This window comes from Podarcis liolepis, assembly GCF_965112155.1.
Source record: "Podarcis liolepis genome assembly, chromosome: 1".
NCBI lineage: Eukaryota > Metazoa > Chordata > Lepidosauria > Squamata > Lacertidae > Podarcis > Podarcis liolepis.
Window position 1 is genome coordinate 42603888 of NC_139554.1, and position 118926 is coordinate 42722813.

At 44.5% G+C, this 118926-nt stretch overlaps 1 protein-coding gene and 2 long non-coding RNA genes across 3 annotated transcripts; 1 reads left to right on the top strand and 2 right to left on the bottom strand.

Annotated features, from left to right (window-relative positions):
• Window positions 1-2589: 2589 nt before the first annotated feature.
• Window positions 2590-67867, top strand: BAHD1 (bromo adjacent homology domain containing 1). Its single transcript, XM_083507064.1, has 7 exons — window positions 2590-3074; window positions 43876-45522; window positions 54675-55036; window positions 56122-56281; window positions 59311-59387; window positions 62212-62303; window positions 64443-67867. Exons 2-7 carry the CDS (start codon window positions 43893-43895, stop codon window positions 64630-64632), a joined length of 2511 nt encoding a protein of 836 aa, XP_083363190.1. The 5' UTR covers window positions 2590-3074; window positions 43876-43892; the 3' UTR covers window positions 64633-67867.
• Window positions 41140-48724, bottom strand: LOC310710682. The gene is made up of 2 exons (XR_014528182.1): window positions 47983-48724; window positions 41140-41727 (listed from the first exon to the last, which is right to left on the bottom strand). It is a non-coding gene; the product is annotated as an uncharacterized lncRNA (long non-coding RNA).
• Window positions 59395-64554, bottom strand: LOC310710313. Its single transcript, XR_014527931.1, has 3 exons — window positions 64436-64554; window positions 62321-62488; window positions 59395-61590 (listed from the first exon to the last, which is right to left on the bottom strand). It is a non-coding gene; the product is annotated as an uncharacterized lncRNA (long non-coding RNA).
• Window positions 67868-118926: the final 51059 nt, after the last annotated feature.

The window sequence follows — 118926 nt, forward strand, 5'->3', positions numbered from 1 at the left end:
CTTTGAATGGCTGAACCAGTGTTTCAGGGATTGCTCTTGGGGATTGCAGTTTAGTCTTCTTCAAGCACCTGATTCAACATGCATGCTTAAGATCACTTGATGTGGATGACCTCCTTACACTTCTCAGAACAACTTGATCTCACCGTCTTGTAAATTCTAGAAAGTAGTGACAGGCAGGGAACCTCCCTTCCCCCTTTCTGAACCTTTCACCCTTCCCTATGATCACAAGTCACAAGCAGTGCTTAAATTTTCAATTCATTTTTAGAAACTGGTCTGAGATTGATATATAAATAAACACTTCAGCTACAACTGAATTTTGTTAGTGTCTAAGAGATTATCGTGATAATGATGTCATGGAATGACATCTGGGGAACTGTGAACCAACTATAAGCAGATCTTTGAGAAAGTACTAGGCCTGTAAATATTAGATCCTCAGATAACGGGCATGTAACATTGGAAGTGGTTTCATTTATTGGAAAGTACCACTATAGGAGTTGCCTATATATCCCAAAGCACCACTATAGGAGTTGCCTTGTGCTTCTTCATGTGAATGAACCAGTAAGCATGTAAGTGGATGCAGAAGCAGCAAGTGAAAAGGAGCACCAGAAAGATCAAGAAGACTTGAGCAAAATTACAATACGCCAAGATGCCTGCAGATGTAGATGACTTTAATTTAATTTAATTGAATGTGAACCATTACCTTTTTCCTTTTTTCACTGTTGCGCCATATATTGAGCCCACATTCACCCAGGGCAAGGGCTCTCCCCCATTTCCTGGGAAAATAAACAGTTTCTGTTGGGATTCCTCGAAAATACTGCAAAAGGTGTATGTGCTTTCAGCAGAAATGGAAATTTACAGTAGTGTTTGTTTATAGCAAGAGAAATGTAGTTAATTATTCCAAAATAATTAACAAGGAATACAAAAGTGAAATCATGTACACGCAGTAGGCTAGTGTCATGGTACTCTTGGATTACTTGTTGATTCATTTTTTTTTAGGGAATTGTAGCTTGAGAAGCAAAATGGATTGTGTATGCATTCATGTGGCCTTTTATCAGTCATTGTAGTTTAATATGGTTAGAATTTGGGGTGGTAGAGTGTTTGCGTGTGATCTAAGGTGGATAATGTGTAGACCTGGAATTAAAATCCAGCTGCTCAAAAGGTCACAACCTGCAAGCAGCCTGAGGGTAGGTAGCCCACAGCCTTCAAGAGATTATTCTGCAGTAAATGATCCCAGATCAGCTAAAATGCCCCCAAACCAATTCTTTTGCAGCACAGAGCAAAGAACCTTTGGTTCTCTATGAGCAAAACTGGAAAATGAGAATGAACGAACACTGGACAGTTAGAAGACAAAATTGAAAAGCCTGTTGTATTAACCTGACATTTTTACATTAGGCTCCCTGAAGGAGGAACACACACACACAATGAACATTACCAAGGTGCATGCAATGTTTTGCTCATTTATTCTGTAGCCTTGATATTGTGCTGAGGACTTGGTTCAATATTCAGTGCTATGTAATCATCTTAAATGGTAATGCAATCAAGCTTGCATTTGTCTATGGTGTGCACAGCTATGGTCCACAGGTGCCCTGTTGTTGCAGAGATGAGGCGCAAGGACAGTCTAGTACCCAAGAGTGGAAGTGAGGCTGCGAAGGCAACCCCTTCCCTTCCCGAATGCCAGCAAGGAGATGGGGGATTTGGGGGGGGGGCGGCGATTCTTCTTTAGCTGTACAAATATTCCTCCAAGCTTTAGAGACTGGTCGAGATGAAAGTCCAATAAGTAAGGGAAAGTTGAGGGAAAGCAGGATTGTTAGCCTAGGAACTTCTGGGCAAAGTAGATGGGTAGAAAGCAGAGGGACTCGGGTCGATGTGGGCGGCTTCTCGTGGAGGGTGACTGACAAGTAGAGCCGGTGACCTGAATATGGAAGATCTCCCGAGGGGACTGGATGCAACAAAGGAAGAGGCGCTCGAATGGAAGAGGAGGAGGAGGGTGCTGTTGGTGGCCGACCAAGGTGACGGCTAGTCCGTTGTGTGACAGGGCGAGAAAGAGCCACGGGAAGAGGAGGGGGAGAATTGGGGGGGGCGGGGGACGGACGGAGCCCGGCTAAATAAACTTCTTCGAGGCGTTTCTCTTCCCCGCGAGGCAAACCGCGTGGGGAAGCACGAGGGGCGGCCGAGGCGAGGAGGGAAGGCGCCCCCGCCCCGCTCACGTCCAGGGGAGGATGGGAAAAGCAGATGGGGACTTGGGCAGGCGGGAAAAGAGCGATGGGGCGGACTAGAGGCGCGACGGGGCTGCCGAGAAGACAGGTTGGGCGGTGGGGGGGCGGGGCGCGCGCGGAGGATGCTGCCGCTCGCGTGGGGACGCCCCTCCCCCGGCTGGGCGGCCGTGGCCATGCCGTGTCCGCTGGGAGCCGCCCGCCTCGCCTGCCTGCCTTGCCTTGCAAGCTGCGCTGGGACCTGGCTGGGGCGGGTGGTTGGTGCGGAGATTGGCTAGCGGGGGCGGGCCAGGTGCCTGGCGATTGGCGGGCGCGTCGGAGCGGACGGCGCTGGGGAGGGCGCCGATTGGCTGCCGACGAGGAAGCAGGAAGGGAGGACGGAGCCTGAGCGGAGCAAGGGGCTCGCTGCTGCCGCTGCTGCTTTCGGGGAGTTAGAGCACATCGGCGGCGGGCGCGGAGGCGGCGGCAGCAGCAGCGGGCGCGGAGCAGCGGCGGCAGGACGGCAGCCGAGCCTTCCTCGGCCGAGGGAGCGGCGGGAGCGGGAGCCGCGGCGGGAGCAGGAGAAGCAGCAGCAGCAGCAGCCGCCGCCCCCTCCTCCGGCCTTGAGCGCGCGGGCCCCAGAAGGGGGCGCGCCTCCAGTCCCCATCCCGCAGCCGGGCGGCTACGCGGCGGCGGCGAAGGAGGAGGAGGAGGCGGCGCTGACGCAGCAGCGTGGAGCCCGGGACTCGGGCGCCCCGGGGCGTTCCAGCCGCCGGATTCCAGCCCGGCCGGGGCCTCGCCTGCCCTGGGTGGGCCCGCTTGAGCCGAACGGCGCCGGCAACGACGACGACGACGGAGGAGCAGCAGCCCGCCAGCGCCCCGGTGAGTGCGAGCGAGCGAGCGAGTTCGGCGTCAGCCCGTCAATCTGCACCGGCCGGCCGGCAGCGCGATGGGGCTCCGCCCGCCGACGCCGCCAGCCTCGCGAGCCCCACAAGCCGGAGGCGGCGGCGGCGCTGCTTGGAAGGGCGCAGCGTCGAGGAACTTGCCGGGCGCGGGCGGGTGATGGGAACAGGTGCCGCCGGGGAAGCGGGGGGCGGAGGGGGGCGCGGCTCTTGCGGGACGAGGCGGCGCGCAGGCTTCAGCCGGGGGCCACCGGGAACTTTCTGCTGGGATCCGGCTGGTGCCGGCACGGGGCCCTGGAGGGGAGAGAGGGAGGACGATCGGTGGCGGTCTTCAGGCAGCGTGTCCCTCCGGGCGCCTCAGCCCGCTTCCCTGATCGTCCTCGTGTCACGGTGGGTGGGTGGTTTGCTGGCTGCGGTTCCAGTAGCAGCCGCCGCCGCTCCCCTGCAACCTCCTCCTCCTATCCCTCTCTAGTGTGTGTGTCGCCGGGGGCCTGCCTTGTCGCTGGGGGTGGGCGGCGATCCCCCTTCCCCGAAGGGCGCCGTGGCCCTGGGGCTGGTCCTCTGCCCGAGCTGAAGGACACTCCGGGCTGCTCCCGTCTCTCCCCGCCCATCACCCGGCCGCCGGAGAGCAGGGAGGAAATGGCCCCCGGTGGCAGGTGGGCTGAGCTCTGGCAACGACTCCCCGGTGGCCCACTTGGATCATGCGAGCGAGGGTCAGGCTGCCGCTTCGCTTCCTGGGATTAGCTTTAAGGTCTAAAGTTATGTAATAAAGCCATTTAACTTTTACATCGACGATCGAGAAAACAACACCCCCTTTCCCCCTCCCGATTCATCTGGGGGAAAGGCAGGAACTGAACCCATGGGAGACCACGTGAAGGGCCTCCTTGGCGCTCGCGCTATCTCTCTCTCTCTCCTTCCCCCCCTTCCTAATTTTGTCCCCTGCCTCTTGGAAAACGACATTGTCACCCAGTCTTGTTTCCTAGTTGGGAGAGGGCTGCTGTGTCTATCCGAGGCACCTTTTGGGATAAACCAGACACAGAGACAGATGTCCTGTTTAAAATGGGCTGTAAAAGACAAAGACGCATGCAACACTCTCTCTTTCTCGTGAGGGGTCTTTTGGAACAGGAACTTGGAACCGAGCGCCAGAACAGAAGCGATCAAACCTAAGAGGGTTTAAAAAAAGAAAGTGGTCGTGGGAAAGAGGCATCGGAAACTGAATCTTGATGGGGTTTCTCTAGAAAGAACAAGGCACTTAATAACTTGACACTGGCTCAAGAGACATGCCTCAGTGAGGCAAAGTAAAGTTACTGATTTGCTGTGATATTTGAAATCTGCCATCAAAATAGTGGAAGACGTTTGTGAAGTGGTAGCAAAAACAAAGAGAGCTAAGCGGATGTGTTACTTGTTCCTGGAGATAATTATTTTGTAATTGTTAATAGTTCAGGGAATATAAATATTTGTTTTGTGTGGTATTTCTCTGTTTATCACAACTTGGATGTGTAGTGTTTGCATAGGCCACAATCAGATGTACATTTTTGAGTGCATTGGCTATCAAATTTGGAATCTTCTTCCCTTCCAGTAAGGAGTACTGGAATGTACTTTATCACTATCCACAAGCCCATTCTTCTCCTGTTTTAAATGTCACCCCTTGCACTTAGGGAGAAGATGCTAACACCAGTTTTCACACCCTCCTCATGTCCTAAGAGTAGCAAGAGAGTGTATGTAAGGAGTCCCCTTCCCTTCCTTGTCTGACAGTTGCAACAGAGAGCGAACAAATGGGTACCCAGAATGAAATCCACATCAGTGTTTCTGACAGGTTATCTTTCCTCCCACCATAGCCTTCTGAACAGGCAGGAATGGGTGGAAAACTGAAATGGTGCAGTTGATGGAACATTTCTGTTTGCAGGTGATGTGCAAAATTGTGGGAAGGTTAAAATATGATTGGTTAGTCATCCACAATGTTTAAAAACCTTTTACAGGCTCATTTTAGAACTTCATTTCTTTTAAAAACAGAAAAGAGGATTGAAGTAGTATTGCGAAAATTATCTTTAGGGGTTCTTGTGGTACTTCATGAGTGTCCTAAAAATGTTTGGTAACATCATTAAATTAATCTTGTACTCGGATTGTAGCAACTCAGTGTTGCATGTTGGACGACTGTTTTGTGAAAAGTGTGTATGTCACTCCCTATGCATAACTACAGTGTGGAACATCAGGCATTCTGTTTCTTTATGTTCACACATCTGACTTGAGCTTCTAAAATCTGGAATCTGTGTTAACGTAGAAGAATAATGTTAGGATTAGGATTAAGTACCTTTCTGTTTTTATTTCCAAGTTAAGGTTTCTTGTCATATGTGTAGAGGAATAAAGTTAAGAGTCAGATGACACTGATTTCCATTTGTTTCTATCTGTATGGAAAACAAAACCGGTTGCTTGTGTTGCTTTCTGTAGTAAAATGTGAAAGTAACTTCATGCGATCAGCTCTTGCTCCTTTCCGGATGCTTCTGACTTTATGAGATTAGCCAGTTCTAGATGGATCATTACGTTTTATTTATTTAGATATGTAGCCTGACTAATCCTTAAGGCATGTAACATTTCCTTATTGCATCGACTTTTGTTAATTTCCATTTTGTAAGAAATTGATCCAAGGCAGATGCCTGAGATCACCTGGTGAATCTATGGATAAACCGTGGCTTTGGGTTTTGGTTTCACTGGCTGCCCTTCTTTCCAAATTATCCCTGTCTAAAGCTCTTGCCTACAGGGCATTTGCAAGCTGCTAGATGTGTTCTGTAGATTGGATTGAGATCCAGAGTTCTGGTTTCAAGTAGGTGGCGCAATGCTAAATTTTCCTTGTGACATTCCAAAGGGACTTTTACAGAGTGCTTGAGGAATTCATGCATTTGAAAGAATCTCTGGCATCATAATAAATCAGAATATTTGCTGGTTCAAGAATCTTGCTTGTATCGTGTTTGTAAGCTGATCTAGTGCATGCTTCTCTTCAAGGAGATATGCTGACTTTTTCATTTGCTTAGTGTGTTTTTTAAGTTGTATTGTTTGATTTTTACCCATCCAATATTTGATTACAGTTAGAATATGAAGCACCTTGCCACACAGGGGCGGGAAGTACCTGATCTAAAGGAATTTTCTAGTGCTGATAGCTCAGCACTTTTTTAGTATTAGAAATGCAGTAGCTTCTCTGTTGGACATCGAGGGGGCTTGGTCCATGCTTGCTTAAAGTCAGATGAACCGGACAAAAGTGAAAGGTGGGAATAGGTATCAGCATGTAGCAGTGAAGGTGGGCTGGAACAGGATTACCTATTAAGCATCCAAATGAAGAACGAGGAGAACGTTGTGAATATTGAATATAATTTCAGCATAAAGCAGGCAGGAAAAGCTGTACAAGCTGCACCATCGTACATATACATTGAATAAGTGTGAAATACATTAAAAAGGGTAGGAGGATTTGCAGTGTCTATGGCCATTTGGGAACTTTGGGAAAGAGTAAGCCCCAACATTTAATTACTGAAACCTGCTTTCTTAACGTGTATGCTAATAGTGTCGTGCTGTGTTGCACTTCTGGCGAAGTTAGATGTCGCCTATCCTAGGTTCCCAGCTCAAAGCAGGATGAACAGAAATCTGGAGTCCTTGTTAGAGATGGGTTTCTCGTCTTAGACAAGTGTGTAAATCAGTCAGAGAAAACAAGGTTTGAAGGGCTCCTTGCAGGTAGTCTCTTGTATGTACCGGGCCCCGGCCTGGAATTCTTGCCTGCATTAATAATCATCTCAAAATAGAAGGGAAGTGGATTTTATTTATTAAAATACTTTTATTCTTCACTCTACTTTCCGTTAATGAGTATTTAAAGGTGCTAACAACGTTCTGCTATTTTTAATCAAAACTACTGGCTCTGAAGAAATAGCCCAGCGTAAAATCATCATCATGAAAGAGAAGAGCACACAGTCATGGACCAGAGCCTTGCTGAGCAGTATCATTTTTCATGAAATGCCAAAGCAGAATCAAAGTGGGGGCTGGACGTTCAAGCGTTTAGATACTTCCGAAGCCTGGAAGCCAAAACAGTAGCCTTGCACTGTTTACCTATCAACTGCATTTTAGTCAGTGGATTGTGGAGCAGGGCTTGAAGACTTAGTACAGTCGTAGCTTGGATCCCGAATGCCCTGGAATTCAGACGTTTTGGCTCCCGGATGCTGCAAACCCGGAAGTGGTTGTTCTGGTTTGCGAACGTTCTTTTGGAACTCGAACGTTCGACAGGGCTTCCGCGGCTTCTGATTGGCTGCAGGAGCTTCCTGCAGCCAATAAGAAGCCGTGATTTGGTTTGCGAACATTTGGAAGTTGAACGGCCTTCCAGAACGGATTCCGTTCGACTTCCAAGGTACAACTGTATTTATAACGTGCATTTTCAATGCCTATTCAAATAATTTTGAATGCATATTTCTGCAATCTTTTATAACTTCTTGTCCTGCAAGGTAGGTCAATACAGTGGTACCTCGGGTTAAGAACTTAATTCATTCCGGAGGTCCGTTCTTAACCTGAAACTGTTCTTAACCCGAAGCACCACTTTAGCTAATGGGGCCTCCTGCTGCTGCTGCGCCGCCACCGTCCGATTTCTGTTCTCATCCTGAAGCAAAGTTCTTAACCTGAGGTACTATTTCTGGGTTAGTGGAGTCTGCAACCTGAAGCATCTGTAACCCGAGGTACCACTGTATTGTTATGACCATAATGCAGGTGGGGTTGGGTGGGTTGAGGCTGTGAGGATCAAGGACTTCCGAGTCCACACTCCTCAGCTGTGATGCTGCATCAAGCGAGCTGCAGTTGATATGCTGCAAGTGGGTTAAACGCCGTTTTGCCGTTTTGAGAGCCTTTGTTAAAAATACAGAATTTTCTAGCAAATTGATTCAAGCAAAGGATTCATTTTCATTCTTTTAAGAGAAGAATCACAGCAAGGTCCAGAATGGTGGGCATTCCCTCTGTAAGCAAGACCTGTCAGTTTCATTCTGGATGCTTCCTCTTTGTGACCTTTGCCCCAGTAAGGCACCTGTCATTGATCTTTCAAAGCAAAGAGAAAACCGGAGCACCTTTAGGACCAGAAATCCTCTGATCTCTGAGTGGATTTGCTTAAGCATTAGATAGAACCCCCAGCCCAACATTCCTGTTGAAAACCTGCCTTAATCTCTATGAACACAGTCTGCAACATTCTTTATTACAGCACTTTTAAAGAGGCCCTTTGTCAAGGCAAAGCTTCATATAGGAGACAGTGAGAGAACTTAAGACACTCTTTAGATTTGGGTCCTCTACCCAATGTTTGTGGGATTAGTGACCCTTGAAAGTGGGGCGCGGTGTGACTTTTCATAGACAGTTTTGCATTTTCCCATTGTTCTCCCATTTGTTTCCCTTATAAGAAACACTCCTAATGATACCCCGTCATTCACGTAGCAGTACCGAATCGGCTGCCACAATATTTACAGCTCCTCCTTGAACCAATCCTTGAAAGTTTCTGTGCCATTTTTTGAAGGCTTCTGTTCTCCTCCTTTAACAAAACAAACAAATAAATAAATGGAATGTTGGCTTCTTTATAGCCCTTCACAACTTTTTATAGAACAGTAACTCTTCGATACTGTCCTTTTGAATAAAAATATCTTCCAGGGACATAGACACCAAGTTACAGTATTTTTCGCTCCATAAGACGCACCTGACCATAAGACGCACCTAGTTTTTAGAGGAGGAAAACAGGAAAAAAAATATTCTGAACAAAGCAGTGTATGTATGATTTTTGTGGTTCATACTGTGGCCAAAGACATGTGATTTGACAGTGAGTTTGGGGTAGCCCAATGCAAAAATCCTTAGAATCCATGTGGATCCATGCTTCGTAACCACGTTTTTGCGCCATTGCGGCCCCACGAAACAGTGGATGTGTGTGTGTTTTTGGTGCAGGCTGTAGCCATGGACATGCTGTGTGATCCGATGGTGAATTTGGGGTGACCCAATGCAAAAATCCTGAGGATCCATGGGCTTTTACTTCCCCCCTCCCAGGCAGCCTCCTTTATCTCTAGCTCCCTTATCTCCCTCCCCGATCGCTTGGTGATTAGCGGCTTTGTTTCAACACCCACTTCCCTCTTTCAAAAAAAAAAAAAAAAGCATGATCTGCTTTTCACCCCTGGGCAATTTGGCTCCAGGGACCACACATTCACTCCATAAGACACAGCAAAAAAATACAGTATATCCAGAGTTGCGTTACAAAAGGCTGCTTATACTGTGGGTCTTTCCTACCCCTTCCTCTCCACTGCAACTTCCCACAGGCAACTGATAGGCTTCTGTGAAAACAAGATGCTGGCCTAGATGGGCCATTGGCCTGATTCAGCAGCCTGTTCTTGTGTTCTCTTGTGTCGCAATATAGACTGTAAGTCTTTTAACCAGGGCCTGTTGTCCTGCCATGTACAGTGGTGCCTCGCAAGACGAAAAGAATCCGTTCTGTGATTCTCTTCGTCTAGCGGTTTTTTTGTCTTGCGAAGCAAGCCCATTGACGGATTAGCGGATTAGCGCTATTAGAGGCTTTTAGAGGCTTTTAGCGGCTTATCTGCTGATCGGATCAGCTGATAAGCGGCTTAGCGCTATTAGCAGCTTTTGGCGGCTTATCTGCTGATCGGATCAGCTGATAAGCGGCTTAGCGGATTAGAAAAAGGGGGGGAAGGGGAAAAAAACAGCAGGAACTCGCAAGACATTGTCGTCTTGCAAAGCAAGCCCATAGGAGATTCGTTTTGCGAAGCACCTCCAAAACGGAAAACTCTTTCGTCTAGCGAGTTTTCCGTCTTGCGAGTTTTCCGTCTTGCGAGGCACCACTGTACTCCAGTAACTACTATTCTGTGGCTGTTGCTGCTGAGTAACTCTTTGAACCTGGTAGGCACCTCTGGCATTCTTTTCCTCCTGCGTTTGCCTTGTGCCTCCCTGATTTCAGGCTATGGTTGTTCAAAAGTTTGTCCGTTAATATGTGTTGAGGATGTGAGATGGGTGCATGGAGGAGTCAGCTCTTGGGACAAGAGACTGTTTTCCTCAGCCTTGTGATCCTTTTTTAAAATAAAAAAAAATAATTGCTGGTGCTTCTTGTGCAGTATTTGAAACTTTTATTGAAATAGAAGGCTGGGAATACTTTTTCTTCAAATACTGTTCAGACTTATTCCAGTACAGAAGCTCGACTCCCAGCAATCATTAGATGCAAAACAAACAGCTGAAAAAGTTGGTGAGCCTTGGTAGTCAGACATGCAATTATACCTTATCAATTGGTACCACAAATAACATAACTATTTTAATTAATACCTGTTAATTAAAAAAAGGAAACTCACCACCAGCCTTGATCATCAAGTAGAGGATACTGAGATGACACATTTGGATTTTGCTTCTGTGCAATGCATATTTTCCTCTCCCTATTAACCTACATAAGTAGTTGTAAACACCCAGATGAAGGAATAATGCAAAGAGGCTATTGTGGGAACAACTTCTAGTTTTTAGCTAATCAACTGAACTAATTGAAAATCACCATTATAGTCCTGTGCATAACTGTAATTTAATTGTATTGAACAAAATAGAGAAAGTAACTAGCACTGCACAGTGAATGTGTGCTACGTAACAAAAGTTTGGATTGGTCAGGGTAGGATACAACCATGGGTTGTGTGTGTGCACTAACAAAATTATGAGTGAACCCCTGTGCTGAGCTAATTCCTTGCTCACTCTTGATTTCCCAAATCAGTTAGGGTAACTTGTGACGTTTCTGTATATACCGGTATTAGCTCCCTTAAACAACAACAGCAACAACAAAACATTTTTTTAATTGATGACGCTCTTGTGTTCTGCTAGGACATTTGGCTGATTCAGTCGCTAGAGTAGCAACAGAACAAGGGCAAAGCAGTGAGAGATTGTATAGGCAACTTTGAAAAGTCAGCAAGAAATGCATACAGAAGCAAAATTGCCATGGGATCAGGATACGAACCTAATACAGATTTCAGAAGATTGCTGTATAGAGTTAATTATGTTGATAGCCTTGAAAAAGGGGGCATTTTTTGGGCAGGAAATTTTAAATCCAATTCCAGACAGTTCCAGCCTGAGAGGATTTCAAGTGCAGTATTTTTTTTTAACTGTTAAGAGGAGCAAAATACAATAGGTCTGTGGAGTTGATGAAAGTTATACTTCTTTAATTTAGTGGTGCTTAGTTCTTTCACCGGAATTATTCCTTCACCTTCAGTTTTGCACAGACTAATGCATTATATCATTGGGGCAAAGTTTTATGTTATCCATGAGCCAGTTGTGTTTCAGTGGGTAATGGGAACCCTTTTTCTAATTGGAAAGGGGAGGATTGATTAAGGCCCAAAATTGATTAATATGGCAAGTGAAGGAAAAAAGAAACCACAACACTAATGAATGGGTTTAGTCTTCGTCCTGGATTAACAACCAAGTCGGAATTTATGACTTTTCATATCACATAGCTGTAAAAGCAAGATATAGTTTCTTTCAAACTCCTTAGAAACCTTCAATAAAATATTTGGGGATTAAAGTCACTTCTAACTCTAGGATTTAATTTCAAACAAACACAGTCCTTTAGTTGATAAGATTTAAAGAGATCAGGATCAGTAGAATCAATATGGAATATCATAGATAACAGTAAATGGCTAAACTTATTTCTCTTTTGGCCTGAAGTATATACTTTATCAAGAACATTTTAAAATAATATTCACCTTCATCTTAGTGGGCCAGGCAGTATCAGTCCAAAATGGATATCTGGTTATAAAGGAGGAGCATAATGTAAAAATGTATTCTCACACCTTTGTATTGTTATCGTTTATTTCAACTTGGAGTAAACAAGAGTGGCGTATCCTTGTGTTCTAAGGTATTCTTATCCTGTCACAATCCCTCATATATATTTTAATGTAGCAGGTAACATTATTATTGTTTAGAACACAGGGTCCATTTTCTTACAGCTGTTAATCCATTAATCTCAATAGGTGTTTTAATTGGTTGGGAAAACTAGCTAGTTTCTAGATATGACAGTCTATTGAGCTTCCAAGAATGTGATTGTATTTAATTCTACTTAGTATCTTAGCAGAGGGGAATTTTTTAAAAATGCGGAATGTACATTTGTGTACATTTTTCCAGCTAACTGCTTATCTTCCACAGGTGATGAATATTAGTACTTTGGGCTAGTTTACTAAATCTGAGGTGTTAAGAGCCCATACTTATAACTGGTCTTTAATCAGTTTTTAAGGTGTTACTTGAGAATGAAATTTTACAAGAGGCTGGAAAAAGAGATCTAAAAATTACAGCAGCTGAACATGCATGGATTTACATTTAAAAAAAATAGTTCCAGATATCAATAGCTGATAGTCTAAAAAAAACCCCACTATATGGAGTAATGCATATATACATATGTGATTCCTCTAAGATTCAAGAAATTCTAGGCTATATTTGGAAGTGTGGTTTAGTAGGAGCAGACTGTAAACATTGGTGGGTTGAAAATTCAGGATACAAGCATACTCAATACTTTGGATATTCCTTATGTGTAGATTCAATAACAATCTTACTCGGATATGTTAGATGTCTGAGTATTAGCAAAAAGGATGCTAAAGTGGTTCCAACATAATGGCAGCGAAAATAGAGATCGCAAGACAGAAAGTACACCTGCTTTGGAAGTCTCTAGTGAGTTTGTGGAAAATAATTAAAATAGTTAAGGTTGGCAGTGAAATGTAGGGAAGGAGGACAAATAATTCCTTTTCTGATGGCAAAAATATACTAATGGGATGTAGCACATGGATTCAGTTATATATTCTAATATTTCATAACGTGTATGAAATGTGCAAAATTGTTTTGAAAAAAAATACTTAATATTCCTAAGTTTGCTATATATATACCATTTTAAATCCCCAAAAGATTCCTGAAAGGTAAATAAAGCAAACTTTACATTATTGCTAGCAGTACAGACACGAAGATATACTTATGCTGTATGCATCTTCACTTTTGTTGTTGTTTAGTCGTGTCCGACTCTTCGTGACCCCATGGACCAGAGCATGCCAGGCACTCCTGTCTTCCACTGCCTCCCGCAGTTTGGTCAAACTCATGTTCGTAACTTCAAGAACACTATCCAACTATCTTGTCCTCTGTCGTCCCCTTCTTCTTGTGCCCTCCATCTTTCCCAACACCAGGGTCTTTTCCAGGGAGTCTTCTCTTCTCATGAGGTGGCCAAAGTATTGGAGCCTCAGCTTCAGGATCTGTCCTTCCAGTGAGCACTCAGGGCTGATTTCCTTCAGAATGGATAGGTTTGATCTTCTTGCAGTCCATGGGACTCTCAAGAGTCTCCTCCAGCACCATAATTCAAAAACATCAATTGTTTGGCGATCAGCCTTCTTTATGGTCCAGCTCTCACTTCCATACATCACTACTGGGAAAACCATGGCTTTAACTATACGGACCTTTGTTGGCAAGGTGATGCTTTTTAAGATGCTGTCTAGGTTTGTCATTGCATTGTCATCTTCACTCTAGCTTAGTTAAAAGTATTTTTCATGCAAAAAATGCATGCAGATATGAACGTTTGGGGTAAAGGTTGAAGCTCAATTGAAACAGGACTTGTCTATGTGAAGCTGGGTGGATAAGCCGAAATCCTGGATTCCCTACTGAATTGTTTAGGGAGACTTCGGCAACCATAAAGAGACATAAATGTTGCTAAATAGTGGCAGGAATGTGCAAGAAAAGGTTTGATACAGCATTGATGGGTTGAAGAAACTACTTAACACCTGAACTCGTTGGTATAAAGCAAGAAGATAGGGAGGGAGGTTTTTAAGCTCTAAGAAAACAAGAAGAGCAGGCATTGGAGTCTGCTGCTGGGGGCATCCATGCAAAATGTGACGCTTCCAGCTTTCCTAGGGGAGATCGAGACAGTGTGTGTAATCTTTTCATGGGTCAGGGGTTCATTTATTATAACTCCCACCATGTGACAATTCTACAGTACAGTGGTGCCTCGCAAGACGAAAAACTCGCAAGACGAAAGAGTTTTTCGTTTTTTGAGTTGCTTCACGAGACGGATTTCCCTATGGGCTTGTTTTGCAAGACGAAAACCTCTTGCAAGTTTGTTTCCTTTTTCTTAAAACCGTTAATACCCAGGGTGCATTGCTTGAAGAGGTGCTTCGCAAGACGAAAAATTCGCAAGACGAAAAAACTCGCAGAATGAATTAATTTCGTCTTGCGAGGCACCACTGTAGTTAGAGAAAACATAAGTACATAAAAAACGGCTATTTTCATCACGGTGGTTAAAGTCGTTTAGTCTGCACTGCTAGTCAAGCAATATTCTCCATTGCTTTTCTGCATTTTTGTTTGGCGTCATCTGCTGTCCTGGAAATGTTAACATCAGGTGAAGAACTTTCCTGTTCCCTCTATTAGGGCAGCACACGAATGTACAGTAAACCTGGATGTTTCTGTACAGCCTGCTGCATCATCATCTCTTCACCAGCGATTACAGCAAGTTAGAACAGGGCTGTCGTCATTATCATTGTTTGAGATTTCTAAAACTGACCAAGGGCTAACTTTGGGGCTGTTTTTCCTAGAACAAGTCCCCCAAACAATGTCCAGGCCTTTTTGTTAGTCGATTTGGCATATTCATACAATACCCAAGCTCTCTCTCTGGGTATGTGATTTCTGAGTCCACATCCTGTACTTGGTGCATACGTTCACATATGTCAGTTGTGATCTGGACACTGATGATAGCATATGAATATCCTGCTGGACCAGACCAGCGGCCCATCTTAGTCCAGCATCCTTTTCTCACAGTGGCCAGCCAGATGCCTGTGAGAAACCAGGGAGCAGAACACAAGCTGAAGGGCACTCTCTGATCTCCTGCAATTTCCAGCAACCGGTATTCAGAAACATTGCTAACTCCAACAGTGGAGGTAGTTTATAGGCATCATGGCTAGTAGCCATTGATAGTCCTCTCCTCCGTGAATTTGTCTAATCCTCTTTTAAAGCCATAATTACCTCCTAGGGGAGCGAGCGTCATAGTTTGTCTATGCACCACATGAAAAAGCGCTTTCTTTTATCTGTCCTAAATCTTCCAACATTTAGCTTCATTGGATGTCAATGAATGTCATGGAAAGCATTTTATCAGAAAGTCTTAAAATACTACTAAATGCTACACTCTTCAGAAAATATGTTTTCTTTCACTTATCAAAGGTCTGGAGGTGTTTAAGCAGAGGTTGAATGAGCATTTGTCATGGATGCTTTAGCTGAGATTTCTGCCTTGCAGGGGGTTGGACTAGATCAGCCTTTCTCAACCTGTGGGTCCCCAGATGTTGTTGGACTACGACTCCCATCACCCCTAGCTAGCAAGACAAGAGCTCAGGGATGATGGGAGTTGTAGTCCAGCAACATCTGGGGACCCACAGGTTTAGAACCACTGGACTAGATGATCCTTGTGCCCCTTCCAACTCTACAATTCTATGATTCTGTTATTCTATGACCGGAAATATAGAATCGATTGACATTCCTTATAATGTTTTGAAGTCACAAAGGCCTTTTGGTTATACCCCGTGCTTTTTTAAAGGGGGTACTCAAGGGCACGCAGTTGTTAAAAAGTGTGACACTATAATAACTTAATGGTGAGTACCGACACCTATTTTTCTAGGGGGGAGAAAAAGCACTGGTTATACCACCCTGTTTCCTTGTTTCCTTGTTTCTGTTTTAGCTATTGATTTGTGCTTTTATCTCGTGTTTTTAATCTTGTGAACTGTCCTGAACTGTCTTTTGATGAAGGGTGGTATATAAATCTTAATAAGAATAAGATTAATTCTCATACTCTGTGTTTGTGTTGGACAAAGTGGGAGTGGGAGCTTGATTATGGTTACTGTTTTAGGTTTGTATTTTTCATATATATATTTAATAACATTTGTTTAAAAAGCGGTAAGGACTAGAACAGTAAGGACTGCAAAGGACCAAATGAAGTATGCAGCACAGAGAGCTGGTTTTCTCTACTTGCATGACAAAACCATCCTTGCAGCTCCCGCCTTCTGACTCTTAAGAGCTTGTATTTTGGGACACCAACATCGCCCAGTCCTTCATGCTGGGTAATGCTGGCCAAGATGTGGTGTTTGCATTTGAAGGTGACCTCAAGTGATGGCCTGAGTAATTTTTGCAAAAATAGCATGATCCTTGGTAGGAGCTGTCTAGCATATGTAGCAAAGATTATTTGGGAAAAGAGGTTTGGGTCTGAGAGATGTCTCTGGTAGCCAGAGGTGCAATTTTGTAATTTTATTTTCGCACTAATTTCCTGCACTATTGCAGCTCATAGCAAGCTTTCATGAAACATTTTCATGGTGGATCATTCCACGTCAAACTTAAGAAGCTGAACAAAGATTGGTACCAGTACAGCAAAGAACCAAGCACAAGGGGTTTCTCTCTCCCTTGTATACACCTTCATGGTACTTCTGTACCCGTGGGTAGTAATTCTTTTTGATGATTAGGCTGTAAATACTGGAATAAGCATCTGTAGAATGAGAGTGGCTTTTGGTCGTGAAAAATGGCTGCTGTGTCAGTAGTGCCCAGCAATGTAAGCATAACCAGCGAAGACCTAATGACACCCATGGTATACCACAACTGTGCTACAACCACCAAAACATGGTTGAGTACTTGAAGCCTTAGTAGACATTATTTTGCTTCTGGAATGTGGCCTGGGCTCCTTTGAGAGAGGAGGGGCAGGATATAAATAATAATAAAACTTGAATTGGTGCTGTTGTTGGCTAACCTATAGAGAGTAGAAAGTGTTGTTTTCCTAATCATCCATACATGGAGAACAGGTATTGTAGACAATGCTAAAGAAGGTGTTTCTGGTTTTGGGGATTAGGGTGAAAGGAGGCCATGGGATAGAAATAGGTCTTGCCTCCCTGGCTTGGCATAGTGAAGATTGCCATCTTAAAAACGAAACTAGTCTTCTCTGCAGGGATAGAAATGAGGAAGAACTTCATCTATGACTTCAAGGATTGTATCCTACAAAGTCGTCCCGCGTGCAAAACTGAACTGCAGCCCCCAAATCTGTTTACGTGGTTCCCTCAACCCTCCCGAGCGGAATGGGGGGGGGGACGCACAGGGAGGGGAAAGGAAAGGTGAAGTTTTGTTGCTCAGGCAGAAGCCCTGGCACAAACAGGACAACTTTATTTGGTACCACCCTCCGTCTTGTGCACACTTGGAGTAATATTCCATTGTGGGACTTAGAATCATAGACATGGAAGGGACTGTAGTGGCAGACTAGCTCAACCTCCTGCTCAGTGTGAAATCTACATGCAGGGTGCAACTATAGCTTCCCTAATAGATGGCCATGGAGCCTCTGCCTAAATGCCTTCGGTGAAGGGGAGCCCACCACCTCCCAGAGCTCAAAGCTCTTAGGGTTAGGAAACTTTCCCTTATTGTATAATTAAAGTCTGTTTCCCTTCAACTTTCACTGGTTGGTTCTAGTCCTGCCTTGTGGAGCAGCCGAGAACAAGTCTGACCCACCTTCTGCATGACAGCTCTTTTGAGCAGTGTTTCACAAACTTGGGTCTCCAGCTATTGTTGGACTACAATTCCCATCATCCCTAGTTAGCAGGACCAGTGGTCAGGGATGATGGGAACTGCACTCCAAAAGCAGCTTGGAGACCTAAGTTTGGGAAACACTGCTCTTGAGTCTATCCATAGGAGTGGGCTGCAGCTGCAGGTTGCTCTTCAATCATCTCTTTAGAATAGGTACAGGACTAGTGTTATAACCACCGTGTGATAACCTTGTATTCTGCTTTGAATTGTGGCTTGCCACCTACACCTTACTTGGCAGGTGCAATATTCTATTTGGCTTCTACAGACTGTAGTGTACTTTCAAAATTTCTACGAATGAAATGGTTTTGTTGTGATGATAAAAACCGATACACACTTCCAATAAAGGGTGTGAAAATGTGCTCTCTACGAGATAGAAATTGTAAAGTTTGTAAAGTGTTTTTAACTCAAAACACCTTTGAAGTTGCTTTCTCAGTGCCATTAATTTACTTGTTTACTTGACGGGAGAGAAGGGCATCTATTTTCTTCCATCAAATGGTGGAGTGTGAGACGCACCTTTGATCAGCGAAAAGGGAGACTACTAGAGGCCAAGGAATCATAGCTGCTCTATGGAGGTCATGGAAGTAATGATTCCACTTTCCCCCTCACGCTTGGGAGGTTTAACTACATAAGATGCGTGTCTTTTACTGTATGTGGCGGCTTGGCCTGTGTGCAATCCGGATAGAAGTGCCTGTCTTGGGATTTATCTGATCTTTCCTACTGTGAGGATACAATTAGTGATAAAGGCAAAGGTTTCTTTCTCTTGCTGGGATGGGTATGTTCCAGGAGGTCTAGGAGGTGCTTATGAAAGCATGAGGAGGCTTAAAAAGGGATCGCTGCTTGGTAGACTGGCACTTGCAGTGGGAAGGACTGCGTCTATATAATGCATGGCTTGAGAAATGTGCCTTTGGGAAACAAAAGCTGTTAAGCAGATTTTCGCTGCATATCAGTGGTGTGGCCAAATTTTGTGTGTGTGTGCTGGTGATAGGAGGGGTTTTTTTTGTTTTGTTTTTAAAAATTGATTATTCTTCAACATTCTTGTTCATATTCTTTGGTTTCTGCTCATGTATTCTGTTCAGGTAATACCTTTTCAGTGTTTGATGGAAACTGCATAGTTCAGCATAGTTTTTTGGGAAAGTAGCATGTGCATCTTATAAATACAAACGTGTTGGTACGATGCAGTCAGCTTTTGAATTACACAGAACTATTCGAATGGAAAATCTTAGCCAGAACACCTTGCGTTTCATCTGTGTCCTGTAGATCGGAAAGGCATCCAGAAAAGTGAATTTATAAATGATGCTGTTAATGCAACATTTGGTCTAACATTTAGCTGGTTTACATGCCTACTAGGATTAATAGTCTGTGTTTGGCAGTGGATGATACCAAGTTATTTGCGACCAAGTGAATGTTTTCAGTGTTTACTGAGTTTGTGTGCAGAAGTTCAGCTATCCACAAGAATTGGTAGCTAATAGTAATGGTTATTTGAATTATGGTGCTGGAGGAGACTCTTGAGAGTCCCACGGACTGCAAGAAGATCAAACCTCTCCATTCTGAAGGAAATCAGCCCTGAGCGCTCACTGGAAGGACAGATCGTGAAGCTGAGAAGGGGACGACAGAGAATGAGATGGTTGGATGGTGTTCTTGAAGCTACCAGCATGAGTTTGATCAAACTGCGGGAGGCAGTGGAGGACAGAAGTGCCTGGCGTGCTCTGGTCCATGGGGTCACGAAGAGTCGGACACGACTAAACGACTAAACAACAACAGTAATGGTTCCAAGGTCCCTCTGTGCATGTTTTTCTCAGTCCAGTGATCACGGTCAGCTAGGTTGTGATTCTTCTGTGATTTCCAGATACCTCTCCTTGCATGTATACACTATAGCTGAGTGGTTGGGTGGATCCTAAGTTCAATTGACCAGGCACTTTCAAGAGCTCCAATTAGGATTAGGCCTAGGCGATGTATCAATACATCGCCCAGGACCGGTATGAGGAGCAAACCACAATGTTGGCTTCACTCAGTGATATATCGCTGGTGAAACCGCCATCCCACTCTGCCCTCATACTGCGCAGAGGGAAGAAAAAAGCTACACTGGCAAGGTGCTGATACAGCTTGTTCCTCCCTCTGCATCTTTTAACTGCTCGGCTGAGGAGTGTGCGGTTGCCGCTCCCCTCAGCTGAGCAGTTAAAGGATCCCCCAACCTGGCGCTGACTCTTGCGCAAGCGGGGGGAGCACCAGGGATGGCTCTGCCAGCTGAGCCGTAGAAACAAACTGCCTTGTCCCAGCCCGCTAGGCGCTGGGGTGAAACTGTCTCCGCTCCGGCGGTGAGAGCTGTGGCAATTTCACCCGGTGCCTCGCAGTCTGAGGCCAACGCAGCTTGATTTTTCAACATCGCGGTATATTGCCAGACCACAGTGTTTCGCTGGTGATATATCACGATGTTGAAAAGCTGATATTGCCCAGCCCTAATGGGGATATATTAATATTAGGACAAAGGGACATAAAGAAGCAAAGCATTGCTTTTAAAAGGGGGGGGGGAGAATGAGTGTGGCACTTGTTCAATAGAAATCCTATAGCAGCTGTTCCGAGGTGCATAGCAGAGTATCCTTCTACAGGCTCAGCCTGGGTTCAGTTGGTGAAAGGGGACAAACAAAGCTCTGCAAGGTCATCCATAATGAAGGCAAACTCCAAAACCACAATATTTTAATGGCATGACTCCTATGTGATTTTGGAGAAGGAGTAAGAATCCAGTCAGTGAGGATTTTGACTATCTGGGGTTCTCTCTCTCTCTCTCTCTCTCTCTCTCTCTCACACACACACACACACACACACAGAGAGAGAGAGAGGGGGGGGTTCTGAAGAGAAGCAGGGAGTTTGGGCCTTTGTGTTTGTTACACTGGCTATTTAGCAAATTATATGCTAGCCCAGGTTTTGCAACCAACACAGCTGGGAAGCATATTCACAGCTCTTTGAAAACTTTTTTTTAAATAAAGCAGCATATAGATAAATAACTAATAATAATAGTAACTACTAGTTTGATAGGTTTTTTTTTGTAAATTCATACAGTGGTACCTTGGGTTAAGGACTTAATTCGTTCTGGAGGTTCGTTCTTAATCTGAAACTGTTCTTAACGTGAGGTACCACTTTAGCTAATGGGGCCTCCTGCTGCTGCCGCGCTGCCGGAGCATGATTTCTGTTCTCATCCTGAAGCAAAGTTCTTAACCTGAGGTACTATTTCTAGGTTAGCGGAGCCTGTAACCTGAAGCGTCTGTAACCCGAGGTACCACTGTACTTCACATTTTTAGATGCATAACTAGGGATGTTTCAGATATGCCCCTAAAAATGTAGTGCATGAATTGGCTCTGCTGCACTCATTTCCTGTATGTAGAAATCATTCCACTATGTATGGGAGCTTATGACTAAGGTGGGGATTCCCACACAGCATTCCTACACATGGAAAAAAATGTGTCACTTTGTGTTTATGTGAAATAAACATATTTTGCCCCTACATGTTACCACTTTACACTTGTTTACATAGAATTGCTTTTGCCGTTTTTTTGCCACCCATTCAGTCAGTTTGGAGCTCTGTGCAGTCCCTTTTTGTTTTGATGACCCTGAGCAGTTTTGTACCATCAGCAAATGTGGCCACCTCACTGCTCAACCCAACTGTGGATCATTTATGAACAGGTTAAAAAGCACAGGTCCCAGTATTGATCCTTGGTGGGTCAGCACTCCACTTTCTACATCCCTACATTGGGAAAACTATTTATTCCTGCTTCCTGCTTCCTGTTGTTTAACTGGTTCCTATGTGACCTGGAACACCTCTAGTATGCTTACTGAAACTCTCAGAGAACTCAAACAGGTTTGTGAGACGGTACTTGCCCTTGCAGAAGCAATACTGGATCTGTTTCAGCAAGGCTTGTTCTTCTGTGTGGTTGGCTATTTTATCTTTAACAATACTTTTCGCCAGGTTTCCCAAAAAAAGATGTTGAGCTAACTGACCTGCAATTTCCATTAACCTCCCTCTCCCCATCCCTGATCATTTTTTGAAAATTGGTGTTGCATTGGGCACTTTCCAGTCCTGAGATATAGAGGCTGATCTTAGCAACAAATTACATTTTTTTGTTAGAAGATCCAGCAATTTCCCCTTTGAGAGGTTCTTTGAGAACTCTCCAGTGGATACCATATGGACCTGGCAATTTGTCAGTTTTTATTTTGTCTATTCTGCCTAGAACTTCATCTCTCAACACCACTGTTTGCCTCAGTTCCTCAGACACCCTTCCTGCAAAAGTTAGTTCAGGCACAGGAATCTTTCATTTATCTTTCCCTGTGAAGACAGATGCAAAGAATTAATTCAGCTATAATCGCCTTATCTTCCTTTGGCATTGGAACTTTGGGAAGTGGCTAAACTTTTGAATGACAAAAGAGTCAAAGGTGTGCTAAGGGGACAACTTGGTTGGATACGATTCCTTATTAATTATGTTTTGTTTTGAAGAACTACTTTGTGAAGAGGAACTTTCTTTAATCTGCCTCAAATCTTCTGCCAATCAAATACTTTGAATTACATTCACCATTTTACTGCCTGCTCACCCTGGAAATATTCTTTTGGGAGCTGTTTGCCATTGAATAGGTTTTCATCGTCCCGAATAACGGATGTCATCTGCAGGACTGGGTACAACATTCCTGACCCATTACTCCAAATATTTGGGTGTGTTTTTTATATAAAAAATCTGTCTTCTAATCCATAGAAGGACACATCCTATCCCACAACTTTTGTGAGAAATATTATCCAAACCATTACAGAAACAAAAATACATAACGTCTACATTGTTTCTGTTGATATGTATGCCTTTAATCTCAGAGTATTTGAAAAGATTAGTAAGGCAGAACCTTTCCTTAGAGAAACCATGTTGATATCCTCCAGAAACAGACTGAAAGGGGAGGCATTGTGTAGGACCCCTCACAAGGTTCAGAAGAACATCAGATGATGTACTACTTGTGTACTATTAGTTACTCAGATAGGCAAAGATTTTGTAGTACAGTAGTTGCTATAAAGTTCTGATGGTCTGAATTTATGGCTGGGTTTTGTTTTTAACATGGAACAACAGGATTCCAAAGCCAAACTGTTTCTATACAGCACACAATTAAGCACATTATAGCACATCCTTTGACATTTTTTTACAAAGAACTCATAAAATTGTCTTTGTTTTAAGTTTTAACTTGGAAGGAAAGCCTCATAGAAATTGTGTGTGTGGCTGTTCCTAGGAATTTGAAAGCACCATACCGACCCCTATTACTTGGAAATTGCTGAATCATATTATTTGTGTTTGCCATCAAAGGGTTGTGTGTTTCTTTTATACCTGTCTAATAATCCTGGGTTAAGTCTATTTAAATTGTACTCCTGAGACCAACAGTGGAGGTTTCGTTTGTTAAGTTGCGTTTTCTCCCAAAAGGAAAAATCATCGCGAGTATCTTGTTGCTAGTGGTGGTTTCCATTTGACTTTTTCTAATACAGATTGCATAGTATAACACAGGGCTCAGCAAACTTTTTCAGCAGGGGGCCAGTCCACTGTCCCTCAGACCTTGTGGGGGGCCGGACTATATTTTGAAAAAATAAATGAAATGAATGAATTCCTATGCCCCACAAATAACCCAGAGACGCATTTTAAATAAAAGGGCACATTCTACTCATGTAAAAACACACTGATTCTCGGACCGCCCGCGGGCCGGATTTAGAAGGCAATTGGGGCTGGATCCAGCCCCCGGGCCTTAGTTTGCCTACCCATGGTATAACACCATTGTCATCCTTAACTACTTTTTACTAGTAGCAGTAAAGCTTTTGGTTCTTTGCTTACTAAGTACAAAAAAATTGAATTTAGCTAGTAAGTCGTGTAAACACAGTAAGGCTTGGAACAGATTCATTGCGTGGACATTACAGATGTAATACTGTGAAAGAAAGGGCTGTTACACTGAGAAAGGAAGTATCTGAGATGAATGCAAAGCTCCTCCTTCCTTCCTCTTACTACGTAATCAGCCCAGTATTTCTGTGTTGTGTGTTAAAGAGTATTTTATATAAACTGAAATCATTTGCATTTTTCTATACTTGACAAGATTGAACTCTGCATGACACTTAGTGGAATTTTGCTTTTGTTCTCTTCTTCCTGTAAGTTGCATGTCTTTTTTCTTTTTTACCCCCCCCCCCCCAGTAAACCAATCTTCTCATTCTGTGTAGGGTCTTTGGCTAAGGTTGTGCCCTGCAAAGCCAACTATTGCCTCTGCCTCCTTGGCCCAACAGCAAGCCTACTTTGCGCCTATCATAGCTCCATCTCATTTCTTAGTATGGTGACACTGTTCCCAAGGGCCATTTATTCCTGCTTCAGCATTCTCTTTTCCTCCAGTCAACATTGACTCATTACTTAGGGAATCCACCCCCATTGTTCAGCCCGGACACTGAGATCCAGCGCCGAGGGCCTTCTGGTGGTTCCCTCATTGCGAGAAGTGAGGCTACAGGGAACCAGACAGAGGGCCTTCTCGGTAGTGGCGCCCGCCCTGTGGAACGCCCTCCCATCAGATGTCAAAGAGATAAATAATTACCTGACATTCAGAAGACATCTTAAGGCAGCCCTGTTCAGGGAAGTTTTTAATATGTAACGCTGTACTGTTTTTAACACTGATTGGGAGCCGCCCAGAGTGGCTGGGGAAACTCAGCCAGATGGGCGGGGTATAAATAAATTATTATTATTATTATTATTATTATTATTATTATTATTATACGTTATATGCATTTCCAGAGGTTGTTTAAGCTCAGCCATACTTAAGGTAGGGACCATTCCTCAACCATACCTGGTTGAGGGCATGCTCTGTTCCCTGGTTCAGTCTTCGGTATCTGCAGCTTTTTATAAAAGGGAGGATGGGGGAATTAGGCAACAGGTTCTGGGAAATACCTCTGCCATTCCTCCTCAGAGTACAGAATAATGGGCTTGATAAAGGGAACCTTTGACCCTCCTTTGTGGCTATTGATCATGTTGGCTGATGGGACTTGTTGTTCCAACAACATCAGGAAGACCACAGATTCTCCATCTCTGCACTAGATGGGCAAATAGTCTGAACAGAAATAAAGCCTTTTTCTATGTTCCACCTTTTATTCTGCCTTTTTCTATATTTATAACAGAAACGTTACGAGGAACTTTCTTGAGGGTAAGAGCTGAGGAACAGAATACAGTGGTACCTCGGGTTACAGACGCTTCAGGTTACAGACGCTTCAGGTTACAGACTCCACTAACTCTGAAATAGTACCTCGAGTTAAGAACTTTGCTTCAGGGTGAGAACAGAAAATGCGTGGCGGCAGCGGGAGGCCCCATTAGCTAAAGTGGTACCTCAGGTTAAGGACAGTTTCATGTTAAGAACGGACCTCCAGAACGAATTAAGTTCTTAACCTGAGGTACCGCTGTACATTGGAATACCTTCTTTGGAAGTTTTAAGCAGAGGCTAGATGGCCATCTGTTGGGGATGCTTTAGCTGAGATCCCTGCATTGCAGGGGGCTGGACTAGATGACCCTTGGGGTCCCTTCCAACTTTGCAATTCTAGAATGCTGTTGCTGCCAGCTCCTTCCTAGAGCGAAGGTTTGAGATGCATTTGTACATGTGTGTGCTGCCTGTTAACCCAGAGCACAAGGAATTTTACCCAAAGCAAAACATTTTCCTAGTAAAATTTCTCAGAGGGTTCTGCAGCTCCTTTTATTAACATCCATTCCTTGCTGTCTGAACACCAGTTTATAGCTTTTGTAATATGCAAGCCCTACTGTCAGATGATAAGCTCATCCCTCATTGAGTCTTCTCTCAGGAATATGGCATTTGACACATGCTTTTGTGTCATACCTGGTCTCCCCTGTGTCACCTGGATTGCTGGATCGGTGCCCTCCTTGCCTGGATTGGTGCCTTCCCTGCCTCCTGTGCAGTTCTGGAATGCAGCTGAGTGCTTGGCACTTAAACCTTTTAAGTGCTAATTGCTTAGTAATGAAATATTTAATTGCCAAGCAATTAACTTTTACAGGAAAGTGGCTGGTAGAAACTGTCTGTTCTGATGGAGGTGTTTAATAACTTGAGGTACTCATAACCTGGCCTTACCTGGCCAAAAACATGTGTGTGCTTGAATGAAGAAGAAGAAGAAGAGTTTGGATTTGATATCCCGCCTTTCACTCCCCTTCAGGAGTCTCAAAGCGGCTAACATTCTCCTTTCCCTTCCTCCCCCACAACAAACACTCTGTGAGGTGAGTGGGGCTGAGAGACTTCACAGAAGTGTGACTGGCCCAAGGTCACCCAGCAGCTGCATGTGGAGGAGCGGAGACGCGAACCCGGTTTCCCAGATTACATGACTACCGCTCTTAACCACTACACCACACTGGCTCTGAGAGACACGATGGGCAAAACTTTAGTTTTGGAGCATAGTATAGTAGGGATTCATTTTAAAATGGCATTTTCCAGTTTTGATTTTAGTAACTTTTAGGCCACTGTGTCATTCAATCACTGTCATTGGGTGGCAAACCCATACCACTGAATCAGCTTGAGAGTGCTGAATTTTTGCTTGTGACTTTCGTATGTCGAAAACCTGTGGTCTACTGCTGTGCATGCACAGGAATCTGGAGACAATTTCAAGATACAGTGGTACGCTTCAGGTTACATACGCTTCAGGTTACAGACTCCGCTAACCCAGAAATAGTACCTCGGGTTAAGAACTTTGCTTTAGGATGAGAACAGAAATCGTGCTCCGGCGGCGCAGTGGCAGCGGGAGGCCCCATTAGCTAAACTGGTGCTTCAGGTTAAGAACAGTTTCAGGTTAATAACGGACCTCCAGAGTGAATTAAGTACTTAACCCAAGGTACCACTGTACTTTCTCCACGCCAAAGTTTTTGGAGCTGGAGGAGAAGAGCAGGGAGTTGATTTGATGCTGGCTGGCGGAAGTGTTCCAAGTCATCTACAACCTTTCTCTCTAGCTTGCAGGTAGAGAAACGGGCAAGGATACTTCCACTCCCTGTGGAAACTGTGGAAACCATCACCTCTCTGTCCCCACCTCCAAGGTAGAAGCTGAGACTCTTGCTGTCTTCGCCAGAAACTGAGGAGTAGAAACAGGACCTCTTGATAATGTCTATTTCACTTATTTTTTAATAGAAATGTTAAACATAAAACCATTCAATAAAACCTTTAAGACCAGAAATCAGCTGACTATTGTGGAAAGATGTTTTCTTGGTTACCTGCGTAAGCCTGGCGGAATAGAGAGAATAATGTTGCACTGCAGTCATGCTAGTTGTATTTCTAGTGCGGGAACAGCCAACCTGATTCCCTTCGTAAGTTGTCCCCAGTGGTTCACCACCTGCTCATGGGGGATTTGCTGGTGCTTTTGAGAGATGGGTCTTGCTTGGGTCATGTATTTCTTTGGTAGGATGACATCCCTCCTGCCTAGTCTTTCAGTGGCAAGCCTTGACTGCAAGGGTAAGAATGCAGAGTTTGAAAATGTGATTGGGATGTAGAAAATCATCCCCAGAGCAATATAATCAGAAAGCTGGGGTTCCTTCAGAGTTCTGTGAGTCTGCATGCAGTCGGGTGACTGAAAAGCTGCTGGTTCCAGTTAGTTTTAAGCAAGTGAACTGTGGACAGGATTGCAGCCTTGACGTTCGCAATACCTGCAAGTACACCCTTCAGTGTATTCCATAAATAGCACCACACTACTTTTGATTCATTCCAAAATGCAGAACTTGCTGGATTTAGGGAAACAAGTGGAGGAAAGAGGGGAAATAAAACAGGACTATGTGAATATTCACATAGTATTCATCAGCTAAATTTGTATTGGGTGCTGTGAAGTAGCCATAAAGTCCAAAGAAAGTCCCATGGGAGATGATTGATTAAAATAAACTTCCCTTTGCTTTGTGTTTCTAATTTCAATGACAGGTGGGATGGAATCCACATGTTCTCATTTATTTAAACTTTAAGCTTCTCTATTTCCCTGCTCTGCAGCAACGAGAGAGTTGGAAATACCAGAAGTTTGTATAGGTAGGGTCAGTCTTAAAGTGTTAATGGCACTTGTTCATAGCCCACTGCAGTTTTACCCAAGTAGAATCTGTTGAGTTTGTTACGTTTTTCAGATTGCAGCTGGCAATATGACATTTCAGGTAGTTAGGTGGAAGGAGTGGAATCCAAAGAGAAGCAAAGCAAAAACTCACTCGTTTCTCAGAGCTGTTCGTAATATTTTACCTAGGATTATTGTTGGCATCCGTCTGTCTTGGGAGACAGTGGAAGAGTGTACCTTCGGGGGTAAAGTCAAACAGTTGGAGAGTTACAGCGCCTGTTGTGGCTGTAGAGACTGATATAGGAGAGACATGTTTTGTTGCAGTCGGGGCAGATGAAGGTATCTAGTTGTGCTGCTACAGGTGCACCACAGCGCTTCTCTCTGTGGTTCCTCCCAGCGGTCATTCCTCCTCTGGTCACTGCTACAGATACACGACCTGACTGTCTTTCATGAGGCACTGAGATAATCTGCAAGTAATTCCCATTTGGTGGGGTTAATATATAACCTATAATTTGAATGATTAGCATTTAAGTAGCACTTCTAAAATGTTCAGCACTCTTCACCTTTGTTTCCTGCAATCCTTAACAACAGCCTTGCAAGGTATTATTACTGTGCCTGATTTATTCATTTTAAAAATCTCTTAATCTAGGAAGGACAAGTTTCAGTAATCATTTCAAATCTTCATATATTTCTATGTGAATGAATGCAAACGTATGAAGAAAAAGTTGTTCTTTCTTCGTTCCTAGCTATTGTGGTACATGTATGAATTGGAGGCATTCCTACCTTGGTGTGTGAGAAAAGGACAAAATCTTCTCCAGGCACCTGTTATTACCCCCGCCCCTTTTTAAAAGCTGCTGTTTGAGAAAAAAGTTGCATATCCAGTTAATTGGGGATATTATTTTAGTTTATTGGTCTTGCCAGTAAGTTATGTAATGCTGGAATCCTATTCCTGGGAATAAGCCCCACTGAACACAATAGGATTGGCTTCCAGTAACCACACTTAAAATCAGGCCTATTACAGTGGTACCTCTGGTTACGAACTTAATTCGTTCTGGAGGTCTGTTCTTAACCCGAAACCGTTCTTAACCTGAGGCGTACTTTCGCTAATGGGGCCGCCGGCACGCGACTTCCGCTCACATCCCGGGGCAAAGTTCGCTACCAGGAGCATCTACTTCCGGGTTATCGGAGCTCGTTACAAAGCGTTCGTAAGGAGGATGGTACATAACCCGAGTTCCATTGTACAGGGTTTTATCCAAAGTCGTTTCATTTCCTCTCCTTCCCCTGCAGCCCCCCACATCTTCTTCAGTGGGTACACAGGATGGGAGCTGGAAAGGAGAGGAAAGTTCGTTTCTTCTAGTGCAAGTCTCTTGTGCTAGTAAAATGTTGGAGACGGCCCACCACGAATACAAACATGTCACAAATGTCATATTTCGAGATGTACACAATTGTAGACGCTATAATAACAAGTGAGAATCTTCTTTTTTCATTAAGTGTTATGTCTCATAGCGACCATATATTTTGGTCTTGGATATGATTAAGCTTCTGTAGAATTACAAATGGTTAAAAGGAACCACCGGGTCATACGGTTTAACGTCCTGCAATTCAGCCTGTATGTAATGTGTGTACAGCAGTCTTCACATTTTTCTCTTGAGAAATCTCACAGTTCTCTGGAACACAGTGTGAACACTGCTGGTTTAGCCAGTGGGGGGGGGGGAGAGATGGTCCGTCCCCCCGAACGCTGATTGAAATAAAATCTCTGACTTCTAAACAAAAGGGCAAGAATGCTGTGGAGCACTTTTTATCTACGATGCGGGGAGTGATCATTCAAAATAGCTGGATTAAAAACAAAACTGAGAATGAATTTCTGGATGGAGTAGAATCTGTCACTTAATACAAGAAATGGGAAGACTAAATACATGTGTTAATATTTGTAACTGTAAGACTCTTTGTCGCTTGAGTTTGGTTTTAGATGTAACCTGTCAATATTTTGCTATCCGCACAGTTAGGAGCAGTGCCAGCCTTTCTGTCAAATGACACATGTGGCATTTCATCATGTCTAGTCATCTGTTTTTAGCATGAAGAATGCCACTCACAACTTGGATGAAACAGAACCATCAAGAGTGTCTTGGCACAGTTTTTATAGTAGCAAGATTTTCGTCCCCAAAGTATACTAGACACCACTGTTGTTGCTCTTTGAACGAATTGTTTAATTCTGCTATGAAGCTGAATGTAAATTTCACATCACTTGCTGTTTTTATCCCAAGTAGCATGGAAATTGGTTTTTATTGCATGCATATTTGAATGCATGCATGTTCAAGTTTCAAAGGCAAGCAGTTACCGTATTTTTCGCTCTATAAGATGCACCAGACCATAAGACGCACCTAGTTTTTGGAGGAGGAAAACAAGAAAAAAAAAATCTGAATCTCAGAAGCCAGACCAACAAGATGGATAGCTGCGCAGCGAAAGCAGCGATCCCTCTTGCTGTTCTGGCTTCTGGGATAGCTGCGCAGCCTGCATTCGCTCCATAAGATGCACACACATTTTCCCTTACTTTTTAGGAGGGAAAAAGTGAGTCTTATAGAGCAAAAAATACGGTACCTTGATTTTTCTCCCTTACATTTCCTAGGATTATGTCCATCAGGCTTTGTAACAAGCTTCAATTTCTAAGTGTCTTTGGCAGTCATACTACATGGAAACTTACACATGGCCTGCTCTTAGTCTATAAACATTGATAATTTGGGGGAAGATCCGATAGATTATGCTGCTCTTACCAGAAATGCTTCATGTATAGGTTTAGCCTGAAGCATTCTAGTATCATCAAGGAATAGGAACAGTTGCTCAAGTAGTGAAGGACTCCTGCCAATCCAGAGTTCTGACGAGTAAATATCATATTTCCAATAAAATGTACCATACTGTGTCCACAATGTGCACCCATAGCTTTTCTTTTCTGATTTGCTTTCAACACAAAATGAGTGGAGTTTGTATTAAATGACCTCCTTCCCCACAGGTGTTCAAATGAGACCCTTTGGTAGTTCCCTCACCCCCAAAAGCTCAGGTGGGGGGTGTTCTGGGAGAGGGCCTTCTTCGTGGTAGCCTCGTTGTGGTACTACCTCCTCACAGAGATGTATCTGGAATCTACATTGTGCAGCTTTTGGCAAATGCTGCAGACACACTTCTTTACCCTGGCTTTTGACACCAGAGATGCATATTTTTAGGACTTACCTTATTTCTGTGATTGTAAGTTGTTCTAAACTGTTTTAATCTTTTGTTTTAATTGTAACCTGCCCTGGGACCTTAGAGGGCAGGTGATAAGTTATAATAATAACAACAAGTAGATTGATAGTTTTGCTCATTTTTCTCAGAATCGTTTATTGTGTTCAAGTGGCTAGATTCAACAGGGAGTGCATCACAAGGTGTCATAGGAAACAGTTGAGTTGCTTACAGGTAAATACTTGCCTCTTTAGAGGCTTAGGGTTTGTGTCATTTTTAAGTTGTGATGCTACTTATTATGTTACATATTTTATGAGAATTATTTTTAATGTTCTTGCTTATATGTGTTTCATATTGCTTATCTTGTTGTAAACAATTACTGTGACCAGTTTTGGTGAAGGGCTGTGTATCTTTTTAAAAAATTTATTTCAGTTTGTATGCATGCCCAAAGTGACTCGCAGCACAACAGAAATGCAATTTAGTACATCCTTACAATAACACTTGAATACTAGTTTCTTTGAGAACATAATGACAATCCAAACAACTCACTTTGCTAATATTAACGTTACAACATTTTAAATTATTATAAAAGCCAAGCCATTAATCATTAACACATATCAATTTTTATCTTTTAAAAAAATACTTTTTATTAAGTTTTCAAAAGCAAACTCAAAGAAGAACATAAGTCAAATTTCCAAAAACAAAGTCTACTTAAACATAAACTCTTGCATTTTTATCAATCAATCAGTCACAATTATATACTATCAATAATAAAACCAGCAAACACTGCCTGGTAGTACTATATCAAATGATTTAAAGGTAACAAAGTGTGTAATTCTTTTTTTGAAGGCTAAAAATTAAAGTGCACACAGTTCCTATCAGTTTGGTCCTATTTTATGAAATGCATAGCAGTTAATAAATTTGCACTAGAAAATGCATAAAGAGGCTAAAAGTTAAAGTACTTCATAGCAGCTTGATCATATACCATAGAGTGCTCAAACATAAGTCTCATCACTCCTCACAGGGAGCTGCCCTCCTGCCAACACTAAATGGCTTCAATCGCCTCTCCATTCTGACCTCTCTAGGGCTGGGCAATATCTGGTTTTCAACTCCGCGATATATCACCAGCTAAACATCCCAATATAATGGTAGATCACAGTATCTGAAATAAGGATGGAGCTATATAGAGGCATTGGCTGGCTTCACGGTTTGCCCCACATTGTGATTTTTGCATAGTGCACACATCGTGATTTGCAATATATTGCCAGGTCAAAAAACTATGAAACCGATAACATGATACAAACTTCAAACCGGTTTTGGGTGGTATATTGATATATTGCCCAGCCCTAGTCCTCTCACTGCTGATTCCTATTGAAGGCACCAGATATGCACCCTAGGTTTTTGTGGTTACATGAAATCAACCTGCTTCTCCCATGGGGAGATCCCACCCAACACCCCTCCTTTCCCTGCCTCCCATGCAGAGAGGGGAATCTACGCCAATACAGTGGTACCTCAGGTTGCAGACGCTTCAGGTTACAGACTCCACTAACCCAGAAATAGTACCTCGGGTTAAGAACTTTGCTTCAGGATGAGAACAGAAATCGTGCAGCGGTGGCGTAGCGGCAGTGGGAGGCCCCATTAGCTAAAGTGGTGCTTCAGGTTAAGAACAGTTTCAGGTTAAGAACGGACCTCCGGAACGAATTAAGTTCTTAACCCAAGGTACCACTGTACAGTAAGGACAGTGCCCCTGCCCCTCACTCCTCCCCCAAGGGAATGACCCTGCTGTCCCTTCTGGGGACACCTTCCTTCAACTTGGCCTTCCCAAGGAAGTATCTCAGGTGTTGCTGGTCGGGAAATCCCAAGGGTTAGTGTTACTTCCCTGAGCTGCCAAAATGTTCTCACTGCCCTTAAAGCCCTGTCAGTCCTCAGCAGTGCAGATGTTTCAGAAACAGGGAGCAAACCATAATAAAAACCACCCGCCACCCCAGCTGAGAAGTTTCAGCCCCCGCTGGCAACTGTCAAGAGTTGCTGCTGCTATAAATCATTGAGATTTTGGAGTTTACGCTCTTGTGATCTATACCACACAACTCTGAAGGTCAGGAAGAACATTAGTACTTGTTGTCCTTCCTTGCGGGAAGAATGTGCCTGAAGGATCTCTCGCCCCCTCCGCAGCTTATGCTAAGAAGGAGCAAGGAATAGTTGGGCCTTGCAAAGATCTGTGGGTACTTCAGTCATTGACATAGATTAACACTGGGGGATAATCTATAAAAGCTTCATTTATAGGGCTAGTCAGCTATGGATTTTGTTCGTGGTGTGTTAATATACTTGGACTTAAAACAAAAGGGATAAGTCAAAGTGCATTAACAAACCACAAACAAAATCCATAGCTGGCTAGGTCTATAAATAAACTGTCGCAGTGACTACACAGCTTTTGCTAAATTGTTGCTCCTTTTCACTTTGGGGTGTTTGGGTGATCAGCTCTGCAGTTGCTCTATTTGCAAATACCTCGGCTCTCAAACGGCTCCGTTTTCGAATTTTTCGACTCCCGAACACCGAAAACCCGGAAGTAAACGCTCCAGTTTCCGATGTGGCTTCCTCTTGAGTGCAGGAAGCTCTTGCAACCAGTCAGAAGCCGCGCCTCGGTTGTCGAACGTTTTGGAAGCCGATCAGGCTTCCAGAATGGATTCCGTTTGACAACCGAGCTTTGACTGTACTTTTGCTGCCCCAACAACAGCAGTGGGACTGAGTAACAGAGAGCCACGATGCTTCTTGGTCATAGCCAAAGATCTGGGGGGGTGGCAACGTTTGCCACTGGAAAAATTCTAAATTCAGTTTTTAGAATATTAGCTCACTGTGCCTCTGCTGAATAAAGGGGCCTGAGGGAAATAGAGGTACAGATGGCATGTGCAGGTGGGAGAGCAACTGCGGGTATATGAGAGATAGAGGACTCGGCAAGTCATGGATATACCAGTCTAGAAGTATGTGCAGCCTTGCTGCTTTGTCTTGAGCGCTTCTCCAGGCTGTTCTCCGCACAGCGAACTTAACATTGCACAGCTGACAAACTCAGTTGCTTGTGATGTAGTTTTCCATACACTGACTGGAGATGCCGCTTTGGGCTTCCTCTTTTCACACTCTTGCTTCAAAGCATGCATCTTAGAGGCAGTCTGTGTTGACGTGTGTGCGCGTGTTTTAAAAGCAGTTATTAAAAACTAAAGGGTGTAATTCAGTATTCATAGAATCAGAGCTGGAAGGATCATCTAGCCCAAATCCCTGCAGTGCGGGAATGTTTTGCCCAACATGGGGCTTGAACTCACGATCTTGAGATTGAGTCTCCTGCTCTACCAATTGAGCTATCCTGTTGCGCTAACACTGCCGTTCCACCAGCACAGGCATTGCTGCTTGCCCCATGGAGCAATCTCCCCTCTCCTCCCCCTCTGCACTGTTCTGGGGGTCCTCCCAACCACCCTGAGTGGATTTGAGGAAGGTGCAGGGAGAGAAGACAGAGGAACGCCTGGTTAGAGTAGCAGGAGTCCTTCCTCTGGCTTCCGCTAGCGCACTGGGTTAGTTCGATCCAGCCCTATGTGTTGCCTTTTCACATCCATTTCAAGTGGAGTTCAACAACAGTGGGTGTGTTCACACGTGATGATAATCCAGCTCCTGATTTGCTTCTTCTGGCGAAAGCAGGATAAACGAAGCCTTGGCTTCCTGTTAGGTCTAAACCCAGGGATTGCGGGCCTTTGCCTTAACAAGCCACAGTTTCTACCCAGACTTTAGCTCAAATTGGACATGGAACATAAAAATGCAGATTATTAGCCACCCCCTTCTGGTTCGTGCTCGTCCTCCTCTACATTTGCTACTTTGCAAATCCTCTCTTTGCATTTTCATCCTTCCTTTTTGAACTCTTATTTTCCCGCTCACTCTGAATGCATGTACTCTCATGTGTCTGTTACAGAAGTGAGCAACTTATTCAGCACCAGATTAGAAATCTGCATATTTTAGATGCCTTTGAGCATGATTTACATATTTTCATGAATGTGACAGATGTTGAAGTATAGTTGGTAGACATATGGCATTTAACCTAAAATATTATTCTGAAATTGTTATCCACGGCTGTGAACAACATTGAATCAGCTGTTATGTCTTCCCTCTTCAGGCATTTCAGAATGCTTCTGCAAAGGAAATTCTCTTCCCACCTCTGCCATCAGGTCATGCCAGATTAGTTCCTTTTTCACTTTTCATATCAATCTCAAACCAGGAGGCTTATAATTGACAATATAGAAACAGAATCTTATCATTCATATAGCATTTTTTAAGGACACTAACAAACTGTGAAATCGCCACGTGGTTCTAAAATTTGAAACAGTCTGTAGCTTTCTTGAAACTGAAAGAGAAGCAAAATCGTACACTGAACATTTGAATAAATTTAACTTTTGCCACAGCAAAGGGTGGAAATATGCAGCAGATCCTATGCACCTGCTACATAATTGGGAATATTTATATTTTTTATTTCCCTTTTTATTTATTGGGAGGGGGGAATTATATACTACTGGCCAGCATGTACTGTGGGTGCTGAAAGGATTGGCTTGATTGCCTCTGTGATCTTCATCTGAAGCCCTTTTTTGTGTAGTTCCCCTGTGAGAGGTCTGGAGGATGGAAACACAAGAATGGGCCTTTTTTGGGTGGCTCCCTGTTTGAGGAATGCTCTCCCCAGGAAAGCTCACCTGGTGCTTTCATTACATATCTTTAGACGCCCAGCGAAAATGTTCCTCTTCAACCAGGCCTTGGGCTGATTAATATTCTGCAGCCTTTGGGATGTGTTTGGAGAGGGGCTTTGCTTTCTTTTTGTTTTAACTATTTGTTTTGGGCTTTTAGCCTGTATTTTTATCTTGTGAGCTGCCATGAGATCTTCGGATGAAGGGCGGAATATAAATTTAACAAACAAACAAACAGATAAATAAATACAATGCTGTGCCCAGAGGCTTTGCAAGTCTTTGGGTCACCTTCATAAGCAACCCCTTTTTATGCTGGCTTAGACTATTTTGTCCGTCTAGCCCTGGACAGTCTCCATGAGGTCCTTCCCACCACCTGCAGCCTGAATCTTTTAATTGGCTGCTCCAGGGATTGAATTGTGGACGCTCTGTGTGCAAATCCATGTGCATGGATAGCTCAGTTGGTTAGAGCATTGCAGGGGCTTGGACTAGATGATCCTCAGGGTCCCTCCAACTCTAGAATTTTATGGATTTACCACTAAGGCAGAGGTTTTCAACCTTTTTGTGCCCATGGCTCCCTTGACCAACTACATTCTTTCTGTGCCACCCCTGTGGGGCTCAGGAGCCCAGTTAGGTCATCCCTTGCTTGCAGAGCCAGCAGCCCCTCACCCCTTCCCGAGCCCCCTCCCTTGTGGAGGGTTCCTTCAGCCTCCTCTCCTCTCCCCTCCTCTCTCCTTGGAAGTCCTCCAGGCAGCTGCCGCCACCGCCCCTGGTCTCTGAGCTGCCCCATAGAGAGGTGCCCCTCACACTGCCCCACAGGGGCCTGGGACTTGTCCATCCATTCTCAACAGCAAGGGCTGGTGGACTGGCTGGGTGGACTTCCTTGCCTGCTTGCTTGCTTACTCTGAGGCCGCTTCAGCTCCTGACATCCAGCTTCCCCTGGCCAGCCCCAGAGACACCATTCGCCTGTGGAGCTTATAGCCAGGGCTGCTGCAACAAACAGCCTTGCAAGCCTTTGTGAGGCAGAGATACAAGAGGGCATCAGAGGAGGGAGGGAAGGAAAGAAAGAAAGACAGAGTCCAGTGTTGCCCATGGCCCCCCTGACCTTCATTCAGGGCACCCCAAGGTGCCACGACACACTGGTTGAAAACTGCTGCTCTAAGGTCTGATTTCTCCCCAAAGGAACAAGTTTGGATTTTCATGGATTTGGGCGAAGTTCGTTACTGTTCCTAGCTGTTCCTCTCTTGCTTCACTTCACCTTCAATCTGACTATTATTAAATCCTCAGGGTCAGTTATCTTCCCATTGGAATAAAGCTTGGTGATTGTGTTATAGCGTCAATGAAAATGTGCTGTTGTCCTTGTGGGTTTTGTGCTTCTGCCAAGCGATTCAAGGCACTACTCACTTGGCCAGAAGTTAAGCCTAGCCAGCAGTGCAAAACCCCAAAGGATTTAAATGCTTGCAATTAGAAGTGGGTTCTAAGGGAAGGTGCAAGCCTACCGCAGCAGAATCCTGTGTAAGCGGTGAGCCTGCAACTACTGTGCCTGCATTCATATATGCTTGCCTCATGGCCTTAAAATCCAACATTGCAGCAAAGGCAAGCGCTGGGTTTGATAACAGCTTAGCGTGTCCTATAATTTACTGTGGAGTGTGATTGCTTGACAGTGATATAATTGCTAGGATGGGGTCTGCACCCGCAGAGATTCAAGGGACCCATATGTTTGAAGCCACCGTATTCAACAAGAAATAAAATTTAAAAAGCTGCTTACTCTGCATACGCTTGCATTTTTGGTCTGACAAAAGATTACCAGCAGGTACGCCAATGGTTATGTGATAGCTGGAAAGATCAGCAGCTCTTTTTGGCACAGATTTCTAGAGCTGAGCAGTGAAGAAACTGCCAATTTCAGAAATGGCCCTTATTCATAGCTGTACTTTACTTTGCAAGGGAGGCAAAGACGTTGCTTTTTCAAAGTTTTGTGCAATTAGAATGAGAAGCGTGTAGGGAAGGACTTCTGAGAGTTTGGACCTGTAACTTCTTTTTGCATTTTCAGTTAGTTTTTTACAGGATTTTTTATGGACCAGGAGGAGGAGAGACTTCAGTTCCACTGTATAAAATATTCCAGGTGGTACCTCTGGGTTTTATTCTGCGGTGCTCCAGCGACTAGGGTTCCCCACCATGTTCCCAACCTGTCTTAAACCATATTCTAGGTCAGGGGGTGCAGAAGACAGATAGATTGATTTATTTGCAGTAAATCAGTAAGGTTTTCTGTTTCTGTTGTCAAGCAACTTAAAAGCTTTCCCCTCCCAAATTAGGCTGACCAGAAAGAGGGGTGGGAGGGAGCGAACCAGGCGTGGATTTGGGTGTGAGATTACTTCTCATACTGATCACAAACTCCTTGGCTGGGCATTTCCTAAATTCTTAGCGGAGCCACTGTTTTGCACCTGACTCTGATTGGTAGATGTCAGTGGAAAACAAGTAGAACCTGCAAACCTAGAGCTTGCCCACTCCTGCTCCAGGGCTTTGTGTCACTCTGACGAGGACTGCTCCACCCTGCTCCACTTGCCACTTGCACACACCAGACACCGGGCTTTGCCAGATTCAGCTCAAGGTGGGATACTGCGTGAAAGTCGAATTTTGACAGGTGCCAGGAGAAGCTCTCCCTAAAGCCACGAAAGCCCTCGCCAAATTTAACTTGACAAGTTTACTCATGGTGCCTGTATTTATCTACACAGTTGTGTCTATACTAATTATACGCCAATTGGTTTTAAACTTGCTTGTCATGGTTTCCTCAAAGGACCCTGGGAATTGGGAGTGAATTGCCAGGGCCTCCTCTTCATGCCAAGTGCAGCATTTATGTTTTATGATGATAGTTTGAGTGTTTCGTCACCAGGACGCTGGCAGCTCTCCTTAGCCTCCCTTGCCCAAATCACAGTTGCTAGGAGAGAGAGGTTAGATGGCCAGTGTGTTGACTTCTACGCTGTTAATGCAGTTGATTAAGTGCCAGGTCCGTGGTGTAACTAGATGATGAAACTCGTCTCTGTACTTTTTGACCTGGGACACATAAGCTTGCAATATTGTTCAAGTTAGGTAAAGGGAAGTAGACATAATCTTTATGGCCATGCTAGCATTAACTGGGATCAAAACTCAAGAATTGCTGTATTAGATAAGACCAGTAGCACATTCACACCAGCATTCTCTCCTCTGCCCCTTATTAGCAGCTGCTATTTGTTCTAATAGCCTAATATACCACCACCTCCAGAGATTTAAAAGCTATTGAACAATCCTGATTTGGGTTTGATTAGGGACTTTGAAGATGCTGTCACATAAAATGGACTGCAAATTTCATACCTTAGTCCCAAAACAATTAATTGTCCTGGGGCATGTAAGCCATGTTTTTCAAAGCTATGGAACAAATCGTATCAATATGACGAAGCCTCAGTTTTGATGCAGTGTGTCCCACTAGGTTCCTATGGAGGTAGTGCAGAATTCAGTCTGCCACTTGATGTATTGGTGCTGTGCTGTCACCATAAAGGTGTGGTTCTTGAAAGCTTTAAATCGTATGCAAAACATTGCAAACTATGGTGGATTGTATCCAGTGCTTGGTGAGGGGAGTTCCGCCTTACTTTGCTCTCTTGTGTGCCCCCACCCTGTCCTGCGGAGTCTCACCCAACCCTCTGGAGCAGGTTTTGAGGATGCATGGACAACTGTTGGGGGGGGGCAGGCAGGGAGTCAGTGATGCAACTGCATCCTAATACGGAAGTGCAGGGATTTCAAAATAAAAGAAATTCAGCCGTGGGAATGAGCTTGGAAGCAGTTCCTCCCTGCCCCCCCCCAAGACAAACCACAGTTAACATTCTTCTAAACCAATATATTCTACAGATACTCTTTGCTTGTTTAAACCAATACGTAAATCATAGTTGACCTCACAACATGCTTTGTGAACTTGGCTTGTTTCAGCTAGCGATAGTTAAAATTAACCATGGTTTAAGGTTCAAATACAGCACTAAACTGTTGTTAATTGAAACTGGAAGCACAAGTTTCCAGTCTTCCTGTGGTCATGTCAAAAGAGGGAAGGGGGAGACACAAACTCAAGATTTGAGCATGTAACAAACCATTGTGTCCAGATTTGGCCAATATGTGCAGAGTAGGAGAAAATAAATTCCATGTTTATTTGCTAAAATGCAGCCTAGAGTTTGGTATTTGTAGAGTTTGGTACATGGTAAATAAGAAATGCATGTAGGCTTGCCAAGTTGCAATGTTTTGTTTTTTGCCCGTTTTAATGGACTTTCATGGTTTAAGAACTGTCTTTCACATTCTGTCATGGTTCCAGTAGTAGATAGGTAGCCGTGTTGGTCTGCCATAGTCAAAATAAAAAAATTCCTTCCAGTAGCACCTTAAAGACCAACTAAGTTAGTTCTTGGTATGAGCTTTCGTGTGCTGAAGAAGTATCTGAAGAAGTGTGCATGCACACGAAAGCTCATACCAAGAACTAACTTAGTTGGTCTTTAAGGTGCTACTGGAAGGAATTTTTTTATTCTGTCATGGGTTCATAGTTTATGGAATTCTTGGTGCAAGTCACTTTAAATGTTCTCCCGCTGTTGAGAAAATCTAATGAATGATCTGCGCCAAGATTTAGATAGCTGAATTGTCTGGCAGCGGAACAGCAACAGGGCTTCAAAATGAGCCACATACTTTTAACAGAAGGAGTTGTCTTTGCCCAGCATTTCTAAAACTTGTTCACCCTTGAGGTCATATTCAAGCAAAAAAAAGGGTACATCAGCAGCCTAATCTTTCCAAGCCTAAATGTAGGAAGTAACCTTGTCACTGGCCTAATATTAGAGGTTATTCTAAGTAAAGGAGGGGGTGGAGAGGAATAGATTTGTTTCAGTTGCCATTGACTTCCTCCAGGCAGTCTAAATATTGTACAGTGGTACCTCGGTTTACAAACTTAATCCGTTTCGGAAGTCCATTCTTAAACCAAAACCGTTCTTCAACCGAGGCACGCTTTCCCTAATGAGGCCTCCTGCCGCCGGTGCCCTTCCACTGTTCAGATTCCGTTCTTAGACCGAGGTAAAGTTCTCAAACCGGGACACTATTTCCGGTTTTGCAGAGTTTGTAAACCGAATCGTTCTTAAACCGGACTGTTCCTAAACCAAGGTACCACTGTACAGTGGTACCTCAGGTTACATACGCTTCAGGTTACAGACTCTGCTAACCCAGAAATATTACCTCAGGTTAAGAACTTTGCTTCAGGATGAGAACAGAAATCGTGCAGCAGTGGTGCGGCAGCAGCAGGAGGCCCCATTAGCTAAAGTGGTGCTTCAGGTTAAGAATGGATCTCCGGAACAAATTAAGTACTTAACCACTGTACTGATACGTTTCAGCCACAGTTTGGGTTGTTTCCTACCATATGGAAGAGCCCCCCCGAATCAAGAAGCTGTAAGATAATAGAAACAGAAAGGCAATAGCCCTGTAGTAGTTGGACTTTATCCATTCATTGGAAGGAGAAACAACAGTTTGGGCTTTGTTGCACCTGTACTGCCTCTTTTGAAGATATAGAGGCTTCCATTCTACCTTTCGGCAGATAAAATGTGCAGAGGTTTCAATGGGTGACCAAGGACAAGCTACACATTTGACGCTGTCTCAGGGTGGACCCTGTGCTTTTATCCGAAAGCAACCTTCAGAGGTTGAATGAAGGCTCTGGGAGAGGGAGGTGGAGTTATGATTGCACCTTTTCCAATTAAGGGCAAAAAAGCACTGGTGTCTTTGAGAGACTTTCCCTCCTGTACTTAAAGGGAAGAGCAGGCTCTTCTGGGTGTCCTCTTCCTATCAGATGTGATGCATGCATTTGATTGCGACTGATGTACAAAATGTGTGTCAGGTGGCAGGCCTCAAGTGGAAGCTCCTTGAACAAATGGGGAGCGGCTGCAGCCGTTCTGCACCTGTGGAATGCCGGTTTCTGCTCCTCAGAGCCCTGTTGCTTGCCTGTTTCAAAATAGGAAGTTTCCATGTGGCGCGCTGCATTATTCTGGATGTTTTCTCAAGTGGGTCGCAAAACCCTGGAGGGCAAGAGATAAATCCACAAATCATGCAAAAGCTAACCCTGAAGCGCAGAGCTGCAAAGATGCCTCATCTAACCTATCTGATAAACCTTTCGTAGTCTAGCCATCCAAGATGCTCTCTTATGGGTGGTCGTTTCCTACTTCCAAGTAGGCCCACAAAGTTTCACTATCCTGCCCGCCCCCCACAACACACCTGCGTTCTTGATATGTGCCTAAAGATGGTAGACGGTGAACCACCTTTTTAAAAGTGTGCATGGTTCTTTCTTAGAATCATAGAATTGTAGAGCTAGGACATACAGGGATTGAACCTGCAACCTTGGTGTTATCAGGGCCACACTCTAACCCACTGGGCTATCCAGGCTCCAGGCTCTTGCCGCATGCAACCAAGTGAGGTGGCTATTAACAAGCACATCTTTATTCTTCCCCCATGCCTCCGTTTACTATGCCTGCCTCGAAGCCGACAACATATTCCCACCCTCCTTCTCGCAGTCTCTGCAGCCCATTTCTGACACAGTGCACTTTCACTCAGGCCCATCGCATTTCCCACAGGTTTCCGCGGCCCAGGCCACCACCACTCTGTTCCCTTCTGGTGCTTTTTGTGCAGATAGAAGCTCAAATAGATTATGAGCCGGTTTTTAGAGCTTTTTAACAGCATTTATTAAACATGAATTAAAGCGACACACTCCAGGATCCCAATTCCCATACGACAGCTTAAATTTTTAAAGCAGATTGCCACAAAATAGCTGCTTCTGCTGAAGAGCCATGTTCGATTATTAACACAGAATGGCAAGAAAGGGGGAAATGAGGGTGTTCAGTACTTTGTGTCACATATTGTGTTGTGTTTACACAAAAACACACGGGGCTGCCGTTTTAGCTCATGTTGCCCTCCAACCCTCCTCAGTGCACACCCCGCCCTGTTGCCAGCCTCCTGTCCTTTACACCTCACCAGGGCTCTGCCACTCTCCCCTGGCAACCCCCTACACCAGACATCCCCAAACTTGGCCCTTCAGCTGTTTTGGGACTACAACTCCCATCATCCCTAGCTAACAGGACCAGTGGTCAGGGATGATGGGAATTGTAGTCCCAAAACAGCTGGAGGGCCGAGTTTGGGGATGCGTGCCCTACACCTTTCCTTTCCCACCCCACACAGCTATCAAGCCCCCTTTTAACCTTCCCAACCTCACTTCTGGGGTTGCTTCTCTCTCTTATTCTATACCCCTGCTTTGTATCCTTGCATCACGTTCACGGCTGCTCCCCAGTCATTTTCTCTAACCTCCCCGCCTTGCACACACATCATCCCCCATGTTAGCCTCCTGGATCTCTCTCCCCCCCACCATTGTAACTACTGGCCCTCCTCTTCCGCAGCTTGCTTAGTACTAGGGGTTTGAACTTCCACCATTATTCCCATGTCCCTCCCCCTCTCCTCTTTTCCTAACACCTTGCAAGGCTCCCTGTGTGCAAAGTGGCCTCCTTTGAACATGTGCAGAGTTCCTTTCCTCCCTCTCACTGTGTTTTTATTACACCATCCCATGGCTGAACTCCTTAGTATACTAAGAGAGAGAGAGATAGAGAGAGTACACATACACACATATCTATATCTATTTCTATATCTATATCATCTATATAGCAATATCTGTATCTATATCTGCTCCTCCCTTCCAGACAAATGCATACTTGCGCTCATCCCTTTCTATCTCTCATATGGGCACTCACAGAGACAACCAATTCTTCCATTCCGCCCCCCCCCAAAAAAAGTGGGTTTTCCCACTTTTGCAGGAGAACTGCAAGTGAAAAATTCTCATTGGAAACGGGTAGATGTGGTTTTAATGAAGTAACTACATCATAAATAGCGTTCACCCAGCTGACGTGATTGAGGTAGCCCACATCTGAGAAGAAAGGGAGGCTTAGTAGTAAGGCGTTGGGCCTTTAGCCTTGCGTATAATTATCAAGCTCCTCAATTTGAAATAAAACCCCATCTTAATGTATCTAGGTTCTTAATTTGACCGAAAAGCTCTCCCTCGCTGAAAGGGTCCGCATTTTTTTCCTACAGGGCAAATGCTTCTAAAACATATCCCTGCCATCTCTTGGTGTATTGTGCGATATTCTCAACCCGTGATATTAAGACATTTTCCTCTTTGTTCTCAGGGGTGGACATTGATCCTATGACGCATGCCCGGAAGAAACAGCTCTTACTTCTGAAACACTCAGCTGGTTCTGCTGGCCAAGCTTTGTCACCGATTGACGGTGAGAGAATGGATAGGACTGAGGCGGAGGATTGCGAGCGAGGCAATGGCGCTGAGGGGCAGACCTGCCAGAGTCGATTTGCAGGCGTGAATAAAAGCAGGAATTTGCAGGAACTCAGAAAGACGTATCCACTGAGAAAACGCCTCAGCTCACCCGTGGATAAAAAAACATGCTCCGTGCTCCTCACTAGATTGGAGGATGTTGCCGGATCCCTGTCGGAGGAGACGCAGAGTGGGATGAAGAGAGGTCTCGCCCATTGTATGGATGACTTCAGACCCGCCTGCCTTCCGGATCGCGTTCAGGTCGTGAGAGCAGCGAAACAAGAGCCATCGGCAGGGAGATGCACAATATCGTGTTCTGGGACCGGGCTGCAGGGAAGCGATTCGTGTCTTGCAGAACCCAGGAAGCGCAGGCTAGCCTCGCTGAACGCAGAGGCAGTCAACAACTTGCTTTTCGAACGGGACGACGGCTTAATAACCGGCCGGCGTTTCCGGAAAGATCCCCCCAAAGTCGGCGGAGTTTGTTGCACTAAGAATATATGCTGCAGTACTCAGGGCGCTTGGCCCTCGGTGGAAAAGCAGAGCTCCAAGGCAGCAAAGGGAAAGAACCAAAACCGACCGAGTCCAAAGTGTGCTCCTCAGCCGCTGGATGGTGTCGTCGACGGGAAAGGGCGGGAGGATGGCGGGATTTCCTACCACCCTGCTCCAAAGAGATTGGCCAGTCTCAACGCCGCGGCGTTTCTGAAACTGACCCATGAGAAAGACCAGCCGCTGAAGCCCAGGAGTAAATCCACTGGTGAAAAAGAGAGCAAGCCTGAAAACCACGGTTCCAAATCCAAGCTCAAATGGGCCAAAGCCAGTGGGAAAAACTGCGTTAAATCCAAAAAGGAAACGTCCAGTGTAAAAATAGAAGGTCATCATAGCTGGCAAGGAGTCGCTGAGGGCGTATTTACAAAAGCAGCCCATCAGGATCCTCCTAGAATTTTGGGGGAAACGGAGTCTGTCAGTTACGAGCCGCTACCTAACTCTTGCGAAGGCCCGGAGGGTTTCTATCACAGACTGCCTTTGCTCATGGGTGGGCAAGCCTCTATGAAACCTGAATATGGAAGACCCGGAGAGAAATCTCCGACTCCCAAGCAGGAATTTCATCAGCCTTCCTTCCCAGTACCTCAGTTCCACCCTTTGCCCGTGCCAGGAAACCATACGGATTGTGGCTGCCTCTACGAATCGTCGGACTTGACTCCATTGAATGGGTTTTATGTTTATTATGGCCAAAGCGGATACAATGATTACACTCACTGCTCTGTTTACCCGAAGGATGAGCTGTCCCAGGCGACGGGTTGCGAGGGGCTTTTGGTGTCTCCAGGTTCTTTACCGCCAGACCCCTCGTTTCAGCCATTTCACTGGTGTAGCTCTCCCTACTGTTGTGGGGAAGGACCGGCAATTAACAGTTACAGCCTTTGTGGAGTTATGCACGTACCGGAGAGCAGAATCAGTACTGTGCACGCAGGGCGGAACTGCTACCCTTATAAGATGCCTTTTGCAGCAGGTAAGTCTGAAATGGGATTTCCCCACGCCTTAGAAAAAGAAAAACTTGGCTGCTCATACTTAAGAGTACTTGAGGCTTCACAATGTGGGTTGTCGGCTTTTTACTGTAGCCTGTTGAGAATGAATTAGTTTTGCCTCCATGATCAGATGCTGGGATACTGTGCTGGCCTTGACATTTACATTCCTTGAAGCGACTGTCTCATCTTACTTCCTAGCATGACCTGTCTTGCAGCGATATGTTTTAATGGTTGCCCATAGCAGCCCAGTTTCTCCTACCAGATGGCTTGAACTGAATTATGTTTGCAAGTGGGGTACACATACCGTGTGCCGTATTTGCTGTGTGAGATGAAAGGCTTGCAGACTTACAGGTTGCCCAATGTGGGTATTCAGCTTCAGGTTTTTTCCCCTCAGAAAAATTCATTTACGAAAAGAACCTGAGTAGAAATGTAAAATTTCCTGAAATTTTGAAACCGTGGGGGGGGGGGGGGATTTGGAGAGTTTTGTTTTGTTTTTTGGAGAGGGGAATTCAGGGAGTAATGTTTGGGTTTGGGTAAGTAATGTTTGGGTTTTTAGCATCCTGTACACTTTGAAAGTCATTTGGGTACTTAAGGAACATAAAATATATCATGTTCAACTTTGCCATTACTTTATGGTGTTTGGTATATTAGAAATGCTATTTATTCAGACTATAATTATGTATTGAATTTCCTATTAAAAAAAAAAAAAGCTATGCTGCGCTATAAGGAACATGGCATCTCTCATTTTACCAGTTGGTGAGGAGTAGGTAACCCCCCCAATAAAAACAGGATAAACCATCAACATTAGAGTAAAGAAAGAAAATTACTATGGTTTGTATTCAACTAAGTCCTACTCAAGAGCATACCCATTGAAATGAATGAGCCTAAGTCAGCCATGCTTCTTTCAGTCCCCCACATCACTCATTTCCATTGAAAGAAATGTGAAGGCCGATAGGGGAGAGCAACCAAGACTCAATGAATATTACATGAAATTTAATCAGTCTCATTTTCTGAGCTATTATTATCAGCTTCTGCTTTTTCATATTTGTCATCATATCCATCAAGCACTTCTAAAACTTGAAGTAATGCTTGGATTGAAACAAGTTTCTCTATCCTTTCACATGTCATACCCCAATTTTTTTCAATTTGGGTAGGGGGAATAAAAAAAAGAAGGCTTTGCAGGAAAATGAAAGCAAAACACTCCCCCCCCCCCGAGAGTTCTTATGGGCCTTCATATATTTAAAACCAAATAGTTTTAAGTGTGGGAAACTTCTGCTGATAGTCTCACATTTCAGTGGTAACCTCATATTTTGGACTCTGCTTGTTTTATTTCCAAGTGAGCAGCTCAGTCCATATGGAAGGATATTATGGAGGGTGCAGGGGGAAAAGCAGCTGCCCAACTTTTCTAGAGTGCCACATAAAGGTAAAGGGATCCCTGACCATTAGGTCCAGTCGTGGCCGACTCTGGGGTTGCAGCGCTCATCTCGCTCTAAAGGCTGAGGGAGCCAGCACACAGCTTCCGGGTCATGTGGCCAGCATGACTAAGCCACTTCTGGTGAACCGGAGTAGCGCATGGAAATACTGTTTACCTTCCTGCCAGAGTGATTCCTATTTATCTACTTGCACTTTGATGTTCTTTCGAACTGCTAGGTGGACAGGAGCAGGGACCAAGCAACGGGAGCTCACCCTGTCGCAGGGATTCAAACGGCCAACCTTCTGATCGGCAAGTCCTGGGCTCGGTGATTTAACCCACATCGCCACCCGCGTCCCCTAGAGCTCCACATATCTGGCTGCTAATATGTGTACGGCGCTGCTGATAACATGGAGAGATCCTGGCTGGTTGAATACTATCCTTTCCCACTAGGTAGAGGAAGGGCAGGCAGTTTGGTGGTCATGCTGAATAGCATACCAAGCTGCTCCTCATCCAGAGGCACTGTGCCCCACAAACCCTTCTCTAGTGCTCTGGTATTCAGAAGAAGCCAAGCAGTTTGTAAAGGGAAGAGAAGGAAACAAAACGAAAGGCAGTTGTGAAGGTTGGTACACAAATGCCACCTGCCCACACACCCTCTAGCGACCCTGTTCTCACTTCACATCAAGTCTGAAACTGTGTCTTGCTGTGAATTGCGCCCGTCTGTCTCCTCTCTTTGCCAAGCTCAGGGAAAACAAATCACGTTATGTGCAAACCAGTGCTCTTGCAACAAACTGGTTTGTTCTTGGCTTCTTCTCATGGTTTGTTTGGACAGAAACAAACCACAAAGTCAGGGTAAGCTACAGTTGTTTCAGACCAAAGCAACTTACAAGTAAATTATTATATATTTATTTACACCACCCCCTTTCCCCTGACAGTGATGCAACGCGGCTTACAGATAAAAATAAGAACAGCATGCGAGGAGGAAATAATTAAAAAACCATTAAATGTTGATAGAATTAAAATTAAGACTTACATTTGCCAGGTTTGCATAGCTTAGTATCCTACTTAATCCTAAAAAGAGGGACAACTTTTCCTGGCCTTGATTCTTCCTCTTCACTAGCAACCAAGCAAGTAGCTATTTACAAACCTCTGTTAAAATAGATTATGGCTTGGGTCTAAAGATTCCTGTCAACACACCCTAGTGGTTGCCTGAGCACATTTAGCGGTTATTCTGTTTTATTCTCCAAGTGGTTTTTAGTGCAGCCTATCCCACTGCGGGGGGGGGGGGGTCCGCAGACACTTTGGGGCTAAACTCAAAGGCCTCAGTACATATCGCAAAGTTCTCTTTACAGCCCTTAGTATTCTTATAGAGAATTGAGTTGAGTTAAACAAAAAAAGATTCTTAATTCAGTACCACACACTTTCTCCAGTAGGTCACAACACTGAGTTCTCCTCAGTGTCTTCCCCTTCCCTAAGCTAAAATTGCCCTTGGTGGATTGTAGTTCCAACACCTTTTAAAGCTTGCCTACTAATCTCACACACTTTCAGATCTGCTGGTAGCAGCCGCCCTCCCTGGCCATGCTAGGAATTGACTGTGGGAAGCTTCCATCGCAGGAACTGTGCAGCTATACCACTGAGTTATGACCCTTTTACAGAGGGATAAGTGGTGACTTGCCAGTCCCTGGCCCCCAGGATCAGGCCATAGTGCAAGTACATAAACTATTGTGCTGCGTGGCGATGACTGGTGACTGGCGATAGCTTTCCACAATTTTACCTTACAGAGAGAAGCAGCCTTTTGTAAGTTTGTAAGAAAACTTAAGTTCTAAGTGATGAAGGTTACATTAAGGTTTTGTTTTAATCCAGTTTAATGAGGGAAAGCCATGCTTGTTACAGAAAAACAGCAAAAAAAACCTTGTTTTTTTAAACATAGATAAGTTTTTTTTTATAAAAAAAACTGCTCTAAATAGGGTTTTATTTAATTAAGCCATATTTGCAGTAGAACCATTGAAATCAATGGACAAATTAGTAATTCCCTTGATTTTGGTGGGCCTGCACAGAGTATGACCCCAGTCATACACAACCCGTATGTTCTCATTTCCTGTGTTCTTACACCAATCCATGTCAAGAGAAGCCATAGCTCAGTAGGTAGAGCACATGTTTTGCATGTACAAATCTGCAGGTTCAATCCCCAGCATCTCCAACGTCAAAGGATTTCTCTCTGCATGGTACCCACAGAGAGCTAAGACCCACAAGCTTGGGTCACTAGAAATTGTTGGAGCTACAACCCCACCATCCTTGACCATTGGGCATGCTAGCTGAGGTCGATGGGGGTTGTTGTCTGAATACCCAGTGATCCACAGTTGGGACAGGCTTGAGCTAGATAAACCAAGAGGCTGCCTCCGTATAAGGCAGCTTCATAGGCCATTTGTTTCAGGTATAGCTTCTGGTGTCTGCATAGCTGGGCTTCATCAATGTGTTCTCTGGATCTTTCTCTTACTGCATGTAAAATGTTGATCCCAACGATTTAAAAATGCTTCTCACTGTTGCTGTGCTAGGAAATTCTGTGTCTAGAATAAAAGCTGCCGGACTATAAAATTCTGTATCTGTAATAACTGTTATTTACACAATTAGTCAATAAAGAGGTGTAATTTCCTCTCCCCGAGATGGCAGTTGCCTCTGTGGACATCTCTTTCTGGCTGTGCACAGCCATGCTGTGAAAACTGTTTTAAGATTCACAGGAAAGGATAGCTAATCCAATTAAACTGCTGGAGGGTTTTAGGTAGATGGCTGAAATGTTTAAACTGGGACTATGGGATAAGATGGGCATTACGATTTTCTCCTGCTCCCGGAATATATTGCGGTTCAAAAAAGAAGCACAGGAGCAAAGAGTGTATTTGTGTAAATATGTGTGCTACCATAGTGCAATTTTTGTTCTCACCTGGTGGATTTATGTGCCTTCAAAATCTTACCTTGCACTAAAGACTTATTGATTGCATAGCACATTCAGGAAATTGGGGGAGTGCAGACTCTGTAAAAGGGGGGCTGTGCCCTATGCCACATTGTGTTATGATCAAGAACTTGATTGTAGTTTAGTTGGCAGAACTGGGAAGGTGGTGTAAATATTTTGAGTCATTCATGGGAAGACCTTTAATCAAATTTTGCCTTTCTTAGAAAGGGATGAAGTTGCTAAAGGAAGATGAATGTCATTCATAAATTAGGAGGTTTGAGTGGTGGCTAAACATGAGAGGAGCCCTGCTGGGTCAGATCAAAGGCTTATCTGGTCCAGCACGCAATCAGATGCCTATGAGAAGCCTCCCACAAGCAGGTCACGGGCACAATAACACACTCCCACTCACATCCCCCTACAACTGGTGCTCAGAGACACATTGATCATATATAGCTCTCATTACTAGTAGCCATCAACAGCTCTATCCTCTGTTGGTAGTTGATGGTACTCAGGACTGTATGCAGTCAATTGGTCTACAGGTGCCAATTGGTCCAGTGGCCATTGAAGCCCTTCCCTCAACTGCCTGTCTTTCATCTGGCTGGCACAAACAATCCATGTATCGCCTGTTACTTCTAAGTTGGGTCAGAAGCAATTGCTTGAAAGTCACTTGTAGTTCTTTCACTTTCCCTCAGTCTGGCAAGAAGATTGTTGCAGACATCAGAGTGACTGCCCTCCTCCAGATCCATTGAGTGTCATGGAGCTGGCAGTAATATCCAATAATCAGTGGAAGACCACTGGCAAAATGGGACTCCTTGCACCAGTCTCCCCAATCCTTGCAGCGAGACTTGCTGTCTGGTCAGTTTAGTGGCTGACTGCACAGATTTGTGCCATGTTGCGGAAGTGGCATGGATCTCTCATGGTATTTTTAATTGTGATATATTTAGGCTATTTCTGCTTTAAAGGTGTGAGCTGGTATTTAGAACTAAGTAAGGTGGATTTACTTTCAGAGTCTTCCATAACTCAGGACAATATCAATGTGATGGTTTTGTGATAACAGCCACCTTTGAACAGCTGAGTCTTCAGTGACGTAATTAAAACATGCTTTGCGCAGCGGAGAACTGCCATTTAGCCTTTTAATGAACTTTTGTGGGAATTTTTGTGCTGGATCAGATCACCTAACTGAGCTTTCTCCCTCTGCCGTTGGCAGCCAGACGCGCCAGAGAAGATCAGAAACAGGTCAAAACAGTTGTGTCAGTCCCTCGTTGCCACAGTGTCCGATACTCATAGATGCGAACACTCAAGATGGAAGTTCCACTTCTAGCCTCTTGGTATCTGTGTTCACCTAATCCTTTTGTTTTAAAAGCCTTTTATCTTAGCACTTCAGCCAGCACAGTATTTTGTGCTGGTGTGTTGGATATTCTGTTTAATGCAATGTTTGAAGTATTTTGTCCTGACTTAAATCTATTGTCTGACAACTTTATTGCATGAGTGCAGTCTTGAGACAGTGACTCCTTTCTTCCCGTCTCTCTGTTCCCACCCATGAGATTCCAAACTTCTCCTGTTTGTTCTCCCTTCCCGTCCCAATCTAAAATGCTTGATTCATTGCAGCAAATTGAGATTTCTTTCTAGCTGCTTGCATATTTTTACTTTTTTTCTTGTTTTTTGCATTTATATCCCACCTTTTTCTTAAAGGTGGCCTACATTGTTTTCTCCCTCTCCATTTAATTCCCACAAGAACCCTGCGAGGTAGGCTAGGCTGAGAGGGAGTGACTGGCCCAAGGTCCCCCAGTGAGCTTGATAATCTTTGGTTGCTTCCCTGAGTCATGCAGGAAGCTAGAATTCATCCCTTACTTCTTTGTGTACTGAGACATAATGCTAGAGAACTATATTTCAGGAAGACTGGTTCTAGGTGGGTGATTTATATCAGGCTTCCTCAAACTCGCCCCTCCAGGTGTTTTTGGCCTACAACTCCCATGATCCCTAGCTAGCAGGACCAGTGGTCAGGGATGATGGGAATTGTAGTCTCAAAACATCTGGAGGGCTGAGGTTGAGGAAGCCTGATTTATAGCATCATTATTTGTGTATGAAAGAACGCGGGTGGCGCTGTGGTCTAAATCGCAGAGCCTAGGACTTGCTGATCAGAAGGTTGGCGGTTCGAATCCCAGCGATGGGGTGAACTCCCATTGCTCGATCCCTGCTCCTGCCAACCTAGTAGTTCGAAAGCACGTCAAGTGCAGGTAGATAAATAGGTACCACTATGGCGGGAAGGTAAACGGCTTTCCGTGTGCTGCTCTGGTTCTCCAGAAGTGGCTTAGTCATGCTAGCCACATGAACCAGAAGCTGTATGCCGGCTCCCTCGGCCAGTATATCAAGATGAGCGCTGCAACCCCACAGTCGTTTGCAACTGGACCTAATGGTCAGGGGGCCCTTTACCTTTGTCCATTTGTGTATGAAGGGCTCATTCAATCACAAGTCAGCACCTGAAGTGTTAACAGCCCAAGTGCAGGTTTGTCCAGCTCATTGAGAACTAGATTTGAGATACAAAAAGTGCTACAACTCCCCAGGAGAAGAGACCCTCTCCAGAAAGCTCCGTTCCATTTTCTGACTTCAGGGATTCTGCACTGATGTTTTCAACATATCCAAAGGCGGGGCCACCACAACTGAGGGAGCCCTGGAAAGGTGGCTGTGCCTGTAATAATCAGGTCATTTAAAGATCTTGTCATATTTTATTAGCTGTCCTTGTTTTTACAGCTGTGGCACTTGCTTGTTAATACTCCCATCTCTGCGGAGGGAGGACTGCTTCCCAGCCTTGTTTTACAGCTTGCAGAGTGGGAGGCAGAGGGCAGCAGTTTCCCACAGCAAAAAGACTCAGCCGTACTTTGCTTCTTTAGATCGAAATCAGCTGTGGCATTGATTCTTCTAATTTGCTGGGATTTCCAAGGCTGCGTACGTAGGGGCCGCCACTCGTTGCAGCATCCATTTCTGTGAACTTCCTCACTTATCGGAGGCCGTCTGAAGTTGCTCCGCTGACTATTCTGAAAGGTTCAGGCCAGGGCTTATCTTCATGTTCGGAACTCCCTTCTTGCAGTGTTGGTCAGGTCATGAGCTGGGGAATCATAGACTCATAGAATTGTAGAGTTGGAAGGGATTCCAAGGGCCATCTAGTCCAATCCCCTGCAGTGCAAGAATATTTTGCCTAACATGGGGCTTGAACCCACAACCCTGAGATTAAGAACCTCATGCTCTACCAGCTGAGCTAGGTAAGCACCTTTCCACCGATGTTTACTCTTGCCATTCAAAAACGTCTTTGTGCCGAGGCGTGTTTGGCTGTGACAGCTAGGATCCCCAGTCCCACATAGGAAGCAGCCTTTTGCATTATTTTGGAACAGTTACGATACGATAATCTTTATTGTCATTGTCCCATACAGAACAACAAAATTGAAAAAATCTACATCAGACATTCCAAAACCAGCAAGCCTGCTATCCCAGCCTGGTTAACGCCTAAAAACCCTGATACCCCGTAATTGAATACAATATGCTCACATAGAGACTACCTTACACTGCATTTAAAACCAAAAACGCATTTGGATAGAAACTGTTTCTCAGGCGGCTAGTCCTAGTCTTTATAACTCTGTACCTTCTTCCAGAAGGCAGAAGCTGAAAGAGATCATTTCTGGGGTGTGCGCTATCCTGCACTATCTCTGCAGCTTTCTTACGACACCTGGAAGCATAGATTTGATCCAAGGTGGGAAGAGCACACCCAATTATTCTCTCCGCAGTCTTTACAAGCCTGGACAGCATTGTTTTTCCCCTGACCATGCAGCTCCCAAACCACACACACACACACAGACCATAAGTTAATACATTCTCAGTCATTCTCTGTTCTAACTTTTCCTAAGAAACTGAAGCCCCTTTTGCATGCATTCTGCCAGGAGGAACTGCTGGTGTTTTGATATTGCTTTTATACTTGACTTGGTAGGTAGACCAGAAATATGGCAGCAGTCCCCATGCCACTGACATTGCAGCTGCACACCCAAGAGGTTTGGATTTTCTGCATGTGTGGCAAGCAGAAGAGGTCTTCTCATGTGAACTGTTACTGAATCATAGGGATCTTCCGCATTTTCTTCTGGTTGCAGGAGATTTCTTGGGGGTGGGATGAGAGCTTTCCCCCTTTCATCTTCTGTTATTTTCATTCAAAATCTAATAATATGGTGCAGATAGCCCCTCTGGGACACCTGAAGCAGCAGTAACTATGTAGGGACTAGGGAGAAGAGCATCTGATAGCATGGGGAAGTACAGGAATCTTTTTCCTGGAAGACCCATTTTGCCTTCTATATCTCAGTCAAAATGAGTTTTTACATTTACTTCCCTCCCCCCCACTGATAATTAGAGCATACAAGCTAAAATCTTGCCCTTGAAAGAGAAAGAAGGTGCAAGGAAAATGAGACTTTGGTTCTTGAGGTTGAAAACAATTCTGACAATTTTGGCACCGGGCAGCCAAGTATTTTGAACACTGAAAATGCTGCGTAAATACTGTGGTGGAGGAGGTGAGCTGGGCAGAAGCAAAAAGTATTTTTTTATGGAGCCAGGATGTCATTCTTCCTGCTGTTATTCTGAGCCTGACACTTGGCTTCCGATGGCAATATTTGTGCTTAGTCATTGTTAAGGAGGGCTTTACAGCCGTGCTCTCAGGAACCATCCCAATAATTTCTCCCTTCTTCCGACAAGCAGTGCCTCACGCTATATTTTGCTTTCCCTCCCTCCTCATCTCCTTGTAGACAGCTGCAAGTCTCTGGACCAGCTGAGCCTCACAATCCCTGTGGCAGGGCACCCTGTTTCACCTGCCCACCCACTCTCAGGATGTCCGGTACCAAGTGTGCCACCAGCTGCAGAACCTGTTCCTCACTTGCAGACGCCCAACTCGGAGCCCCAGACTATGGCCCGTGAGTGCCCACAGAGCTCCAAGCCTCCCAGTGGCTCCAAATCAGGCCTCCGCAACACCGCCAGCTGTTTACATGTGTCCGACAGCAAAACCGTTGGGGGTCACTCTCATCCAAAGCAGCAACGGATCAACCGGAGAAGAGCCACCAATGGCTGGATACCCATTGGAGCAGCCTCCGAGAAGGCTGTCTATGTTGTGGTAAGCAGCCTGCCAAAACTGCAGGGGGTTTTTTCTCCAATAATGAGGTTTGTTTATGATAGGGCTTGCTTGCTTGCACCTTGAATATACAGCTCTAGGCGTCAAGCAAAAACGTTCCTCTTTAGCCAGGCCTTTGGCTGATTGGCATCCAATGCCCATTTAAAATGTGTTGGGTTGTTTTTTATTTTATTATGTATTTTGGGTTTTTGTATTGTGGTTTTATGTTGTAACCACCTTGAGACCTGTGGGTATAGGGCAGTACAGTCGTACCTTGGAAGTCAAACAGAATCCGTTCCGGAAGTCCGTTCAACTTCCAAAACATTTGGAAACCAAAACGCAACTTCTGATTGGCTGCAGGGGGCTCCTGCAGCCAATTGGAAGCCGCGGAAGCCTCATCGGACGTTCAGCTTCCAAAAATAGTTTATAAACCGGAACAGTCACTTCTAGGTTTGCGGCGTACGGGAGCCAAAATGTTCGAGAACTAAGCTGTTCGAAAACCAAGGTACGACTGTATACAATTTTAATTAATGATGATGATGATTGACTTTATGTGCCCTGCCCCACCCTGCTCCTGCTTCTGCGTTGAAAAAAAGTACCAGTGGAGCCTTGTTAGGCTCCAACATCTTTCATCATAGAGCATCCTTATATTATGTGGGACTGCCCTGTGTTGTTTTTTACTGCAAAGAAGTTTAAACAGATTCTTCTCCCGGGGATGTTAAGCCTGCGGCCAGAGTGCTGAAGTACCCCACTTTTTGCAGAGCTGCTTTCCTTAAAACTGGTGCGAACAAACTGAAGTTGCTTGAAGATTTCTTTTCCCTTTCTTTTCTGGGTTTCATAATCATTGCCTTTCATCTGAGCAGCATGTTTTGCTTCTGAAATTAACCTGCTGGGAGGAGAGAGATGCATCCTGCTGTTTTGTATGCTGCAGCTTCTCCATGGGTTCCTCTGGCAGCGCAGACACACCCTTTCTGGCAGAAAGATTTCTGCTTGGTGTAGGTGGATTCAAGGAAGCTGGCGTCTGTTTCTCAGCATTGTTTCCCTGCCTCACTTCTTTCCTCGGCGCTCTCTCTTGTCAATATTTGTAGAACGAACCAGAGCCAGCTGTTCGCAAGAGCTACCAGGCCGTGGAGAGAGATGGAGAAATCATCCGGGTCCGAGACACAGTCCTCCTGAAATCTGGACCACGAAAGAAATCTATGCCTTATGTGGCAAAGATATCAGCCCTATGGGAAGACCCCAAAACAGGTATTGAATGGGTAAATGACTGCCATCTCCTTTGTAGGCAGTCAGGGAGAAATGGAATGGAAGGTAGCAAGTGATGGATGGCTTGTAAATGCATGCATGCACACACCCACACCTACCCAGCTAATACTGAATTTCTTTATCAAAGAACTAAAGAGCTAGAAGGCCTCCACACCTCTGCCAAAGCCTCTGTAATTTATTAATGATTCCATCCAAATTAGAAGGAAGCAGAAGGCCAATTATGTCAAAGTTCCCCACGGGGCAACAAGTAGGCTTAGCAGAACACATTAAGGAAGTGAATTGTGAGCCCACCATCTCAACAGAACCGAGCCACAGCAGCCACGATAATATCAAAGCAGCGCTCAGCCCAGTGGAACAGGAGATCTCAAAATAAAGCAGCGTCACAAGGACAGCAGCCCAGTTAAAATCTTTAAAAATGTGAAAAGTTGGCGGTCAACAAATGGGTTTTCCATGTCCCTTTAAGGGCCTATAACGATGTAGCCAGCCAAATCCCAATTGGAACAGTTTCACAAACGTAGGGTCACTGCCGAAAAAGCTTTTTCCCTTCTGTCCGCCGGCTGATGGCTCACACACGGCAAGCATCTGAAATGGCTCTCAGCACACAGGCAGGCTGATGAGACTGAAGGCAGTCCTTCAATAACGTGGCCCCAAACTGTTCAGGGCTTTAAAGGCCAACAAGAGACATTTAAATTTGGCTTAGAAATATAGAATCATAGAATCATAGAGTTGGAAGAGACCACAAGGGCCATCAAGTCCAATCCCCTGCCAAGCAGGAAACACCATATAGTAGCACTGGCAGTGTAACTGGAGCAATAGAAGTGGTGCCAGTTCCTGGGCACCTGTGTTTTGAAACAGTTGGAAGTTTCTGAACTGTCTTTAAAGACAGACCACAAAGGCACCGTACGGCAGTGATGCTCCGGAAACCTTACATCAGGTGTGGGGAACCTTTGGCTCTCCGGATCATGCCGAACTATAACTCTCCTCATCCCTTTGTACTGAATGGGAGGCCACTTCAGAGGCTTCTGTAATTATCACAGAAAGAGCCTCTTATTTAGTGCTCGGGGAGTTCTTCAGCCTCCGTGGCCAGGTCTTCTGCAACTCCCATATTCAAGGTGCAGGAGAGCAATCAGTTGGTCATCCCTGAATTGCATCCTGTGTGGGACACAAGTGCATCCATCCCATTTCAGAGAATTGCATCTGGCTGGTGGCCCTCTCTGTTGCAGAGACAGGCGAGAAAACCTATTTAATTATTTTGTACTAGGGGCTGCTGCCCCATTGCCAGTCTTCCCTTTGCACCCTCTTCCCCCATCCCTTCATAGCTTGCCCCCCAACCCCCATTCCTGCAGGCTTCCTTCTCTTGGCCAGGTCAGCCAAGAGTGTGTGAAGTGAAGTGAAAAACTTTATTCCCTTCATTTCCCTTCCCTTGCGAGCAGCAGCAGCAGCAACAACAACAAGGGGGGAAGTACAGGAATGCCTTTTCTCTTACTGCTCTTACTGCACTGTCTCTCTACTGATCGTAACATCTGAGCAACACCTGCTGCCACGTGATTCGTTTAACAGCCAGAATCTCAGAAGCCACTAATTAGACTAATGTTCTTTATAGTTCGCATTCTGGGAAATAGCGTCAAACTCTGGTTTCTGCCTGCTTTGTAATCCGTCTTCTAGCAGCTAGGATCGTGCCGTGCTGCAGGTGGGAACAAAAAGCAAAAGTACTGTGGGGGAGCAAGGTGGTTTCTCCCTTTCCGGGCCAAGGGGTGGTTGGGTTTTGAGGTGAAGTTTCTTAATTTGCTGAAGATGACTCAAGACTTAAAAGTTAAATGGTATTAACTTTAGTGGGAGAACTTACATATACATGGGAAGCAGTTGGGGGACGAGCAAATAAAGATTACTTTGTGGGAGAGTGATGGGATTTTACCACCTTTGTTAATGATAAAACTAAGGATTTATCTCTTCCTCCACAACATATGAGGGTTTGGACATCTTAAAGTAAAGTGCTATTTTGGTAGATTTACTATATTTTGGCACTTGTTATGCTTCACATTTCTTTGCCACACTTGCCTGTTGAGGACATTCTTACGACACTTTGAACCAAAGGGCCTGTTGGTTGGAGGAGGAAAGGAATTAGTTTTGTTTCAACTAGTTATTTGAGGGTAGTATAATAGTGTGGTGCAATTGTATCAGCATCTGCTGCTTATGTATTTATTTATTCTTGAAAACTTAACAAAAAAAATTCAAAAAATAAAAAGTTACATTCCAAACGCCAATAGTAAAAAGGGTACGAGGAGCATCCAAACCTTTTGGTTTCCTAAAGAAGAATGCTGTGCAATTGTCCCAAAGTGCCTACAGCTGAGGCTTTGTGTGGCTAAGAAAGCGGTTTGGAATTCTAGAGCTCTCTAATCCAGTTTTAGTTCAGCCTCTGGTTCCCAGATGATGTTGAACTATAGCTCTTATCTTGCCCTCCCAGCTTAGCTCAATGGTCAGGGATCATGGGAGCTGTAGTCCAATACATATGGGAAGTCAAGGTTGAAGAGCATTGCTCAGATAAAGCTTCAACCCACAACCGTGTTGCCTTGCTTTGAAACGGCAGAACCACCCCCCTGTTTGTAGAAGCTGTTTGTTGTCACTCGTGAGACAGTCTGAGCAGCCCGAAGGAAGTCTAAACAGGCTGACCCAAAGCTGCAGTGTAAAGACTGAGCTGACTAGAACAAGTCATTCAATCCCGGGCAAATAATTAACTGCTTCCATGACTGCTAATTTTGTGGGTGAAGACACGCACAACTTTTTTAAAGTGGGGAGTGTCACATAAGTTACTTAAATATTTCTTAACGAGCCTTCCTGAGACGATTCCAGAGTGGTGCGGAAATGTATGAGTATGCACAACTCTTCTTTCTGCCATGAAGTCAGGCTCACCTTCTAGTCGAGGGAATGCTGGGAGCTCTCTTTCTTTTGCTATGTCTGTGCTCCTGCTGATGTGTGAGATTTCTTTGAAAACCTACCTTGTCTGCTTCCAGGGGAGCTGATGATGAGCCTCCTGTGGTACTACAGACCAGAGCACACTCAGGGAGGCCGCAACCCTAGCATGCATCAGGTGAGTTGAGTGTGTCCGTGTGGTGGTTTGTATGATCAGGTGGGGATCATTGTGCTGTCATTTTCTTGCAGGGAGAAGGGAGAGTGATTAACAGGTGCTGCCTATTTCAAAACATTTGGAATCTTTTAATAATCTCATAAATTGGCAAGTAATCCGAGTTCCGGTGTAAATTCATCCCTCTACTGCCTCATTCAGAACATTCATGATTTTACAGTCAACTTGTTGTTGCTTTGGAAGTGTGCTGTGAAAATCTTTTCCCTTTTTGAATGCATGCAAGTTAAATGTGCATAATTTGTGAGTTACCTGTACGGTTGTACCTTGGTTGCCAAACGCCTTGGAACTCGTACGTTTCAGCTCACAAACGATCAGAAACTGGAACTGAGTGTTCCGGTTTTCAAACAATTTTTGGAAGCTAAACATCCGGTGCAGCTTCTGCACCTAACCAGAAGCTGCGCCTTGGTTTTCGAACAGTTCGGGAGTCAAACGGACTCCCAGAATGCATTCTGTTTGGAAACCTAGGTACGGCTGTATTTAGAGAGACGTTTTTAAATACTAGATTTTAAAGATCTGCACCTGTTGCATTTCTCCCTTCGCAGGCAATTCTTTTATTGTACAATAAATACAAAGGTGTTTGTTATGGAAGGTTTGATCATCTTCCCCACAGTTTAATAGGTCAATTGCACTTTTTTGAGCAGCAGCAAAAACAAAAATGCTCTCCTTGTTTCTTCAGCACCAAAAAAACGCAACACCCTAGAATTCCTTTTATCAAACTAGTTCTAGCTATGTTGCCCTGCTGACAGGATGATTCAGCCACTCCTGATTGCTTCATATCTGTTCTAGAATGACACAGGGGGAAAGAGTATGCTATTGCTTGCCTTTCAAGTTAAAAGAATACTTTAAAATTGTGTGGGGAAAGAAAGGAGGAGTTTGTGAGGATAAGGGAGGCATCTGATTTGAAGAGTTGACAAGCTGGTTCCAGAAACAGAAAGAAGAAGAATCTTGTATATTGGTCCAACTTCTGCAGTGATTGGAAAGGCAGTGCAACCTTTTAAAATGCACTTGAATGTCTCTGAACCGACAGTTCTGTCTTAGTTAACAGTTCCATGTAAAATATAAACATTAATATCCAAGCCCCAAAGCTTGCAGAGTAGCAGTGCTGTTAAAATGGATTCCAGTTAACATTTTCTCAAAAGGGAGAAGCAAAGCGTAAGGGTCAAAAAACACTCTATGGTATCATTTATAAAAACTATTTTGCAACATAGTGGTTTTCTTACTGGCTGCAAAATAACATGAAAAACTACATTTACTCTAGGGAGTATAATTCTTCACAAGTTATTCTACCTATTTCTGGCAATATACTTCCACTGCCTTGGGTGGTATCTTGAGTAGAAGAAAAGGCTGAGTAAACCCCACATAAATCTGGGAGTGAAGCCTCCAAGATGATTAGCGCTTTGTACTCCTCCTTCCGGCAATTCCTGCAGCCAAGCTGGTGCCAAACGTACTTCTCTGCTTTCCTTTGGACTGTATTAGTGAGGCCATAAGGGGGGTGGGTCTTGTTGTCTGGGCAGCCCTGGACCTCCATAAACACTGCCCAGGTTTGTGCCCCAGGGAGGTCACTTTGGTGCTGCTAATACAGCTGTTTGACTTCACCCCCAGAGGCACACTCCATTGTCTATCAGGACAATCAGATGCCAGCAACCTTCACGTGAATCATTTAAATGATAGAATTTTAGTAAGGCTTAGAAGCCTTGTGGCTGTTGAGATTAAATTAAGGCTGTAATCCTGTGCACAGTCCTGCTGGCCACATGACCTGGAAGCTGTCTGCGGACAAACGCCGGCTCCCTCGGCCAATAAAGCGAGATGAGCGCTGCAACCCCAGAGTCGGCCACGACTGGACCTAATGGTCAGGGGTCCCTTTACCTTTTTAAGTATATCATGCAACTCACCCAGGTGTAATAAGTTAGGAAGAGGGGGAAGGAATTACTGAAGAAATCTAAATTAATACAGACTCCTTATTTGTCCAGTGATGGAGAGGCGATACCCATCCTTCAAGTTCTTACAGAACGTCAAGTCAAGTTCCTTACTGAATGAGGCCACGTTCCCATAATTCTCCATCATGTCATCTTTATACAAAATCCTTTGGTCTGGGTCCAGCAGGGCTTTCTGTGAAATACACGCCCACATCTTCAAAGGTCACAAGACTCTACAAGGAGAGAGAGAGAGAGAGAGAGAGAGACCTATGGGATGTAACATAAGCAGTCAAGTACAACATTTCCTGTTTGCCCTGAGTGGACACACAGGTGGATGTTACTCCAGCCAGGAGGACTTCCTGTCACACTTGGTCTGGAGCATCCTCCCCCTGCATGTGATCAGGTAGATTGGTGTGACCCTGTGAGACATGGGATCAAGAGATTAATTTTAATTGGACTTGCTCCTTAGTACCCATACGTTAAGATTGGGCAGTTTAGCTCCCAGAAAGTTAAAGGAGAATCTCAACAGCGAATGCCTTATATAATCTAAAACTACCTTCACCAAACTGGTGCTCTGCAGGTGGTGACTTTGGGTTCCAAACATCTGATGGACACCAGGTTTGCAAAGGCTGGTCTAAAAAGACGGCAGCTCATAGGTTCTACTTGGAACAACACCTCATATGTGTCCCATGAGAAGTTGCCTCACGGCCTACGTTCAAAGTGGCTGGCAGAGAAACATGCAGGCATGATGTCTTAGCAGGCCAGAGACAAAAGTATGCGCAGGACAACTGCCTCCCCTGCACATGAAGTTTTGCTATGCATTTCTACGGTCCCAACTGTGTTCTCTCTTGCAGAATGAGATCTTTGCATCCCGACATCAGGATGAAAACAGTGTTGCCTGTATCGAGGAGAAGTGCTATGTCCTGACCTTTGCAGAATACTGCAGGTAGGTGGTGCTCTTACCTTGCTTTTGCTGTTGTCTCAGAGTTCCAGAAAGGCAGTTTCCACGCATGCTGTGTGCTTTGCTTTGCTGCATTTGCTGATGGGTGTGTTCCTTCTCTCTCTGCCTTGGCATTAATCATGCTTGTCTGGGCATCTCAATCCATTTTCAGTTGGTTATTCTTGGTATGTCTAGGAGAAAAGAGTATTACCGCTTTGGCCTCTTTCCTGTTTTAGTTTAAACAAAAAACTGTCCACTCACCACCCACCTGCCAACTCATTCCTCTCTCAGTAAAACTGGGGTTGGGGGGAGAATTGCTAAAAGCTCGTTTAAGAAATTGAAGAGTGCCGTTTTATAATCCACAGTCTTAATCAGAATACCACACCCCACTAACATTAAAGACAGCTTAAGGCATGAGAATCTCTCTTCCCCCAGTAGAGAAATTTGAATCCTTTTTAGAAGGAACATTTAATGTTTGCTAAGTGTATCTAAGCTCCTGTGTATTATTAAAGGACATTTGTCTGGACTATAGGGAGCAGTCTTCTGTATAATTTTGTAGTTGTGAGCTGTTGGTTTCCTAAAGTATTTCATTGTTATAAAATAGTTTTGACGTCCAAGGCAATCCTCGCCTATCTAGCCCATGGGGCCATATAAGATAAAGAAGTGGCCAGTCCTTGTGATTAAGCTGTGCAGTAGGACGGAATTGAGAGTGCCATCCCCTCCTATAAACCAAACCGCCTATATCTTCCCTAGCTCTTTTAAAAGAAGCTCCTGTTTAAATAATTTGACTGTTGTTTTCCTCATTTAACAAACAAGACTGCCTTGTGCATTTGAATACATTGGACGCTTGGGTTGCTAAGGTGATCTGTGCGGGAGGCACATTCACAACCCCAGCGCCACGTCTGCGCATGCGCGGGTTGTGATTTGGTGCTTCTGCGCATGCATGACTGCCAAAACCCGGAAGTAACCCATTCCGGTACTTCCAGGTTTAGGCGCATCCGTAACCCAAAAAAACACAACCTGAAGCATCTGTAACCTGAGGTATGACTGTACAACTGTGGTACCTTGGTAGTCGTATGGCTTGGCTCCCAAACCAATCGGCTCCCGAACGCCACAAACCCGGAAGTGAGTGTTCCGGTTTGCGAACATTTTTCGGAAGCCAAACATCTGACGCGGCTCCTGCAGTTTCCAATTGAGTGCAGGAAGCTCCTGCAGCCAATTGGAAGCTTCGCCTTGGATGCTGAACCGTTTCAGGAGTCGAACGGACTCCCAGAATGGATTAAGTTCGAGAACCAAGGTACCATTGTGGAAAGATACATTCTTAATAGCCAGCATAACCCTAGTGGGATTAAAATATTGAAACAGAAGGCGTCTGCTGAATCTGTTTGCAGAGTTTTCAACAAGACTCAGTCCATGACACCAATGGCTCAGTTACTTGTTGTTGTTAAATGAGCCTTGCGAACTTGAGAAACAACTAGCAATGCTTCTGCTGATGATTTCAGTGATTGAGCTGGAAGAGAAGTGTTCAAGTGTCCCTAAGCTACCTAGGACCTCAGGTGTTCAGGGCCTTGTAAATTAATACCAGGACCTTGAACCTGGCTCAGTAGTAGATGGGCAGGTGCCCCCATGAGCAGTCTGGCTGCCACAGTCTGCTCCAGTTGGAGCTTCCAAGGGCAGCCCCACATAAAGTGCACTGCAGTAATCCAGTCTATGCTTACACAAACTCAGCATGCAAATGATACGGATTCAACAGTGCAAGAGCAGAGAGAAGCTTCTGCTGATCATCCACAGTCCAATTGCTGTGTAAGCGAGTGAATCCCGCCCCCCCCCCCAGTCACCCTTGTCAACAGAACATGTGGGGAGTTTTTCTTTGGATTTCAACATGGCTGGGGTGGAGCAGAGCAGTCAGTAGGGCCACATTACTATACATTTCTTCCATGTGTTTTCTCTGAGGTCTTATCAGTGCATCATGGGCCTTCATGGGCCTCCTCTCATTTTTCTGGCAGATTCAAAATGGGAAGATCACTATAACCAATTCCAGAGTCTTGGTTTTGCTTGCCCTTTAGAGAGGCTCAACTAGACATTTATTCTGTTCTATATTAATTAAATAATGCTAAAAATGTAGTATTATTCTTTACTTTGCAGATTTTGTGCCTTGGCGAAGCGTCGAGTGGAGGGGATCCCGGGCAAGAAAGCCGTGATGGTTCCTCCGTCGGAAGAGTATTCCACCCCTGCCCATCGCAAGGTGCCAGAGGACACTGATCCCGAGTTGGTTTTCCTCTGCCGCCATGTCTACGACTTCCGGCATGGGCGCATCTTGAAGAATCCGCAGTAGCCGAGCTCTGCAGCTCCGTGGGGTTGACAAGTGGTGGCGGCTGGAGAGCCGAGGGCAGCCTGACCTCCTTGCCGGCACGTGCTTTGGTGGAGCCCTGCCCTCGGGCACAGGAGGGGATGCCCAAGCGCTCTATCCTCTGCGTTTGGGGAGCAGATTTCCTGCCGAGGCAGATGTTCAAAGCACAGCACTTCATATAAAGAGCATAAATGGAAATATATATCTATAGAGAAATGTGTGTGTGTGTATATAGATATAGGTACTTGCTTCTGTAAATCTATATCTATATATATATATGTACAATGAGCATCTTATAAGGGGGGAGGGAGGGGGGAGGGGAAAGGGCAGGGTGGTCCAGGGGATAAAAGCCAGTATAAACTGAATCCAGAGCCAGTCTTGGGGATGGTCAGAGCATACAGAAGGGGAACTAGTGCAGAAGAGAGCTGAGCTGCTGTGGGCCCTTGATCTCACGTCCTCGATATGAAGGCTGAGGCAGAGATCCTTCTGATCGGTGTCATACTTGAGGTTGGAGAAGCACCCCTGTTTGGGAGACGTTTACGTGCTGCGTATCCTTGCCACATACTGAACATGTTTTGGTAAGGGGAGGAGGACCACGCTTGCTTTCTGGGGTTGTCCAGTCCATTGTTTGCTTTCCTGACTGGCTTTGAGCTTCAGCTCCAAAGCAGGAAGTGGGAAAGATGCAATGGGATTACTTCAGACCATTATGAAAAGCTGCGTAGATTTAATACACACACACACATGAGAGAAAACAGGGTCCAACCTTAAGGATCACTGCTTCAGAAGTTGGCAAGCACCTGAACAGCTGCCAGAGCTTGATTGACAGCTGCTACAAAACCGATAGCTTCCCTCCAGATGTTTGGAGAGGCATCCCTTCTGCTGGTTGAAATAGTGGATATTCTTTCCCATCCCGATTCCATTTTCTTTGCTCTTATTTCCAGCCCTTGTAGAACCTGGATTTGCACACTCCAGCGTCCTCGGGGAGGGCTTAAAAGCCAGAGTTAGCAAGGACGTTGTACCGCTTGAACTTCATTCTTTTCGAAACAGGCATCCTAACTTGACCAGCCTGGTCTGCTTTTGCCTGCCTACCTCTCTCCTCTCCCAAACACCTCCCCACCCACCCCCCAAAAAATCTCCTCTTAACACTGACATCTGAGCATGCCCACCAAGGCGAGACTCTTTGGCTCCCAAAAGGAACTGACCAATGAGAGGTTTGCATTTTGGAGAGAGAGAATAAAAACTTGCTACCTGATTCCTACGGATACTTCTGCCTCTTGCCTTACATGTATAGGTGTTAGAAAGAAAGAAAAAACTACTTTAGTTTTGGCTTTAACACGAAGCTATTTCAGTTAATTCTAAAAGCAAACCAAAGGACAGCATACGAAGAGCCCGCCGAACCGGTCACACCAAGCTGGGATTCCATTTGTAGATTGCACTAATTCTAAAGAATGAGAATTAACACTGGACCAGTCGATGTGCTTGATGATGGCCAGAGTCGCTCACCCGAACGAGGGACCTGTGGGGGTTACTTTTTGGGTGTGTGTGTGTTGGGGGAGGGAGTGTTCTGAACTGAACTAGTGTTATACGATGATAGAAACGTTCTTACGGCTTTAATATTGTCGTCTTTTTTCAAGTAGAAGTAGTACTTGCCCACAGGCTGGAATGGAGTCTCGCCACCTGGGCTCTCTCTGCCTGCCTGGCCCGGAGGAAGTAGCCCTGCCATGTTCAGTTCCTTGTGCCATGAGCACGAGTGGAGATCTGCAGATTTTGCTCATCATACCAAAGATGGGAAAGTGATGGGGAGGAGAGAGAGAGAGAGAGGTTGAGAAGGTCAAAGCAAGAGATGGTTGGTTATACCTCAAGGTCACGAGGAGACGATTCCTACTGTGTTTTAGTAGGGAAAGGATTTGCTCCCTGCCGTTAACGGGGGAAATCCCCATCCTAATTCCGAGCAAGAATCTGTGGCTGATCCAAGCTGGCTAGTGCCAAAGTAATGGCTTTGTTTCCCCCCGTAACCATTGCTTGGGCATGTCAGGGGGCTCTTGGGAGTTGCCGGTGCTACAAAGCACACCTTGTTATAGCACAGGAATGGAACAGAAGTTTCCATGTGATATTTCCCTCAAGCAGGCGAGAGAGCCTGACCATGAGGGAGGCTCAGATTGGAGGGAAGGAAGGAAGGGTAGGGCTGGCATCACTCTTTTCAGTCTAGAGGTATGCTGGGGTGGTTTGGGAGCAATACTGTGGGTTCCGTAGTTGCTGCCTGTTCTTCCATTTGCCTGGTTGAAGAGGGAATTGTAGGGGAAAGAGAATGACTGGAATAGGGAATGTTCCCAGAATGATATGGGGAAAGTGTGTGTGTGTGTGTGTGTGTGTGTGTGTGTGTGTGTGTTAGGAGTTGAGTAGTCTGATCTATGCAGAATCAGATTTGGGGTTCCTTTCTCCGCCCCTGTAATTGGGGGTGGGGGAAAGAAACCACGTTGCTAGGTATCCTCTTTTTCCGGGGAGGGGGGAAATAGTAGTGTTGTTCATGGTATAGTGAAGGGAATCCTCACAGCTTTTGATTCGAGACTCATGTTCAGGGTGCTACTGCCCTGAAGAAAGAGCTTTTGGGAAAACTGAGAGACCAGACTCATTTCCTGAAAAATCTGATGTCTGCTACTGCTTCCTCCTCCTCCTTCGTCCTGCCTCCTCTCCAGGCAGGAACAAAGAAAACAAACTCACACAATTGTACAAATGGAAAGAAATTGTATATCTGCCCAGGTTCGGGGGTGGGCTAGAAGCCCCCTATCTGGAGAGGAGAACCCCTAACCCTTCCGTGCTTCTGATATTGTCAGAATCTACTTCAGGCCAAGAAATATTGTTTAAAGACTTGTGTGGTTGTTTTATGCTGTTTTGCGGGCAGCATGTAAATGATTTGAAATGTCTTATCTGAAATGAAAATATTTCATGCTTTTTTAATCTATTAGATATGGAAATATTTTTGAAACTGAAAATGCAGTCAGTAGAATTTAAATTGAAATGTAATACATGTAAAATATATTTTAGTTGATAATTTTGTAAAATGCACTTTTTTGTGTCTCTTCCCTTGTTTCCCAGATCTGTATTTCAGTGTTTACAGATGGAATGAGAGCATTCCCTATACCCTCCTTCTGTGAAAAAGATATATTAGAAGTAATTCTTAAAAATAAATTTGAGAAATTGTATTGATTTAGAAAACAAAGCTCAAATGTAGTTTTTTCTTGCCTGTGTTTAGTCTGTTGATGGGGGCCTACTTGGTAACAGTAAAGGCCATGGAATGTATTTTCTTAGTCTCATGATGGTTCACAAAGGTATGTCAAATTCCAGTATTTATTTAGAAAAAAATATTTATAGGCAGCTGTATCATAAAACTGTCACAGCAGTTTACAGCAGTATAAAAACCAAACCAAACAATAACTTCATAAAAAGTTAAAAACAAGTAAAGTGGTGTTAATTTTGTTTTCAGCAAACGTTTATGAGGCACAGTAATGAGGCTATTATTGGATTGTAATTGGAAACTAATAAAAATTATTATTAAACAAAAGAATTTACTGGAACCCCCCCCCCAAAAAAAAGTTTGGCACAGAAGACTCCTGCTGAATACAAGGTACAGTGGTACCTCGGATTACAGACGCTTCAGGTTACAGACTCCGCTAACCCAGAAATAGTACCTCGGGTTAAGAACTTTGCTTCAGGATGAGAACAGAATTCGTATGGCAGTAGCAGCAGGAGGCCCCATTAGCTAAAGTGGTACCTCAGGTTAAGAACAGTTTCAGGTTAAGAACGGACCTCCAGAAGGAATTAAGTTCTTAACCCGAGGTACCACTGTACATCCATTCCTGAACTCATAAAATGCAGCATCTCATAATTATTAGAATGTAAGAAGAACCCTCTTGGATTAGACCAAGCTCCTGTCCAGTCCAGCACTGGGTAACCTGCAATGGGTAACGTGAAGCCTACAGAAGGCCCACAATCTGGAAGTGAAGACAGTGGTCTTCTCCTACTATTGCTACTCAACATCTGGTATTCAGAGACATATTGCCTCTGTTCCTAGAGACAACGAGCCACTTTCCCTAAGATTGGGGATTGCATGGTCCCAGGCAACTTTCCCTAGAGAGGGCTTTCCGTAAGGAGGGTGCCACATCAAAAAAAGGCCCCAGTCCTCATTCCTCCCCTAACTTTCTGTTTCGAAGTCACTTTCAGGCTGGCCATCTGTGATAACCTGCACACACAGGGAGGGTTTGTTGGGATCAGAGTGTCTTTCAGTGGCACTTAAGAAGTAGATACAGTGTTCTAGATCAGTAGAGTAGTATGTCCACCTGAGGACATCCACTTGTAGCATCTACATGGGAAGAGGGCATGCCGGAAAACAGGAGAAATGGCCCACCGCCATGGGTTCTTCCTTTCCAAATGACAATGTGTGGATGTTGCGTTTGTACTTGTAGTGCTGGAAAACATTCCTGGCCTTGGAGGGCACCTCACAAGTATCGTTCTTGCCGGATGGGGCCTGGGGAGGGGATAGCTAAAGGGAAGCAAGCGAACTACTCTTGCAACCTGAAAATAAGAACAGAAATTGCGCTGGGAGCATGTTAGGTGCACTGTGGAAGCCTATCCTTCCTGAAGGATCCTTTTAAGATGCAAGGAGATTGACCCCTTCAGATCAAATCCACCTGCCCCCCACAATTATTTTTTCATAATTAAATGAGTACTAGAGCTGGGGGGCTGTGGAGTTGGAACAACTCTCCCTCCTTCCCAACTTAATTTCCATCCCCTCCCTTTGAAATGTTCACAAGTTCTAACTTGTGGCAGAAAATCCCCACCTCATTCGAAATGCTTAAGGCGCACAGAGAACAACAGCAACTCAACCACATTCCAGCCAGGTCAATAAATTACATTGAAATATGTGGTGTTAGACTGTGATGTCGACCTGGGATTTAGCTCAGTTTGTACCCTGTTGTGGGAAGGCCTCTGCGTGTGAGGGGCTGTAAAAGAGGAAGAGTCCTCGCTTCTTTCCCAGAGCAAACCAAAGATGACTTAGCATTAAAAGTGTTTCAATCCTACTGCTCATTGTGGATATTTTTCTTCTCTTCTTTGACTCGGATGGCCCTTATTCTGGAGACCCCCACTCAGTGGTGTTTCCGTTAACTGAAGGGGGAGTGCCTTCCTTTTGTCACACAGAGTTAACAGTGACAGAGTGTACAAGTGCAAAGTGATGCCAGAAATATTCATGTGTGGAACTAAACTTGGAGCCGCTGCTTCCCTGTGCAGCTTTTGGACACAAATGCAAGCAGAGGGAAGGTAGTTATTTTGATTTTCCTCACCTGGTGAGTTTGGAAGTTAAGGACCCTTCAGAGATAATGCAGTTAAGTGGTAAGTAAGTGCCATCTGCTGGCAGACTGGCGTGCTTCCCAAGTTGCCAAACCGTGTGTCGAAGGAGACAATGGATTGGTCAAGCTGCTCGTAATGTTTCCATCTAAGACAAACCAATTCTTCAAGTCCTTGGTCTTCACTTAGATTTGTGACAGTCCGATGCAAGAAAATATTTGGAAGTGGTCTCTGAATGATGGATGCTGCAGTTGGCTGATGGGCAGAGGAGACAACCCTTCCAGGTCTACACTTCTATGATTCTATGACCACCTGGTTAGATGTGTCAAATTCAGTATTCACCAAACTCAACACAGCCTGTCAGTCATGAATGATGGCCACCGAGGACAAAATAATCCTCCCACCTTTGTACTTTGCCAGGGACTGTAAAAACAGCAGAGTTGTCAAGCACCTGAATGGCTTGATCTACAACCGTATATACCGTGGGCCCCAGTCTTTTCACATTACCTGGCCATTCAGGAAAGGTCAGGTACCGCTGATTCTCCCACGCTGCCAGCCTTGGGAGATGACATCCTGCTAATTTTTGTGAGCGACTGTACATAAAGTACTGAAAGCGGGATTAGGAGTGGGCCTTTCCTTATCTGCAGAGCTGTAACGAGAGGGCAAAATGCATGAAATATTTGCTTACATTTTGCTGGCAGTTTTAATATGGCTAATTGTGAGTGACAGTAATTGCACCCGAAATTACCCCAATTGAGTGTTGGAAGTAATTGTGGCTGTTATATTAAAATGATAGAATACCAATCCAATTAAATGGATTTTCCTATTGCTTTGGGTCCATTAAAATGATTGTACTGATAAATGAGACATGGACAAAGTGGTTGTATGCTACTGTAAATCTGGTTTAATTAAGAGACATAGAAAGAAGCCCCGAAAGAGTCGAGGATGCGTGTTTTAATCCATGTGGGAATATGTTGTTCATCATTACATATGTTCACATGTCTAATATGGGGGGGGGGTTACATTTGATATTTTAATACTGTTTTTGATACCATTTAAGATTCAGTATTGCCTAGAGTGGCTATTTACACATTGCCTAAAATGAAGGAACACAAAAGGAAAACAAAAGAGATAGCCATTTTACATAAAATCTGCATGTGCTAATTTATATAGAAAGATGCAGAATTAGAAATAATGACTACAGTTTAAATAGAAACACACAACAGCTTGCTATTGTGGGGAAGACTTGTGACCAGGTGACCTGGTCAGTCTTGAGTGTGGCTGGGCAATGCCAAGGTCCCTTCTGATCTCTGTTCTTAGGGTTCTTTATGTGGGATAACCAGCCTCATATAATCAACTTGCTTAAGTCTAATTAATGCATGAGGGGGTTAATACCATAGAGTAAGCTGTCCTGCCAGGCTTAGCTATGTCACTTCCCTTGGAAGGAAATAAGTAATCAAGCCTACTGCCTGCCCACCCCCCCAGTCTACCTGAGAAACTCAGCGTGTGAAGAGGTTTCTGCTGGTTGCTCCAGCTCAACCGCATGGCTCTCACAAGCCACTCTTGATTAATCTAGGAACTTTTGCCACTTAGTAACTAAGCTATGTATTACTGACTGATGAACGGAAAAGCACATGAACCAGACCTTTGAAGAATTTGTAAATAAATCAATTTCTAACTTATCAAAAGTGTAGTCTTTTCCTATGCCGGGGTAGGAGGGAAACTTGGAAGGGCATATTTTAAAGGTCAACAGCCTATATTTCCAAGCTTTGCTTTGCTGCATATTTTGTGCCTTAAAATCTCTGCTGAGGTTCTTTCACCAAAGAGTATTTGCCCCAAACCTGGATCTTGGCACCTAGTGAATTCTCGTCCTATATTTTTCTTTTGCACCAACACTTTAAACCACTGGCTACCCTGGTTGTCCACAGTTTTGTGTTCTGTTTTGTTTTGTTTTTACTGTGCCTATTTTTTTAGCCACACTGGAGGTCCCTTCAGGTTCTGACAGAGCATACATAATGTAGATAAATCTTACTCAGTATACTAAGGGTTATTTCCAAGAGATCTTGGTCAGTCAGTCTTCATGCAGCCACAAAAGAGGCAAGCACACTTTTGCTTTTAAAGCACCTGAAAGGATAACATTCTGCCACTGCAATTGGTATCCAGTGGCTGTTTTCAGCCTTTTCTATAACAAACACCATGTTTACGAATCAATAATTATGCAAGTGAACACTTCAAAGCCTTTTGTACAAATCCAGGCACTTGACTTTAGGGCAAACATAATAGTACTTGCAATCCTTTTCATTTTGTTCGTTTCGCACGAAATTGCAGCACCATCACCATGAAAAGAGCAAAGCTTCTGCTTGGAATAAACATCCTCATATAATAATGGAAAAAACACACGCTTTGCAGTGACTAGGCCAAACATTTCAAAAGGCCTTGCAAGAAGCAAGCAGGATTCTGGCATTTTGCCCTGGTGTGTGAACAACACCCAAATGGCATGATAAAACATTTCCCAAACAGAAATCTCCAAATAAGTTGTGTCAAGCATCTGAGGTCAAAGAGATAGATCCTTCCTTTGCTGTGAGGAATTCTGAAGATCCCAATTCATGTGAGGAGACAGACTAGGATCCCCCACCCCCCACATTAAAATAGAACTAGCATTAACTATAAAATGCTTTGAACTGTATTAAGATCATTTTATGTTGCCATGGCTCAGGATTCTGGAAGTCTTTGATCCTATGGCAGGATATAATCTTAAAATAATCCAGCCTGGAAGGGAATTTTACCATACAGGACATGGGTCTTCCTAATAAGTCGATGTGTTTAGGATTGTAGTTCCAATCCAGTTCAGCCAACTGGTGGCTTAGAATTTAAGAGGCTGCCATGAGGCAAAGTAAGGTAGAAGACAGACAAATCTGAACCAACATATCTCCCATTCATTGTGTCAAGAAAAGCTGTTGTTGTTTCAAGTATGTTTAATTGGAAAAGATTGCAAAGTAGTTTACAAGGACAAGCAGACCACAGCACCAAATAACAGAGGGTGAGATCCAATTACATCCACCCACTTGTACAAAAGGCACTCCACTAGCACAAGATAACTTCTGGGTTCTCCCCTCCAGTCTCCAAACACATGTATCAGAATCTGCTCCAAGCGGTTCCCTCTAACCTTTTGGAGCAGATTTTGGGGATGTGTTGGGGGCTGGAGGAGGAGAAGCCTGTAGTGCTACTCAGTCTGCTCACAATGCTTTGGCTCTCACCCTTGCAGAGTAGATAAAATGGGGGGGGGGCGCATAATACAGGATTCCGCTGGCTCAATATCCACATTAATTCCAAACCCACTTACACACACACCTCAATCTATGCCTGCACATTCAAAACACAAGTATACTCTCCCATACTATTAGCGATTATTGTTCCTTTCAATCCGTGGCATACATAAAAAGGCCATATTGCAGCATCAGCAGCCTAATGCTATGAGGTTAATACCAAACGTAATCTAAGATTGCACCAACCAGGAATAATAATAATTCCCATGAGACTGAACCCCCTATACTAATTTAGAGGAGGAAGGAGGAACTGAGCTGCTCTTGGAATCTTCCACCAATGGCATTGATATAACTTAGTCAACACTCAAAAGCATTTTTGTTGTTGTTTAGTCGTTTAGTCATGTCCGACTCTTCGTGACCCCATGGATCAGAGCACGCCAGGCACTCCTGTCTTCCACTGCCTCTCGCAGCTTGGTCAAATTCATGTTCGTAGCTTCAAGAACACTGTCCAACCATCTCTGTCGTCCCCTCCTCCTTGTGCCCTCCATTTTCCCCAACATCGGGGTCTTTTCCAGGGAGTCTTCTCTTCTTATGAGGTGGCCAAAGTATTGGAGCCTCAGCTACAACGTGCCATTCTTCAGCTGTAGCACAGAACATCCAGAGAGCATCTGGCTGGTGTGCGGAATTTTATCAAATAGTGCTTACAACAGAGGAAGGGTGCATTAGCTTGTAGCCCATGTTGCTATAGCAATGAAGTGGCTTGTTCCTAGTTTCTGCTCTCTGGTGAAGACATTAATCCATTTTGAAGAGGAAAGGATATGTAATGAAGGGAAGTAGATTTACGAGGTTTAATGATGCCCAGTGAAAGTGCAATTTATTCTTCAGTTTTATGCTTTAATACCTCGAGGTTAAAGACCCTCCGCTCGTGAGATGCCAGTTAAAACAGCCACTCAAGGGAAGGCACTGTACAATATACAGTTTAAAGTTTCAAAGTAACTATCAACATGCAAAGTGTTGTCAGGCTTTTAAAAGCTTGTCTGCTGCAATTATTTGTTTCCATCTATTCCATAATGCAAGACTCTGGTTTTTAGTCAGGCTATAGTTGTCACCTTTACTTTCATGTTGATTTTCATATCACAAGTACACCACCTATCAGCACCTATCTTTGCTGCCTTTTGAGATGTCAAAGGATGCGCAGCCAGCTAAATATATAGATATTTTTAAAAGCAACGCTTCAAATCTGAGGCCATCAGAAGTGGGCTTTTTATGTGTCTCTCTCCAAGAGACCTCCCTTGCCATTGGCTGCATTGCACTGTGGTGACATCACAGAAGCATGGAGCAAACAAAATGAAGGGGAAATGTAAAGAAAGTCCAAAGAGGACGTGATGAGAACAGGAGTGCAGGAAGCAGCACAGAAGCTAGGAAATAGATGGCAATGAGATTGTTAAGAGGGACCTGGAAGAACAAGGCTGGGAAATGCTTGTCTGTCATCCCCTTTCCCCCTGGAGATCAGAAATTGAAATAATTCAAGTATAGTGCCCTTTTACAAGCTTCACGTTGCCTATATGTTGTTTTAGCTGTACTGTGATTTTACATCGCAATCCTCCCTGAGATTGTATATGATGGAGAGAAATCGAATCAGTTAATTAAATAAATGATTATATGCTGCCAAACTTTGCACAGATGTAGTGCTCCTATACACTCATGAGGGTGCTGTGGGCTTTTTCAGGGATGGCCCAGCCATTTGACAAAGTGAGACGGGGGCTTCAGCTGTCAGATGCTGGTGCCATGGAGTGTGTGCCACGACTAGCCTTCTGTCCCTATCTTTGTTCATGGCTTAAATGAAATTGTGCCCAGGGACATCCATGGTGGGGCAACTGGGCTCACCCCTATGAACCATAATCCCCATATTCCAAATTCAATGGGAGGGGAGTGCAAGCTGCTACTTGGATAGGATGACATTGTGTAGATGATACAAAAAAAAGTGCATTCATGGGATGCCTTGAACTACCTTTAAACTGCTGTGTGCAAACACTCTAAATGTCTGCTAAGGTAATAAACAGACTATAAAGCTTTTCTGCACTTTCCCGCTCTTTAAGCAGATGACTTTCCTTTCGCTACCAATCACACCTTACATAAATACCTCAGTATATTCCTCCCATTTCTGTTCCATAACCCCACAGTACTAGGTTGTTGTTGTTTTTATCTTGAGGGCTATTAAAGTATATTTTAATATCAAAATTATAATTAAAATGTCAATTATAGCAAGGGATCTACCAGAGCTATGTAAGGAAGCCAGTCAGATAAGTTAAGTTTTATTGGGAGATGATTGCTATGAGTTAGGGGCAGGTAACAGCTGGCCTGGCCTGCTTTGGGGACTTTCCAAGAGGAGTTGACTGGGAATGGTCTTGAACATATGGCAATGTAGTGCACTTTCCATCAGCCAAACAGTTGGGGAAGGGCTGTTGCTCAGCGGCAAGGCATCGTTTTGTATGCAATAGAGCCTGAGTCAAATTCCAAACACTTCCAAGTAGGGCTGTGGAGGAAATTCCACCTGAAACCCTAAAGAGCCACTGATGTCAGTCAGTGCCATAGGCAACAATGAGGTAGCTGACCCAAGGTTTGATTTGGAATAAGGCACCTTCCTATGTTTCTCTGAGATCAAACTTCATTCTGAAATGTAAAGTGTGTCAATTCAGAAACAGAGAGAGAACTTCTGACTGTGTAGACACAGAGTGGTTTTACAATCCATCCGCTTTCCTAGAGAACTCTGGGAATTGTAGTTCTGTGAGGGGGAATAAGGATCTCCTAGCAACTCTCAGAACCCTTAACAAACTACAGCTCCCAGAATTATTTGGGGGAGGCCATGACTTTTTAAATTTGTATGAAGCTGCTTTAAATGTAGTATAGTAGTAGTAGTAATAGTAATGCAGATGAAGCTCTAATGTTATTCCAGGGCATTGTGTGGGAGAATGGCAGTAGCCACAAAAATGTGGGGAATATGAGGTAGGGGCTGGGATCGTCCACAGCCGTATTTTTATTTGGGTGGGTGATGGACACACCCTGGGTCAGCCTCTTCTTAACCCGGCAACCAGTGAGCCCTAGTCAGACCAACAGCCAATCAGAAGAGAGGACTGGAATTTAAGTGAGCTGCTGACAGTTTAACAGTCAGATAAGGGCTGCCTTGGTTAGAGGTAGGGGATTGGCTAGATGGGGAGAGGGACTTTCTGCAGGGATGATGGGGGGTGTCTTTGGCTACCTGAGTGGGTAGTAACAGTCAGTGTGGGCAGTTAGGGTTTGAACTATCTGAGTGGGGTTAGCTAGGGAGAGCAACCCACCTTTGAGTCCCTGGGAGAAAGTTAAATCCTAGAAGTGGGTGTTACTGGTTAGAGCAGGGATCAGCAAACTTTTTCAGCAGGGGGCTAGTCCACTGCCCCTCAGACCTTGTGGGGGGCTGGACTATATTTTGGGGGGAGGAATGAACAAATTCCTCTGCCCCACAAATAACCCAGAGATGCATTTTAAATAAAAGCACACATTCTACTCATGTAAAAACACCAGGCAGGCCCCACAAATAACCCAGAGATGCATTTTAAATAAAAGGACACATTCTACTCAGGTAAAAACATGCTGATTCCCAGACCGTCTGTGAGCCGGATTTAGAAGATGATTGGGCCAGATCTGCCCCCCCCCCCGGGCCTTAGTTTACCTACCCATGGGTTAGAGCACTGATAACCATTTTAGGTGGGGGAAGTCTACCTGAGACTTGTTCAATAAAGAGTGCTGTTTAAAGGTTTCTCTGAAAAAGTGTGTGCTTCTTATGAAACCGTGTCTCCTTATGAAACCATCAAAAGTTAAATCTCTCACAGATTTTAGTTAAACATACCATTTTGTTCCAGAAGTGCCTCTTCATGCTTTGAACTTCTGGGTGGGGAGTAAATGGACACTGGGCCGCCTTTACAGAAATATAATACGCTGCTGCTGTGAAGTCATAAATGTTTCCACAAATGTTTTAGTCTAGACCTCTAGAGAGAGTTTTAGCTATTAGCAAACTCAAAATATCTGTCACATTACCCAGCACCCTTCTTTAGTGAGTGGGTTTTCACAGTGGGTTGGCAGGGAGTGGAGGAAACATCTTAGATTATTGCAATGTGTTATACGTGGGGCTGCCTCTGAAGATGGCTCAAAAACTTCATCTGGTGCAGAATTTGGCAGCCAAGTGGCAAGACGGTTTGATTATATTACTCTGATCCTGGCCCTACCGCACTGCCAGTCAGTTAGTTTCCAGGCCCAATTCTAAGTGATGGTTTTGACCTATAAAGCCTTAAATCAGGGGTTGGCAAGATTTATCTTGCCTGGGCCAGATTGGTCCTGCAGAGATCCATCTGTGGGCTGGATCACAGGTGCGCGTGAGCAATTTTCTGCATCTGCGCAGACACAATTTCCGGTGCCGCGGAAGCAAGTCCCCATGCTGTGCTGTGCCAGTTTAGCACAGCACACGAGTGGGCAGCTCGACTCGGGGGTGGCTCGGGGGCCAGTCAAACTACCTCCATGGGCCACTTCCGGCCCATGGGCCTTAGGTTGCTGACCCCTGCCTTAAATGGTTCAAGACTGCAGTACCTCAAGAACTGCCTCTCTCCATATGAACCAACCCAGATCTTGCAATCATCCTCTAAGGCCTTTCTTTGTCTGTTTCCCCCATAAGAGGTCCCAGAGGGTGGCAACGGAAGAACAGGCCTTCTCTGCAGTGGCTCCCTGTTTGCAGAATGCTCTGCCCAGGGAAGCTCACTTGGCACCTTCATTATCATTCGATGTTCTTTTAAATGTGGTGGGGGTAGGGGCTATTGGTTTGTTTTGTTTTTTATTATGTTTTTTGTGTCTTTATTTTGTATTCTTATGCTGTGAACCACTCTGGGATTTTCAGATGAAGGAGGGTATGTGTCAGGGAACTAACATCGGAGCGAGAGGCGAAGGGGAGGCTCCCAGATGATGCTGGTGAAGGACCCAGCAGCAGGGGGAGAAACAGCTCAGTAGAGGGGGAAGCCAATCAGCGCAACACCAGGGATAAAGGGGGGCAGACGGGGGAATTGGAGAGAGGGCTCCAGGACTCTTCACTGGACATCAGTGAGGAGAGCCCAGGTCCTCCGCTACCCACGCCTTCCCTGCGCAGAAGACTCACGCGCAGTGAGAGGAGGAGGAGACTGGGTGTCAAACAACTTTTATGTTGGAAGAGGTTCAAGAAATGCCCGCTGACGGATTCTGCCAGTGACTGAGGCAGCCACGATGAGAAGGGGTTGTGCAGTCAGAAAGGTTTAACAAGGCAAATTAACCGAGAAAGGCACCAGTTTACGCACGAGTAACTCATACCTATTACAGTATGCAAAGTTAATACAATAAGTAAATAAATACGTGTTCTGAGAAAAATTTGCTCGTTTCTAGTAAGGACCTCTCTATTGCTTACGTTATACAGCTGAAAAGTGTCATGCCTGCTGATTGTTCTGTATAAATAATAATTTGTTTTGCCGGTAGTCACAAATAGCAGAAGCTTTATGAAGAGCTATTATACTCCAAGGCATATCGCCTAAAGTAGCTTTTGTAATAGCAACTGATTGGAGTGTTATCATCACCACTAGAGGCCTGTACATTGTGACGCTCCACCAGCTTCTTTTTTTAAAAAAAATATGCTGTTGTTTGTCTCTCTTCAGTATTTTTTTGAAAAACACTCCCAAGGTAAATGCAGAAGTGGAGATGAGCGATGAGAAAAGAACAGTAGGTTGCTGTGATCCAGCTTTCATTCCCTGCATAGCATGCAAAACTTTTCTTTCCCTTCCTAGAAAGAGTCTCTATACGTATACTTCCCACCAGGCAGGACAAACAGCAGGGGCCTGTTGCTAATAGGAACCTGTGCCACCCCCACCCCCCATGTTTGGGAGCAATTATGTCCAGTTCAAAAGTAATTGCTACATGATGAGAGCAATTTAGCAATTAAAGGGCTGTATTTAGCACCTCACTTTCCCTACAAGAAAGGCAGCTGAGGGGTGGCAATTTGTGTGGGAAATTGCGGTCAAATATAGCTAGCAATCTTAGCGCTAGTTAATGCATGAAGGGGTTAAGACCATAGAATTATGTTCCTAGATGCCCTAGGAAGTTAAGTTCCCTCCTTTGTTCATTCTCTTTTTCACCCTGTGAACTCATCAAGATAGGATGGGCCTGAGCTGGCTCGCTACAATACAGTAATATGGCTCAGCACCACACTGCCATGCAGTGGGGGCAATTAATCCTGCTTTACAGAGGACAGTTGTCTATTGGAAAGGCTGTCTGAAGACAGAGCTCTCTCTTGGAAGGGCTGTCTGATCCAATTCCAGTTTAAAGATAGAGCAGGGACCATGAAGTTGCCCATTAACACTTCAGCACCTGGACAGCAGACTGAGCAGGCTGCCACATCACCTGCTCCCAGTCTTTACTATTATGGTGAGATGTATGGTACTTCTATTTAAATTCGAGTACTGTACCCTTCTTCCTGGCAATGTATTCCCTCTCTTTTGGTGCTAAATAAACAGCCACCCTCTGCAGTGCTTGCTCAGACTTGCTTTTCTTTGAATGAGGTCACTAGAGGTTTGTTGGTGTTTTGTAAGATTTGGTTTGATTTGCAAACATACAGGGGCAACATAAGTAAAATCTTTCTGAGCTCCAGCTTATCTCTCTGACCCTCAGCCTCTGTAGACCCTCAACAACTGCAGCTCACTTCCCTTTTCACAGACACAGCTGGGTGACCTTATGCTCAGAGAAGGGAGAAGATGGAGGAGAAAAGATATTCTCCCTTCTAGGAGGAGTTTCTGTTTCCTTTAGCCTTTGATAAAGCCAATCTCCTTAGCAACAGGAGGATCCCGGGCAACTTGTCACTGCAGTGTACTTTTCTTTTCTTTTGTTCTGTTCTGTTTTAATAGATTTCTTACCTGCCCTTCATCACAAGGTCCCAGGGCAGGTTGCAATTCTTAGTGGCCACCCCAGTCTTTACCGAGTGGTGTGAAATTCCAGGGGTTTTCGCACTCAGCCAGGGTTTGTTTCCTTTGGGGAAAATGAGGTGCAGAAGAGGCTGTAGTGCCTGTATGAAATATGGTTTATTCAACACACATATTTACATCTGTGTCTGGATGGAGAGAGGGTTCCAAGCACCACATCTCAAGAGGGGCTTGCTCCCACAGTGGCACAACATTGGATTCAAAGGCAGCCCAAACACCATCTCTGTGTCTCCTTCAGTGCAGCTTGTCCATCCATCAGCCCACACGGCCTCTGGCCCTACCCTTCTTCCCCAAAGCCCTGCCTAAAAACACAGCCCAAGTCTCGTGTAAAAGTACATTTTTTCCTGTGGTGACATCACACCCCCTTCTGAGACTGAATGTCCCACCTTTCATCATTGGGAGAACCTGGCACCCAGCAATTTTAGGAGATTCTTGCCTCCTGCAAACCCATAAATTATATCTGCCTGCTGGACATGTTTAAGGCCCACCCTCTCTCTTACAATCAAGAATCACTAAGTTGTTAGTCAGCAGGGAGGTTGGCAGGTTGGCAACCAATGATGCAACTTCCACTGAAGTGGCCTCAACCCAGGACCTCAACCCAGGACCCCTCTGCCCAGCCTCACTCAGATAAGCAGCAGCAGTGGCGTAGCAGGACAGGGAACCTGTGGGGGTGGGACAAGGTGCCTGCAGGGTGGGGCAGGGCGTGCCAGAATTCCAGTGCCCAAGCCCTGTTCCATTCCGGTGCCCTGTAGACCTGCCTTGCTTTTGGGGGCAGTACAGAGCCTGTAGGTGCCCAAGTCACCGTGTCAGTCCCAGGAGAGATGCGTGGCTCAGGCGCAGTAAGTGCTGCCCCCCTTGATGTGGCACCCAGTGCCCTCCCCAGCTACGCCTCTGAGCAGCAGCAATTACTGTGTTTCATGAGGGCAGCTCCACCCCAGCCCATGGGCTGCTAGTCTAGGGATGGAAGGGTGTGCCAGTAGTGGTTCTCTCAGTTTCTCATTTTTCCATTCTTCTGTTCAGTTCTTCACATTTCTGCAATGATTTGTTTGCTGGTCTTTTTATCATAAAAATTCAGCAGCATTTTAGTGGGAATTTCCCCTGATAAACACAGTTTGGTAGGATTTTTTTACTAATATTTACAGTTTTGCAAGTTTTCTTAATATAATGCATTTTAGTATGTTGTTTTAAACTAATATGTTCATTTTTATTCACACCTCAGCCTGATTTGTGCATTTTTGTAAATATGGTTTGGTTGGAGAACTGCATTGCAAAATTTGGGTAAGTGTGGATTTTGAAGGATGGCTGTGTTTTGTTTCTCATACTGTTTCAGAGAGTGCAAATTTGCCTTGAAATGTGAACTGAATTTAATTTCTCCCTCCTTCCTTAGGCATTACAACCCCCAAAGACCAACATCAAGCCCACAACAGTGTTTTCTACCTGTTTGCCAGCTGCCCTCACCAATTCCTTACCAAATGTCTACCTTCAGCTTATCTGTTGGTCTTCACTTCTTAGAGAGGATTATCAAAAGAGGAGTATCAAAAGTTTTCTGCACTCCACACTGTTTCCCCATGAATTCCCCATGAATTCACCATTGTACACTTTTCAGGGGCCTATTTGCCTCAAAACTCTGGCTATTTGATCTAATTTTTCTTTGTCTTTTCACACCTGAATTCCCGGCAAACTGTATGCATTGCCAAATGATTCCACTGCTAGAAAAATGAAAGAAATGAAGGTAGGAAAAATAGGTAGGATGAACATGCAGGAGGCCTCTCAGTATTGGAGAAACGTGTTGCTTGATAATTTGCTGAAGTGTTCCTTGTGTTGTTTATTCTGTTTTTAAATCCCAAAGAGGCTGCTTAGTAAGAAAGAGTGCTTTGTGGTTGTTGTGTTTTATTTTTTTAAGTATATATGGGGAAAAGCAGTGAAATGTCATTAATATATCGGCAAGATTGCTGAGGCTTTTTTGTGAAGTGGAAGGACAAAGGCAAAAAAATAATAATGTGTCTGCGTAGTGAAGTTCAGAGGAAGTGGCAGTCTAAAAAACAATAAATCTTTGAGGAAGTAGGCTTGCTATAAATATTTCTCATTCTTGGAAACTCAATTTGAAGTCCAGAAGTTAATGTACAACTTAAAATTAGAGAAGTGGCAATGGGGTGAGGACTGTCAAAGGATCATGAAGCCTTTCCTGTTTTTTAAAAACCTTCTCCTGATGAAACATGCAAAAGATAGCCACGGATTTGCGCTTTGCTGTCACATACTCCCAATAAATATACACAGTTCTTCACTGAGCTGGGTAGATGCAGCCTGTTCAGGGAATTCTGTTTCAAGCTAACCCATGTGCGCAGCACTGGGATCTGAAGGCAAGGCAAACAAATCCCAGTGAATGACTCACTGGGCTTATATTAATTCCAGCAGATAATCATCAGACCAGACTGATGCATCTGTAGGAAGGTCATAGAGAAAGTACCCAGTTTCATTATTCCAAGGAACCCACTCATTGTTATCTAGAAGTTTCTTTTCAAATCCACGTGTCTGATCTTCCACCCTACTGGATATGCTTAGGGCTCAGCCAGTGCTGGGGCAAGAGAAAAAGTGTTCGGACATGGGGCTTGAAAGCATGGACCTGTGCCTAGAAACGTGGCACAAGAGGAAATTTGGCTGAGCCCTTAGTCACAACCACCTACAGTCCAGCCCTACTCAGATGCTGGAAGGCTCTCCTTGCTACATAGAAGCATGACTTTTCGTATGTGTATTAATGGTTCTGTGTCTGGGCTTATAATGAAGGATGCAGGGTGAGTACTGAGTTGGGAATCATCCTGGTCCATTAAGGCCAATGGGGCATTTCCTCACCAAACTCAATCTGCCCTCAGCCAGCCTCCACCTGTCTGCCTCCTTTCTTTCAACTGGTTCAGGAGATGGTCTGGTTGTTAGTAGATAGGAGAGAGGATGAATAGGAGTGGGAAGAACTCTATGGTCTCCATCTACTGTTGGCTTGCCTGCCTTTTCCCCTATGAGCCCCATTGGGCACTAGATACCATTGGGATCAGTGCTTTCTGCGCATTTAAATTTGCTCCAAGTTACCGTCTTGTGTATTTCTTCACACTTATGACTTCCACATATACAACGAAGTTTAGCTGACACCTGGCCAAATTTAGCTGAATTTCATGCCTAGGTATTTTTGGAGGGCAAATGCATTTAAGGCTTGCCTGGATTATTATTATTTTTTTAAAAAAAAAAACCACATGAATGAACATTCACAAATGTTTCTAATGAAATCCAGTGTCTTCCATATGTTGATGGACTATAATCATCCCTGACAATTTGCCATGCTGGCTGGGACTGATGGGAGTTGTAATTTAACAATATCTGGGGAGCACCATGTTGACCAGCTCCTAGCCTATATGATCGTACATAGTCACGGCCCACCTGTCCTCATCAAAAGACTGGTCTACATCTTACTTTATTCACATGGAGGCTTGCTTCACAGTGGCAACTTTCTAGCTGTTATGTCAAGCATGGCTTCTCATGTGGCTTCTTCCCATGGCATGGGGAATTTCCATGGGTTGTATCCAGGGAAGTCAATGCACCCGCAAAATGACTTCCTTTCAAGCAACTGAATGTCTCCTCTTCTGCCTCCTCCCTGCCCCCTCTCTCTCCGAAGTCTGCTCCAGAGGGTTGGGAGAACCCCCTAGAGTGGATTGGGGTTTTTGCATGAAGGAAGAGAGGGTGGGGAAGTTTATCTGTGCAAGCAGAAGTGGTACTACAAGCATAATGACCCCATGCCAGGAAGAATCATGTGACAAGCGACACCAGATTTTATTGCCTACTTGTGGAGCATTACTGTGCAGGACCACATGGCTAGGATCACAGGATGGTTGTGAAATACAAAGACATTGGGCAGCTTGCATCTTTGTGCCAGTATCAGTGAAATTATTTCCATCTCAGAATTGGCAAGCTAAAAATCATACAATATGATTGTCAACAAATACAGAAATTCCAGATGGGCGCTATGCCATAGACACTGGGGAACTAGTTGACCTGGTAAAAGGTAAAGGTGAAGGACCCCTGGAAGTTTAAGTCCAGTCAAAGGTGACTATGGGGTGCGGTGCTCATCTCTCCTCAGGCCAAGGGATCTGGTGTTTGTCCTCAGACAGCTTTCCGGGTCATGTGGCCAGCATGACTAAACCGCTTCTGGAGCAACGGGACATCATGACAAGTGCCAGAGCGCACGGAAACGCCATTTACCTTCCTGTCGCAGCTGTACCTATTTATCTACTTGCACTGGTGTGCTTTCGAACTGCTAGGTTGGCAGTTGACATGGACAGGCCAGTAGAGAGTCAGTCAGAGCAGTGTTTTCCCCTCTTTGGCTATTCTACCTGCAAAGAACATATGACTATGTCATAATTCTGATGCATGCTATTTTTCTCTGCTTTGAAGTTTAAAGCATTATGAATCTATATGTGAGCTTTTTGTGTTAGCTGCAAGCAAAACACAATTACACATCTGATGAAGCAGCTCCTGCAGCCTCTTGAAGGGATGTTTTTCCTTGTCATTTAAGTCAGGCAATGAATGCATGGGCAGGAAGAAGCATTTTTATAATGGCATGTAATGAATGAGCAACTTCCGTGAAGGCTAGCAGAGAACATCAACAGTTAATTATCAACCCAGCTAGAAGCCTAGTGAGCTCTCTTCTAGCATGTGGTGAGTGGGGACCCTGTTGCAACTGTTTCTTTAATAAAGATCAGGCTTACGAGCCGCTTTGCTTCTCAATATACTATGGTTGGCCTATGTTATATTCTCCTGCCAATAGGGAACTCACTTAAGGACTCTATATGGGCTCTGGAATACCCCATAAGGGAAAGGGAGCAGTTTTTCTTATAACAAATTCCTGACTCTTCACAGAGCACAAGATCCTGAAAGATTTGACCAACTCTATCCCTCTGAAAGCACCTCCAACATGGCCAAGAAGACAGAGACAAAAGGTTTCCTATGCAGAGCCCAAGCTTTGATGCTGAGTGCCCTTTTAGAAGACAGGGAACCGAAACACAGTTCATGGGAATCCTATGCTGTCTCTGGCCTGAAACCTTGACTAACCTTGCTGGGGATGATGGTCAACCTCTGGAGCACCTCGGGCTATTGACTACTGAGCACCCTTTCCCACTTTGTGGAACCCCATTGGCCCCCTGGTACACTCCAGAGCTTAGGGCGAGGAAACAAGCTGGGAGACGGCTTGTGGAGGAAAGATCTGAATGAATGCAACGGGACACTGGTAAGGGCTCATTATCAAGCCTACCTAGTAACAGTGAAGGCAGCAAAGAAGGCATACTTTACTCACCGGCCAGGTTGCTCACCGGAGCAAGATTACATATTACACTGATCCTGGTCCGACTGCACTGGCTACCAATTAGTTTCTGGACCCAATTCAAAGTGCTGGTTTTGACCTATAAAGCCTTAAACATCTCAGGACCGGACCCTGAGATCATCTTCTGAGGCCCTTCTTTGTGTGCCCCCTCCTTGAGAGGTCTGGAGGGTGGCAACACAAGAACGGGCCTTCTCTGAAGTGGCTCCTCATCTGTGGAATGCTCTCCCCAGGAATATTTGCCTGGCGCCTTTGTTATACACCTTTAAATGTTCCTTTTTAACCAGGCCTTTGGTTGGTCTGATTTACATCCTATGCCCTCTTCAAATGTGTTGTAATGTTTTACTGTTAATTTTTATTGTCTTTTATTGTTTTTAACTGTTTTTCTTGATAATTTTAATACTTGTTGTAAACTGCTTAGGGATTTCGCTACAACCATGTGTTATATACATTTTGTTAAATAAAAATAAATAATAAAAAGGGGGCATGAAGAGAAAGTTGCATTTAAAAACACATCCAATTTGGCACCCTCTGCTAATGTAGCCTTCCCATCTTTCATGTATTGTTGGTTGTCAAACTCAGGGTGCAGTAAAATATGTGCAAACTGTAAAAAGGAGGAGGAGGAGGAAGAACCCGAAAACAGTCTAACATCGAACTCTCTCTCTCTACAACTGCTTTGTCACACTCTGCAGACAAAATGCTTGTGGCTCTTGATCAAAGAGTGTTCTGAGACAGAACTGGTTTTTTCCTGATGTTAAGAGAGCTTTTGAAATTGGTAGTCTAAGGCACACACGTTAGGATACATGATTCTGCTGCACCGAAAGCAGGTTGCAGTGGGACAGTTCAAACACAATGCAATTTATGCTTCAAAGGGGCATTTTAGATAATTAGTTGCATACGAATTCACTTCCTCACCTAGTTATAAAAGCTGAAACCTGTGAATAGTGTTGTTGCATGCAAATGAGGCTACCCAAGATGTCAAAGAATGTTGCAAAAAGTGGCAGTTTTAATTGGAATTGTGGATCTGAAGGGGAAATGATACAGAGTGTGGTATGATAAATATTTATTGCTTGTAGCCAGAGGCCATGGCAAGTACAATAAAATAAAACAAACGAAACCTTACCAGCAACAGCTGATAGTGCTGGTTATGTTTAGCGTGGAGGAGAGAAGACTGAGAGGTATGATAGCTGTCTTCAAATATCTGAAGGGCTGTCACATGGAAGATGGCGCAAGCTTGTTTTGCTGCTACAGAATGTAGGACCCAAACTAATGGATTCATATTGCAAGAAAGGAGATTCCTTCTAAACTTAAGGAAGAACTCTGATGGTAAAAGTTGCTCGACAGTGAAACCTCCTTCACTGGAGGTTTTTTTAAACAGAAGTTTGATGGCCATTTGTCAGCAATTCTTTAGCTGTGATTCTTGCTTTGCAAGGGGTTGGACTAGATGACCCTTGGTGTCCCAAGTCTACAATCCTATGATTCTGTGATATAATATACAATTAAAATGAAATCAAAATTTAAATCAACATTAATTTAATTAAAACATCTTGAGGTTGCTCCCAATTTAAATTTGTTCAAATTGTTGCACCACCTTTGCAAATGGCACACTTTTCATTCCAAATCATCAACTGGATATTTTCTGCGGCAATTGCAAGCAGTGCAACTCGATGAGGTATATGCTCATATTCATCACGTGGTGGACAAATTTCAGTTCCTTATTGATGCCCCTTATTCGGCTCTGTTTCAAACGTTTGTGGGAATAAGAAACTGAGAACTTCGACCTCACAATTTAGCAACTGCTGCTCAGTTTTGCTCAGCTGAAAGGAAAAGTGGGTTTAGCTGAGACTCAGAAACTCCCCCACCCCCTGATTCCAAAGAAAGGTTGCCTAACTTGTGGCATGTGAGTCATCCGTTTTGATTAAGACGGTTAACAAGATTGTATTTCTCTATTGTGGGGATGAGTCACCAAACAAAGAAAATCTAGATATATTTTCAAACAATTGGCATTCACTTTGCTGGGATAGTGGGTACAGGAAGTTGCTGCAACCTCTTTATTAAACTATGAATGCAGCTTAGAACATACGTACTTCAATAATATGTGGTAGGCTGGTCTCTCTCTCTCTCTCTCTCTCTCTCTCTCTCTCTCTAAAAACACCATTTATTTTGAAAAAGAAAAAAGTACCTTTTAGGATAAGGTGGAGCACTGTTACCACATCCTCAGGGCAGTGGGACTGAATGATGTGGTGCTGCTGAAAAATGCACAGATCCTGCTTTCTCTGACCTCTTGCCCTCTCTTGCTCGCTCCCTTGCAAGGCAGGGAGCCAGGTGCCCCAAGAGCCCCAGGTGTCTGGTGGCCTCTGACAGATCAGTTAATATCACCTAAGGTTAGTGGGCAGACAACTCTGACCTTCAGGACAGTGACTTCTTACACAGTCCAAGAGGAAGTCGTCTCAGAATTCCCTGAGGGTGACCTAGGGCTGGCATCAACAGCCAGTATGTTGGATCATTTGCCAAGCAGGGGAGCAACTTGAATAAAATATTGGGGGGCAGGTATGCCCCACCCCACATAATCAATCACATGTTGCAGTGCACGCACACCATTTGAATGCCAATGCCCATCAACTTTGGGGGGGAGCCTCAAATATTTTTTGCAGAGGCCAAAGCCCCCACGGCCCCTAGGAGCTGGTTCCCTGGCCCTGCACCAGGGAGGAGGACAAGGAGGGGGGCATGGAAAGGGTGTCTTACCCAAGGAGTCTCCCCAACCTGGAGCTGACGTTGGGATCTGCTGGAGTGCTGCAAAACTTCCTTGGTGGTGTTAATTTGTTTTTTGTTTTGTTTTGTTTTGTTGTGAACAATATTGGTGCTTTCGTGCTCTTTTTATTTTACTCGATAATGGGCCCAACGGTTTGCTTCCTTTTCTCCTGCTAATTTCTGCTTTTTCAAAACACAGCTATTTAGTGCAGGGATGAGGAACCAGGGGACCCCAGTTGTTTGCACGTCTGGGTACCTGTCTCATTCCTTTTCTACACACACGGGGGGTGGGGGGGCGAGATGAGATGCAGCCAGCCAACCACATTTATTCACATTAACAAACAGCAGCAGCAATTGCAAGAAAACAGTAACCCAGACAAAATAACAAAGGCACTGCCGAGTTCTAAATGTCTTCCAAAGAAAGACATGGAAATCTGAATCCTTTGACATGGCTCACAGTTAACCAAAAGATGCCATCAGCAAGCCCGAGTTACTTGTTTGCTCTGCAAAGGAACAAAAATTGAGAGTGTAGAAAAAGGGGAAAACAAAGAGTAGCATTGAAAAACAGGCAACTTGGGGGAGCTGCAATACCCACTTCCGGCAGGTGGCAGCAGAAGGCACTGATAATTCCTCTAAAAATGTCGACTGTTGCAATACCTAAATGCAGCCAGCAGGAATTTCAAACAAGAAACCAGCCGCTAGGAATTCTCAAAATTCCTCCTTGAATAGATTCTTGGGAAACATCTATTCATAGTACATCTCCACTGTTTTAAATGACACAAAATTTCTGATATGAAACAGCCATTCAATTCAGACTAGTTGGGCTGCTATAAAGGGGGGAGGTGATTAAACTGAGAAAGTGGCTAAGAGACAAAACCAAAGACATTTATTACGCAGCAGGAGTCCAGGGTCCCAGACGGCACGTAGCTTCACATCGGAACAGGGCTTTTCTGAAACACTGCAGTTGAAACTACAGCATTTGCTGTAGGGATGCGGTTAGATTTCTTTGAAAGCATCTTAGACAACTTGGTGGGGAAAGAAGTCTTTTGTATGTCAGCCTCCAGCTTCAGAGGGTGTAGCATATTGACTGCTCCCTGCTGGGGACAAGAAAGAGAGAGATCTGCTGCCTTCATGTTTGTGGGCTTCCTAGAGGCATCTGGCTGGACACTGTAGGACACAGATAAACCACCTGGTCTCATCCAGCACAGCTCTTATTGTGTTTTTACGTGTCTCTTCTGTTACTTATTTCTTCACTCTGCTGAGATATTAACCCCCACGTTGAGAGTTTTGCACCTGCCATACATGCTACAGATTTAAAGTGAGTTTTCACAATTTGAAGACTTTTGTCTTAGGAACATCGGAAGCTGAACTGTGTCAGACCTTTGATCCTTCTAACTCAGTGCTGTCTACACTGACTGGCAGTGGCTCGCCAAGCTTTCAGAGATCCCCCTACCTGGAGATCCTGGGAAATGAGCCTGGGACCTTCTGCATGGCAAGCAGGTGCTCTGCCCTGAGCTCTGGCCTCTTCTCTGTTTCCCTCCTGCATTAGGTCTTGATTGTAGAATTGGTGGGAGAAAAGACAGAAACATAATTCTAGACACCCTGCTACAGGGGTAGGAAACCTCAGGCCAGGCCTGGAAGCCAAATCAGTCCTCTAGGCCTCTCTTTCTGGCTCTTGGGTCCCAGGTCACACATCCTCCCGAGCCAGACGCTTGGCTGGTCTTGCTTTGCACCCTCCTTGAGAGCTTTTTGCCTGCCTGATCTCTGGTAATGCTTCAGAGGATAGAGAGGGGTACATGAGTATGTGTATTGGAATCCATCTGTCTCAAGAGACAAATGGAGTGCACTTCTGGGGGTGAAGACAGACCTCTGGGTTAGCACCAAAGGGAGCTCCCCAGGGTGCAAGCCAGGGCAGTGTGTATGGAGGTCCTAGGCTGTCCAGATGACAAGACCCCTCTCTCGGCCTTGCAATGTTTGACACTAGCTTGGCTGCAGGAGTTGCTGGAAGGAGGCCTACAAGGCACCATCTAACCATCTTAGGGACTCCACTCTGGATTTGTGTGGGGTTCACTCCTTAACCATTTCTTCTCATGAAGCATGGAAAGTTTAGGATCAGAGTTTTTCTTCTCTGAGATGGGCTACCTTCCCAGGTTGACAAGCCCTATCTGCCCCTCACTTCCCTCTACAGCATGTGCAGAAACCACCTTCTTGACCGTTGGACCCCCTAGTGCTCTCGTTCACTCAATCTGCCGGAGCCTGTCTTTGCATGCAGGGGAAGTCCCTAACTCACTGAGGGCTTCAGACCCATCAGCTTCCCTCACTTGGAAGCTGTTTCTCGGGGTGTGGTGTCTATCACATGCCACAGGTGAGAGCTGAGTGCAGGGTGGGGACCAAAGGTGGACAAACTACCCCAGAAGGAGCACAACATGCTCCCACCAGAGGTGCTACCCTTCTCCTAAAACATCATACACCTAATTAGTATGAGTAAGTGTAGAAAATAGCATACTCTGCAAAGGTAAAGTTTACCTGTGTTGTTCTGCTCACTTTCACCTCTGGTCCTGCCCACCTGGGAGGTTGTCTAGAAGGGAAGGTGGCCTCTTGGGTTGAAAAAGTCCCCCCCCCCTCATCTAGTGCAACTGCTTGTACTTTCTAGTCTCCAGTTATCTCATTCCTGGATTTGAGTCATTTCCAATGCTTCTAAAGAGGCAGGCACGCATCCCATTTGGCACAAAGTACATCCGATAAGAAACTCCCCGAGAACCGGAGGAGTGCTTTGTCTTAATTGGCCTTTTGCTCGGCTCCTTTGTGTGTGCCTTGATAGAGTATGCAGCAGGAGCAGCCGGCGCTTCTGAAACAGCGGAGGAAGTCTCTGTCCTCACTTGCCTTCCTTGTGTTTAGATTGTGGAGATGGGCTGGGATTTAATGATCGCAAACTTCGGAGCCTTCTTGACTCCAGACCTCTCCCCCTTCCCTTTTCTTTATTTTAACAAAGAACAGCAGATAAGAGCGCTTTGAATCATCGGGAAAAGCATCCTTGTGCAGTGATGATGAGGATCAACCTTTTGTTCATGGAGAATTATTGATTTCCAGAGCGACTGGCTGTGAAGCCCAACAGTAGCACTTAGTACGAAGGGCAGACCTTTCTGCAATAGAACGAGCGACTTTGCTGTTCTTTGTTCTGCTCCACCAGGGAGAAAGTGTATTATTTTCACCATATGGTTAACTCCACTTTCTCTCCCCCCCCCCCTCTCTCCCTGGTCCTTTGGAGAGTTGATTCAGACTGCTTGTACCCGACTGCTGGACTTTTGGCTTAGCAGGCTTGGCCCTCACAGCTGCCTCTGTGCTATTTCTCTGCCCTGTTTTGAAAGGGAACTCCTATGGTATTTCATTGAATAAACACAGCACATCAGCCGAGCAAGTCGCAACTGATAGCTCCCTCTACAAAGGACTTCTGCCCATCATTTTTTCCTTGGCCTTGTTTATACCTCACCCACTCTGGGTGGCTTCAATCATATATAAAAATAAAATTAAGCATTGAACATTAAAAACTTCCCTATACAGAGCCGCTTTCAGATGTCTTCTAAAGGTTGTATAATTATTTGTCTCCGTGGCTCGAGGGTCACATAACTCCATGCCCACATTTCTCTGATGAAAATAGGGACGTCCTAAGGAAAAGTGGGACATTCCAGGATCAAATCAGAAACGGGTGGCTTCTGTAAATCCAGGACTGTCCCTGGAAAACAAGGGCACTTGGAGGGTTTGTACTTCAAAAAGCCCAACCGGGGGTGAAGGGGAAGGAATCAGTTCGTAGGGGGGGGGGTAATTGCAAAGAATGGGGAGGGACCAAGCAACCTCTTCCAGGCTATCACTTCTCCTCTTCCAGGAGGAGACACATCAGAAAGCCTGTGTGGTGTAGTGGTTAAAGTGTTGGACTAGGATGTGGGAGAACAGGGTTCAAATCCCCATGAGGACCTGATGCCCACTGGCTCTCAGCCTAACCTGCACCACAGGGTCATTGTGGGGATTAAATGAGAAGGAAGAAAACCGTGTGCACTGTCTTGAGCTCTTTAGAGGAAAAGCTAGGATATAAATGCAACAAACAAACAAGGGCTCCAAGGGACACATGGGGCTGGGAACCCCTGTTCCTCCAGTAATGCCTGGTTCCATCCTCAGTTTATGGCCTTGTACACTTAAAGCACCTCCACACCAAGGACTCTTGGGAACTATAGTTTACCCCTCCCCAAAGCTACAATTCTCAGCAGCTTTAACCAGGATTCTTTGCAGGTATGAGGGTGTTGCTTCCAACAGAGTAGGGATGGAAACACTGGCCCTCCAGATGTTGCCGGAACTCCAGTTCCCATGAGCCCCAGGCAGCACAGCCAGGGGTGATGGGAGTTGTAGTCCAACACCATTGCAGCCCCCCTGCACCCATTAGAATCTGGCTAAGGGAATCAATGTGGCTTTAAAAGCGGCTTGTGAACTAAGCTGCTGAGTATTCTAGACATGCATTTTATTTTTCCTGTTTCATGTGGTTCCCCCGCCCCTTTTGCTTTTAATGGAGGGGGAAACGAGTCCCTTGCCAGTGAACTGTGCCAAGGAAAGGACATTAATACTGGACCTGCTGGCTGTTGGGTGCATTCCAGTTTCTAAGTGGAGGAAGGATTGCAGGAGCACTAAGAGCAGAATATGCACCAAACAAACATGTTTGCAAAGTCTGCAGGGTGAATCAAAGCTGTTTCCCATTCAGCTCTGCTTCCCTTTAGTTTAGATGTGTGTTAAGCAATGGAAATTTGATGTGGGCATTCTCTCCTCCCTTCTAATTGCTGCATACTTTTGTGGAAAATGTAACACCCTGAGCACATTCTCTTCCAACGCCTGGCTAATGGTCTGGAACTTATCGGAGAAGAAATTGTCCGCTTGCTGAGACAGGGAGAGAGTAATATCAGCCCTGACTGTGTGGTTACCAAAAGAGGCACAACAGGAAGTCCTTGCCATCATTCTCAAGTCCCTTGATTTATTTCCTTGTGATTAGTGGCATAGCGGGCCTTAAACTATAGCTCATTAATTATAATGAAGTCATTTCAACATGGGAAACCCTCTGTCAATTATTGCCTTTCTTTCCTACAGCAGATTCCTTCAGATGAAGTTTGATTCAAGTTGGATACTGGCCAGGCCTCTGGCAGGATCAGAATTAAAGTTCCAGATTTACAAAATGAGATTTCCCATTCAAGCTTTTAGCATATGCCTCGAGTCTATTGAGGACTTTTTTCAGTGCTTTTTTTCTGGGGGGTACGCAGGGATACACATACCCCTAAACATTTTGTGAATCTTTGTACTTTTGTCCACTTATTGTATTCCCCCCCCCCCATTTGAACTATAAAATGGTGGTTTTCTTGAGTCAAAATGAGAGTACCCCTACATTTTTAAAGAAAAAAATCACTGATCTCATCTATACATAATTAGGAGGTTGGTTTCAGATGTAAGCATTTAGAAAACTGGAACTTGTACTATAGATCAACCATCCTTCGGCACTTTTGCCCATTTTTATATATCACCCAGGCTGTATATACTGTGTCTGCCTAATTCAGTGGCACTTTCTGTATGCTGAAGTTAAGAAGAAGAGCCTACTGGATCAGGCCAGTGGCCCATCTAGTCCAGCATCCTGTTCCCACAGTGGCCAAATGGATGCCTGTGGGAAACTGGGGAGCAGGACTTGAGCACTGGAGTGCTCTCTTAAGGCCTTCTGAGTTGGTGGCCATGGACTCAGCTGCATTAGTAAAGAAACAATGATGTGAATGTGTTATAAATATGCACTAGAGAGCACGAAATGTTTATACGTAGGGGTTTTTTCCTTTTGTTATAACGATCCAATTTCTGACTTATTTATAGGGTGTTCCCTCCCGCCCCGTTTGTAGATCCACCCCTTCACTGCCTCCTGTGGCAGTGAGTTCCATGGTTTAACTAAGTGCCATGTGAGGACATTTCTTTTGTCTGTCCTGAACCTTCCAACATTCAGCTTCATTGGATACCTGTGAATTCTAGTATTATGAGAGAGGGATAAAAACTTTCCCTATCCACTTTTTCCATGCCGCACACCATTTAATGCACTTCTCTCTCATGTCAACTCTTCTGCCGCAACATTTCATTATGGGTTAGTTACTTTATCCCCTCGATCATTTTGGTTGCCCTTTCCTGAACCTTCTCCAACTCTATAATACCCCTTTTGAGGAGACGGTCACCAGCAGCGTACACAGCATTCCAAATGTGGTCACACCATTGTATAATGGTGCTATGATACTTGAAGTTTTCATTTACACTTCTTTTCCTTATGACCCCTGCCTTTTTCACAGCTGTTGCATCCTGGGTCAACATCCACGACAGCCCCAAGGTCTGGTCTGTCACCACGAGTTTGGACCTCAGGAGTGTATATGTGAAATGAAGATTCTGCCTCCCTGACATGCACTGTTTTACACTTGTTTACATTGTGTTGTGTTTGTATTGCCATTGGAAAGGTCCTTTTGAAGCTATCCACAATCTCTTTTTCTTTCCATGACCCTGAAGAATTTAGTATCATCGGGAACCTGGGCCAGCTCACTGCTCACCCCTAACTCTAGATGGTTTATGAACAAGTTAAAAAGCACAAGTCCCAGTGCATATCCTTGAGGGGCTCCACCTTCTACATCCCTCCAGGCCCCGCGGTAAGTGCCAACCCCCCATAATGTGCCATTTTGTCACCCCCTCAAGGATGATACCCAGGGCAGACCGTACCCCCCCCACCCCTTCCTACTCCCCTGCTTAGGACTTGCTGGTGGGGTACTTTGTCGAAAGCTTTTTGAAAGTCCAGGCGCCCTCTAGCTGCTCCATCACCTCTGTCTATATGCTTGTTGATGCTGTCCAAGAACTCAGATCTGAGACAGGCTCTATCCTTTGGGAAGCCAGACTGGTTCTAGTTCAGAAAAGCTGTTTCTTCTACATTGTTGGTTATTTTATCTTTAACAATACTTTCTGACAGATTTCCTAGGAAAGACATTAAGCTACCCAGCCTATAATTTCCAGTGCATTCTTTGAGACATGCTTCTAAGTTCTTTCCCCCATAGCAATCTTTCAGATGTGGCTGACCCATCGTGCACCCTTTTTGCTTGCCATTTTCCCACCAAAGAATTTTGTATTAAAGGCTTACAAAGCATTATTTAAGCTGTCAATATGAAGGCAATGAAATGGCATTTCCGTTCTTAGGCTATCAGCAGAGACATTTTCTAAAATCCTGATTTCTATCTTCTGTGTTACATTCCGTTCTGCGTATGTTACATCTCTGTACTGAACAAATGATATTGGTTGGCATTTTCATTTTGCTTAGAGAAAAAGGAAAGATAGGGGTGTTTCTTTTGATGACTTTTAGGATAGAAATGGAGAAATCAAATGCTACCTTTCCCTGAATAAGCAGCATAAATTCATCATTATTATAGTGTGGCTATTCTGACATTCTAGCCATCATCAAGAGCCACCTTGTTCCCTGATCCTCATAAGGCAAGGCAAGGCTGGGGAAGTTGGGATTTTCCAGATGTTCAGCAGAACACCTCAAGAGATCTGCTCCGTGTGCAGAACCAATGAGTTAGCCAGATATATAGGAGTTCTTGGTGGGGGGAAGGGCATGAAACACAGGGGTGAGGGATGGAACAGCATCCTTCCCCAAACGGTTCCTTCTCCCTAGGCTGTATGCCCCACCTTTTAAAATAATCAAGGTGGCTCACAGTTATTTTAGAACAATAGTAAGCTTAACATCAGTAGCAGACTTACTGGAAGGGAATGATGGGGAGGGTGTTGCTGGTGTGTCCACACTGCGCTGACCTCGCCAGTGCATCAGGTAAGTGCTTCTGCTCCATCACATGGTTTGCTGCTGCCAATCATTCCATAATCAAGAAGAGGTAACAACTGCCAACCAAATGGACTTAGAAACCCTCTTCAGACCTTTAACCAAAGGTCTGAAGAGAAGCCTTCACACCTGGCTGTCCCCATTTTAAGTTCTTTCATGTTCAGAAAGAAGGTCTAAAGAGTGCTATTGACTACTGATAAACAGGTGACTGGGCCACTTCACCTGGTATGCATCCCAAAGGAATAATTCTTTTTTGGGGGGATTGAGTTTGAATTGATTGGATAAATTTGCTATACTATATAACAGCTTTAGCATTATGAGGAATTAAAAAAGGAACCAACAGGCACCTCTGCACACACACAATTTTTCTTCATTTCAGCAGCCTAATTTGTAAAATAAAGAAGTTGCCTTGTTATTAAACAATTGGGACTCAGAAATTATTCGTGATCTACTGCAAAATTAGTAGAAACACACATTTTTATGAGGTCTGACTTTTTCTGCCTCCTGTTCAGAAGGTTTTTTTCCTCCAAAAACCCCTCTAACCAGCTTAGCATACATTAAGCATCCTAGTCAGTGGGAATCTACCTCAAGAGCCTATTCAATGAAAATCTAAACTCAATCCATTAATGCCAGTGGAATTATTATAATGCTTAACATTTGAAGAGCTCAAAGTACTTGCATATATTATATTGTGGCAATCCGTCTCTCACAGGTTTCCACTGCCAACAGAACAGGATAGGTATCAAGACTGTAGGTGTACAAATCCTTTATTTGTGAGTTTCATTGATTTTGATATCTGTAACCCTTACCTGTAGCTTTACTTTTATTTCTATGCTCTTATCGTTCATCCTCTACTGGCACTTCACACCTGGATTTCCAGGTGTGTGAGAGAGAAAAATATGCCAGCTTGTTTCACGCTTCACGTAGAAGAGATTACTGGAAGCTTCACCACTAAAAAACAGAGGCAGATGATACAGGGAACAGTCTTGAATTAGCAATGGTACGCTGTTTTCTTCTTCTATGTCTTCTTCTTAATAAGAATAATGACGGGTCTGTGATTTCAGAGTGCTTTAAAGAGAAAGAAGGGCAATTTCCCGCCTCTTTAAGCTGCTAATCTGAAAGATAAAGTGAGAAGGAATGAGAAAATCAAGGTCCATTATTTTTTAAAACCCATCGGTGCGTGTTATGATGCTCTTGATGGCGCTCCCATTTGGCAACTTGAGCTGCTCATCTCGGGTGGAGCTTTGTTCTCCAGCCAGCTGCCTAATGCTCCCCTGCTAGACATTTTGAGGAAGGCATTGTGGGGTGAAGTGGCCCAAGGGGGGCATGGGTGCTGCTGCTGCTTTGCCACAGAAGCCACCAGAATCTCTGAAATTGTTTGGCCCTGGTAGCTCCAATGCCTCGCTCTGAGGAATCACCCTGTAGTGCCTTTCCTCTGAGGTGAGGAATTTTGGGGTGAGAGCCTGCAGGTTAGCCTGTGTTGCCACCGCTGCAACAGCAGCAGCAGCAGCAGCAGCTAAAAAAACCCTCAACGGCAGGGAGGTTTAGGGAGCAATGGTGGTGAGCAGCCTATCCTGGGAACTGGATGTCTTCAGCTGGTGCAGCACTCATGTTGCAGACCTGAAAGTAGAGCAACTAAAACACAGACAAAGCTCTTCATGATGGGATTGGGATCTAGATGAAAAATAGCATTGAGGTTTGTTGTATTATTACCATGGCATGAAGGGAAGAGTGGAGTCATGCTCAGTGACCCTGCCCCTCTCCGTTGCACCCCTGTGGCCTGGCCCAGACAACCTCCATGCATTGGAGGAGGAAGTCTGAAGCAGGGAGCCTGTTCTGTGAACCTCAGCTCCCCATGCAACGTTGATTGTGCAGGGTTCGAAATCCCTGTGGGCAGTTGGTATGCATAGATCACTTCCCACTTTAGACCTACTATCCAATGCGGTGGACTGTAGAGGCAGAAGTCCAAGAGGGTGTGGATGCAACTGGTTGGCAACAGAGAAACATGGAGGTCCCGTGTCCTCACTTTCTTTTATTACTATTTTTTAATGATATTTTATTAAAGTTTCCAAATTATAACAAAACAAATGAAAAAAGAAAAAAAAGAAAAAACACACATAAAAAATAGAAACAGTTAAAAACACATTAATTTTCGTAACATATCTTCATACACTTATTTCCCCAGACCTCCTCATCCCTCCCTTTTTTGTATTCCAGTTCAATTTGTTAGTTCAGCAAATCCTTACCATCAAGTTTTTACCCTATTCTAATCTTTCATTACATTACCTTACTCTATTCTCCTCATTGTCTTATAAAAAACCTTAACCTAAATTTTATTTTTGATAACTTCTCTTAACCGTTATATTCTTTCCTAATCCCTTAAACTTTTATACCAGAGCCAAGCAATTTCATTTCATGCATCCTTCTAATATTCATCAATTTTATAAAATTGTCCTAATAACAAAGTGTCCTCACTTTCTTTTAAGGCAAATACACTGGGTGAATAGAACACTTCTAGGGGAGAATTTGCGGACAGGGAGGAGGAGAGTTACCCCATCCTTTCTCCATTTACCAGTTCTCCACTCTAATTTCAATGATTTCTCCCAGCTAGAGCCTTGAAGCCAGAGGTAGGTCTAGCAGGGGTGCTGGACCAGCACTTACCAGGGTGGATCAAGGAATTTTATGTCCTCCCTTAGGTTTTGGTGAGCAATCTGTTTGAAAACTGCCAACATGAGAGACATGACCCTGGGTCAAAACAAAACAAAAAACACCTGCCAGTGTCCAGTCAAATAGGTTCAGAGGCTATATCGCTAGGTGAAGGCTTTGGAGCCAAGCCTTCCTCTGTCCATCCCGGATTTCTCCCAAACTGCTCCTTACAATATGGTCAGGTGAGTGTGACTGTGAAGTGGATTGTAGAAGCAATGCAATGAATTAAGGGCTAAAGGGGGTGAAGGGAGCCAGAGAAAGAATGGAAGGATACAACAGCAAATGGAAAGTGGTTGTCACCTGCGTCCCATTGCTGACAGAGGGGGAGAGCTTGGAGAGACAGGAGGAGGTAATTAGGCAGGAATGCAGAATGAGGGAGGAGCAGCCTGAGCTCCCAGAACATGGAGAAGGAAGGGGGGAGTTCAAAAGGAAAGACACAGGCTGGCGGTTTAAGCTCAGACTCAGAGGGAGGGCCACCTGAAATGGCCCAGCCCATGATGCGTAGGCGAGCAAGAATTAATGAGAGGCGTAAACAGGAAAGGAAGCGAAGGGGGGCTTTAAATGTGGGAGGAGGAAGGGGCGCAGTGGCGTAGCGTGGGGGTGCAGAGGGGGCCGGCCGCACCAGGCGCAACATCTGGGGGTTAGGGTTAGGGGGCACAAATCCATGGGTTAGGGGGCGCAAATTACTTGCCTTGCCCCGGGTGCTGACAACCCACACTACGCCACTGAAGGGGCGGAACTCAGACTTGGCAACAGCTAATTTGGAAGCAGACGCTGAGCGACTGAGCTCCAGAGTGATTTGTGTGTTTTGAGCAATAAACCTGAGTTAATTGCTGCCGGAGTTGTCTTGCTTCTGTGGGAGAGACCCAGCCATTACAGAGGTGTCCAGATGCCAGGTCTCTCTCTGGGTAGACATGTTTGTCGAGAGGCAAACAGAAGGGTAGACTTAGAATACAGGGGCCAGGTCTGCCTAGGCTTCACTGTCATTCAGTCACCAGGTCTACTTGGAACAGTAGGCCTGTTCTCTGATGCTAGTTTTGTGCATATGTATGCATCTGTATATTTCTTTCTTTGGAGAATTTCCTTTGCCCCCCACCCCCCAATACCTTACTGTGTGCACCCATATAATAAATGTTATTATCAGGTGCAGCTGGGAGCCTTTACAACCACTCCTGCCACGCTACAGAGCACACATGATGGGGCTGTTTACATCCTGCCTTGTAATCTCAAGAGAGTAATTGATCCTTCACACTTTCTTACTTACTTCCACTTAATGAATTTCTTTCAGAACTGCAGGATTACTTTGGCTTCCCGGCGTTGCTGTGATTCTGTGGAAGTGGAGGTGTTTATTAACATTGGTTTGAGTGTTTTGCTTCACCTATTTCATCCCTTGCCAATGAGGTTTCCATCAACTGCTTTTTTATGAAATGAGTACACTGCAAAGCAAATCGCTCCCTTGACTATTGCTGCTGTGGCATCCTTTTACGAAGAGTGCTCACCACCCCCAATCTCTGCTGGGCGATACTGACCTCTGTAGAAATGCCCCATTGAACGCAGCTACAAGTTAGCGTAGCATGTCAAATACCAAAAACTAGGGCTTAATGTGAGGGCTGCCAAACTTTGTGGGCCTGTGGGCACATTTGCAAAACAGAAAATAGGCACCACACATCACAACCAAACACACATTGTAGCCCATTCTATTGATTCAGCAGAATGCTTCTTTTAATCTTAATTTCAGCAGGGGAGTGCCTGGGAAGGGATCCTGGAGGCTTCAGAGAAGGTCTCTATAGGCACCATTCTAGAGATCCTTGGCTCAATGCTTAAGCGGCTTTCAGCATAACTAGAGCATTATATAAAATTCAAACATGTTTCTATATCTTGGCCAACCCGCTTCATGAAGATTTCTAGATGTAGATTGCCTTGCAATATTCATGCAATACTAAGCCTTATCGAACCCATATGAGAGATGCCGAATATGAGCTGCAATTCATTTGATTAAGACTGAGATACACGTGGAGATCAAATGCAATATTGGGGGCGGGACAGAATTACCTAATGCATCAAGAGGAGTACAACTTGAACCATCACCCCTACATTTCGTTTGATCAGTCAGTTTGTCAATTCCATGCTTTCTCCTGGGATTTACCCTCTAAAAGCAGAGATAATAGCACCATTCTCTCTTTCACTGAAATTATGTCATTCTGAAAGCACTGCGTTTCAATCAAGAATGTGAGTCACATTGTGTGGGAATGTTCAGGGTGGCAGGAGAGGATATATTGTTTATTAATATCCTTCCTAACTTGTGTTAGCAAGTTCTTTTACGTAGCAAAGTTTACATTCCCCTTCTCACGCACAGCAGATAGCTGGTTGCAGGCTTGTGTAAGCCTCTCACTGTTATACAATTCAGTCTCTCTCAGATTGAATTGTATAGTTCCTGGTAAATTCCCTTTAATTCCTCTTAAAAGAATAAAGACATGACAATCATATTTAAAGTCAATAAAAGAACTTTACTCACATCAGTTCACAGTTGGATTCCTGAAGGCAGACTTAGTTACAAATATGTACATGTGGATCTACCCCATGTGGGGGAATAATTCAGTGCCTCTGCTAGCTGGCAGCTAGCAGGGCATTCCTAGCTGAGAAGCTGGTCGAACAAAGAAGGAAGTGAAAAAGAGAGAGCGTGCTGTGTGACTTGTCCTTTTGTTACCTGGACAGGTAAGGTCACGCCCACCTCTAGTCACATGCAAAGGAAGGATGCTCCGGCCAGGAGGAAACAGGAAGTTTTCAACTGGCTGGATCAAACATTCCCCCGCATGTCTTCTCTAGCAATACAAGGAATGTTGTACTTGACTGCTCTCAGTGGATTACACCCCACACATTGCACTAATGTCAAATGAGATGGCCCTGCCAGGCAGTCTCTTATTATTATTAATAAGCAAAATAGGCAAGGGGGTGGGGCTAATGGGCCCACCAGGCTGTGCTCAAACTGAGCCAAGTGCTCTGTTGGTTTGGAATCGAGGTCCCCACAGCTCTCCCCATGAAGCACCCCATGGGGATGCTTGGCCTGAGCACCATGACAGACAGACCAAGTGTGCTGGTCCCGGGGGAAGATTACCGTGGGGCAAGGTCCAGGACCTGAGTCGAGGGTCGGCAGACAGTCCTCCACGGGTGAAGCGGGGTCCAAAGCAAGGAGCTGGGCAAGGACAGGAACTCTGGAGGAACAGGACTGGGTGCTGGCCGAAAAAGCTCTTCAACGACCTTGCTCCTGCAACCTGGGACCGGGCTGACTGGCCTTTATCTTCTCTGAGGCCAGGGGCGGTCCCGGCCCCCAGGAGACCCGCCTCTCCTGGCCTTAAGGCGAGCACTCCTCCTGGGAGAAACCAGTTCCCTCCGCCTCTCTGCCCTGAGCCTCTGCAGCTCAGGAGAGGCTGGAGGGTTACTGGACCCAGGGGGAGACTCACCTTCCCCTGACAGGGCTGGGAGAGGCGCACCTGTAGGCACTGTGTCCTCAAACACCTCCGAAGCCAGAGTGGATTCACCTGGTGCCTGCTCCTGAGGATCCGGCACAGGTGCAGGCACTTCAGAATCAAGGCCCTGCCCCAGTTCAGCCAGCCCTGGAGGCGGGGACTCCTGTGCAGGCTAGAATTCCTCTGGTTCAGCCTCTGAATTGGATTCCCAGGCCTTCACAGCAACTGTCCAGGCCCTTGTGGGTCCCACTGAAGCTGGAAGAGTGGGATCTGGAAGAGAGGAATTTAAAGAGACAGTTGCAAAAGACAGAAAGCAGGAAATCCCCCAGGAAATGCAGGACAAAACTTGGTGTGAAGGCACCATTGTTCTTCTTTTATCTGTAAGGTGCCTTGAGTCCTTGACAGGGAAAAAGGCAGTGCAATTATTATTATTATTATTATTATTATTATTATTATTACTACTATTATTATTATGGCTTCACCACTGGATGTCCACATAAGTGACCAAGTCCTCACAACACATGTGTACCTCTCTGTCCTACTCTGAGGGCTTGCAGGCCTCTAAGTGGCTCCATGAGGTCTTTGGGTTCTGGTTGGACTCTGTGTTACTCGCCTGACTGCAGAGTCGGCTGGAGAGGAGGCTGAGGTATGCAGGACTTTGATAGTTTCCACAGGTGTCTCCCCCTCCTGCTATGACAAGCTCCCCTTCCCCCAGAACCAAGAGCGGCATGAAAAGGGTGGAGAAGTTAGCTTCATGCTGGCACAGTCTCAGATTGATTGAGAGAAACCCTGGAGAGGAGAGGATTTAGGCAGCTGTGGGGAGGCACAGTCTCAGCATCTGCTTCATGGGGGGGAAGACATGCCGGGGAAGACATGCTCCTGTGCAGATCTTGTTTTTGCTAATAAATAGTTAATTCCAACTTGCTGAGTGTGATTTACTGCTGGCTTGCTTCTGTCAGCTATGGCAATCTACCTGTGGGTGTCAAGGTTTTAGACATGAGAGTGAGAGTTGCAGAGACCTTCCCAAGTCAGGTCTGGCTCAGCAGTTGGTTATGAAACCTCAATATGGTGAGCCTCCCTCTGTCTCATTCTGCTTCCCCTTAATTCATATGCACAGAAACAGCAGGGAGGAAACAGAATCATGACAACTCCACAGCCTCCCGCTCAGCGAGTGCTCAGGCATCTGTTCTCTCACTTGTAAGTTATGTTGCTAAACTAGGCAAGGATAGGGAGAATTGCAGTTCTGTAATTATAGCGGCAGGAGGCTCAATTCCTGAGACCTGGTCTGCTGTGGCAGCCCCTTAACACGGTGTTCAGAACAGCATGAAATAAATGAGATCAAGACTTTGGATTAGAAAGAATGGCACTGATAGGAATGAGCTACCTTTGACTATTTTGTGTGCATTTAAAAATTGCAGTGTTGTAGTTATTTCAATGATTGCACCCTAGCAGCTTTACAGCACCTCTGTCTGAAAGCTGAAAAAGGATACTGTTATGAGGGGTTTGGGGGGGGGGGCTGAATGCCTGGGTCCCCTTCTAATTTTTGGATCCAGCACAGATTCAATTGCTGGGATAGCCAGGCCAGCCTGGGTGATGGGCCATGAAGGGAAACAAAAGAGTGGTCAAAAGGCTAGAGTTGAGCTATGTGAGTTAAAAGCTGAACCAAAAGCCACAGGCTGGAAAGGCAGAGAGTGAACATGGTTGATCTCTGCTGGAATCCAAGGCTGTGGCGATGGGAGAAGCAAGACCCTCTTGGGATGTTGATGCTGTGAACCTGTCCATTGCAGGCTCAGGTTGTATATAGGTGTAAATAAACCATATATCCTGAAAACACCATGGTCTCCGCTGTGCCTCCTTCCCAAAGGAAACACAAACCCCTCCTTCTCTCCCTCCCTCTCTCGCTCCCTCTGCCAGATCTGGTGCAGAGAAAACAAAACCCCACGGTGTTTTAGCACTGAAGCAGCCACATTAGTCTAGCTTCCTGTTTCCCCCTGTCTATTTGTTCCTATAGGAACAGAACGTTAATAGCAAGCCTACCCTTATTTCCTGAATGTTTGTGGTATTTGATCAAGACATCATTATGGTAACAAGCAACAATCACCCTACTTTTGTCCTTTCTTTCAATAGTTATTATGATACGTTTCTGAAAACCCTTCCTGAAACCCTCAAGATCCAGTGCCAGTCAAGTGTAGAAAATGGTCCAGTGATTTGACTCCGTATCTGGCAACTTCCCAAGTTCCTGAGTGCATTGGAAAACAAACCCTGCAGTGATAAAGGTATTTATCCCAAAAGCACCTGTGATGTTCTTAAGTTCTAAGCATGATTTTCCTCTCTACTTCAGTCCTGGCTACCTGCCCCCAGCCATATTACACTTTCTAGGAGCTCAGAAACAGATGGGGGGGGGACACACTTGGCCTGGTGGCAATTTCTGTGGACTTGTTTTTAAATGTCCCACACCAGCATGGCCAATGGTCAGGAATGATGGGAGCTGTAGTCGGACAACAATTTTGACCACCCCTGCCCTATCCTATCCAAATAATGTAGATGTTAGCAAACCAATATAATAAGTATATTTTAGTTACTTAGTACCAGTAGTTTTCTTACCTAGCCTTCACTGTAGGGTCTCAGAGAGGGATACAACAATAAAATATAGGATTATTAAACAAGACAATTGTAAAATCAATTAAAACCAGTTCCATATAGAAAACAATTAAAAAAACAATTCCATATAGGAAAACAGTTAACAATAATTGAAATACAGACAGACTGGGATAAAGATCTTCACTTTTCGAAAGAGGAAGATTTTCAGTAGACAAGAAATACAGCGTCTGTATGACTGTGAATCAAGGAGTTTACGAAAGCTCAACAACACATCATGTGACTTTAAATATATTTAGATATTAAGCTGAAAGGGAAGGGGGAGCCCAATATCTCCAGAATGAATGAAGGTTGTTCATAATAACAGAAACCCAGCTAGAATGAACACTACAGATCAGAAGAAGTACCAGCAAGTCTAGTGAGATTAATGAGCACACTCAGGAAAGTCGCTGGAAGCAAGAAGTCTTCCTTCAGAAATGAGGTGGTGCAGGGAGGAAGGAACACAAATCTGCAGACCAAAAAATATAAAAAAATGCACACAGATATTTCTTTTAATTATTTGATTTGGCCAATTCATATACTGCTTATATTTAAATCTAAATCTGTTTAAAACATAGGTGAAAATGTCTTCGCTAAACAACAAATATAAAAATACCAGAGCGTTTTTACATTCTATAAAGCACAGTAAACAATTAGAGCATCCTCTTTAATATCAAACATAAAAATAAACTCAAGAAATGCAAAGGAAATTCATAATAAAGATGGCAAAAAGCTAAACAAAATATCCTCTAACCACCAGGAAGTAAAATATTACAAATCAAAATCAAAATTAATCCTTTTAAAATCACATGAGTTAAGAAACTCAGTTCACTTCCCAAGTACCACACATTAATCATACTATTAAACAAACCAATCCAGGTAAATTCCTAGCCTCTTATATGCACAACTTAATCTAGCTACGTAAAAAGTGCATCCCATTCAGTTCCATTCGAGCTCACCCATACACGATCAATACACTTATTCAATCACATCAATACTCTAAACCAATATATTTAAGTTTACTGTTCTAACACATCCTCAAATCACACACCCTGTGCTCTGCAGGCACACATATAATTCAATTCCACATCCTCAACCAACAACCCACTCCCATGTCTACACCCTGAGAACTGGCCAGAGCTAAATAAATACTAACACAGAAGGAAGCAAGACTACATGACCAATCCTTAAATAAAACATTTATCTCTCACTGGACAGGGGAAAAGATGCATAATCTATCCCCAATAACAGGATTTCACCCTGGTGGGTATAGAAACCAATTTATCCAACATTTAACATACTGGTCAATGACACTTCCCTTACCTCTCACCTAAGGGTCGAAAGGGACATGGGTGGCGCTATGGGTTAAACCACAGAGCCTAGGGCTTGCTGATCAGAAGGTTGGTGGTTTGAATCCCTGCGACGGGGTGAGCTCCCGTTGCTCGGTCCCTGCTCCTGCCAACCTAGCAGTTCAAAACCAGGTCAAAGTGCGGGAAGGTAAACGGCATTTCCATGCACTGCTCTGGCTTCACTAGAAGCAGCTTACTCATTCTGGCCACATGACCTGGAAGCTGTACACCGGCTCCCTTGGCCAGTAAAGCGAGATGAGCGCCACAACCCCAGAGTTGGTCACGATTGGACCTAATGGTCAGGGTCCCTTTACCTTTACCTTTAAGGGTCCAAATATCAGTCTCACCCTAAGAAGAGGAGGAATTGATGGACATCTAGAACCTCACACATTTATCTCTGGGGGGGGGGGGGAGAAAGAATACAAAAACAAAATGAGAAATTAAAGACTTTGAGGAGCACATCACTAAAAGCATTAAGACAACCAAGAATGATTTCAAAACTTTAAATATACCAGAAGGAGGAAATTGACTAGGGTGCTAGCTGATCTGCTGGCTGACAAAAGAACTAAAAGTGTATTTAAGGAAGAAAATGAGGTCTATCTGTTTCCCTTCATCAAAAGACTGAGATTCAACAAAGAATAATTAAATAATTTGTAGATTCTTAAAGTAACAAAACCCTCCATGCTGAAAGCGCATATCAGAGATGAAAATGTAAACCAAGTGAGCTGCAAATTAGGGCTTATTACGAACCCTCATTGAGGGTAATGCATGCTGGTAAGATCTTAAAATCACATTGCTGTGAACTAATAGAAAATAGAAAATAGTTATTATGGAACTCAGCTAATAGGACAAAAAGTTCCCAGGATGCATTAGCATGCTTCCTAGAATAATCTCAGCATGCCATCCTGACTTTATACATCTGTATCTGAACAGATATTTCACAGACCGCACAGAAGAAGAAAAAATGAATTTATTTGGAGAAGGGATCATTATCTTAATGATCCCCAAACCAGGACATGCGTCTTACAGACCATGCTCCCGCATGCATCACATGACCCACGCAAGAGCATTCCCTCCAAATGGGATGTTCTGAACAGTTGATGGGTATGTGCCACCAACTTCCTGAGGTCTGCAGACCACCAATGGGCAGTGGCGTAGAGTGGGGGGTGCAGGGGGGCCGGCCACACCGGGCACAACATCTGGGGGTTAGGGTTAGGGGGCGCAAATCCACGGGTTAGGGAGCACAAATCCACGGGTTAGGGGGCGCAAATTACTTGCCTTGCCCCGGGTGCTGACAACCCACGCTACGCCACTGCCAATGGGGAACCACTGTTCCATGGCAATTTCATTCCCACCACTCTCCAGCAATCCTTGTCTTTCCCTTACCCCCACTGAGCTTATCAGAAGAAAACAAATCTAACCCTCAAGATGCAAGTGGGGTGCCAATTCTAGGCATCCTCCAATCCGCATGTGTGTTTATTTGTTTTTACAAGTACCAACAGCTTGGAAATAGCAAGTATCTTGTTTGTTTCCTTTCTATTACACTCTGATGTAAGCTGCTTAGGTACACTTGGCATTATACGATCTTTTTAATAACCTGCACCAGCTAACCTGCTTCCCACAGAGGGCAATTCAATGTATTTTGAGCACCCCAACTGGCTACTGATGAGCTGGAAATGCTAAATGGCTTTCTAAACTCCAGAGGCAGAATAACTGGGAAAGCGGGCCACTTGTGTGTACAAAAGGAAGTAGTTCTATAGCAAGGCTGGAGCCCAGGACAGTCCTCAGTGGGGATGGTTGCAAGCAATCGAAAGACTGAGACAACTCGTGGCAGCTAAGACATAACAATGTCACAACAAAGAAACGTAGTTAACACAAAAGAAAATATACAGGGGAAGAGAATGCACTTGGATAAAGAACTTCCCTCTCATCTACAACTCACTTTCTATACTGAATTTGTTTCTGCTATGGTGTTTTTCCTCTTTCGAGCTCTGCTTTGGGGTGACTATTTTGCTTTTGCAGATTGTTTTATTCACTGCTTGAGTGAGTCTTGCTTTATTGGAACTATGATTTTAATCAGTTTTATTGTGTGCATCATGCAGAGAATTATGCTTATTAGCACCTGATTAAATGGAATGAACAAACAAACTAACCAACAACCACATCTGCAGCTTCTTCAATCTCTTATTTGCAGCAAAAACTGACACAATTTAAAAACAAAGTATTATATGAAAAGTATTATATTTATTTTTATTATGAAAAGGAAGTACATATAAACATCTCATAATGAGTAATGCATAGCTTATCTGCACTTTCATTGTTGAGACACCTGGTGTTTCTAAATACACTTAATAGTTTTCATTAGGTCCTTTGACTGTAAAAGAACTACCAATGTGTTCTTTAGGGAGAAAGGCTCTCTCTCCTGAATTGCTCCATTAGCTGAACAGTGAAAGAAAAAGCCATTTTTGTTTGAATTGCCTATTAGCCATGCATTGATCCAACACATCTCTGCTACAGGCATAATCTGTGTTGTTAGTTGCTCCCCCTATCCAGAGAATCCAAAGAAACACAGTTGAGTGATGTGAGAGGGCAAGGTTTATTTGGGGTTGGAGGAGGAAAGCAATTTGTCCCAGGGCCTCAAGGTCAAAGGGAGACTCAAAGAACTCTTTTGGCATATCATAGAACTGTAGAGTTGGAAGAGACCCTGAGGAGCATCGGGTCCAACCCCCTGCCATGCGGCCAGTCCCTTATGGGGATCGAACCTGTGACCTTGGCATTCTCAGCACCACGCTCTAACCACCTGAGCCAGCACAGATGGAACTGCAAACGTTAGCAAATGTGATTTGGCAAAGCAGATTGTTGGCTAACTGATACAGATTCAGTTACGTTAAAGAGTTTTTTAGACCTTCAGCTACTTCCAAAGCTTTTTCTGGAGCTTCCTCATTCCTCCAAATCCAGCTTTGACTGAGCTGTCAAGTACAGTGGTACCTCAGGTTAAGTACTTAACTCGTTCTGGAGGTCTGTACTTAACCTGAAACTGTTCTTAACCTGAAGCACCACTTTAGCCAATGGGGCCTCCTGCTGCCGCTGTGCCACCGGAGAACGATTTCTGTTCTCATCCTGAAGCAAAGTTCTTAACCCGAGGTAATATTTCTGGGTTAGCGGAGTCTGAAGTGTATGTAACCCGAGGTACCGCTGTATATACAAGGCTCACAGGCGTAGCCAGGATTTATGTTAGGAGAGGAAGAACCTCAGTTAGTTAAGTATTTTTAGTGATTTGCTTTATTTAGGAGAGCAGGTACCCTCCTGACCCCCCCCCCCCGCCTTGGCTATGCCCATGGCAAGGACTTTTATACTCCCAGTGAGCAGACTTCAGCCCCTGGTCTTCACTCAGGTCCGCCACAAAGCCTCACTTACCCCTTGCTTGCCTGTGATAGGTCCATTCAAATGCAGCTTGCCTGTGATAGGTCCACTTGAATACAAGACTCCCAGCGACACACATAGTCAGAGAAAGATGGGGTGCCATCTCCCAACAGTCAGAAGTTTGCCCTGGGTGTGGACCATGGCTATGCCAGGGCACAACCGCCACTTGCCATCATAGGAAGGTAAGCAGTCCTTTCAGGGCTTGATATTCTTGAATCAGAGCCTGAAAAGCCTGGTTGATATCAATGGGGACCCACTGCCTGCCACACCAGCATTGTCCATCTATGTATGTATGTATGTATGTATGCATGTATTTATTAAATTTCTATACCGCTTTATATTTTTAATAAAAATCTCAAAATGTTTACAGCATATTAAAACAATAAAACAATAGCCGGGCAATGTTCCTCTGGACTCATGAGGCGCAACATGGAGTGAAAGAATATCCTAAAAAAATACAAAGTATTGCTTCTGGATGCCTCTAAATAAGGATCTTCAGAAATCCAGGCTTAGTCATTCATTTGCTTTCTGAAAGCTTCTTTCCTTGAAAAGTAGGGCATAAATTCACATTGTAACTGGGGAACAGAAAGAGTAGTTCCAAGACCGTGGTGTATCATTTAATCAAGAATAGATAAGTAACTTGAATTGTGCCTGTAGAATAATGAGACTATAGTGAGAGGGGGGAAAATCTGTGATAACGATACTGATTGCTTCACAATCAAGAGTCTTAAGGGGCAGACATTGTGGGAAACTCCTCTGTTACTGGGACCTATTAAAAGTGCATGACTGCCATTCTCTTTGGCACCTGACCATCATATGGCCAGATGAATGAATAAGTGGATCCTTCCAACCTTAACATAAATGTTCTGTTTCACAACTGAGAGCCCAAGCTCAATGCATTTTGTGGACAGAGTGGATTGTATAAAATGTTTTTTGGCATTAAATCTCTCATTTTCCCAACTCTGCAGCACATCTTATGGTCTTCCACCCCCATTTCGTGCAACGTGACATCCCTTATGTTACTGACTCTTGCTTTCAGCAACCAAAATGGGGGCAGGATTATCACTCGAGATGGCTCCTACCTTGCAGAATATTGGCTGTGGAAATGAAAAAAAGGCAATAAAGAAATTCCTTTGCCACAACTCTTTGTTTTTTCCCCAATAAAAGAAGAAAGTCTTTATTTAAAAAATTCTCTGCAAATAATTATATATTTTAAAGTACACAAAACTGAATCCTTCTTGAGAGCTAACCTTCTCTAGTTTCCACAGTGGGTGACTGCCATTACAAACCAATTACCCAAGAATAAGCCTGAAGTATATCGCAACACTCCCCCTGCCCTGCCCATTCCGCCAGGCAATCCATTAGCAAAAAGCTTCTGTTTACGTGCATGTATTAACTTAACCTATTTTACCTCACAGGCCTCTTACAAAGACAGAACGAGGGAGAAGGGAGAACAACTGACACAACCCTTAACTCCTGGCAGAAAAAAACCAAGATACAAATATGGCATGCTATACACAGATCATATAAAGAAAAAAATGAGTCAGTAAATCAGCCCCCTGCCTTGATTTAACTACAACTTTTGATAGGCTCAATACTTACAACAAAATATCTCTCCCCCCCCCCCCAAAAAAGTTTGCCAACCCTGATCAACAACAAGCAAAATAATACTTTAAGTATGTTCAGTTTCACAGATTTGGTGCCTGAACTACCAACTCAGTCTACCTCACAGGGCTGCTGTGAAGATTAAAAGGGAAGAGGGGAATACAATTTACATAGCCTTGAGCTTCGGGGAGGAAAACCAATAGAAAGATACAACCAGCAAGAGATACTATTAAGTATGTATAGCTTCACAGCTGTCAGCAAAACACACACACATTTTACCAACCTTTATGAATAAAACCACCCGTGTGCTGAAATTCATTCTACAGGATTAGCTCAGTTGGTTAGAACACGGTGCTGCAAACACCCAGGTTGCAGGTTCGATCCCCATAAGGGACAGCTGCATTTTACAGGGTTGGACTACATGATCCTCAGGGTCTCTTCCAACTCTGATCTATGAGTCTATGAATACTGACTTGCTCCAGCTGTAGGGCATTTGATGGTTTTTTCATTGTATTTGCTGGTTCATTTTGTATTTTACATTTGTGGTTCCTGTATAAATAACAGCCCAGTGATGACAAACAGCCCGTTAGCAGTTGTGGGGGGACATGGAAAATTGGAGAGGGTGTTGAATATGGCAATATCACAATTTTTTTTGAGTAGGAAGGAAACTTCATTTATTTCAAGGGAAATACTTCAGAGTAAAATATGCCAAAGCCAGCTGGTTGTGTTTGATAATGTGAAGGCAGCACACTTGGGGAGTAAGTGAAATAATGTGGATGTGGAGGAAGGTACCTCAGTAGACAGGAAGACTATCCTCTGTTCAGATTGGTAGCAACAGAAACAAGCTTCTTCTCCTGTTTCTTCTGCTGTCCCGGGAGGGTCTCTCTCAAGCCCAAGCGGGGATGGTCAGCATTTCTTCCTGCAATTTCATAGCAACAATGATTAAACATACCTAGTTTTTCTGTATTTGTCTGCCAAAGCCTGACAACGTTATCTGCACATTTTCCTTTCTAACTTTCTTTATAGGTGCCAGATTGACTTACTGTTCTAAAAAAATGAAAGCTTAGAGTTTGGGGCCCATGCTGGTTCCGAGCCCGAGAAAAGTATTCTCCACCAGCAGCCCCGATCGAAACTGACCACTCACCTTCTGCTGCATGAACAATTTCACCCGGAACATTTTGACAGGACAAGAAATGGCAAGTTCTGACGCATTTGAAATTAGCTGAGCTAATTTTGTTAGCAATTCTTGAGTGAGACATAAGGTCAAAGGTGCCAAAGGACTAAAGCGCAGAATGCAATCAAAATGTAACATATTTTCATAAAGATACAACAGTGGTGTGACATGTGCTTTTGCTTCAAAGAGGAACGACAACGTGTCTCGTTGTTTTGCAGCTGTTAGAAAGATGGAGGCAGTAATTGCATAATGTTAAATGGTGCATTGCAAATTATTTTGAACTTTGCAAAGACATTGAAATAAAGGGGGGGAGGAAAATACATTTCCCCTTCTGAAAATGGATAGAGAGGATACAATCCAGACTAACTGCTTCAAAAACTCACTGATTTCAATGGAAGCCTGCACTTAGCACTACTTTTCAGATCAATGGGAAATAACAGTGCTTAAGCTTGAATGGTTCATGCCCTGAGTTGCCTAATAATTACAAACTAACAACCATATACAAAGCAGCCAAACAGGAGTTAAGTTGACATGTTGTGTGCATGCTTTGTGGCTTGCACAAGTGACGCTAACACGCCATGCGGCATGCATGAGTGAGATGAGCACGTCAAATGATGTGCATCCACGGCAGGCACACAGTTGCTGCAGAATTTTGAGGGGGCCTTGCCCTTTCCTTGATTTTTTTTGGGGACCCTTGCCCCCCTAGATGGCCCTCCCTGCCCCAGGGAGTCCACATAACTCACCCAGGGGGTCCCTGGCACCACCCACATAACAAAAGCTATCATAGAGTTATCAAAAATTTCAAAAGTGGCTTGGCTTAGCTAATTGGGAGTCACTTCCCTAAAGTATCTGTAATGAGGCATTGCTAGAATAGGGGGTCAACAATCAATGGTTCCTAGGTCAATTCTGCATCCCAAGTGAGTGCAACTTTGCTGCTGCTTCAAGTTTCCAAAGCAGAGAGGTATTGCTGATGGTTCCCAAATCAGTTCCGACCTGGGACCCTAAGTCCAGAGAAAAAATTAAAAAATTCCTTCCAGTAGCACCTTAAAGACCAACTAAGTTAGTTCTTGGTATGAGTTTTCGTGTGCATGCACACTTCTTCAGATACCTGAAGGTATCTGAAGAAGTTATCTGAAGAAGTGTGCATGCACACGAAAACTCATACCAAGAACTAACTTAGTTGGTCTTTAAGGTGCTACTGGAAGGAATTTTTTTATTTTGACTATGGCAGACCAACACGGCTACCTATCTGTAACTGGATCCAGAGAAAAAGAGAAAGAAAGGTCTCCTGGCTGTGTTCGCACTCCTGTTTACCATACACTCTCTGCGTTTCCAGGGCTGGGTTTTTAATCCATGTTCACACATTACACAACATTACCTTTGTTATAAGGTGCTGCTGCTGGATGCTGTTTGCCAAACCAGCTTCACACTGATTGGAGTCCTTAAGGCTCTCCTAATTCCTTAGCTTGGGGTAAAGTTGTCCCTGCCTGTCAATGCCCCCTGGTGTGTAAATGATTAGCAGCCCATAATCTAGCCCACTTTGTGCCATTAGGAGAGCGCATCAGATTGGGCTGTGCCCACACCCAGCTCCAACTTCCATGTCACTTATGTGTCATTAAAAAAAGAAAAAACTCAAGCCCATAAAGACACAGTCTGTGCTTTCAGCTCCTAGATCAGAACAACCAAAAAGCTTTTATCCACAGATTACTTCTTTTCAGATGGTGCCAAGATGGAGCAATTTGTTGTGTTCTTAATAAAAGAAGCACTTGTAGAACCACAGTCAGGAGTTTTTGGTTCACAACAAAACAATTTCGCAAAAGAGGGGGAGGAAAGCTGTTAAACCACAGACACAGTTTGTTCCTCACAGGTCCTTCCATCATCACCGCTGGGTCCTTAATGGCACATGTTCTTCTAGGTGCATATCAGTTCACCACTGAGACACAGGCCACAGTCCCAGCATACATTTAGAGCACTATGCCAGTTTAAATAGCCATAGCTTCCCCCCACAGACTTCTGGGAGCTGTAGTTTGTTAAGAGTGTTGTTTGGAGGCCCCTGTTCCCCTCACAGAGCTCCTATTCCCCAAGTGGTATGTCAATAAATCCAGGCATCCCTAAACTCGGCCCGCCAGATGTTTGGGGACTACAACTCCCACCATCCCTAGCTAACAGGACCAGTGGTCAGGGATGGTGGGAGTTGTAGTCCCAAAACATCTGGAGGGCCAAGTTTGCCTACGCCTGAATAAATCCCTATTCACAGGGAACTATTGTAGCACCCTGCTTGTGGTTAACGCTTAGCTGGAATGAAATATTCAACGCAGCAATAGAGAAATTAAAATAATAATTTATTTGTCGGACAAATAAATAAGAGACACAGTGGTATATGGTTACCAATGCTCTGGCCTTCCAGCCCTGATGGCCAGCACTTATATTCCCTCAGCCCAGCCCCCTTGCTCCTCCTTTGGCTGCCTCTGTCCAATCAGCCTGGTTGAAATTCCTATTGGCTGTTTGCTAGAACCAATCATAAAAGATACACCCATTTCCTATTACCTTTTATGGGAGACAGAGAGCTATATTTTCTTCTATTTATAAATGGCAAACAAGTAGCCATTAACCTCGACAAGGCACCTTAATTACCAGATAACCTTTGGCCCCTACTGCCCTTTTCACTGCAAACCAGATGGTTTTTAATTTCATTTTAAACAGAGGCCCGACAACCATATGTCAGGAGTGCTCTGATGGTGTTTCCTGCTTGGCAGGGGTCTGGATTCAATGGCCCTTGTGGTCTCTTCCAACTCTATTATTCTATGATTCTATGAAATAAGAATCTAACATGAATCTAAAATTTCTTACTTTCTAAATCCTTTGCATAATTACATTTAAGCCAATATATTTCATACATTAACATATATAGATTTTTAGAAGGAAAGGAAAAGTCTTTTCAAAGAGAAGGACTTAAAAACACTTTCCAAAAGCCACTTCAGAGAGTAGCCCCCCCTTTCCCTGCTGAAACGGCTGCTGTTATTAGCTCTTGCCCTTTTAACTTTAGGAAGATGTGGCTCTGGGAGGCACGATAAGTCCTACTATTTACCAATTCTTATTTTAGCAGCTTTTATTACAGCTTAATTATATTCTGTAATTTGTATGGTCAGTGTGACCTTTTGCTCCTAGCCTGTAATTTCCTTTTGCAACCCTGAGGCTCTGTCAGAGGGGCCCTGTTTAAGATGAGCACATCTGCCGATGCACTCAGCTGCCTGGCATGAGAGATGCTGCCTGGCATTTAAAAATATATATTTTAAGCTCATTTTTAGAATACAGGTATCTGATCAAAATATAAGCCTTGATTAAAATGCAGACTATGAACAGATGCCTCACTATGAAACTGTAGCTCTTTGCTGCGATTACAGGCCTCCAAGCAATTCTCAGCACTCTTGACAAACTACAGCTCCCAGAATTCTGTGGGGGAAGCCATGACTGTGATGTCACAGGGCTCTAGACGTAGGGGTCTGGCTGTGTTTTAAAGGGCCGCTGAGATGCAATAACAGCAGATCCTTCTGTTCAAACTTAGATCTGTCACAATCATGTAGAAAGAGGAGAAGCCATGATTGAGGAGCAAAAAAAATAACACGCAGGTGAAAAAGGTGGAGGAGCCCTCTGCTCCCTTGCCTATGTATCCTGTCTCTCACTCACTCTCTTCCTGAATGCTTTTTGCTAGCCAGCCTTGCTCCCTGAGCTGGTGCCAAGCTGGTGCCATGGGGAAGGATGCTACAGAGATCCACACCTCTCTTTTTACAAAATGCCTGTGCCTGTCTTAAGGACACCAAGATCTATTCTGTGTGCAAGGATTTGCACAGTGTTTTTGCTCGATCAGTGGGACTCTAGAAACTTCTCTTGCACCGCGGTGACCTCTGTTTTCTCTGTGTGGGTCTCCTCCCAGCCACTGGGCTCCTGTTGTGATGGATGCCCCATTAGTACAGAACGTTTCACCTGGAGCTGTGAGAGTAGCTGGATAAGTTGTGTTTCATTTTTATTTTTGCCTCTCCAATGGTGCTGTTGACTTTGCAGCTGAGATAACTTTAGTTTGTTTCTACGTTGCACTGTTGCTAGGCCGGGCATTATGGATACCCAACAAAACTTGGTTATAGGATTGGATTGCAATCCAAATAAATGCTGCATGGAATTCCAAGTGTCCTAGGAAAACAGCTCCCTCGGGAAATTGTTCTGACAGTAAAACCTAGGACTATCAACAAGACAAAATTGGAGGATCACATTGACAAATGAGAAATTATTTTGCGTGAACAAACTCTTATCTCAATTTACATGTTCCCTCCGATTTCAGACAGTTTCCACTTGAATTCTTGTGACAGGAAAGTCCTCTTGGTTACAGCAGCGGTGGGAATTTATGGTCCTCCAGATGTTGAACCCCATCTCCCATCAGCCCCAGCTGGCCAAGATGGCCAGTGGTCAGGAGCGATGAGGGTTGAGAGTCCAACAGATATAGAGGTCTTCAGGATCTCTGCCCCCACTCCCAGAGCTACAATTTTGCTGCCCTTCCTTTCTCTAACCTAAAAAACTGATAGTATCTTCAGCTCACAGGCAGAGGTACCTGGCCTCCCCCGAGGCAATTGAGCGAGATACTGTGCTTACCGTCCGTCTGCGACCTCCGGCAGGCTAGGTAAACAAACTCGGCGATTCTTCTCATTAGTCATGAGAAGAACACACCCTCTGCTTTTCTCTCCCTCCCTGCATTCTCCCAGGGAGGAGAAATGAGACAGACAGGAGTCCTTTCTACATGTTTTATTCCTGTCACTCAACAGTACATAGAAATGTGACTGCACCCTTCAGACTCCATCAGAAGAGTCACACACTCCTCCCCTGTACTTCCAGCACAGGTCATATGACACTCTGAGCTAACATCCGGTGCTCAGTACAGAGAATAGGCTCCACCTTTTCTCCAACAGTACAGTGAGAAACCACGACATCCTGTTTTGCATTCCAGCTATCTGGAGCTGGCTTTTGCCTTGGTGCTTTTTCCTGACACTTTTCCCTTGAGAATAGGGGCTCAGCTATACAGATGCAAGTAAAACGTTTTAAATGTGTTGCAAAGTGCAATATAAAAATGTGACACTAGATGGCGACAGTGAGCTATGCCAAATTCAATGAATTTTTCAAAACGTGTTGTTTTTTTAAAAAAAAACCCTTTTCACAGTGTTTTTTATGTGTGTAATTCCACCCAGGCTTCAAAAAATAAGGAGAGCCTTGCTGGGTCAGACCAAACAGGGGCTGCTTGGAGAGAAGGAAACGGATGGAGTATGCATGTTCATGCAGCTGCCTAACAGCATCCATGTCACCCAGGAGGCCGCAGCCGCAGAGATGAAAAGAAGAGTTGTTCCATTGTCTGGAGAGGTCACTTCCTGGTTCACATGGAGAAGCTGTTTTCAAAGGAGCCCAGCGACGAAAGCAGGCAGCTGTATTGAGGCAACAGATGTTGAAATTTTGCACCCCTAACAATTTTGCATCTGGGTCAACCACCCCAGTGCATAAGATTTTAAATCTCAGGATTGTGGGTTCAAGCCCCACGTTGGGCAAAATATTCCTGGTTTGCAGGGGGTTGGACTAAATAGCCCTCATGGTCTCTTCCAACTCTATGAATCTATGAATTTGCCCAAACCCTTTATGTAACTATATTCCAAGAGACAACAAGAGCTAAAGTTCTTTAGTGCACCGAAGGGCTCCCAGAGTCTTACTCAGCTACCTAAACAGCTCTCGCCTGTGGTGAGTCCGAACCATTAGTAAAACCTGGTTTGTATCTACTCCACACATTCTGACGTGCTAAAACCAACAGAGATCATACAGGGAGCTTCTACACTTTACAGAAAGTTTCTGTCTCTCACCCCTTTTTACGTCCAAAGCTAATAACTGGTGGTGGATAAATACTGATCTGGCTTCTGCAGTTTCATCAGACTTTCTTAACTTCCAACATTTCTTTGATGAAAATAGGGACGTCCCACTCTGTAATAATAATTATTCTACTATTTATACTCCACACATCTTATTGGGTTGCCCCAGCACTCTGGGCAGCTTCCAGCATATATAAAAACATAAGAAAACATTAAACACTTTTTAAACAACTTCACTATACAGGATTTCCTTCAGATGGCTTGGGGGTTGGATAACCCCATACCCTCCAACATTTCTCCAGTGAAAATAGGGACATTCTAAGGAAAAGCGGGACACTCCCGGATCAAATCCAAAACCAAGACATCTTCTCTAAATCAGAGACATCCCTGGAAAATAGGGACACTTG

Coding starts and splice junctions, on each gene's coding strand:
- BAHD1 (XM_083507064.1), top strand. CDS start 43,893: ATGACGCATGCCCGGAAGAAACAGCTCTTACTTCTGAAACACTCAGCT. Junction 45,523..54,674: donor TAAGATGCCTTTTGCAGCAG/GTAAGTCTGAAA, acceptor ATCTCCTTGTAG/ACAGCTGCAAGTCTCTGGAC. Junction 55,037..56,121: donor AGAAGGCTGTCTATGTTGTG/GTAAGCAGCCTG, acceptor CAATATTTGTAG/AACGAACCAGAGCCAGCTGT.